We start from the raw sequence: 141,777 nt of genomic DNA on the forward strand, positions 1-141,777 counted from the left end.
CTCCCCATTAACTGCCTAAGGCTACTTGCCTTATCTAACAGATGGTTAAAAGCTGCTTCCACCTTCATATCCATATCATGGTCTACAGGCTTCCCATCAAAACTATAAGGCAGGCACTTGTCTCTCACTTTATGAAGCACATAACCCAATTGGCGTGCAACAATGCCGAGTGGGTTCCCTAATGTGCCAGTTAAAACACTTCCACCTAAATCTGCAGCTACACCTTCCCTAATTCCTCCCTCCATTTTCTTTGTATAAACCCACCCACCTGCACGGTTCCGGCCTTCCAAAGCTGTCACTTTAAACCCAAAACGCATCATTTGCCTGGCAGCAGCCAGACCAGCAAGCCCATGACCAATCACAATCACATGTGGTTTACTAGGCTCAGCCGGAATCTTCTCTTTAATAGCCGGAGCAATCCCAAAGTTAATATATCCATGTGAAACTAGATACTTATAAGTAGATTCCAAAAGGGAATAGCAATGCTTAGGTATAGAATCAACAAACATCTTTCAACACATTTTCGCGCCATCTAGCAATTATATGGTTTCTAATGATAATGTAATTGACCTGCTCTTTTCCCCCAATAACTCGAATTACTGGGAAATCAAGTTTCTCTTCAGTGAGGGAATCGGCAGGAAAACCAGCCGAGAGGGCGATCAGCGCCTCGGCTGTGGATTCCTTGTCGATCACAATAATCTTGTCGGAGATATCAGGCACGGGTTTCCTACATTGTGTCTAGTCGAATGAACTGAAATGGAACTTGAAGAAGAAGCAAGACCGTTACTATTACCGAAGCGCCGTTCAGAATCGAAGGCAGCTGAAATGACGTCGCGACGCGATGAGACCTGCCTCGTCTTCGTTTCTTTGGGACCGAGAAGGAAAGAAGATGGGCGGAGCAAGAGTTTTCGACTGTGTTTGGAATCGGCGGTGCGTTTGAATTAGGTTTACGGATTGGATATTCTGGGGGCTCAAAAAGGGCGAAGGGGATAGGAGGGAAGGAGGAAAAATCATCGGGAATTCGTTTGGCGGATCCATGGCAGTCCGTTCTGGCTGTGGTGGTGGTGGTGGGGGCGGTAAGTTAGAGGCGGTTGAAGAGGGTTGGACTGTTTATTTCCCGGGAAAATTTAGCACGGTAATTTACCATTAATGCAAAGTCTCTTTACCAATGTGGTAGAAAAGTGCAGAGTAATTGCATGAAATCGTGGATTCGAACTCCGTTGAGAGCAGTTCCACCGGGGACTCTTTAGGCTTGCACCCAGCCAAATTATTGGCCTGGCACCCAGCCAATTCACTCCAGCCCAACAGATAGGCTGGCATCCAACCCAAGCTGGTCTCCAGGCCAGCCTAGAATAGACAGAGCCATGAACCGGCCCATTTGAAGTCATCGTGGCATCGGAGGGCATTTGAAATTTTTTTGCCCTAAACGCATGCGATACACGTACGCGTGGCCATGCATCCCGACAACAAAAAGTGGGGGTGGCCCACCAACGCAGGCCCACTGAGATGATCAGATGCAGTCCATGTGTTCGTTTCTAGGCCATTAGATTTCCAACGGTGAAAAAAAATTGAAATTTAAAATTAATGGGTACTGACTTGGCACAATGAGGACCGTTTGATTTTCAGATCAATGATCCAGATTTTTCAGACAAAAAACTTAATAAATAAATAAATAAAAATATCAAAAATTAATAATATTTTTTTATAAAGTCAAAAATTAAAATAAATTATTACTTTTTATTATTTTATAATAAAAAATAATAAAATTTTAATAAAATTGACTAGGCTATTTTTTGTTAGGGGTAGAGATACATTTGGCCTATTACTATTTATTAGGGTCTATTACTGTTCACTTAGTGGATTAAATAGGCTGGTTGTTAGCGTATTTTTTTAGGAATGTACTTGCTCTGAAGCAGTTGAATATTAATCTAATATCTAATCTAACAAAATCTATCTTTGACAAAAAAAAAAATATTACTAATTTGTTTGGGAAATGTGCTTTTTAATAAAATTCTCAAGAATAAGAAATTATATTAGGGTAATTAATTATTTTAATAAAAAGTCTTAATCTCCCTAAAAACAAAAAGTCTTAATCATGTGTCCTTTTCTCCACCACATCAACCTTCCGTCGCCCTTCTCGTCCAATAGAAATGTTTTTGTTTATCGAGTGAAAGGACATTTACAAAAAAATTCATTTTCACCTGTAACACATAACGCCACTTAATGTTTCAATTTCACCCCTCATTTAAATGACTAACTTGCCTCTAATAATACAGGCATATGCTGAACATTTTTTATTTTTGTTTTATAAATGAAATGAGATAAAGAGAGTAAGAGAGAACGTGGAGTTAGGCCTGGCAAACGGGTCGTGTCGTGTCGTGTCACATCCGTTATGACTCATTATGACCTGTTAAGAAAAATATTTTTTTTCTTCTTAAATTTGCACATACCACACATTGCCACATAAATATTACTTCAAAACATTAAAACATATTTGTTGTTTAAGTACTACATCTACACTTGAAAAAAAGAGCTTAATAAACAAACATCCATACACTACTAGTCTATTACAAAATATTAAATGTGCAAGGATATGCAAAATGAAAAAGTTTTTTCTTTCAAGGTTGTGAAGTCTTTCTCAAAAGTTTAAACCTTGTCAATGGAACTCAAAACTTGCATGTTATTCCTTTTATAAAATCATCAAAATCGGAATATGTGAGGGTCAAGGAGTATGGAACTCATTATATTCATATAGGGTCAAGGAGTGTAACTGTAAAAAATTATCAAAATCGGAGTTAAAATAACCGTTAAATCATGATTTTTCGTTGATAACCATCGAAAAGTTTTGTCCCGTTACTTGGATCTTTGAATATTTGTTTTATGCAATTTTTTGCGTATGCGATCTCGAAGTATATACAAACATGTTTAACGATTGGATCGTTAAAACTAATTTCGTAGAATGTGTATCCTATCAAAACAATAGATTCACTAACACTTAAGAGTTTATTCATACCTTCATTAAGTATAACATAAGATTTTGTGGTATCCACTAGTGTAAATATTTTAAATTGAAGATCGAGTTCATTCCTTGTATTCGTATAGGGTCAAGGAGTAAAGTTGTAAAAAAATCATCAAAATCAAAGTTAAACACCTTTAAATCATGATTTTTCGTTGATAACCGTCAAAAAGTTTTGTCCTGTTACTTGATCTCTGAATGTTTATTTTTTGCGATTTTTAGCGTATGCGATCTTGAAGCATACACAAACAAATTTGACGGTTGGATCTTTGAAATTAGTTTCATATAATGTGTATCCCATCAAAACGATAGATTCACTAACACTTATAATTTATTTATACTTTCATTAAATATAAGATAAGATTTTGTGGTATCCACTAATGTCAATATTTTAAATTGAAGATCGAATTCATTCATTGTATTCATATATGGTCAAGGAGTGTAACTGTAAAAATCATCATAATCGGAGTTAAAATAACCGTTAAATCGTGATTTTTCGTTGATAATCGTCGAAAATTTTTGTCCCGTTACTTGATCTTTGAATGTTTGTTTTCTGCAATTTTTGGTGTATATGATCTCGAAACATGTACAAACAATTTTGACAGTTGGATCGTTGAAATTAGTTTCGTAGAATGCGTATCCCATCAAAATGATAGATTCACTAACACTTAAGAGTTTATTCATACTTTCATTAAGTATAAAATAAGATTTTGTGGTATCCACTAGTGTAAATATTTTAAATTGAAGATCGAGTTCATTCATTGTATTCATATTAGGTCAAGGAGTGTAGCTGTAAAAAAATCATTAAAATCGGAGTTAAAATAACCGTTAAATCGTGATTTTTCGTTGATAATCGTTAAAAAAATTTGTCCCGTTACTTAATCTCTGAATGTTTGTTTTTTGCAATTTTTGGCGTATGTGATCTCGAAGTATATACAAACATGTTTGACAGTTGGATCGTTGAAACTAGTTTCGTAGAATACGTATCCCATCAAAACAATAGATTCACTAACACTTAATAGTTTATTCATACTTTCATTAAGTACAACATAAGATTTTGTGGTATCCACTAGTGTAATATATTTTAAATTGAAGATCGAATTCATTCATTGTATTAGTATAGGGTCAAGGAGTGTAGCTGTAAAAAATCATCAAAATCGGAGTTAAAATAACCATTAAATCATGATTTGTCATTGATAACCGTCGAAAAGTTTTCTCTTGTTACTTGATATCTGAATGTTTATTTTTTTGTGATTTTTAGCGTATGCGATCTTGAAGCATACACAAACAAGTTTGACGATTGGATCATTGAAATTAATTTTGTAGAATGCGTATCCCATCAAAACGATAGATTCACTAACACTTAGAGTTTATTTATACCTTCATCAAATATAATATAAGATTTTGTGGTATCCACTAGTGTCGATATTTTAAATTGAAGATCGAATTCATTCATTGTATTCATATAGGGTCAAGGAGTGTAGCTGTCAAAAATCATCAAAATCGAAGTTAAAATAATCGTTAAATTGTGATTTTTCGTTTATAACCATCGAAATTTTTTGTCTCGTTGCTTGATATCTGAATGTTTATTTTTTGCAATTTTTGGCGTATGCGATCTCAAAGTATATATAAATATGTTTGACGGTTGGATCGTTGAAACTAGTTTCGTACAATACGTATCTCATCAAAACAATAGATTAACTAACACTTAAGAGTTTATTCAAACTTTCATTAAGTATAACATAAGATTTTGTGGTATCCACTAGTGTAAATATTTAAATTGAAGATCGAGTTCATTCATTGTATTCATATAGGGTCAAGGAGTGTAGCTATAAAAAAATCATCAAAATCGGAGTTAAAATAACGGTTAAATCGTGATTTTTCGTTGATAATCGTTAAAAAATTTTGTCCCGTTACTTGATCTCTGAATGTTTGTTTTTTGCAATTTTTGGCGTATGTGATCTCGAAGTATATACAAACAGGTTTGACAGTTGGATCGTTGAAACTAGTTTCGTAGAATGCGTATCCCATCAAAACAATAGATTCACTAACACTTAATAGTTTATTCATACTTTCATTAAGTATAATATAAGATTTTGTGGTATCCACTAGTGTAATATATTTTAAATTGAAGATCGAATTCATTCATTGTATTAGTATAGGGTCAAGGAGTGTAGCTGTAAAAAATCATCAAAATCGGAGTTAAAATAACCATTAAATCATGATTTGTCATTGATAACCGTCGAAAAGTTTTCTCTTGTTACTTGATATCTGAATGTTTATTTTTTTGTGATTTTTAGTGTATGCGATCTTGAAGCATACACAAACAAGTTTGACGATTGGATCATTGAAATTAATTTTGTAGAATGCGTATCCCATCAAAACGATAGATTCACTAACACTTAGAGTTTATTTATACCTTCATCAAATATAATATAAGATTTTGTGGTATCCACTAGTGTCGATATTTTAAATTGAAGATCGAATTCATTCATTGTATTCATATAGGGTCAAGGAGTGTAGCTGTCAAAAATCATCAAAATCGAAGTTAAAATAATCGTTAAATTGTGATTTTTCGTTTATAACCATCGAAAATTTTTGTCTCGTTGCTTGATATCTGAATGTTTATTTTTTGCAATTTTTGGCGTATGCGATCTCAAAGTATATATAAATATGTTTGACGGTTGGATCGTTGAAACTAGTTTCGTACAATACGTATCTCATCAAAACAATAGATTAACTAACACTTAAGAGTTTATTCAAACTTTCATTAAGTATAACATAAGATTTTGTGGTATCCACTAGTGTAAATATTTAAATTGAAGATCGAGTTCATTCATTGTATTCATATAGGGTCAAGGAGTGTAGCTATAAAAAAATCATCAAAATCGGAGTTAAAATAACGGTTAAATCGTGATTTTTCATTGATAACCGTAAAAAAGTTTTGTCCCGTTACTTGATCTCTGAATGTTTTTTTTTTGCAATTTTTTGCTGATGCAATCTCAAAGCATATACAAACAAGTTTGACAGTTGGATCGTTGAAATTAGTTTTGTAGAATTCATATCCCATCAAGTTCAATGGTGTGTGTATATATATATTAAATAGATTTAAATTTATTTATTTTGTACATATAACATTTAAGAAATTGAATGATATGTATATTTAAGCTGATCCAATGGTCACCAATTTTTAATATTTAATTTGATATATATATATATATATATATATAATTATTATAGTTTTTAGGGGTATAAAAATTTTTAAATTAATATATATAATTATTATAGTAATTTTTTAAGGTAATAAAATTAATATTTTGCTTATCGTGTATCGTGTTACCCATGTATATACCCGAACCAACCTCGTTATCTAATAGGTGCTTATCGGGTTACCCAATAACGACCCGATTCGTTATCGTGTTGACCCGAACACCTGTTAATTTCATGTCATGTCGTATCATGTTTGTGTTGGAAATGTGCCCTAAAGCCAATCATGTGATGATACTTTACGGACATTTCACATGTTAAACTAATCTAGTTTTACATATAAAGGGCATACATTATTGTTTGAGCCGTCTCATATAAATGTTATATGCTTAAACGATAAAGTCCAAGGAATATGTGATTGGGAGAATGTAATCTAATGAAGTTAGATTCATGAGACCATTCTTTCGTAGACACATCCTAAATGTTCCTGATCATAGGATTGTCAATTGGGCATTGACAGTCCGTAAAGATCGGTACGTACTATGTCTTCTCTCAGGGAGAGTGATTAGTCTTGTTGATGCACAAAATCAGCGAAGACTTTGGTACAACAGAAAGTGTCAGGTTTTGTGACCTTCGCTTGGTTGCTTCGGTCACTAGTGAGGATAAGTACGTAAATGAATAGAGACAGAGAAGCAAACACAGGATGTACGTGGTTCACCCAGATTGGCTACGTCCACGGAGTAGAGGAGTTCTTATTAGTAGTGAATGGCTTACACAAGTACAAAGGATCAAGCTCTCAATTTAGTGAGTTCTTGTGAATGATTTAACACAAAATTGCATTAGGCAATATTGTGGGGGAATGACCCCTATTTATAGAAAAACTTGTAGCTTTGTCACATTGACATGTGTCATGTTATGATTGGTTCTTGATGTTGACACGTGCTGCGCTCTGATTGGCTTCTAATCTTGACACGTGTCGAGTAGTGATTGGCCTCCTGGTCGGAGGGGAACTCTTCTGGGTCCTTGACAGTATAGCGTTGGCCGGTGCTCGGTAGTTTCGGGATTGGTCAAGTATGGTACAAACAGTGCTCCCCTAAGTTCCCGAGTGAGGGAAACTCCTCGGTTGGGGACTTGCAAGATCCAATCCCTTGAGTAATCACGAAACTTCTAAGTACCGAAGTGTGGTCTGATCTTCATCTGCCCTTCTCTGGAAGTACCTTTCCTCCATCCGGGAATGGTGTACTTAGCTGATGTTGACGCACAAGGTAATGTATCAATTTCACTTGAAGCTTAGTTGTAGTTTCGGGCTTAGTCAAGTGTGATACAAACCCTATAGTAGGAGTCCCCCAAGTCGCCGAGCTAGGAGATCTGCCGAAAGAGGTGACAGACAAGGTAAGCAGTCAAACTTCCAAGTAAGCAACTCAGGATCAGAGGTTTGACGTCGGCTTCCGGTTGATTGTTCTCATTCTCCTTGTCTCTCATTCAACTGCCAGGATAAGGAGAAGCAAATGGATAAGAGATGATATGAGATACTTTTGCTTTTGAAGAAGTAACTTTCCACAGGCTTATTCTTGAACTGTGCTGGAGGGTTTTCTGGTGCCCTTCAGAGTATAAGGCCGACTCAAAAATTTGAGGGTCAAAACAAGTCCATCAAATCTAGAGTACGTTCGACCTTGATGATATGGGATACTTTTGCTGTTGACGGAATAATGAATGTGGTATGGAAAGGTGTCGTGCTGTAGTGATCTGTTTCAGCTCACCGTTGAACCTTCTGCTTCAATCTTTTGCATGGCAGAAGTGGTGTGCAACCTTTGCATTTAAATGGTCCTTCAGAACATTCCTTCATAGTGACTCATCCACGCTTGGCAGTTTCAGTGTAAAGAGCCAATATCTGATCAACTGTCATGAGGTATTTGCCGGTGGAATTCGTGACCTTGACAGCAGTTGAGGATGAGTACTCGAGAGCAATGCTAAGTAAGCAACCAGGCAAAGGCTCCAGGCAGTCAGTTCCAAATTGGAGGTTTGATTTCAGGTTCCGACTGACTGCTCTCTTTCTCCTTGTCCTGCAGGTGTGGACAAGGACAAAGACAAAGACAGGGAGAAAGCATGATATGGGATACTCTTGCTTTCGACCCTGATGATATGAGATACTCTTGTTCTTGGTGTGGCTTATTTGCTGAGGTATTATCGGGGGGAAATAAAGCTGAGTATTTCGAGAGGTTATGTTGAGGGTGCCTTTTCGAATGTGAGAAAGGGTTGAGCATTTTTGCAGGTTTGCCTGTCCGTTGAGGAGGGAGGTCAATGTATATAGGGATTTCCCAATAACAAGTAGTAATGCTATTCCTTTACCCTTCTTGGTCACATCAATGTAGTGGGAGCTGCCAGCTTCACGTGTTTTAATTTTGTCAGAGCACTTTGAAAAAGTGGTATGTGGTATCTGGAAAGCTGATATTACGTGTGGAGATTACAGACAAGCTTTATCTAAGGAAATCTGGCTCTCGAAGTTTTGAGAGTTGTGCCTCTTCGGTTTTCGAACAAGCGTCTCTCAACAAGACTGATGAGACTGAAAGTTGGAGGTCAGTCCCTTGCTCTCTTCCTCAGCAGCAAGCATGCACCGCCAGAAGCAGTAGCACGATCCACGAGACTGACGAAGGCCCGTCGGATTCAGGCCCTCTTTTCACTTCAAGATCACTTCAGAAGCTACCAGGTGCATCAACCAGAGCCCTGTTTTGGTCTATTCATCGACGATGACGACGAGCCTGCCGTGGGTGACGAGAATAACTTGTCCGATCTGCACATATCTCTTGAACGATAATTTTTTCGTACAATCTGAAAAAATCGACGCAGAGGAATCGGATAAGATGAGCGAGAGGTAAAAGATTCGCCACCATCTCCAATTGCTTGGATCTGGAGATTATGTACCTGGTTAAGACTCCTAAGTGCATCAATGTAAACTTGCCGCCATACCCAAGTGCTTCAGTGAGCGTCGTGGTCCTTGCGACACGTCGGCAAAACCCAAAAGACCGTCTCCGGAGAGTACCGTCTCGACCGCCGACTGGCACACTTGTCCAATTCCACTTTTCCCAAAAGACAACCACCATCCTCACACAATTTTGGCGAGACGGTTCTCGACAGAAGTGGAGTACCCACCTCAAGACTCTCCCCCGTCTGATCATTCTCTGGAGCTCACTGTGCTCACCTGAAACAACACCGTCACCAAGATCGAGCACCACAGTTTCTCTCTCATCCACCCCTCGTCTAAAGAGAGAGAGAGAGAGAGAGCAAGAAGGTCAGAGAATATCGCAGAAAACCGTATCAATTATGGCTGCGAGTGCTGTGACGGAGAATGAAGCACTGACCACACAAGCTCCATATGCTCCTGTCATTTTTTAGAGGAGAGTCAGGAGTGACTTGGAAACCAAACTTCTTAAACCATATATGCCCAGAGCATTGGTTGCTCCAGACACAGACCATCCAACGGGAACAGTCAGCCATCAGCACCGTGACATGAGTGCTCTTCAGCAGCGAGCAGCCGGAGCAGCCCATTTCAGTTCCCGTTTTGCCCTCCGACACTCTGACCATGGTTTTCCAGGCAGATGGAATAATACGGATGCAACCGGAGTGAGGGTAGCAAGCTCTCGGGGAAGAAAATGGCCGAAAGAGCCAGGCATGCTGTTTATCTTTTGACTCAGTGGGGAAGAAAGTCTCCAACAACATCATTTCCATACCCATCTGTGTTTTTCCACTCATGATAATTTTGAAAAAGATAAGATAAGGGAAGAGCCCTTGTCGGTCAGATCCACACGTGAAAAAAGATAAGTCATTCACCTAATTCAATTGTTTTTATTATTTAATATTTATCAAATGGTACAGGTTATTGTGTGATGGTGGAACAATGATGATATCTTTTTATTATTTAATATTTATCAAATGGTACAGGTTATTGTGTGATGGTGGAACAATGATGATATCTTTATTTTATTTTTTGAATGTTTTCCACTAACTGATGGTGGGTTTACAACAGATGCTGAAAGTGGATGTGGGTTGCCACACCCATGCATTTTAAATTATGTTGAAATTATCAGCTCAAATCCAAAAGAACTAATCCACTTTTATAACCTAAAACTATGCTATAATACGCATGGCAAGGTTTTACACTTATAAGAAATATACATATTAAATAATTGTTGTTACCATATTTCTTTTACGTATTTATTATATTTATTCATTATACGCTCATGATTATACTGTCATTTATTGTCAGGAATTATTGAGCAACTAGGTCCACTGATCAACATTGTTGCTGATTAACGAGGTCTACCAACTTATAGACTGATGAGCCACGTGCTTGTGGTGATCTCTTGTCTGACCGGACACCCACTTGCTCGGACATTCGCTTATTGGGACACCTATGTGCCTGGACCCAACTCGATGACCCTACAGATAGTCCCAACTCGATGCCCCTACGTATGGCCCCGATTCAAAGATCCGACTTGCGGACCCGATCCGCGGATCCGACACATAGACCCAATATGCGAACCCGACAAGCAGACCCGAGTCATGTCGAGAATCAACTCATACTGAGTGCATGTCGACATAAAGTAGATACTTGCAATGAGGAATACCACGAGTCGAGCCGCCTCGCAACGAGCATAGCCTCTAGCCGAGCAGCCTCGCAACGAATATCGCCTCCAGCCGAGCAGTCTCGTAACGTGTGATACCTCTAGCCGAGTATTGCTTTATGTTGAGCATTACCTTGGGTTGATACTGGTTCAAGACATCTAGCCACTTCGGCCCGTACATGGATTGGATTTGAAGTCTCCAGCCAAAAGACTCCTTTGACTGAAGACTTGGGGGACTCCTGTTGGTACCATATATTGGGCCTCGTATATTTGGGCCTCACACTAAAGCCCATACTTTGTAAAAGAGGAGGAACCCCTTATTCTATAAAAGGGGACTCCTCCCCTCATTCTAAAGGAGGCAAATAGCCAAGCCATCCTACAAGGCTCAAAGCTCTCATACTTTTAGAGAGAGAGAACTCATACAATTCAAGAGGCTCTCCTTCCTTCTCCCTCACCCTCCTTTCTCCGGGGGACTTCCCCCAAACACTTGTATCCATACACATACAGAGAAACACAATCAACTACAGTGTGGACGTAGCCCAAACATTGGGGTGAACCACGATAAAATCCTTGTGTTCTTTGTGTTCTTCGTGTTCTTGAGCGTTTGTGCAGATTCACGGTCGGATTTACGTTGTTCCAAGACCATCCGATTTTGTGCATCAACAAGTCTCGAGTCATTGGTGTGTGTGACATCAAGACAAGTACGTAGGTGCTCAATAGAGAATGAGTACACTGAACGTGATCAACGAAGAGTTCTCATATACCATGTCACATAAGAACTCATGGTTGGGATAATGCAAAGTAGTCCTTTGACATGAGGCATCACAGTTGTCTTGTGGTTAAGTCCTTGATCTTTGATTATGTCAAAGTCACCCCCTCGGGGTGTCCACGGCATCGTTGGGGTTAAGCCACTTAGCTATGGAGACAAGTGAATGCGCAACAAGGGATCTCTAACCTTCAAACAGTTGAGGGAGAATACTCTATGATATGATTTGGAATCTCTGGCCAGAGTATGAATGAGATTAGGGAATGCGTTCCAAATCACATTCAAGGAAATCATATAAGCAAACGATTTACATTGGATAGTAGACATGAGTAAATAAACTATCATACCAAACAATGTGGTCAAGAGTATTAGATTAGAGAAAGACCGTATTGCATTTGTAATCCCGAACTGAATAGGTTCTCTATCCTCTTCTGATTAGCTTGGGTAACCATGATATGCTGCTAGGTGTCACTCATGGTTTGTGGAAGCCCTAAACGTGTGTAATCACTAAAGGGAGAATTGAAAATAGTTTCAATTCACAATCGATGTAAAATGGTTTTAATCGCCCACTACCTCGCTAAAAGGAACCTAATGGATCGCACACCATAAAAGGTAGAGATTGAAGATTAAACGGAAATGAGTAAGAATGATTAAATGGTTTAATCATTTATTTATGGCAATGATTAATTAATATGTTAATTAATCAAACGAATAAGTTCGTTAAATGACTTCGGGATAGTTTTGGACCTTAAGGCCCAATGGGCTTCGAACGTCAAGCCCATTAACTTAAGTTGTATGACAATTTAATGAATAAAGATTCATTAAAGCCCAAAAGCCCAAAACTCCCTAAATGGCCGGCCATATTGTGATGAATTAGGGTTTTGGTTATTTAGGTCACTTAAAGAAGTGACTATATAAATGACTTTATAGCCAAATATTCATGAAGGATTAAAAGGGTTTATTTTGGGGGAAAATTGGTGAGAATTGTCTCTCCATTTTCTCTCTAAAGAGGCCAACACCTTGGAGGGTACATCTAGCAATCCTACTACTCCAAGGTCACTCATTTCTTCTACAATAAAACCTTGGTGAAGAGACTTAGAGGTTCCCTATTTTGGGAACTTGGAGAAACCTATTTTTCCATCCAAATCCATGGATCTAAGAAGCAAGGAATGAAGGCCCTATCTCTTTGGGTGATTAGCCTTTGCTTATGCAAAGAGGAATCTACAAAGGTAATAATTTCAACTCACTTTGTTTTGAGTTGATTAATGGTTCACCAATCTACTAGGCTTTGAATTTCATGGTAATGTTTTGTTTTTGAGTGCATGCAAGCATGATTCCGCCTTTAATTGTTAATTGCATGCTATATGATGTTGCTCAAATGAACATGTTTTTCAAAATAAATCCTTCAGTTTGGTTATCGAGTCGTGTCAGAAATTGTCAGGGCTACGTGAAGTGATGAGAAAGGGTAAAAAAGTTTATTTTACTTTATGTTTTTTAATATTAAAGATATATTATTATCATATGTGGATGAAACTTAAAAAATAATAGTAAAATTTGATTTGTCTGAAATTATATTTTGTTTATGTTTTTTTTATTTATGTTCAGTTTTAATTAGAAGATTAAATTGGTAATTTTATGAAGTTGGTTGACAATTAGAGTTTTATTGATAGGGTTAATCTCAGTTTACTATCTTGAAATTTCTTGGTTTTCAACATTTCATACATTAAGTTTTTTTTTATCTCAGTCGGGTACCTAAAATCATAATTATAAGACACTTTCTGACACACCTTGACCCGGAAAGTCCACTAGGACTCCGAATCGAGTTGTGCTGGGCGATACCTGGAAGGTGATAAAGCCATAAAGTGTGATGATATAGAAAATGTGAATAAATTTAATTCTAAAAGTGCCTAAGTACACGAGTGCGCGGTAAGCGGGCATGGACCCATTTCACACGCAATGTCAGAGTATAAGTAAAGTACAGTAAGGTAAAATAAGGATTATACTGTCATAGGAAGCCACCTGTACTGGAATGTATGAAGAATCCTCGTCAATACAGAAACTTTGCTACTAGAACCTGGAGGGGAGTAAAACAGAAAATGTGAGTGGGCAAAAACAAAGTTTTTCAAAAACCATTTCTTTTTTCAAAAATAATAACCCTTCATCGTAAAACCCGTATAATTTTCCAGAAAATAATAATACATACATATATCAAAACCATACTCGAAATACCAAAATCCACATGTATGTCATGTCAAATATTTCAGCATAATGAATAAGTAAACCGGGTGAAGTAAATTAATGAAAAGTGAAATGTTAGCCGGATCCACCTATGGTGGCCTGTACGGCTGAACCTATAGCTCATCAAGTATGCTTGCACACGAGTCGGAACCACCTAATGTGGTAAGTACAACAGGACTAGGTGTAATAAGTACGCTTAAGTGCTACGATCACGTGAAAACTGTGTGAATAATCGCAGATTACCTACGAGTCAAAACCACCTATAGTGATATGTACGATAGGACTGTGCACCAAACTTGGATCCAAGGTGAGCGTGCGGTGCGGGAGGTAAACATCACGTGAAAGACTGTGCCCTGGCCACGAGCAGAAGCACTAACACTAGGGTGCAGGTTTATGAGCTCTAAATGCATCAAGGGTAATCATAACCATACAACTCACATCCACAGTCTATAAACTCACTTGGAACTTGCATGAGCGTTCGCAACGTCAACAATAACATAAGTAACTACTAAATGCATATTCTAAATATAAAAACATTTGGCATGGCATTTAAGAGCATACAACCATTTAAATAAGTTTTATGGGAAAAATACCAAGCATATATATACTGAAAACCAAAAGCCCACTCGCCTGGAGTCTACGCTACAATTCCCTGACACAACTTCGAGACGTCACAAACAATCAGCGCCTAGAACAATTACCAAACCATATCTTAAAATTCTTGTCAATAGAACACTTAACTTACAAATCCTATTCGGGAAGATCCGTATGTCGGATTCCCGATCCGTAAGTTTCTAAAATCCTCAAATATTATGTACTACAACGTATCAAAGTTTAGTGACGATCCAACTGTCAAATCGTCGATTGCTATAATAATCGGGTGGCGATTCTTAATGAAACTAGGTACAAATGACGAAAATTTGTTAATCGGAAGGTCAGGGGATATCTCGGCCTGAGCGCCGCCGCAGGTGGTGGTCGGCCCCCCGACTTGCCGGAAAATTCAACTATTTCTAAAAATTATCAAATTTCATAGAAATGAAGATTTCAGTTAGTAGAACAACTTTCATACTTGAGACTAAGGCTAATTTTGTCGGGAAAAGCCTCAATTTCACGAAAATCAACTTTGACGCCCCAAATGTTGATTGGGCTTTGTTCCTGGCCTCAAGGGGAGTCTAGTGGTAGTGGTAATTGGGACAGAACATTTCCAAAATGGTGGATTTGAGCCATGGTGCTGTCGTACCCTCTGTGTGGTTTTGCAAAAATCAAGCCAAATTCTCTAATTTTTGGGGTGGAATTGACAGAGGTATCGATTGGCCTCGATTGACACCAAGATAGCCGTCCATGGTGGCCAGAGTTGGGAGATAAACCCGAGTCGGGTCACGGTTCCTCAAAGGGATCCAGCCGATGCCCTTCTTCTTCTCCTCCCTCATTTCCCTCCTTTCTTATGTTTCTGATTAGTCTGTTCCTTCTCTCTCCTTTCCGCATTCCTCAATGTTTCTCCCCTGTTCCTTCTTTATTTCCCATCCGCGCTGCACATCTTTGCTTGCTTCAATCCTAGCTACACACGTGGCATGACTAGATTAAACTCCAGAAATCTGGAGCTTTCTAGAAAATAGAAATTTACAATTTTGCCCTCAACTTTAAACGTTAATATCTCTTTCGTTGTAACTCCAAATTGCGTTCCGTTTGCGCCCACGTATCCTTAGCGATGAGTACTACGAGAATACGCCAAGAAAATAAACCTTACGTGACACGACACGACAATCAACAAAAGTCAACACTTTGCCTCAAAGGGCATTTTCGTAAACTCACTTATTAAAATTATAAAATCATAATTTTTAGGGACGGGCTGTTACACTTTCATACCTCCATTAAGTTAAGGGACCAATGATCGTGTCACGTGGATATTAACAATTTAAAAATTAAAAAACAAAAAAAAATTAAAAAATAAAAATCAAATCCCAATCATCTCTCCAAATATAAGAAAGCATTTTCCCAAATCCCTAAAGTCAGAAAAGGATCCTTTCCGGATCTGCTTGTGGGGATCCGGGAGATCAATCAATCATGTCCGTTCATCGTACATCATTCAAAACTGACCGCACGATATATGATGAACGAACTTAATTAATTGATCTCTCGGATCCCCCAAAGAAGATCCGGAGATGATCTTTTTCCCCCAAAGCCAACAACCCCAATTTTCGCCATGGACCCATATTGACACGTGACGCTAAGCCATTATCCACTTGGAAGCCACGTCACTAGTTAACAGCTAACTTAACCGCAACCTTAACAAATTTACGAAACTGTCCTAAAATTTTGACTTCAGGTACCACTCAGAGATAAAAAACTTGATGTACCAAATGTTGAAAACCAAAAACCTTGATAATAGTAAACTGAGATTAACTCTTATTAATATGTAGTTTTGATTAATTGTTTCATGTTTAGATTATATGAAGAGATAATTGTAGCAATAATGCTTAATTTTAACCCAATTGGAGTAATAGTCATCAACTAAAAATATATGATTATTAGTTATTTAACTCATCAAAACATACTGTTATGATTAAATTGTAAATGTTTTATTAATTTTGGCAAAATTCCTAAAATAAAATAGCTATTTCATTATTTTCTCCATAACCAAAATTTACCATTCATCCTGAGTATGATCCGACCCGTCAATATCTAAATATTCCATATTTACCTTAACAAAAAAAATTAATAAAAAAGAAAGTCCGTTGAAAGCTGCAGGCGTGTCGTTCTTTCATACTTTTCTTCTTCAACCTCTTCGTCTCTGGCAAACCATCGATCCAGTTGGCCTCTACGTACCACCGTCGCATTCCGATTCGCTGCCACGAGCTCCGACCTCCAATACGCCTCCGGCTTCGATGACCTGATCCATATCTAGCTCCAGACCCTACCCTACCCCAAATCCCAGCTCCGAAACACTCTTCACTTCTCCACTAATCTCCCATTCAATTGACTTCCGTCCGAACACAGTTCTACATCTCCAGGACGACGCCGTTTTCCGTTCAAGATTCGATTACGAACATTGCCGCCTCAATAATCGGTGATCATTTGATTTTTTCAATGAATTTCACTGTTCATTTTTTCAATGATTATCGAATTGAATCTGTTATTGGTTTGTTAGAAGCTTAGGTCTTCCTATTGCGCGTAATTGCTTTGGTTTCGGAGTTCTTCGTACTGGATCTAGAGGTAATATTTGTTTCCAATCTTTACCTTTCCGTTTGGTTGCTGAGAAAGTTGTGGGGAACATAAAAAAAATGAATGGAAAGTTTGAAGTGTTGCGGCATATGTTGTGTTTTTAGCTTTTGGGTAATATAATATTCAACTCAAACATGCATAGTAGTTGTCTCGAGCTCAGTTGAAGATATTCCACTTCTACGTCTAGGAGATATTGCATATGGATTTTGGAACTGGAATTTTTATAATGCCATATTCGGTTGCTCGAATTTCGTCGAAAGATTAGGAAAGAAGTTAATTTGAATTGGAATTTACTTTATTGGTTGTTTAGTTGAAAAAGAAAAGCTAAATATTTTAGCTCAACAAAGTATTATTGAAGATGGCTTATTTGAGTTTCCCATTCCGTCCTTATTAATTGAAAAAAACCATCCCTTTATTTCCAGTTGGGGATAAGCTGGAATGAGTTGAGTTTTACAGCTCCGCCGAGGTAAAAGCTCACTATGGGACTTTTTGATGGATTGCCCGTGTCTCCAGACAAGGCAGTAAGTTCAAGTCACTTATCTTACTACACCTGTTAATAACTATATATTTGGTTGTTTGCACTGGATATGGAGCTCATAATCCATTTCTCAGGCAAAGGGGGTTTGGCGGTGCAGGTGTCTATGGTAGGAATCGCAATTCGTAAAAGGGTTCTGCGTAAAATTAACTTTTGACTGTATAGAGTTGGTTCTATTTTCATTATTCTTGATATGTCTTCAGAATTCACAAGACATGTTCTTTATTCGATTGTAAATAAAAGTTGCATGCTTTAGCTGCTAGAAACTTAGTGCTTTATTTTTTGCTGTTGGTGCATGTTTCTCATTTCAAAGTTCTGATAATATATCTGATTTGACTTCAATAAGGAAAAGATTCTTGCTAAAAGTTTGATTGACGAAAACGTGTTGTGTCATCAATTCATAGATGTTTACCGTTTGCTGTAGGCTTAAATTTATACCCGCCATAATGCTACTTGTCAATTACAAAATGGGGTTTATTTACTATATTTTGCAAGTTTGACTTGATCCCAACACTCCTTGTTTTCTGAAGATGCAGTTTTTCTGGAAAACACCCGGGTTCACTTCATCTTATTTGTTTGCTTTTTTTTGTTGTGACAAATTGGTCTTTTGTGTATGCTTCCTGCACACACCCAGTTTCACCCCTTTGGCATGTCTTAAATAAAATTAGGTAATAAAAAAATGTCGTACACGCTATAAAAGGTGAAAATCCTTATAGTTTTCTTCAGTAAAACTGGAAGGAACAGTTTATTAGTGATTCTAAATTGAAAAATAATCTCAGAAAAAAGTTTATGGAATCCACGTTGTAATAACTATACTTATCAGAAAAAGAGCTGTAGGTTTTTATATGTTCATGCCTGACACTCTGTTAGAATTTCGACTCCCCTCTGGATTTTGTTCTTTAATGCATCTGGCAATAGACTGAGGGCCTGTTTGGAACTGCTTTTAAATTGATTGAAAGCGCTTTTAGAGAAAATGTTTATGTGTTCCAAAAGCACTTAAAATGCTTCCTGCAAGAAGCACCAGTTATGTGATTCTTGGATATGAAGAAACAAAGTGCTTTTTTAGGATTCAATTGTCATTTTACAAAGGATTGGTTCCAAAATCATTTTCACCAAAAGTGCTTTTAGCCATTTTAAAAGCACTTCCAAACAAGCCATAAACTTAGCAAATAGAGAATAACTAGAAACACACAAGTTTTATACTGCTTCGGTAGAACCTTTGCCTACGTCCTGTTGTGATTTCTCTGGTTTGAGAAATCACGGCTTCTTTGAATTAATAATAGAGTAAACAGTGCTTTTGTAAACCATAGAACTAATCCCTCTCTTTCTCTTGGTTGTCTCTCTGATCTCTCTTGTGTTTATGGGGTGCGGCTTACCCACCTATTTACTTATTAAGTCTCCTAATCTATTTAGGAAGGCACACTTGCATTCCCATTCCGTTTCTGCATTTTGGATTCCTAATCTAATGGTACAAGAAAACTTAATTCTTTCCTAATCATGGTAGGACAAGAATCTGTGCACCTTTATCTTTCCTAATACAATCCTAAACAAAATTGGACTCTTAACAAATGACGAACCAAATCCTAACATACTCTTGATAATGTTTTAAAAGGCTTGCCTCAGGGCGCGCCTAGGCGCCCTGTGAGGCTAGGCTTGAGGGTTGCCGCCTCTGTTTTGAGGGAGTGGGCGGAAGGCGCCGACGGAGCCGCCTAGGTGCGCCTCAGGGGATTTTTTTTTTTTACTCCCAAACTCAAATTTTGGGTAGGGTTTTAACTGCCTCATACCTCTTCCTTGTACTATCATCTCTCTGCCTTTTTTTCTGATTTTTATTTTTTTATATAATGGATGTGTGTGCTGTCTGCATGCATTATTATATGTGTGCTCATTGTGCTTTTCATCCTCTATTTTATATATATAATATAATATATGTATATATATGTGTGCCTATGTATTTATAATATATGTGTAATTTTTTTTTAATATAATATATATGTACGCTCGGTGTATTTATTAAAAAATTTAGGTCCCGTGAGGCTTTGCCTCACGCCTAGGCTGGGTTATCCCTCGGACGCCTCGCCCATGCCTCACGCTTTTAATACATGTCTTTTACATACAGAGAATTCACTGTAATATCTAGAAGCATGCACCAGCATATGAAAACAATAATTTAATACAGTGTTTAAACTTTAGCATGCATGCTTTGTTATGCATAGTGCTTCTTGATGTTACTTTCTCAATTTTTCTTCTGTCATCATGGTAATTTCAGTATCTGAGGGAAGAGATTGCAAAGATCGATGAGAGCTGGGCTGCTGCTCGTTTTGATTCATTACCTCATGTTGTTCGTATTTTGACGTCCAAAGATCGTGAAGGTGAAGTCCAGTTTTTGAAGGAGCAAAGTGATGTTGTTGAGGAGGTTGTGGATGAAGTTGTGCATAATTATCACAGTGGCTTCAATAAAGCAATTCAAAATTATTCTCAGGTCTTGTATATCTTTCTGGATAAGAATATTTAATCTATTTGTCCATTTTTTTCTTTAATTTTTTCAATTTTGTATATTTTTAGCATCCGTGGTCGTATAAGAAACTGAATCTTGTGGGTGCTTCAATAATTCATCTGTTTCCTGACAAAAAAAAAATTATTTATCAAAATGTTTTGCTTTGAAAATGCTAGTGTTTTAATGGTTTTTTTTTGTTTCTGATTTTGGGGGAAGTGGACGGTTGTCAAAAACAAGAGTTGACTCTTGCATACTACTATCTTACTCTACTCAATTCTTTCCAGATCTTGCGGTTGTTCAGCGAATCTACTCAAAGTGTTGGTGTCCTGAAGGTTGATTTGGCTGAAGCAAAGAAGCGTCTTAGTGCCCGTAGTAAACAACTGCATCAGTTATGGTACCGGTCAGTTACTTTGCGGCACATAATCTCCCTCTTAGATCAAATTGAGGGCATATCTAAGGTTCGTCTTATCTTCTTCTTTTTTTTTAAATTTATTAATTTATTAATTTTTATATCTTTAGACAATACCAGGCTCAGGAGTATTGGGATTATTTCATTCAGTCAATAGTATTTGAACTCTTCACCATGAAGTTAGCTTTTTGGAGGGTGTGTCAACTGCGTTCTGCTCAATCCATTGTACTTGAGTTGCAATTGTATTAGTTTGCTCATTCATATTTAAATCCATGAGTATGCATATGTACATAAAGAAATTGATGAGCATGTGTTCATGTCTATTTTTATTTGAATTTTGAAATAAGTTATTTAAACCCTGACCTTTACAGCTCATGAGATAGCTGGGGGCCCGCATGGCGGGCTATTAGCTCGGTGGTAGAGAGCGCCCCTGATAACTGCATCATTGTGCCTGGGCTGTGAGGGCTCTCAGATATCATGCAAACCCTTTCTATACTAATAGAATAGAACCTTACTCCATTTAATCTAATAAAAGTTAAATGTTTTTTAGTACACGCACGCTCACAGCTTACAACTCATTACTTAGCAATGTAGCTTTAGATTTAACACATATGTTTTATGCTTTGATACATCTGTATTGTCTGGTATCCGTACTTTTTCATTGAACTACCGGCGATAAAAATATTCCAACTGAATCAACTTTGTGCCTAAATGTTTCATTTCATCTATTATCTGGTCAAAATGTGGCTCAGGTTCCAGCTCGAATAGAGAAGCTGATTGCCGAAAAGCAGTATTATGCTGCTGTTCAATTTCATGTTCAATCAATGTTGATGCTTGAAAGAGAGGGGCTTCAAACGGTAGGGTGTTTTATATTAAAAGAATAAAATATTATCTTCAAACAGTACACTACTTTATTTGTTTTTAAATTGAAATTTGTACATAAATGTTTTTCCTACTCTTTTATGGTGGCTTGGTTGAAACTTTAGTTTTATCTAACTACTAGATCCTAAAACAGTTTGTCCCATTTTATTCTCAAGTTTCATTATTGCCGGCCGGTTCAGTAATAATGGTGTCAACTTCAAGGTTCAATATTTTTGTTCATCCAATATATCATAGCGTTTCACCAATTTTCTTTTTTATATTTTTAAATTGTTAGCTTCTTTGCACCACAAGGTGTGGTGGAACTATTTTAATGATATTAGATATTGAATTATTATCTGGTTGATGCGTCCTTAAAGGTGGTGTATCTGACACTAACAGTTCTTGAAAATATCAGAACAGGGCCTTTAATAGAAATTCACTTTCATTTTCTTCTTCTGGATGCAATATAACTTTGAGGAAACCGTTTTAGTGAATATATGATTTGGTAGTTATAATTGATTGGCTCAGGTCGGTGCCCTTCAAGATGTTCGCTCTGAGTTGACAAAGTTGCGAGGAGTTCTGTTTTATAAAGTGCTAGAGGATTTACATGCTCATCTTTACAACAAGGGTGAATATAGGTATTTACTTGTGTTGACGTTTTTTTCCTTTTGGGTACCTTCATATACTTAGCATCATTTTAAAAATAAGACCTTCTAGGGGAAAAAATGAAGAAACATTTTACTTTATTGCTTTCAGTTTATTTGCATACTTATGGGGTGGCTGGGATGTTCTGGGATTTAGGCATTATAGGATTTGTTTTCCATCTACTGCTTTCTATTTCATGTTAGCTGCACACTTTTTTGTTCCTGCTGCTGTGACAAACCATAATTATATGAAATTGTGATGATTTTATAGAACTCTACTTCTCTGGGAGCACTTGTCCTCTTCTTTTGGGGAAATTGATGATTGATCAATTTTCTAGCTTTGTATTTTTCTTTTTATCCTGTGCTATACTCTCAAAAGCTATTTCTCATATATATTGTCCTTGTGCTGATTCTTTCTGCAGCTCAGCTGCTTTAAGTTTGCAAGAAATGGATGATGAGGTACCAACCACCACAGCTGCTGTATTTTCACTGAGTAATTCACAATCCCTGTCTCGAAGAACCAGGCTGTTAAAAGGTGACAATCAGTTCGGTAATCAAGGAGATGGATCATATAGGACAGGTTCTGTTGATGGAGGGTAAGATTATTATCGCATTATTATTGCATGCTGGGTTTTTCCTTCAACCTGCATTATTATCGCATTTATTTTCATTTGAAAATTATATCACTTGCAAGTTGTGGATTTTTTTGTTTATACTCTCTTCTAGAATCAAAGTAAGTTCACAATGCCTCAAATTCTTATTGGACATTTTATCTGCTGCTGCATTATTTTATGTGGTTAATTTCTTCAAGACCCTCCTGGAGGTTTGTATATTGGTTTGAATATTATAGTATCCATCTTCAATTAAGAGGAAGGTTCCCCGTGAGTTCAATATGCTGGAGAGAATATATTTTAGGCTTTTTAGCCAAAGTGGTCCTGAGATTTGCATAACTCCTCACTTTGGTCCCTGAGATTTGAAATCAATAGAAGTGGTCCTTGAGATTGTCCACCATCAATCATTTTGGTACTTTGATGAAAAATTATGTTAAGGATCAAAATGACAAAAATACCCTCAATTTAATAAACAATAGGGCAAAATGATTTGACAAAATTTGAGGGTATTTTTGTCATTTTATCCTTATTTAATAGAGATATTTCAGAGAATGACCAAAATGGTTGATAGTTGACAAACTCAGGGACCAATTCTATCAATTTCAAATCTCAAGGACCAAAGTGAGGAGTTATGCAAATCTCAGGGACCATTTTGGCTAAAAAGCCTATATTTTATGGGAACTTTAACGAAAAGCACCCGGTACTGTTCACTTTAACGAAAAACCATATTTTTACACTAAAAAGTCAATCATGGTACTATTCACTTTACCCTTTATTTTGTCCTTATCATTAAAACTCAAAGTTTTCAAGCCCTTTTCATTAGTTTTCCTATATTTTATTGGCTGTTGAGTACCCATTGAAAGTAGTCTTTGGAAAGAAGTTAAAAAATGCCACTAGTGTTTTTAGAGTAATGTGTGGCTACTTGTGGATAGGCCTCCATGATTTTTTACATAGCTTTTTTGCAATATTCTTTTTACGTCTGTTCGATTGAAGGTCATAATCTTGTATGGATGAATTACATTTATAATTGGAAGATTGAATTCTTAATATTATTATGTTGTCGTTTTCCTTTGGTAATTCTACATCTAAATTCTAAATGTTTTAGTTCATCTTTTGATGGCGTTGATGAGGAGGGCACTTCGGAACTGCATGATGAAGCTACCTCAGATGGGCATACTTCAGTGAGGATCAATGGTGATGTCAAAATTGTTCCTCGTGAGATGCCAACATGGCTTCAGTATTCCACTCCGGATGAATTTCTTGTATGACAACTGTGATTATTCACATCTCATGTTGTCTTTTGAATGAATTTCTTTTGTGCTGAAAGTTCTGGGGTTTTTATTTGGATGTAGGAAGCAATAAAGAAAAGTGATGCTCCACTTCATATCAAGTATTTGCAGACCATGGTTGAGTGCCTTTGCATGCTTAGAAAAGTTGCAGCTGCTGGTGCTATAATATGGTTTGTTATCTGGTTTTACTTTTACCTCTTTTGGTTGGTTGTCTGCCGTATTTCAAGAATACTTATCAACTTATTTGATATTTTGTTCTTACCCATAACAGCCAAAGATTGCGACCTACAATTCATGAGATCATCACATCCAAGATTAAAGCTCATGCCGAGCTTCTTAATTCCTCAAGGTCTGGGATTGGGCAAGCTTCCCGAACTGCTACAGCTGGCCTACATTTTATGAAGGGACAGTTACAAAGTTATCAGTTGCCAAAACAGAAACGTCAGAATGGGATATCACTGTCTGGAACTCTATTGGCAGTAAGCCCTGTCTCACCTGTGATGGCTCCTGCAGGGAAAGCACAAGCCGCGGCAAAAGAACTTCTTGATTCAGTTTTGGATGCTGTTGTTCGGATATTTGGTGTGATATTTTTCAGTTTTTAATGTGTTCTTTATTCTATTTTAGGTTTTTAGTTATGTGCATATACGTATATGTATTTAACAATGAAACTAAATTCTCCTAATATAATTCTTCAGAGAACCATGTTGTTGTTGGGGAGCTTTTGGAATCAAAGTCCTCTGTTGACATGAACACGCCAAAATCAATGCCAACAGATGTAAATCGGAATACTGATTTAGAAGCATCTCAAGTTACCGGAGGCTATAGCATTGGTTTTTCCTTGACAGTATTACAGGTAAGCTATCTGTTTCAAGTTTTTAATGGTTAAAAAATTCCACATGGTGTATCCCTTAAAGGAAATTCTGTGCAGTGACATGCATGGCAGTTCTAAAACTTACTTTATTTTTCCCTTTTTCTTTTCATGTGTTAAAGAGTGAATGCCAACAACTTATTTGTGAGATTCTGCGGGCAACTCCTGAAGCTGCATCTGCTGATGCTGCTGTACAGACAGCTAGACTTGCAAACAAGGTCCCTTCCAAAGACAAGAGGCAAGGAAATTGGTTTCATATTCCATCTAACTGTATACTGCTTGATAGTCTGGTGGTTTTCTAGTTAAAAAACTAATGAAAGCACCACCAGTGGGCAGTGGTTCGAAAATGCTTGATAGTAGATGTGTTCTCGACTACTTTAATCTATGGGTGCTCTTCATTTTAAAGCCAATCCTTGGGTATGCAGAATGAAACACATGGTTAAATGAAACATTTGTGACTGGTTGGAAAATTTTAATCCACCATAAACGCCAAAGGTTCATATATTGTTGTATAGATATGATGTCACTTGTGACATTAGGTCCCTCTTCTTACTCTTTGGGATATATCTCCTTTTGCAAGGAGTTACTATGTACTTATGCCTTTTTTTCATGATGATGGGTTACAGGGATGGTGCAGAAGAGGGTCTGACCTTTGCTTTTCGCTTCACAGATGCTACAATTTCTATTCCCAACCAAGGTATGCTTGATTTTCTCCTGCAGTACTTAATACCATCTCGAGTAATGATAGTCGAATAACACCATGCAGTAATAATTAAATATACTGTGTCTATCCTTGTTAGAATGTCAGCCATATCTGATGGATAGCATCAAACTATGGCAGCCTTATTTAGTAAATGTTAATGTTATGAATATTGCAAAGGTTCATGGACCCTTTACTTCACCTTGTTGCTTGTACCTGTGTCAATAAGACATGACACTGTTAACTGGTAAGGATATGTCGATAGGAACTGCTGATGCATAGAAGACCTTTGGAGAAATACAAACCCTGATATACTTGGGTGTGGGCCCTCACATGATTTCCATAATCAAGTTCATGTAGCTTTGATAGCTTTATAAATTCCTTTAGAAATGAGTTCTTTCTGTGTACTTAGTTGATGAGCTACTTGTTAGTTATGCATATTAGAAGCATAAAATGCTGATGACAGAAGATTTTTACTTCTGAGGTTCTCATAGAGCCCTTTGTTTTTCACGATAGACATGATACAGTTTGTTTGATATGTGTTACTTCAGAGGTACTGATATAGCCTTCTTGAGCTTGTCTGATGTGTGTTCAAGGTTACTCAATAAATTTGTGCATTGAATTATTGATTGTGTCATAAGACCTGTATGTCCAAGCCCCAATAGAATTATTGCTTTAATCATTTATTTTGTTTATGTTTCTCATATTTCTGGAGATTACCATGACCATGAACTACAAGGGAGAATTTTTCCTACTCTGAATCATTCTGATTTATCATTGTTGTGAATATCACGTTTAAGAATGGGAAAAACAAGGCAAACTCAGGAAACCGAAAACAAATAATCAAAGATAAATCGCACCAAGAGTTTACGTGGTTCGGCTATTTGCCTACGTCCACAGGGCAGCAACAACAAACTTTCACTGTATCAATAATGAGTACAATGAATAATCTTGTCAAGCCTCTAGAAATAAAACTTGACGAAAAACCTGAAAGAACAAGAGCAAGAAATACACACTTCTCTCTTTTCTCTCCTCTCGCACGCACTTGGCCGTTACAATATTCTTTCACTCTAACTCCTTTTGAGTGGTATACAACTTATTGTTTTTTTTCCACATTCAAAACTAGTGCAATAGCCCCTTTATATAGACATAATAGAGGTTGTCTTCAATAAGGAATACTAATCCTAATTGGAATATAGTTATGAATCCTTCTCCAGTTGAGAAACCAACTCCAATTGGGGAAACCACTCCATTTGGGAAAACAATTTAATCCTCTTAAGACTATAATTCCTAATAGACTTAGGACAACTCAAATGGGCTGGGAAATACAACATTCATCACCTCAAGAATTTCATAGAGAGACCTTAGATCACTATCACTTTTCTTGTATAATTGAAATGCTCCGTTGTATGTAAGTCGTCGGTTTTTCAAAACCATTGCTTTATGGCGTTTGATGTCACAACCAATCTTCAAGTTGGAGTGTTTTGTTCTATCTACTGAATAAATTACATACTTCTTAAGGGTACTTTTCTAGTTTAAAAACTTTCTCAATAGGCTGTTGCTTTCATAAGTTATATTTCTAAATTCTTCTAGATTCAAAGTTTCTTCAGCTTTCAACGTGTTGTGTCTGGCATTTCTATTAGTTAGTAACATGTTACGGTGGTCTGCATCTTCCATTCTCCAGGGGTTGATCTCATTCGTCAAGGCTGGAGTAGGAAAGGTCCAAACGTTTCACAAGAAGGTTATGGGTCTGCAGCTATCTTGCCTGAGCAAGGCATATATCTTGCAGCATCTGTATACCGGCCTGTTATTCAGGTTTTACGATTGTTCTTAATCATGTCTTTAAACATGAGCTTTATGATCTGTACACAGTGGTTTGTCTTTTGACCTTTTCTGACTTTATATGTTCTTCAGTTTACAGATAAGGTTGCATCAATGCTTCCGAAAAAGTATTCCCAGTTAGGGTAAGCCTCAAAATCATATTACTCTTTTCTTTGTAATTGTGCATATCACTTTATGTTTAACAGCAATGGGGCATGCTATTTGTTAGTTTCTTTCACTTTATTTCCATTTTATTGCTTAATCAAATATTACTTGGCATGGGAAGGAAATATGCTGATAGAAGAAAATACTGTTGAACTTTAATCTGAACTTCTGATCCTGTTTCTGTAATTAGTCTTGTTGATGAGCTATATAAATACTAGCCTCTTGCCACAAGCGTAGCCACATGCCTATGTGTGTGGCAATTGGCTCTTTTTATTGTTTTACATTTTTTTTAAAATTTTATTGTTTTACATTTTTTTAATTATAGTTATTTTAGATATTATTGTTTTTATTAATATATTTTGAAAAATAATGAACGTAAACATTCACTGTCACGTAATGTTGTTTTTTTTATTCCTAATGGGAGTAGGGTAATTTGGGTATTATGGAAGCTTCACCCTTTTTGCCTTCTCCCTTTATCCATATATATATACAAGCCTCTTGCCATAGGCTCCCTCATGTGGCAATTTTCTATTTTACATCTTATTCTTTACCTGTAATTTTTATTCTTGTTTTTTGTTTAAAATATTTTTTTATATAAAAAAAATTAAAGAAATAAAAAAAGAAAAACTACCGACCTGTGTAGTTGGTAGTTTTGTTCTGTTTAGAATTTTATTAAAACTAAATTGTTTCATTTTAAAATCTTAATTAGGGAGCGGTAATTTTGGAATTATGAATGATTCAACGTTTTTGCCTTCTGGCTTTAAATATATATAGATATGTTGGCAATATTCTCTAAAGTCAATGCCAAGTCGTCTTTCTTGATATATTTGAAGTTTTGAACCTACTCAACCTCTTTTATCTGTCTAAGTATATTTAAGAGGAAGGTAAAGGTAGCATCTGTCCAGTAACTGTCATGTATGCATTGCTCATCTGTCCACCAGAAGGGATCCAATTCAGTTGTGCCATTGCCAACTCGATATTGATAGCTTACAGTTCTGAATAGTCATTTGTATATATGTTGTCTCTATCAAAAAAAGGAAAAAATGTATCACTTTTTGCAGTCACCCTTCATATGTCCATACTGATGCATGAGTTTCGGTATTTTACTATGGATAGGCAGAAGTATGATAACCATCAAATATGGTCAAACACACGAGGGAATGGGTGGTGAAATCTTTTCCTGCTTAGTCACAATGATATGGACTTAACTATTGTAGGGGCTACAAGGAGGAATATGGGTTTGAAGTTTCGAATGTCTCAGGCATAAGTTGTAGTCTCACTAACCCCACACATATAGGTTCAAATATAGTAATCCTTCAAAATTGGGACCCTTGCTGTTTGAAGTTGGTTATGCTTTGGGTTAGTGAACAACTGGTCCTGTGATCTGTGTGCTTATTGATCCACAGATGAGTTCGGTTCATCTTCTTTGTTATCTTCATATTTCTTGTTATTGTTATCATGAATTTGGTTATTGCATTTCCTCTTCTTTGTTTCCATTTACTTTTTTGGAAAAAATTGTAATATTAACTTCTGAATCTGCAGTAACGATGGATTGATGGCTTTTGTGGAGAACTTTGTGAAGGACCATTTTCTTCCCACGATGTTTGTGGACTACAGAAAAGGCGTACAGCAAGCTATATCAAGCAAGTTTTATAACTAATTATTCTACAGTGATCTTGTTTATTCTTTTTATTTTCTTGCATGGCATGAAACTATGTCGATTAAATGATGTCACTCATGTGTCCTAAAACCTAATAAAATTTGCTTTTGAAAAAAATGTAGATACTATTATTTAATGATACTTAGGTGTAAGAAAAATGTAGATACTTATATTTAATGATACTTAGGTGTAAGCTATATATCTTTAAGTAATCTTACCCAAGTAAAAGGTTGGAGGCTCGTGCACTTTGTATAATTACTGTTTGAATCCTGTAGACATGCAGATTATATTTTATATAGAGTTTCTATGGCATTGACTTTTCAGTACGAAATGACCATGAAAAGCGAAAGACTTTCATTTTCTCGGGAAATTTCAATGCAACCCTAACAAAATGGACGTTTAAAAATTAAAACATATTCATAGGTACATGCTTGGACACCATTTCTGTAAACAATAAGGAATTCCACTATTACTGCCTCACTCATCTGGAGCATTGAACAAAAGTTTTCTCGTACATAACAGAACAGTCACATCATTTGCACTAAAAAGATCTGATTTTGGGAAGTCTTTGAATTCTTATAGGTCCAGCTGCATTCCGGCCCAGAGCACATGCTGCTGCATCTTATACTCCTTCAATTGAGAAGGGTCGACCTGTCTTACAGGGACTGTTGGCAATAGATTTTTTAGCAAAAGAGGCAAGTTTGAACTTTTCCTTAAGAGAATTTCATTTATAGTATTGCAGTAGTGTCTATCTGCTCCACTGCGGATGATTCTTTTTTAACATTGTGCTCAAGTTATTTTAAATATATGGACAAATAATCTCGTTTGAAATGATTTACTCTAGGTGCTTGGTTGGGCACAAGCTATGCCTAAATTTGCCGTTGACCTTGTGAAGTATGTGCAAACTTTCCTCGAGCGAACCTTTGAACGATGCCGGACGGCATACATGGAGGCAAGGATGTTTCCCTTCTCACTCTCCTATTACCTTAGCGCAGCAGTATTATTTGTAGATCTGATATATTTTGAGTCTACTTGTTTTGCTTTATGTTAATGTTTTGAATATTTATTTTTCTTCTGGATTTGGTTGTTTCAAGCTGCTATAGCAAAGTGTCATCTCCTTTCCTTTCAGAAAGAGAAGTAGAGATTAGCGGACAAGCACTATATTGACATTATTTTTACAATATGCAATGGCCATACAGTTATAGGATTGATGGCAACCATACATTAAAACATAGATTTAATTACCGCAATAGTTGCTATATTGTAAGACTTGAGATGCCAACTGTAAACAAATATAAATGTCAACAATGTGAAAGAGTGATTTTCACATTTTATTTCATTTATAGGTTCTTGAATTAGAGGTCGCACTTGGTGCGATGGCAAGTGCCTTCGCCCATGAGCGGTAGGTCTCGGGTTCGAGACTTGGGAGCAGCCTCTCCATAAATGGGGGTAAGGCTAGCCGACATTCACCTCTCCCAGACCCTGCGTAAAGCGGGAGCCTTGTGCACTGGGTACGACCTTTTATAGGTTCTTGAATTCTAATCAGTACCCTGAAATGTAGGTGGCACGTGCCATGATATTTGATTTTATAGTTTAATCCAATTTTTGGTATTCTTCAGGCGGTTCTGGAGAAACAGAGCTATATGCTCATTGGAAGACATGATATCGAGCAGTTGATGCGTCTTGATCCAGCAAGTACCTGTTTACCAAATTCGTTTGGTCAGTCAAACTTCGAAACCCATTCTTCAGATTCTGAAAGTCTTGAGGTTGAATTACAATTAAGCGACTTATTATTGAATTTGCGGCCTATTAAGCAGGTATTTCAGTTGCCAGTCTGATGTTAAAAGTTTTTTCTACTTAAATGATCAAATTCTTATTGTTATCATTTATTGTTTATATTTTATCAGTAAAATATTTTAGACTAACTTCTCTTCAGATCTTGTAGTAGTGAGGCCTTGCTGACGAAGTAATTGATTAATTCATTGAATTTTTAGATTATGGATGGATTGACTTTCTTTTTCAACTCTGCCTCTCACAGGATAATCTAATTCGTGATGATAACAAACTAATATTGCTGGCTTCCCTTAGTGATTCATTGGAGTATGTTGCAGAGTCTATTGAAAGGCAAGTTCTCATCCGGCTGCAGTCTAGAATTTGTTTTGAATTTTCTTTTATTACATCAGTGGGGTATGTAAGTGATTACATAGCAGACAACAAGAAACTTGTTAATTTATTTAAAAAGCAGCAAGATCCTATTTTTAATCCCTATGCTTTCCTCCATATGGCAATGAGTTGTGTTATCCGAGACTAATGTGGCAACAAGTTCTCTTATGTAACAAGTTATCATGAAAACAATCATGCATTTCGTGTGGATGCTAATGAAACTGTCTGATGCTCCTTTCCTCGAAGAAAATGCAATGTATGCCCACAAAATTATGTTGCTTTCATGAACGCAAAGAGTCAGTTTCAGGAGTTTTTCCCTTCACTCCCTTGTGTGTGAAGTTTATTATTTATTTTCAGAAGTTTCTACAATCCCCTTATTTTTCTGATCTTTGTTTTTAACTTGTACATGTCCAGTTTCAACCTTAAACATGGAATCTTTTTTATGCTTTTATTCAGTTTGACTTCCTACATTTGTTACACATTTATCCATGATAGATGAACGAGCACAACTTTTTTTCATTATATAGGCTGGGGCAGACAACCTTCAGATCTCCAAATCAAGTAGAAGAGAGTGGTAAGAACCGTCATCAACGAGCAACTAGTGATGCTTCTAGGGATCTGGCATCATTTGCAGATGAGTATAGAAAATTGGCAATTGACTGCCTCAAGGTTTTACGTGTTGAGATGCAATTGGAGACGCTTTTCCATATGCAGGTATGTGATGTTTAGTTTGTAAATACTGTCTCGGCTGAGAGTGATACCTGTTAGAATTGTCCTGTAATAAACATAGCATCGGCAGACTGAAATGGTTTAAACAGGAAATGACAAATAGGGAATACATGGAAGACCAAGATGCAGAAGAACCAGATGACTTCATTATTTCACTTACTGCACAGGTCAGTATTCATCTCCAGCGTAAGCGGATGGGAGACATTGGATAAATTATACTTTTTTTCTCTTGATGTGGAGAGAGATACTAAACATGAATTGCAATACACCACTTCTTTCTTAAAGGATATTTATTTTAATGAAAAAATATTAATTTTTTTTGAATCAGTAAATTCTGAGTGCCACATTCTCTTCTTACATAATATTTGGGTTTCTTTGCCCATAGATAACACGCAGGGATGAGGAAATGGCACCTTTCATTGCAGGAACGAAGCAAAACTATATATTTGGTGGGATTTGTAGCATCGCTGCAAATGCATCCATCAAGGTTTGTACTTTTTATGAAGTCTCTGAATCTTATGTTAGATTGTTCAGTTATCCATATACCAGCGTTCCAGTTTGTAATTTCAGATATTTGCATTCATATATGCATATATATTTATAGTCCCTTTTTCAGAATCTCATGCAAACGTCTGGTTCAAGTGATTCAGCTATTAAATTGGTGCTTGTTAAGTCATCCCATCTAAAACATCAGAATACATGCATTGGAAATGTAAAAAGGCTTCATTTTCTTAACAATTTTTGCTGTATTTTATTATCTTCTCTGAACTTCTTGATTCATCTGCCATTGCAAGCATGAGGAATTGTGCAGAGAAAATATTCCATTGCCTTACATTACCTTCTTTGCTTTTTGTTGCACCATCATTGAAATCAGGGCTCAGGAATTCATATATAGTATTCACCATCACCCATTTTATCCATTTAGTGATTGAAATCCAAAGAACCGCATGAGAGAAGGCTTCTTTATAATGTGCATTTTATCTATTCCGTCGGACCAAAAATCTTTTCCATCTGTTCACTGCTCAATGCTGATGTGAGATAATGCAATCTTAACAGGCTTTGGCTGATATGAAATCAATCAACCTTTTTGGCGTTCAGCAGATATGTCGGAATACAATTGCGCTGGAACAGGTAAGTCATTTTCTAATCCATATCTGAATGGCTTAATTCATTTCTTAATTGCTATATCTATTTGATATATCTTGCTCTGTGTTAAGCCCTTATTCGAACACTCCAAATATTGCTGTGACAAGGCTTTCTGGTTCCGATCCTGAAGTTACTGACATTGCCACATTTAATAATTATTGTTGGCACTGCAGGCCCTGGCTGCTATCCCATCAATTAACAGCGAAGGTGTACAACAACGACTAGATCATGTCCGAACTTACTATGAACTCCTAAACATGCCATTCGAGGCAAGTCATTGGTATTGCATTTGTTTTGCTCTATATTTTGGTTTTCCCATGGTGATCAATATTTTTCACCTGTTGGTTTGCAGGCCTTGCTAGCTTTCATCACAGAGCACGAGCACTTGTTTACGACTACAGAGTTAGTCGACAGATCTCTCTTACCTATACATATCATGGTCGTAATAACTTGTATAGCTGCTGGATAACACGTTACATTTCTCTCACAGGTATGCAAATCTTCTAAAGGTCCAGGTTCCAGGAAGGGAGATTCCTGCCAATGCTCTAGATCGTGTATCACAGATTTTACCCCGTTAGCCTTTTTCAGATTCATTCTATCTTTTCAAAGACTAAGAGTTATGTGCTGTGGAAAAGGTGGTAGCATCTACATAAAGTGTTGGTCATTCTCAAAATGGCGGATGCAGCGAAAGCAATACAAGAGCGAATTTTGTGGAAGTTGCCGGCCAACATGGCACACCATGTTGTGTCAAATTTTTGTTGCCGAACGGTATAATGACGACGAGGGTTCCATTTTTCGTTTTGTTCTCATAATTTGTTCATGTGTAGTATCAATTTTTTTGTATTTGCGTTTGCAGTGTGTAACAACTTAATGCTTAGTGTTGGTTGGGAAGAAATGAAAGCCGATGTAAATTTTCGTGGTGGTTAGTAGTAGTAAATCGTTTGTATTGATTCTCAAAAGCGTCGGTTTATCCGAGGGCGAGGACGGGACTACGGCTCTGCCCGTTTCATCGTTTAGTTTATGCCGGGTTATGTTCGGTGAATGATTTCAGTTGTTTCAACTCGGAGAATGATTTCGGGTTACGCTCCGGGAGGTTGTGACCCAAATTTGGTTTCGAGTCTGGGCAATTCCGCCTTCGTTTACTAATTTTTGCCCAGAAACGACCGTTCTATGAAACAGAGTATCTCCAAGCGCCAGTTTTAAGTTATTCTTTTTATACAAGCGATATTCAAGGAGGGTGAGTTGAACACGAGACCTCGGATTCGGGATTTTATATCTCGAGCAATGCCTCCCAGATGCTATTTGGCTAGCTATGATAACAATTGCCCCTTGTGATTTCTCGAAACATGCATATATTACGCAAAAGTAGGATACTTCATTCGCGATTCAGTTGATGAAAGTTACAACTCGAACTGCAGAAGCTACAAAACAATGAGATTTTGTACATTTCACTATTCACCATGCATCTGATTGTAAAATTTTGGATTCACTCTCAACGCCTTCTTCGCCAAGTTTCGGATATCGTCCCGACTGGATTCAGCCGATATTCGAATAATCTCTTGAAGCCCTCCACTGGATATGAAATCCCTTGCATTGTCCTCTGCACCAACAACAGATAAAATTACCGTCCAAGTCATCCTAAGCATCTAAGTTTCCACAAAATCTATGCATGACTAATGACTAAAGCATATCATAATACTCTCAAATACTCGCTATTAGTTGTCCGATTAACGTGAAACATGTAAAATTCTCAGTCAAAAATGGCCAACCCAGAGAGAGCTTACCGTTTTGCGCTAAATGGCAGAGAGCAAGCTCGATGTGGCGTTGGATTGAAGTTGACGTGGTGTTGGAGTTGATGATCAACCAGGTAAGGGCGCCATCGTCCATCAAAAGTGAGCGGCCTTTTCTATGTCCTGAAAATGTAGAGCTTAATATTGAATACAATGCAGCATGATACATGTACGCAGCCACAAAAAGGACTGCTTCGACCAACCTTGAATAGTTCCGCGCGATTCACATTTTGCAAAGTTAGCCAGTCCTCTAGCAACCTGTGCGATGACTTCACTACTCCCCAACCTTGCCATTCCCAAGAGTGCCTTAATTCCTCCATCTTCCTTCAGCATTGTATGTAATCCTTCTGTAATTAACAAAAACTATGCATGACCCCTCATGCTAATAACCTTCAACAAGATGCGGCTCCATCCGTTTAGACATAAAATATATTGGGATATGTTGACACGTTGAGTACACAATCTATGCAGCAAAGGAATGAACCTAAAACTCGAACAAAATAACTCTAAACCATCTAGTGCTTACCATTTCCACATAAATTAGCGAGTGCGCCAGCAACCATTCTAAGAGTTTGTGGATCATTTGTGTTGCTTGCTGTCTCTGCGAGTAGTTGAGCTCCACCTCTGCTCATAATTAGGCCTTGATTTACCTCTGAGAAGAGTTAAAAGAGAGACAAAAATCGAAAGAAGAGGGGATAAGTAAATAAAATTAAGAGAATGATCAAATATTCAACATGAAACTACCAAGTTCTTTCCCCACCCCCGCCCTGATCCTTTTACTGCCTAGGGTCTTCCTTTCCCCAGAACTTGGGAGTCATTTTCGCCGACTTACTAAAAGACCCTTAGACCCAAGATAACAGGAAATACATTAAGTTTTATGGTTGTCAAAAATATATGTGGTTACATGTTCATAAAATCAGCATCTTTGATGGTATGCACTTAATAATCAGATTGGTTTGCATTTACCACAACCAACGTAGTCTAAACAAGGTTTTTAAAGCAAGGTCTACATGAAAAAGATGACCAAGGGAAGGCAGGGAAGGATTGTATCTTTACTAACTAAAATGCATAGGAAAGATGAAAACGGAATCAGAATTACCATTCATTGCTAAATTGGCAATGGCCCCAGAAGCAACTCTAAGGATAGTTGTATTTTGTGAAGATCGCAACAGCGCAAGCAAAGCATCTAAACCGCCTTCCTCAACAATCTTTGCCTGATTAGTATCTGAAACAAAAGAAAATCTTAATTGGTACAATTGTATACACAATTAAATCCTCATTCTAATTGTATACACAACATATGCCATAGAATATCACTTTATGTGAAAATCGAAGTGGCATACATCAGTTTTAAAATAACTTTTTTTTTTTTCAGTAGACTGATTTTCAGATGTCAATGTAATTACTAATATCACGTCCATCTTTAGCACAGTAGTAGTAAGTATGCATTTATCCACTAATATAAATAGACAATACAGGAAAGTGCATACCTTCAGCTGCAAGGTTGGCAACCACCTTCACAGCATGGGTTTGAACATCTATATCTTCGGATGTCAGCAGTTGTAAGATCTTTTGAAGCCCAACTGAATTTATGAAGTAAATTGTCAGCCGAGATATATCATTAAGTGGAATTAGAAAAGGGAAAGATAGATAGTTCTCAAAACTTTATGAGGCTTTAATATATAATAAATCTTGCCTTCTTCGCATATTTTTGCAATGGTGGCCCTCTGACCAGAAATTGAATCCCTTGATGGATTCGAATTGTGTAATCCCATTGGATTCCCAAACGCAGAGGACCCTTTATGTATATTTTCCTTCATATACGACTTCTTGTCCTGGAGAATTTTCCACTGTAAGACATTATATTTGTTGAACTGATATTTTTTAAAATGCATAAGCAACTCACCTCAAACTCATCTTTTTTCTCCAGTGCAGCCTTCTTTAATTTGATTAGCTCATTCTCTACAGACTTCCTCTGCTTCTCTTCAATTAAAAGTCTTTGCTTCGCATCTCGAAGTTCTTCGTTGAGTCTTGCCTTAATAGTCCCAATGATATAAAATATCACAAACTCTTTAGTAAATCACACTTAACAGACTACTAAACTCATGGAAACTGTATGAGCAATTGCATGACCACAACCGTAATATATATTAGTCTACATTTTGTGCGAATAGAATATTGAACCACACTTGTCGCATTTTATATGTCAACATACCTTCTCTTCTGAGAGATCAGTGCATTCTGATTTCAAGGACCAATATTTGTTTAGAGTTTGTTCATGTAGCTGATTCATTTCTTCTAACTGCACTCTAAGTTCATCAATCTCTTTCTTCCCCTGGATTTTAAAACAAAATACAACTTACTGTATGAAAAATGTGTGCAAACGAGCCTTGAATACGAACAATCGTTTCACCAGATTTAGAGAATTATTAATTATCACAACAGGAGGAATAAAGACAGATAGTAGCTGCATAGAAACTTTTCCCAGCTCAAAATGAAGTGATATATTACTATGACGAACTTAGGGATCAATTTTTCTTTTTGCCCATATAAATGTTAAAAGAAAAAATAAACAAAGAATATCACAGATACATGATAATAGAAGAACACTGATCTCAGCATCACAATGAGCTCATTTAGTAAGTTTTAGGAATAAATTTAACCTGCATTGAGTTTTGACGGTTACGTCGTTTCTTCTCCACATCCAACTGCTCTTCTAGATCTTCAAAACGGGCATGCTCATTTTCCAATTGGTCCATTAACTCAGCTATTTTTTTCTCATACATCTGAGTAGTGTCTGCCAGTGCTGATTGATATGCAGAATTTTCCATCTGATGTTGCTACAAAAATGAAGAAAGATTACGGTTGGTACTCACGTTGCTATAACTTGTACTAAAATATTAGCTTCCATTATTTAGAACTGAAAAGAAAAGACTATAAATAAAAGGTTGAAGTTTAAAATTTTCAAATAAAAAGGTGGCCATGATTAGGAAGAAGAGATAATATTTAAATAAAAAAAGCATGCCAAGGGTATTACAGATAACTGTTACAATTAAAGATGACAAAAGAAGGTCCTGTTTTAAATGCATAATGAGCTTACCTGAATAGCCTTTTGGCCATCAGTCAGAAGCTTCGTTGTTTCATCTAACTGTTTCTCTGTGCTTTCAGCACGAGCACGCTCATCATCAAGCTCCTTAATCAACTTTGCTATTTTCTCTTCATACATCTGAGTGGTATCAGCTAATATTTTCTGATACATAGAACTTTCAAGCTGGTGTTGCTACCAACAGGCAAAACAACACTATAAATGCCATGCTCATAAAGGACAAAATATTTGATTATGAGAACAGTAATGTGTTTACATATGTTTGAGTGTGTGTGCATGCGTATAACTCCTGCTATACAACTGATTTACTAGCCTACATTTTGGTGTACTGTTATTCTAAAATGTCGATGCACTAGCCACTAGAATGGTAATACCAACATTAATAACCTGTATAGCCTCAGCCAGATTGACTAGAAACCAACTAGACGAATAGTCATTAAAATGAAACAAAATTGCAAGGCAATGGAGCTGTGGCAATACAGCCGTTACAGTATCAATGCTGGCGCACTGGATCTAAAAAAAGGAAATACCTTGCCATGTTCTAAACTTGCTTCAAGTTTTGCAACTTTATCATGCATCAGGTTACTGTGTTCTTTGTCATGGTTCAGTTTATCTGAAAGATCTTTCAGATCCAACTCCAAACGAGTATTTTCCTTTTCCAGAAACTGCATGTAAAAAAGAAGTATTAGATGGAGGGAATGACAGACCAATCCTCATAACAATAGGCACGACAAGAAGATGACTAGATGAAAATTCATCAAAATGAAATGAAAATAAAAAGGCAACATTCTTTCACCGAGTCTTCAAAAAAGAAGTACCTCTCCACGTTCTAAACTCGCTTCGAGCTGTGCAACCTTATCATGCATCAGATCACTGTGTTCTTTTTGACAGTTCAGCTCATCTAAAAGATCTTTCAGATCCAGCTCCAAACGAGCATTTTCTTTCTCCAATAACTGCATGTATATTAGAAGGAAAAAGCGTAGTATACCTCTCATAAAAATAGGCTGTATGTGAGTTGAATACAACCCTCATAATATTATGACCAGCATTTCATCAACCAATTACAAATGGCTTCTAGGCGAGGCAACTACCTGAGACTTTGTGCTTAGATTGTTCTTGGCCTCAGCAAAAGAATCTTGACACTCTTTCAGCTGTCTTTCCAATTCCAATTTGTTACTGTCCAACAACTTTTGTTGCCTTTCTAATTGTGCAGTAAGATGGTCTACTTGATTCTCAAGCTTCCGACATAGACTCTCATAATCAAATTCTTCTTTAAGTTTTACCATGTTTACTATTCTCATTGCCTGCAAAATAAATAACAGGTGGTTTGTATGAAAGATTTTAAATTACCAACATAATAAATGAGAAATTAGGAAAAGAAATAGCTCACCCTTTGTCCAAACATTATCGTGCTAGTTGTCTCTGCATAGTGTCGTGCTGACGGCCCAATCGTTACTATCAGTGAGGTCCTCGCAGAGCCTGTTTCATAGAAATACATCGAATTTCCTTTTAGAAAAATTAGGAAAAGAAATGCAGCAGAAATAAATGAAAGCAGGTATTCATATGTATGCATTTGGCCTTTTCATATTTTTTTCATTCTTTACAGACATATGTGTATAAATAGGATAAAAAATATGAACAATATATCAAATTACTGTTGTCACACTGGACACAAAATGCATTCAAGATATAGAGCATTGGCTATGGCCCAAATACATAGCAAATAGCATTACAGATGTAAGAAGAGCAATCCAATAAAATCTGTGCAATATCAAGATACAGAGCAGAAAGTAAATATACTGGGACAACCTCCAAATGAATCACGAAGCAACCTTGTAAGCTTAGAATCTCTGATAGGGATATGTGGACTGTTTTCCGCCAATGCATTTATACATTTTCCAAGGGAAGTAAGTGAAAGATTTATAAATTTTGCCTCCTCGAGCAAGTGACCCTCACTGCCTGCAACATGAGAAAAATAATGTCAGGAATAACAAGTGATGGAAACAAAAGCTTAAGTACCACTTCAGGTGTACAGTATCGTTGACAAACCAGATTTATCTATTCTTTCAGATCCTGCAAGATCGACAATCAGCAACTTGCTTTTTCGAACTATAGGTGCACCATGCCTAACAGATAAATCAGCTCTAGAGGCTTTTTCTTGAGAAGCGATCTCATCTGTACCATTTTCTTGCACAGATCTACGAACAAAAACCTATAAGCATAAAGATTCAGATCATCGTTATTCAAAGAACCAATATCTAAAATTTGGAAACAAACATGAATTGATAAATCCAAAATCATACAACAGACCCACCATAAGAATCGCATGACTGCGTGAAGATTCTGTATTCAGCTTCGTGTTAGCTGCATGACGATTTGCCTCACCAATTTGTAGCAGTTGTAAAAAGTGATCAAGGTCTTTAATTCTTACTACTGAAGCACCAGGAAGTGACACCTCACCAGTCTTGGGGTCCTCGTGAATAGGAATATTAATCTTTTCTGGTGCAAGCAAATCTTGAATAGATTCCATGTACAACTGGAGCAAAAAAACATTTCTTAATAGATGAGCAATCATCCAGCATGGTAGTAACTTGCCGCTCTACTTCAACAGATATGTGAACAGATGACAAGCAATCTTTAGAATTTGGTAACAATGTTAAATAAGAAAAGGTTTGACTGGAAACCACTATATTCCCTTTCCTTGTCATCCTTCTTTTCCTGGATAAGAAAGAAGAACAGAGTTCTGAAAGAGAGGGTGGAAGTTCAGAACTTGCTGATAGTGATACCTCAATGTAGCCTCACACAACAAGGGAATGTGACGGGGGCCTTACACTGGACACATTGTTTACTGGACCCTTGTTCAAATTTTACGAAGCACATCTCCAGGTATTCCTAACGAACTCCAAAAGATTTTTGTTCCTTAACAGTGTAGCGTTCAAATCATGAAATGAAACGTTGCTATTAGGTTCCTACAGCGCAGTGAACAAAATCATGCCTACAATGGACTCTGTAGCAATTCACTTATATTTCACTCAAAACAGTGATACAGAACCCCGACCATGGTGGATCATGGAACGCTTGAACAAGAACTTCAAATCAAAACAACAATGAAACACAAACAGAGACACCCACCTGCAAGTAGGAAACTTCCACACTATCAGAAGCGGCAGACGTAGTCGAGAGTATGTCCTCCAAGGCTCTAACCATAATGCCACGCTCGGATGCATCATCTCTACCCAGACTGCCAACTGTGTAAGTTTTCCCAGTACCGGTTTGGCCATAGGCCATAACTGTCCCATTATATCCACTCAACACACTCTGCAAAAGTACATCAAACTCGACATTACACAAAATCAACCAATTCGAGAACCACAATTGCAATCGAAGCACACATTGAGCATCTCGACACCATCAAATGCAACCCGAAAATGCCAAAGAAATACTGATAAACAAACAAGATACCTCAACTACAGGTTTTGCCACCACTTGATAAACCCGATTTTGTGAGGCGGATTCCGTAAAAACTTCATCAAATCTGTAAGACTCTGAACTCCAATTGTTCTTTCTCAACTTCAGCCGCTTCAGCTACATATCAGAGAAAAAAAATACGAAAATTTAATTTAATTATAAGTAATTAATCTGGCTTAAGATTAATAAAAAAGCTTGGAAATTTCAACTGCAAAATCACACCTCAGGCTGCAGCTCAACACTGTCTGCGAAATCAGAATCCGAAATGCGATCCTCCAGATTTCTCGGTCGAAGCCTGACAGCGACCCTCACTCTTCCGGCCTCTGTTACAAATTAATCCAAAAAAATTAAAAACTTGAAGTTTGATTTGAAATAAAAAAAATGGATTCTTTGAAGATGAATTTCCAAAATTCCAAAAATTTATAGTTAAATGTGGGAGAAGGAGAGAGAGACACCTTGTTGATATTCGGGGTTAGAGTGAGGAGTTCTCGAATTGGGAGTGACGGAGCGCCGTGAACTGGAAGAAGAAGGCCGCGAGCGGTGGCTGTTGGCTTGCGACGACGACGTCGTCTGTCTAGTGGAGTGAGCAGGAGGGACTTGTGCCGACGACGTCGTTTGCCTCTCGGACCTTCCACTAGTACTGTTACTGCCATTAGTATGCCCTGCTGCCGCAGATGCCGTCGACGACGACGATGATCGTACGGAAGAGGAAGAAGAAGAAGCAGCGGCCATTGATTTTGGAATTGTCAGAGGAAACTGAGAGAATGGCAGAGGGAGATTCTGTCCCTTTATTGTTGTGAGGAGAGAGAGAGAGGCCGGCACGATGGGGAAGAGAAAGAAAAAATAGTAAATGAGAGAGCGATTTGCAAATGACAGAAAGAGAAAGCAAACTGGTTCCCGCGTTGTGGGTTACGTTTGAGCAGACAAAGAGTCGGCCGTTTTTTTTCTTTCCTCTCTTTAATTATTTATTTATTCGTTCCATTATTATTATTATTTTTTAATTATCTCTAATCTCTAATATTAGAAATTCAGAAGCACATTTTAGTGTCTCAAGGCTTCATAAAAAATAATTGGACTAAAAAGCCCCTAAAACAAAACAAAAACTAAAACTGATCGAATTTTATACATAAAAAACACAAGGGCAATTTTGTCAGAAAAAAAATATTTAAAAACACACTTAGAAATTTAAAATTGTTAAAAAAACTCAAAAAAAAAAAAATTAACGTAGGTTTAGGATCACCACGTTCTGTTCAATTTTGCAACTGCTATCAACATGTTGCCGTGGGGTTTTAAGACTCCAACTTGGGATAAAACGAGTAGAACCAATGTCTGATCACCTCGATCTTGATCTCGACTCAACCTCTCCAAGTACGTCTTCCCGATTCATCGATTCTTCTTTTTTCAATTGTTTTGATTTTTTGCTTTGCCATTTGTTGATGGAGGTGTGCGATTCTGAATACGGTGGAATTTGCAGTGATATCAAAAGAATTATATCACGTAATCAAAACTTATGCCCACTAAGGTATGTGCTTTAGCTTTTGCAATTTGCATTTTTGTGCTTGGATTATTAGATTGTTTGTCATACAAATCTATTTTTTAATAGTCGAAAGGCATAAATGTGTAGGTTCGGTTACCTCAAATTGTTATTGGTACATGTACAATTCGATATGGAATTTGCTAAAAGAAGGGCATTGGTTTTTAGACATGTGAATTGGAATTTATTCACTTATGCCCAATTCAAGCACAAGAAACATATTGATGTATATGATGAATATTTTGAAGTGTTAATTCTTTGTATTTGTGCTGCTTCACTTTGTTTTGCAGCGTGCGGTTAGTTCTTATAATGTGTATTAGTGCATGAGTTCCTCTTACTTAGCAACAAGGATGTACCGTAGTTTTTCAGGGTGTTGTAACCTCGAGGTTATCTTTTCTCTCTCTGGAACTCTCTTTTTAATCATTGACTCATATTCCTCAAGGTAATGAAGTTAATTTGGTCTTCACTATTCTATGTTTTATTTGGTTAATTTTTTTACTCACTCACTCTCTTCTTTTTCTCTCTTTGTCCGACTAGAAGAGTTCAGTATAAAACGAAGCTGCCGCCGACTGTTTTCCTTTTTTGTTATGGTTTAGGTGAGGGGTGAGTGTGGTGGAGAGACTAGCTCTTAGGTTTTGGCTTGCAGATAACCCTACGTGGAATAGTTGAAAGATCAAAGGCGTTGCAAAAGAAGTTTCCCATCAATGGCTCCCCTTGGATAAAAATAATAACATCTAGGAACAATTCCGGGTTAGCATACTCACTTAATACCTCGAATCTTGCCACGCGGGATTAACTTCAAGGTGTGGAATAACCAAAGGGGCATTCAAAATTTTAGCAACAGCAATTGCATCAAAAAACCTTTTGATGAAAAAAAAGACCAATTACAATAAATTAGACAATCTTATTTTGCACACCAACAACTTGCTCTGTTGATCCACATGCTACACAAATTCAAAACCAGTATGTAAATACATGTGATCAACTAAGGTGTCACGTTTTCATGCACTATAGACTTTGATTTACTGGTTGAATTATGAATTGATGTTCTATTATGGAGAAGTGTCCTCACACCATGAATATTAGAGTGAAAAGTAGTGGTGCTATTAAATGTATCTTTATCCTCTAACCTCACAACATTAACATAAATGGTAATGTACGAAATATGTGACATGAATTTTTATTATTGATCACTTTCATATGTTACTTGACTATTATAGTAATTTTCCTCTCATGTTGTCTTTTCTTTTGTCAAATAAATTATATTGTGTTTTTTTTAAATGTAGGAATCCAAAAGAATTTAAAGTGGACTTCAACAGATTAAGTATGTAGGGAAATGATAGGAGCAACATATCAGAGATCGTCACCTTATCTGCGTTATTCCTTTTTTGTATTGATTAATATTTTAGTGTGTTTCAATTACTAGTTCAATTTATATTTTGTTGGGAGACTTTAAATGCGGTCCTTAGTTATGAATATTCTTTGATTGAAATCTTGTTGGTTTTTAATTTTTGATCGAGGTCCCTGAAATTAATGTGATAATTTATTTATATGTACGTTACTATATTTTTTTAAATTAAAAATTAGAAATTTTAGTTGTTTATATAAATTAGATTTTAAATTTAAAAAACCATAATTTGTGGGATTAAAAATATTAAAATATAAATATACTATTGTGTGTGTGTATATATAAACATGGGTACATTCATCAAAATTAACCAAAAAATTTATTGTATCAAAACATGGGTACATTCTTCTAAATCACACAAAAAAAAAAAGAAAAAAAAAAGAAAGATATTAGGCTTAATAACATTAGTAAATTTCTTCAATTAAACTTGATATGGATACATTTTAAAATCAAAGAAAAAAGAATGTACCCATATACGTTTAAAAATGGATTAGAAAAAAATTGAATAGATTTTATATATAAAAAAAAAAGAGGGTACATTTTACATATAACAAATTGGTATATTTAAGAATGACTACATTTTAAGATTAAAAAGTTTTACATGAATGGGTACATTTAGCAAAATAAAAAGTACAAATAAAAACAATATATATGGGTAAAAAGACAAATAAACTTTAAAAAATATGAGCACAGAAAGAAATTAATATATGGGTACAAATTAAAAGTGAAAATAAAATTGGTACACGTTAAAAAAGAATTACAAATTAAAAATGGGTACAAATTAAAACTAAAAATATATGATAAAAAATTTAGTCATAAATATAAATATACTAATTGTAACATTTTTAACATTAAATGAATGTATTTAGAAATAAAAAAATATTTTATTATTGAAATAATTAATGATGTTATTAATACACAAGGACCTTTATCAAAATTTGAAAAGGAATAAGATTTTAATCAATAAAGTAGCAAAAAGAATGATGAGAATCTAATTTTCCCTATTTTGTTTATATTAGTATGGTTTATTTGCCATCACAAAAACAAAAATAAAACACTTTTCCACTCAAACCAAATGTGGAAGGGAAAAAAAACTTTGACTGCCGCGCGTAGTGCGCCGTGATGTAAAAAAGACCTTTCGCACGCGCAAGGCGCGTGCAGAAAGGCTAGTTATAGTTATTATTATCAACTTAGTATTTTGTTTCTTCCAAATTGTGTAAATTATAGGCTAATGTGGGGAAAAAAAAAACTTAATAATCTCTCGTGGTTATGTTTTTCATCAAAGTTGAAATCGAGATTTTTGTCTATTCTTAATCCTGATCAAGAATAAAAGCACCTTTAAAAGCATTGAAGTTTGTTTGACTCTAAAATCATACTTGAAACCACTCATTTTGTCGTTCAAGGCAATTTTCTACACTCCCTTTAAGGTTGCGACCATCATATGAGCTTAAAACGTATTTTATTTCATTTTCACATGAATTGTAATGAATCTCCAATTCACCCAACTTATACTCTATTCTACCAATCACTTTGATGCATTCCAACCAATCCGTACGTAACCTAAAGTGTTTGACATCGATTGAAAAGAAACATGACCTTGCGTCTAAATGTTAAGAGTTACTCACTGGATGAGATTTTTTATATTTCAAACTTTTTAACTTTTAAATTTCTAATTAAAAACACTAAAATTAAAATTTTAACGGTTTAAAAAATTAAGATATTTTTTATATGTAGAATGCTTTATCTAAATGCGAATGTAGAGATTCTCCTTTCTGTGAGATTTTCTGTATTGTGAATTATTACTGCCTTTTATATCTGTGAATTAGGCTTGTCAATGTTGTCAGTGTACGAATTATCAAAAAGTATATGTTGTCATGTCATCACGTGAAAATATATGTGGTCCCAGGAAACTTGTACAGTGCTGGCAACAGTATGAAACTCGACCAATCCCCCTATCGTTGACCACACATGAACAAAGTCTTTTTATGAATCCACAATTACTAATACTTGGCTTACTTTAGAAAAAGTTACTGTTTTTATGAATCCAAAAAAAAAAAAATTTACATTTTGACATTTTACAGGCAGTGGCGTAGTCAGGAATTGTCAGAATGAAGGTCAAAATATAAAAGGGTATAAGCTTTTACCTTTCTTTTGTCACGCTCCATAAAAACACATTCGATTGCAAAAACTCATCAAACATTTTCACAATCTCGCCTATTTCTTCGCATTTGAAATACAATTCAACCAATGCGTGACCCACATACATGGTCTATGCAACCTTGTCATGTTTCTTAGTAACACATGTATTATTTCCTCATATGTGAGTGCCTTAACCTCGTACACACCTTGTGAGCAATGGGAATGGTGAAATTATTGGGCTTTTCATCATTGCCTCTTGACTTCGATATAGCATGTTATGGAAGAGATATAATGTATCTTCTCATCGATTCTCTTTACAATAGCTCCTAAGTGTGGCATTTAAAAGAGGGACGGTAAAATTATTCCTCACTCAACATTGCATTAAATACCTCTTGACCATCATGTATTGGTCGTGGTGCATAATGGCCTTAAATAGAGCCTCATATGACTTGAAACTTCTCTGTACAGCCAATTCCTTCATATTATCAAACAAATTAATAAACTCTTTAATAATGACAGCCTTAGTGTAGCACTCCTTAACGACGTTGTTTTATGTTTTTTATCCCGGGACGAAAATGACTTTTAAAAATAAAATGCAAAAGAAGTAGCAAAGCATAAAACACAGAAGCAATTAAGTAGCATAGTAGACTTCGGTGGCAGTTCAAAGGACCAGAGGGGCAAAATCCTCACTCTCAATGACGATTCCCAAAGACCGAAGGGTGTGGCCGCCCCTCCTTATCCCATGTAGCTTCCCCCATGGTTACAGGAGAATTAACCTTGTCACTAACATTACAGTCGAGTATTATTCATCTTTACAAGTCCATAAAGTAGAGATCTCAAATTTCATTCTCATGAACGCAGGCCGTAATAACGAATATATACGAACCATTGTCTCGTTGAGCCCAAGCATCCCAAATACCCTTATACCAAACCACAAAAAAAAAGTAAAAATAAAGATGAACTCTGGTCAATGTTCGTATACAACCTTGAGACTCCCTGAATTTTCTAATATGCTTCGATGTAGTCTATACACGGGAGGATATTAAAAAATTTCACGACTAAAAGTTGGAGAAGATAACTACATGCAAAAAAGTGTGTTTATTATATTAAATTAAAGGAAAACATAAGGAAGCAACTTCCTTCTCGTTCATATGCAAAGGAGTAGTAGTACGATTGTCTGGTTGGTGAATCTATGTCTGCTATGTAGGCCCTCTCATATCCACAACACCCTTTTTCGGAGGCAATTGCATCAAAAACAAAAGAAACCCCACTTAACAAAGTTACATGTGGTGTTTTCGACATTTGCAATCAGAAAACACAATCATGTGGTGGTGATTCTTCATTTCTTGCTTAAATAAACATATATTTTTTTAAATTTTATTCTTTGTTTCTGTTTGATTTATTCAATCTAAAATGTGCACGTGCTGAAGGCTAAATGAGGGATATTAGAGAACTTTAACAAAAAATTGTAAGTACTGTTCGCTTTAACGAAAAATTACATTTTTACTCTAAAAGATCAATCATGGTACTATTCACTTACAACACATTTTTGTCATTTTCGTTAAAATCAAAGTTTTCAAACCATTTTCATTAGTTTTTTTCTTATATTAAAATCACTAGATTAACAAAATCGTGATAGAAAAAACAAAGAAGTGAAAAGTAATTCTTATACAAGTTTTGTTTTTTTTTTTTGACATAAGTGGGGACAGCAGGTGGCGAACCACGGTTATCCAACTCTTTCGGGCCTAGTGGAGGCTAGTTGAGAATTTTGCACTTCGACCCACGACCAAACAGATTCACTATTCACAAAGTATCAAACTCAGAACCTCTTGTTATCAAGTTTTTGTTACGTTAATTTAGAGAGTACATGCTTGTTTTTACCCATTAAATGCGGCAATCGCCATTTTATCTAAAATTCGTTAATCATGTTCTTTAATCATTCTTTAAAAAAATTAAAAAAAAAAAAAAAAAAAAAAAAAGCCCTTTCGTTTTTGTTCATTCTGTTTTAGTGGGTCAAATCAAACTCGGATCAGAAAATATAGTATTATAGTTTCTGCCTGTCATATTCTGAGATTTTGGCAAATGCGACGATGCCGTCCCGACATGTCACCCTCTCTCCCTTGATATTTAAGTCAGGAAGTTATAGCTGACCACTTCAATCCAATGCAAACCAATAGATACATGTAATAATTACTTAATACAAGAAAATACATGCTGCATCCCAAATCTTATCCTCATGGAACAAATTTTGTTATGGTTGCGGGATGTGAGCTGCCAGTCGACTGGCTGTACAACGTCAATCGACCAGCTGCTCAAATCACGAAATATGTCATAAGAATTATCCCGCATTGGTGAAAAGTTAAAAACCCTCCATTATTTTTACACTTGTGTCGGAATCATTTGAATCAATCGGGGAATGCAGTGCTCGTTAGACATAACGAGGTAGTGATTAGTTCGACGAGCGTAATCCTGATTAGAACATAATTAAAGGATTAATAACACTCATCTCCCAGATGGCAGATGATAAGAGTAAATTCGAGTTATATTTTAAGTGAAATGAGTTGGATATGTGAGGGTGAGGAGATGAAGTGTCGGCAGGTTGGCTAATTTGTTTGGTTGTGTTGTTTTGGCCGGCAAATGTACCGCTCATCCAACCTGGAAATGTTTGCTTATTTCTTGCAAATTAGAAATGGCCAAAACTGCAGCAGCTTCCCAAAGACCAAATCTTGCACCTTGGTCATTAAGAATACGGGAAACAAAACAACCATAGGATCTTAATAAGACCCGGTTTTGGTTTAGAGGTTTTGGTTAATCGCGTGCGACGTCTGAATTACGCTATGCGGCACAGAAATTGTTACGCTTGAGCTCGACCGGCATTAACCATGGCTTGTATAGTTGTATTCCATCATCAGCCGAGGCATTCCCAGCCAGAACATCCAAATACTGCCTGAAAAAATGGGGTAGGGGATGCAATTCAGCAGCTCGACTTGGCAAGATGTTGGTGGAGTTTTTAACAGCACTTTGATGATTGTATTAGCTTATGGGGGAATGCTAATGCCAGAAGTCACACACAGCAACCTTCCTAACTTTTCCAACCCAAGGCGCCAAGATCCCCTTGTTTTAAGTCCATGTGCTTTCCAAGCCTGAAAATAAGGAAACAATTAGCAAGGAGATCCAACGGATTAGCCTGCTAACTAGGTACATAATGACGGACGGACATAGGATCTTAGGTTAAGATAGACCAACCAAAATAACATAATTCCAACACATAATTTTGACATGGATAATTTCACGCAAGTGCTCATTTCAGTCAACCGGTGAATATAAAGAACTTGAGTAAAAGTTTGATCCGAGGGTAGAAAATCAAAAGAATGTGTTTGTATGTAAGAAAACGAGAGAAGAGAGAGCATTCGTAAAGCGATAGCAGGGTGATCTGAAGAGCAATTACCCAAGATCTGACGGAAGTCTGAAGCCACCTATACGTACACGCTTTAGTGAATGTATCTGGAACAAGAGACAGAAGTAGCCAGCATAAGCAGAACAGAAATTTCAACAAAGAACAATGCAAATGTGAACTAGTATTGAATTAAAGATTTAAGCCCATTTTTCCAGTAAATTAAAAATTTCCAGAATCTGGACAGAGACTGAAAGGTCAATAGGCCACCATATGTTGAGTTTTTATCATGAATAATGCCCACATCGGGGATGTAGAAAACACTCCCATCAATAAACAAATCTAACCTCAAGTCCAGCATTTTTAACAAGTTCTCGTACTTCATGGTTCCTCCCTTCATGAACCTGCACAAATACAGATCAACAAAATGAAATTTGTGTGACCATTTTTGTACACTTGTCATTTCATGCTTCAGCTAGCCACAACTTTACTGTTATTCAGTTTAATGCTCTGTGAAGCTCCTAACTCAGAAGGCTATGCGGATGCCCTAAATCATGATAAAGAGAGAAGGACATGAACAAAGAATCAGTACCACAATACGCAAACGGGGTCTTGGCATATCTGGTTGTTGTGGCAGTAATTCCACAGAATCTGGGGTGCAATGGACACCATCGATGCTTGTTCCCTCACTGATGGCTAACAGGTGCCGCTTACTAACCACACCTTCTATTGCTGCAATGTATCTACAATTACAGTGTAAAGTTGCAGGTTAATAGATATATGAATTTAAAGAAAAGATTTCACACAAATTTTCGTTCCATATGATCTTTCTTTATTGAAAGTTAAACATGATAGTCCTCAAATAGTAAAAGAGAACAGAAAATATGGACATGATAGTCCTCAAATAGTAAAAGAGAACAGAAAATATGGACATTCTTACTCCTTTGACAAGTTTGAAGACGGATGTGATATCTTCTGAGCAAAATCTCCTGAAAACATAACATTGGATATGATGTCAAATGAATTGGTTCTATATAGGTCTTTATGCAGATACTCTGCATATATGGTTTTAGAATATACCATCATTGGTCACAATGATCAACCCAGTTGTGGCAACATCAAGACGGCCAACAGTAAATAGTCGTGGTCTGGGTACTCCTGAATTTCTCTTATCCTGAAAATGCAAACAAGTTCATTACTTGACGAATTGAATGCATGAATATGCTACCAGTATATACTATTAAATGCTAATAATTATCCTGAATCCGTAGTTGCCCATATAAAAGTGCAATATGCATGAGGTTGTAAGCCTTAGCATACCCAAGTCTTCAAATAATCTTCGAATAGACCCAACACAGATTTATTCTCCCCAGATGCGCAAATGTACCTATCATAATATCAATGCATTAAACCCAAAATCGAAAAATCTGCAATAAACCACAACAACAGAAGACAAAACAAGAGATGCGAGAAGCCAGTAGCGGTGGCATTACCCTTTTGGCTTGTTAAGGGCAAGATAAACCTTTGGAGGCAGTCTCTTCGGAATCCGATTTCCGTTGACATATATAATATCCCTTCCAGGATCAACTTTAGTCTACACATAAACAAAAAGAACACTGATTTTACACCAAAGTATAATCATGCTGCTAAAAGAAAAACCAAATACAACCCAACACATGAAATCGGGGAGCTATCAAATGACGAAAATATATACAGAAAAAGAAACATACTTGAGGAGTATTGCACACAGAACCATTCACAGTGACCTTCCCATCAAAGATAAGCTGCTCACTGCTCCTCCTCGATGCCACTAATTCCCAAAAATAAATGGTAAATTAGAAAAACCACCCCACAACTATAAGTTTTATACAAAAGCACTCAACTGGAGAAACGAAACTATCGTCTATCCACTTGCCATGCTCTAATTAATTCTTAGTTATGAAAGCCCTTCACCCATTAGAAAGTACTTTTCTTCTAAAGTATCGAGCTTGAAGTGTTTTTCGCTAAAGTTTACTGTTATCTAGGCACAGAAAATCCCATTAACACTGAAAATAAATGAAATTGCAGAAATGGGTTCGGTTCCAATTTGAATTTCAACAATGCCATTCTTCTTATCCATTTCAGAGACGAGGGATTCGATACAATTACCTCCGGCGGCAGCGAGAACCTTGCTGAGCCGCTGCTCGGCGTCTCTGAAATTCTCGTTGTAGAACCTCCGGGCGGCTTTCGAGTACTTGGGCTCGGCCGTGGGCACGCGCTTCTCGGTGCCCTCCTTCTTCTTCTTGGCACTCTTACTCTTGGTCTCGATGGCCTGGAGGAAACGCGCGGGAGGGTGCGACTGGAGCTTGAGGTTGCCGTCCTCGCCGCGGACGATCCAGGGGATGATGAGCTGCCCGGCGAGGGCATCCTGGTCGAGCTCGGCGGAGTCGGGTTTGGGCTTGGGCTTCGGTGGCGCGAATGTGATGTTGAACTCCTGAGAAGAGGAGGAAGTGGCGAGGGAGCAGGTGAGGCGGGGGAGTGTGCGGATGGGGATGAGAGAGAGGGAGGGTTTGGAGAGGAGGGAGGAGGAGAGAGAAGCTAGCGCTGCTGCTGCTCCTGCCACCGACGCCATTTTTGGTTGCCGGGTTTTTTTGGTTGAGGTTTTTTGCAGGAGTGGATATATTTTTTGTTTTTTATTTATTTTTGAAATGAATTATAATTGGGCTATCTTTCGTCAAATTATTGGGCTGGGTCCAAAAATAAAAGAAGAAAAGTAATCGGGTGGGCTCGACCCAAGCCCAAGAGATAGAGAGATTTTTATTTTTTTTATTCTAGTCTTTAGAACCCGTTTGAAACTGACTTTGTAGAAAGCACTTCTGCTTACAAAATTTCTTATTGAAATATGTTGATATTTTGTAACCAAAAAGTATGTTGAAATATTAATTACAAATTCAAGTCCTTAATGAAATAGAAGTGCTTTTTGAAAAAGCATCTAACAGCTACTCCAAGAAACGCTTTTTCTTGCGATATCAAATGCGTTTCAAGTTGGCATAAAGGTTTGAATTTGAAAGCCTTCAGAAGCAGGTTGACTATACGCATTTTGAATAGAGTTTGGAACATTTGTTCAAGGGCATGTGTTTTTCATATTATTTTTGTTTTATCCCTTGAAGCTTTCAGACAACACTACTGACGTTTTCATGTTATTTCACATTCCCGTAGTTCAACCTATCCAGAAAAATTGTCGGCCTATGAATGTGGTTTCGATCCTTTCGGTGATGCCAGAAGTCGTTTCGATATACGATTTTATCTTGTTTCAATTTTATTTATTATCCTTGATCCGGAAGTAACCTTTTCCTTTCCTTGGGCAGTACCTCTCAACAAGATTGATCCGTTTGGATCTTGGTCCATGATGGCCTTTTTATTGATTTTGACGATCGGATCTCTCTATGAATGAAAAAAGTGGCGGTTCGGATCTTCCTCTAGCATTGCATCAACCACTCAAGTGAAGCCAAAAGGGAAGGATTTCTAAAAGGCTCCAATCCAGTGAAAATCCGCTTAAGCTAAAAGCACTGGTTTTCTCCTGGCCAGTCAACAACTAGTACAGAAGAGAGCCCCGAAACGGGAGAAAACCCCTCCTTTCTACCTTTCTTTCTCGTCTGCCATTAAATAAATCTTTATTTGAGTTCCCAATGACTAGTGAAACTCTCCCCGAATGAACCATATAGCTAAAAAAAAAAACCGTGAACTAGAATAGAAGAGCTTGCCGCATCAATGAATAAATACATCGTAGTAGCCTCTTTAGAACTATCATAAATGATATTTATTTCGGTAGAGGCAAAATAGAGAAGTTGTTCAAAAATCACAAGTATCGAGTGTGAAATTGGTTTCATCAACTTTTGGACCCAGCAAATCAACAGTAACCCGTGACTCAAGTAAATTGATATGCATGGATGAAGTGTGGTTTTACAGAGACACTACTCGTGAACAAGGAAAGGAAAAAGTTGGAGAGTTAGTCATCTGCAAAGTTCAAAATTCAAAGTGTCTAGGATATTAGAAGAGGTTTCAGATTCCCCGACACTCACCATTTTCACCTCCGCCCAAGCCTTCGGCAACCCATCCGAGGCCGGTAATTCAAATGAGGTCAGAAATGGTGGGTGTCGGGGGCGAGGAAATATCAACCATAAAAAGAAAATAGTGTCTTTGAAATTAGAGAAGCATTTGGCACTTCTTTCTTCAAGAGAGGGTTTTACAAGGCGAAAATGAAAGAAACGATGTAAGTTACATACATCGTTTCTTTCATTTTTCTAACATTACAATTTTAATTTTGGAAACCTGAAAATACAGCGTCAGAATCATCTGAAAAATTTTACGAGCAACGCTGCACAGAGCGTGCTGAGAATCTCGTAACAGATTATTGTGACAGATGACAAATAGAAATCCCAAAAGGGAAACAGTTAATTTTCATTGATGTGTAACTATACCCTTATGCTGTGCGTGGCAGGCATACTCCTTTGCACCAGAATTAAGGCCGGAAAACTTGCCGCCATTCAATATACTAGTGAAAATTGAATGCACAAACAAACCTACAGCGGAGACAAGCACCTGATCATAATTCTTTATACTACCGACTGATTTGATAAAGTAATTTGTTGATCAGGAATATAGAAAGATTAATTGACAAGCAAAACACAAATGTACTTACTAAACGTGTTTCCCATCATGGAACTGAGCATTTTTTGAAGATTTGAAAGTTTCCAAAAATTCCTTGGCTTTCTCTAACTCGTACTTCTGCCTAGAATTGTCCCACTTGTGTTCAGTTGCTAAAATTTCAATCACACGTGGCAATGCCTTGCTTGCCGCATCAGTGTCGAGGAAAGCAAGCCGAGATCTCCTAGCAATGAAATCAATGGCAGATTCACAGTACTCATTTCGAGCACAGTAGGCAACCTCAGCCTCTAGAAAGGGGTATCCATGGGCAAGCCTCTTCCCCAGATTTTCGTTCTAAAATTTGAAAATATGAAGTTATAAGTGAGCATAAACTTCAAAGCATATGACTAGTCCGAAAAACAGAGAAACACAATGTACGAAATTGCACAATGAAACCTTCGATTATAATTTTTTTTACAGGGATTACGAGTTTACACATTAAACATAACATATCTAGACTTTTAAAATACGAATACATGAGTGTAAGTGTACCATTCTTCAACAATTATACTTACGAAGGAAGTTGAGGAATCAGCTACTAATATCGTAATTTAAGGACACCAGAAGCATATTGTTATTTACGAGAAATCCATATACTATAACAGATTACACGTAATACAGTAACTTTTGGAGCAAGAAAAACCAACCTGAGCAATGGCAGCAACTCGTTCAGCAAAAGTACCATATGCATGGGACAGATGCCTTGCTGCAGCAGTGTCCATCACTGCAGGAACAACTTTACCATGGCTGTTCTTCATGCGCACATATTGTTGAGCTATAACTGTAAAAGATGCAGGGTCCCATCCGTCTCCACCGACGATCTGCAGCTTGGAGGTCAAACATCCATTTTCTGGGGTCAGATTTCCAGACTTTATTGCTGCATTAACCGCATCTTCTGCCATGCTGAAAATTTTCTAGTCAGCAAAATATAAGTTGCCTAGTTTCAAATGGAAAACCTCTTAACTATAAACTAAATCATCTCAGCTCAACCAAATAAACCTTACCCACGGTAAGTAGTCCACTTGCCGCCCGTGATTGTTACCAAACCAGGATAATCTTCACATACAACATGATCTCTGGAGATGCTCTCAGTGCTTTTCGCAGATGGATCTGTTGCCAATGGCCGAATACCACTCCACGCAGAGAGAACGTCCGTGCGGCGTACCTATATTTTCCCAGCAATGCTTTAGTCCCAACAAGACAACTAAATAGAAAAAGAAAGAAGACACCTAGATTGAGTTACAGCATTAAATGTCTTCCACTACTTCCCGCATTTGGACATCAATTATCAACCCGACTTAAAAATTCAACTAGTCAGAGAAATCCTTAAGGAGAAAGTGTTATACTGAGGGAAATAATAGACAATCAACTGACCAAGCTGCTCATGTTGATAATTAAAATCCAAATACAGATCATAAGATCACACTGAATCTACACGCAATATTCTAGCTGACTACATAGAAAGGAAGTAATCATTAAAAGAACAGATTTTTAATTTTATAACTGCTAATGTCTATTTGACGTGTGATAAACATGGTGTTGGGTCACAAACTTGGATTAGCAATGCAGGAAAAGATGCCTCACAGGCACAGAGAATCACAGACCTTGACATTAAGGTAATCACAAATGGCATCCAGTATGAACTGAATCTCATCCTCATGTGGTTCAGGAAGAAGAGTAATAGAGGTGTTGGAATCTGTGGTGCCAGCAATTGTTCGTCCCAACCATGGAAGCATGAAAACAACACGTCCATCCTTAGTTTTAGGAACAATCAAACCCATACCCTCAGGAGAGTAATAGTCAGGAAGTACGATATGTACACCGCTGCTTGGGCATATCATTGGTTTTGCATCTTGATCTGCCATCTTCCTTAAAGAGTCACAAAATGGCCCGGCAGCATTCACGACGACTTTTGCATATATATCAAACTCTTTCCCTGGTAACTTAAGAAATTCAGTAAGAATCACAACGTTCAAAAGGAAATTACTAAATCATCATTTTTACACTACATTAGTATATAAACCAGTTGTGGAAGTGTGCGCTCATTCTACCTGATAAGTTGTCTCGGATTCTTGCACCAATTGTCCGATTGCTAGCCTCATCCTTCAACAAAGCAACCACTTCTGCATGGTTAAGCACTGCTGCACCAGCTACGGCAGCAGTGCACGCCAATCCAACATTAAGACGTGCGTCATTCATCTGCCCATCATAATACACCACGGTGCCCTTCAAGCTTTTATTGTTACCCTTCCTGGCAAGGGTGGGGAACAGCTCAACAGATTCTTGTGCCGAATAATATCTGGACACATGTAAGAGTCGTAGTCCTGCCACCAAATCGTACATTTTCAAGCCCATCCAGTAGTACACTACCTCAAACCAGTCAAAACACGGTGTCATGCATGGCAAAGCATGACAGAGGTGTGGTGCATTCTCAATAACCTGTTTACGCTCCTCAAGCGCATGGAATACCAACTTCAGCTGTCCATAGTCAAGATTAAACACGGCTTTCTCCAAGTACCGAACGCCTAACATAATAAATTTTACATAAGCCGCCGGGATGGAATCAAAACTTAATTAGAAACGAAAATATTAAAAAAATTAAGATAATGATTACTAACTCCAAACGAAAAAAATTCGAACATCATATCGTGTCATATCTTACAGTCAATTCAGTTAGTATTTAAAAATTATCATAGCAATATGAACCGGCCAAATCATAGATTCAAAATTGAAAGATAACAACGAAATTTCGGATTATTCCGTCTCGATTTACTTTTAAGATCAATATAGACAAAGTTAAAATGTATCAATCTACAAAGTTGACGAAATTACATCGGCTCTGTAAATTAATCCACTCCTGTAGCTCAATTTCTCTTCAAGCACACAAATGCATTGACAGGAGGCCAAAACGACGAACGAAACAAAACAAAACGTCAACAGTAACATTAAGAACCGGAAATGACAAATTGAGAGGACAGGGAAATCCATGTAATGCAATTATGCAACACAATATATACAGAGAAGTATGAATTATATATATACGGATACGTGTACGAATGTACATACGCAATACGCCTACCTCCATGAATTAGCTTGGTGGACCGCGACGACGTTCCAGAAGAGAAGTCCTCGCGCTCGACGAGGCCGACGCGGAGGCCTCTGGTGACAGCGTCAAGAGCGACGCCACTTCCGGTAGCGCCACCGCCGATGACGAGAATGTCGAGCGGGTTGGAAGCGCTCGCGCTAATCAGAGCGGCCTCCTGAGCCGCTCTAGACGGAACGACAGCGTTCGGGTCGCTGATCCTCTGGCGAACGGCGCCGAGGGAGGAGGGTCCATTGCCGCGGTCGTTGGCGGAGAAGGAAGGCTGGAGGAGAAAGGCGCCGCTTGCTGCGGTGGCGACGCAGGCGGCAGCTCCGAGCCGACGCAGGCGTGTGGCGGTGGCCATAAATTGAGAGAGAGAGAGAGAGAGAGAGTGGCGGGAGCGTGGGGTCGTAGAAAAAGGTTGTTTGCGTTGGGAATCGGTCGCTGGGATTTGGATGGAGTGAGATGCAATAGTGTCGTATGTGTTGGTTGAGGAAAAGGACCCACCGGATTCTTTTTCTGGGATCTAGATTTTGTGGTCGTCACTATTTATTGTATATCGTGTTATCAATTTTTGTTATGTACAATTTATATATAATTTTAAATTTTAATATAAATTTTGATCGTACAATATACAAAGATCCCAAAAAAAAAAATTTCCGATGAATATCCTTTTCTGTTGGTTGAAACTTGATAGAGTGACACTTCCCTTCCTTTGTCCTTTTTCTTATTTTTCCTTTTTTTTAATAACAGCATGCCACTTTTTAATATATTTTTTAGGACTTTATCAACTCTCTTTTTTCTCAACTTAAAAAAAAGGTAATTCTCGCTTTACTATCTCAATTATTATAAAATTTTAACTTTCATACATTAAGGTTTTTAATATCATATCTTTATATCTAAAGCTTAAATTTTGTAACACTTTTATACTTCTATTATTCTTTTCGTCAAGAGCACAGTTAACTAATGATGTGGCATACAGCTGAATGATGATTGTGCAAAGATATGACACCGTGGATACCACATGGACAATGACTGGACCTCGTATGACTTTTTTTTAGCAAAAAATTTAAAAACTTCAGAAAACTTAAGGGCCTTTTTCATATCTTATTCAAATGATTTCATCATTTATCAAAACATTTATTAAGGACTTCTCTTGAAAATAATTTTCTTTAAGACTAAAAAACTTGTTTGGTATTAAATTTAAAAATTTTAAATTTTAAAACTTAAACTAGACAAAAGAGATCTAAAGAGAAGGAGTTACAGAAGAGGGAGATAGATGAGAGAGGAGGAAAAAAAAAGAAAGAGAGAATCAGAGGAGAAAGAAAGAAGAGAGGATTAAAGGAGATAGAGAGAATGAGGAGAGAGAGAAAGAAGGAAGACGAAAGAATAAAGAGAACCGATTGGAGAAGATAAAGAGAAGGAGAAGGAAGGAAAAAAATAAAAGAGAAAGGAGGAGAGAAAGAAAGATACATTCGAAGTGAGAGGGTAAGAGAGAGACAAAAGAAATGAGTGGGCTAAGTTATCTAAAACCTCACTTTTGATGTTTTTAGATAATAGGCCATTTTTTAATTAGTTTTGAATTCAGTTTTTTAAGATAGTCTAACCAAACAAGTTTTTAAGCCTAAAACTTGAAAAATATTTTTGAGTTAAAAAAAATTGGATTCACATAGAGTACCAAACAAGCCCTAGAAATTTTCCTAATATTCGCCCATAGTGCTACCACCCTCCCGTTACTCTTTTCTCTATCTCTTGCTGCTTTTTGTAGCTTCACATCCCAACTCCGAAGTTCTCTTTTAGCTTCACGAATCACATAGAAACAAGTCAAAGTGGATTAAATATTAAGTTTCATAGAGTAGAGTGACAACTTTTAAGTTTCAGAGGGCAAGATGGGACCGAAATCTAGTTATCTAGTTTCAGAGAGCAGAGTGGCTACTTTTGAGTTTCAAGGGCAAAGTGGGATCGAAATCGAGTTCTAGGGAGTAAAGTGGCAGATTTTGAGCTTTAGGGAGCAAAGTGAGATTGAGATCGAGTTCCATATAGTGTAGCTAAAAATAAGTCTATTTTTTTATTTATAGTTGCATAAGCCTAATTTTCAAGCAGAGTAAGCTCATCAATAGTGGTTCTTCATACATCCAAGTTTCGTTTTTGGACACTCATCAATTTGTTTTAAAACAAAAAAACTTTTGTGTTCTCATATAAAATTAGCACATAGTGCTTAGTAATTTCTTAAGAAAAATAATTATTTTCTTCATACAAGTTTCGAAACAAATAACGTGATCATTAAGTGAGTGATGAATTTTGCGACTGTTGAATTTTGTAGTAAAATTGAAGAGAAAGCCTTTATAATTAACACCAAATGGGCGTCCAACGAAAATGTAAAATAGGTGTCTAGAGAAAAAATAAATTCATAAATTCATAAAATAAGAATAGTTTGGAAGTTTAATAAGTCATTTAGGGTGTCAAAAAAAAAACAATGTGAGAGTAAATTAGGTTTACCAGAAACGAGTCCAGGCCCATTATAAAGTTGCTAATCTATTGTACCAAAGCAATCTCAGTCCGACCCAAGGCCCAGAATAACGAGTCCAGGCCCATTATAAAGTTGCTTCAAGTAAGTTTCATCGTCTTCATCTCCGAGCAGGTGAGCCAGTTCTGCAACTGAAAAAAAAAAAAAAAAACAGTTAGACGTTTGGACTGCCATGGCTCAGATTCCCAACTTAGACAATGCTCCGCTCAATCTCACATCCCTCAGGTACCAACTGATTAATTTTTCCATTTAATCTCCAATTAATTTTGTATTTTCTTCATATATATATATATGTATATATGTATATATACATATATGATTATATTATATAATTCTTGTGTGGATATTATGGTATAACAGGGAACAGTCTCAGAGGGAGCTCGTAAACATCCTCAAGAATGTGAGCTCCAGTTCCTTATTTCAATTTATTTTCCGTTGAAATTTAAATTAAAAATGTCTTGAATTTTGATTTGTTTGATTGTACTGGAATTTGTAGATTCGAGGAAAGAAGTGTTTGGTCATTGATCAGAAGCTCAGCGGCTCTCTCTCGTCGATCATCCAGACTTCGATCCTCAAGGTAATTCTATCACATTATTTCCATAGAAATTCATGTTTTTCTGCTGAATTTTGTGTAGTTTGTGATGTGATTTTTATGCTTGTTAAGCTAGAATTTAATGGGAAACTCGCATTTGAAATTTGATTTTCGATTCTTAATTTTCGGCAAAGCATTTGTTACATTCAACTGAAATGAGTTGAGTATAATGCAGGAAGCTTTTCTGGTGGAATTTAGATTGTAATTGTTGTTGTTTTACTGGTGCATGCAAACAGGAACATGGAATTGAGTTGCGGCATCTTTCAGCTGATCCCATTCAAACCGACTGTTCCAAGCTGGTTTACCTTGTCCGTTCAGAGCTTACGTTGATGACATTAATTAGTTCGCATATTCATAATGATACATCAAAAGGACTGCATAGAGAATACTATGTTTATTTTGTCCCTCGCCGTGCAGTTGGGTGTGAGAAGGTGAGCGTGCCTTGGCTATTATGATTACCTTGTATAAGTGATGGTTTTCAATGGATGCATTGCCGGTACATTTGAAAATTGAATGATGATAAATTCCATTTTGGTTTTTCAGATCCTTGAAGAGGAAAAGGTCCATCACTTGTTGACTATAGCGGAGTATCCGTTATACATTGTTCCTTTGGACGAGGATGTTTTGTCATTTGAACTTGATCTTTCTTGCAAGGTACCGGAGAAATTTCTCATTTTATATTTTGTGGATTTATTTTAATTAATTTTTTAACATCAGATGTTTAAACTTATTCTGCACTATTTGATCTATATTTATTAACTTTCTTTTCTCTCTGCATGGTAGGAATGCCTAGTTGATGGTGATACGAGCTCTCTTTGGCATATTGCAAACGCGATTCACAGGCTTGAGGTTGTAGAAAATACATGCACATTTTTGTTCGGTTTACTTTAGGTTTAGCTTTCTCTTTTTAATGGTATTTATGTGATTTATTTGATCATGCAAGAATGAATATATATGTATATATGTAAATACACACACACACACACACACACACACACACACACACACACATACACACACATACACACACTTGTATAACATTGGAGCAAAATAATATTATGATTGTAGTGAGAAATTGTGCTTCTAGTTACTCTAGTTAATGTTCTTTCCCTGGGTGAAAATTATGCCTTATTTATTGTTTTGTTTTGAAGTTTTCTTTTGGGGTGATACCAAATGTGAGGGCTAAAGGCAAAGGATCAGTGCGTGTGGCTGACATTCTAAACCGTATGCAAGCTGAGGAACCGGTTAACTCACCTGATGTAATTTATGCATGACTTTAAGCTCCTTCTCTTATGAATTAATTTAAAAAATATATATAAACTGCATATTAAAATGTGCACTTCATAACCTTCCACTAATATCTTGCTTGTAACATCAGATGGTTGTTCCAGAGATTAGTACTCTCATCCTTTTAGATAGGGAGGTATACTCTCTCTCTCTCATTCTCTTAAAGTTATTAGTTTGCCACACAACATGGCGTATTCTGGCCATTTCTTGTGGATACAAATTTGTTTGCAAGACATGCAGTAAATAACTTTAAATTCATTTAGTATGCCATTTTGTTAAGTTTATACACAATTTAAAGTTTTTATTTGGGAAAGGAATAAAAAAATTGCATGGTAAAGTTATGAACCCTTCTTTATAATCATGGCATATACCATTCATTATTCAGAAAGTTACAAACTCACATCCAGCTACTGCATATTTTGCTGCAACTGTACCGTCAATTGTGGTTTTTGCTTACATCAATTATTCCTTGGATGTAGGTGGACTTGGTAACTCCCATGTGTTCTCAATTAACATATGAAGGGCTTCTTGATGAGGTAAGTCATTGTAAAAACTGGTGGAAGTATGTATTCAGTAGCAAATCAATCACATGGCATGATTATGATAAACGCTGCATGGGTATGGTAGGTAACTAGGTATAGAAAGCATATGTTAAAATTTTGAGTTGCTCGTGAGGTTTTTTCATCTGGACTGTAGCATTCTGATTTGATTGGCATACTAATAAAGTATGCAAGTTTTGCCAATAACTTTCTCATTTGTTTTTCATTTTTCATAAGGATTCGACGTGATCATGGAGTGCCGGCTGTCGACTACCTGACGCCCTCCCCCTCCTCATTTTTCATTAAATCAGTATATTATATCTACTCTGATTAATTATTTGCCTAATACCTAGATTTGTAAGTCAACTGAACCTAAGTCTTTTTTTGTATTAAACCTAAAACTTTAATGAGAAACCTTAAATTAAGGAGAATTCTTGTTTGTTTTTAATTTGAATTAGTTGCAAGCTATCCCTAATCATTTCAGTGCAGTTTCTGCATATCAACAATGGTGCTGTCGAGCTAGATGCATCTTTCATGGGGGCGGCCCAACAAGAGGGAAAGAAGATGAAAGTTCCACTTAATTCAAGGTGTTTTCATTGTTTCCTTGAAAGATTTGCTAATTCAAGGGCATCATGTCACACATATACTCATTTTAAGTCTTTTGGCACATCCATTACACTCGTTGCTCTCAAATGCCTATACCATCTTAGTCTTTTCTTTCTGTAATAGTTTTTCTTTACTCATTTTTCTTCCTATGTGCTTCTTTGGTCCTCTGTGTTTACACTTATTACTGTGTATCGTAATAATTACAGTGACAAGCTGTTTAAAGAGTTACGGGATCTCAACTTTGAAGTTGTTGGCCAGGTTGATCCATATTCACCGCTTTAGATTGTTATGTTTTCTTTTCCTAAAGCTATTTCTTCTAAGTTCTTATGAAAATGAAAAATCCTTCCTAGCAGTTCCATTTCTCATTGCTACCTGCAGTATGATTGCAGATTCTACGTCAAAAAGCACAATCAATGAAACAGGACTACACCGATGTGACTAGCAATGTAAGTGAATGTTATAAGAGCTGAATACTTGCCCTTCTGCAATCATGAGGTGATTTCGACTCAATTTTCTATTCATGAACCTGATGGTATTACCAGAATTATTTTTTTCTTATGAAGTGCTATATAATTTTGCATATAGAACCAGACAGTTTCTGAATTGAAGGACTTTGTAAAAAAACTGAACTCGTTGCCAGAAATGACTGTAAGTAATTCTTTAAATCGTTATAGGAATCCCTACAGGGAGTTTTATATTCTGATTTGCTACAATTATTGCTGTAGAGGCACATAAATCTTGCTCAGCATCTGTGAACGTTCACGTCAAAGACATCATTTCTTGGACAGCTTGACATGGAACACACAATTATTGAGGGTCAAAGTTATGACATGTAAGCTGAATTTTGGCTGCTGCTGTTGTTTAGGGGTTTTAAGCTTCTCATTTTCTTTAGCCATGTAATTAAGACTGAAAGAGTTTGTGAATGCAGATGCTTTGAGCATATTGAAGAAATGATCCATAAGCAGGAGCCTCTTGTGAACGTCCTACGTGTTCTCATATTGTTTCCTATTACAAATTCTGGGTTGCCCAAAAAGCATTTCAACTATTTAAGGCAAGTGCTCTTCACTCATCACACAATATGTTTCAATTTAATCCTTTTGGTTTTATATCTTATATTAAATGGTTTTTGTATTCTTGGTTTAGGAGAGAACTAATCCATAGTTATGGATTCGAGCACATGGTTACACTGAATAATTTAGAGAAAGCTGGATTGCTTAAAAAACAGGTTCATTTTTATTTTACCCTCGCAAAATCATCCACTGGTTTCCTTGGATAATTTAGTAACTGGTGAATGGACTTGTTTGCACAAAAGAATAAATGTGGATTCATTGTACACGTCTGAACCTTGCAGGAGATGAAAAGCAACTGGCTGACAGTTAAACGTGCCCTGCAACTTGTAGTTGAGGACACTGACACTGCAAAGTATTATTCTCCTTCACTTTTAATTTTCTTTTTGGCAGTGTTCCCTTTTCATTGGTACTAACTTGGGAGGCAATTTTCTTATATCACAGTCCCAATGATATTTCCTATGTGTTTTCTGGATATGCACCTCTTAGCATTCGCCTCATCCAGCATGCTGTTCGATCTGGATGGTGAGCCTAATTCCTTCACTAAATTTTTTGCAGCATGTTTGTTTTCTTTCCGTTTTTGTTTGTCTGTTTCTCATCTTCTTTCAGTAGATCCCATCAATTCTTCTTCACCACGAGTATATATTCTGCAAGTCATTTGCCCTTTGTTATACTCAAGCTCTTAGAAAACCACAGGAAATGATAAAGATGTACAATCTATCGTTTAAGTTTTCTATTAAGGGCCCATACAATTTAGAATAGTTTAAGACTGAGGCAAGTTCAATTTAATTGCTGGAGACAAATTTCAGGTAGGCACTGAAGCCGGAAATGTACTCATGCAAAGTGGACAGCTGGGTCCCTAAATTTATGATGTTAAATGTCTATATTTAATTAAATCAACGTTGGAAGTTTCTTATCTGTAGCCATGGTATAATATTCTGGGAAGTTGCTATTACAAGATGGTTTCTTGGTCTTGCCTCTTCTACATGATTTACCGTCGTCCCATCAGAAATTTATTACACCAGTCTTTTACTAGATACAAGTTGGTTTTGTTCATGTTATATCGGTATCTGGGTCTCTTAGTTGAAATTTCTTTATTTTTGTAGAGCTCTTACTTCTTACTGAAAATAAGTTTGGCAGTCGAGGATCAGAACTTCTGTTTCATATAAGGATTGCACAAAAAAAAAAAAAGACTTTCATAGGACTCAAATTAAAGTCTTGTGGCTTTTTTATGATTAACTTAAGGCTCATTATTCTTTTACCCTTTTCCTCTTCGTATTGCTTTGGTTTTGGCGGAATTTTCATTGTTGTAAATTTTCATGATCTCGATATGTGTTTAATTTGCTCTAAAACATGCAACTTTTTTACTTTCAGGCGTCCTATTGAAGAGATTCTGAGGCTTTTACCCGGACCACATTCAGAAATAAAGAGAGTTTGTACATTTCTTGAGTTATTTGTTCGTATTTTATCTTTGTGTGTGTATGTTGGATTACATGTTAAGCTGATTTTTTCCGTTGTAACAAATTTACAGGGCAGATTCTCAAGCAGCCCGTCGTTAGACACTTTGCAGGGGCATTCGGCTAATGTAGACAAGTAGGTCCCAACTGGTTCTATTTTATAAGATTCTGCTCTCAGTACTGTATTTCTTGATTTGTTGTTTGCTAATGCTGCGTTTATACTTCATTGTAACGTTTCTTAATATATCCCAGGCTATCTGATGGAAGGCGTTCTCTAGTACTTGTTGTCTTCGTTGGAGGTGTAACGTTTGCGGAGATCTCTGCTCTTCGATTTCTCAGTGCTCAGGTATGTTGATTGTTTTGCACATATGAAATCTACGACATTTCATTAGATTATGCGATTTGGTAGGTGGATAGGTTGGATCGCATTTGTACAACTGTTTTAATTCACGTGTCGGGGTTGATTATCCCAAATTCTCTCCTTTTCTCTCATCTGTTGCCTGCTTGATGTCCTAATTCCTGAATCTATGGTAATTTGGATCTTGTAGGAAGGGATGGCATATGATTTGATAATTGGGACCACGAAAATCGCCAACGGCCGTAGCTTGATTGAAACATTTGTGGGAAGTTAGGCTGTCATGTAAAATTTTGTAGATCAAATAAGATTGGATGTGATGAAACATGATCTATCTTAGCACTAACCATTTACGAATAAGCCTCTTTTATTGAAAGACCCACTCTGCGATTCCTCATAGGGCTTCTTTGTGCTTTTAAAATGGCTGAAAGCGCTTTTAGAGAAGTTGTTTTTAGGTTCCCAAAGCACTTTAAGTGCTTTCTGCAAGAAGCACCCGTTATGAGCTTCTTCTGGGAAGCACTTTAAGTGCTTTTCCAGGATTTACTTGCATTTTTATTAAGAATTGGTTCCAAAAACATTTTCACCAAAAGCGCTTTCAATCATTTTAAAAGCACATCCAAACGAGCTCTTGATCAACGGGAAGTGATTCGAACTTAAAACTTTTCCTGTTACTAATATAATGTATTTATATTCTCAACTTGTGTTCTTCCTGCTGTTTTTCTAATACATTTAACTATTCACTCAAAGAAAAAAATGGATTTCTGTTTAAATAATAGATGAAGAGTGTTTGAGAAGCATGAAACATGTAAGTTTACAAACCTACCGTTTTTGACCTGGAAAAAGAGCATGTATAAAATAAAACAAGAGAGATTGTGTCGCATCCGAATTTTTCATCCAAACGTTGCGAGTGCATAAAACGTGGAATTCTGGAAGTTGTGAAAATCGCTATCTGAAACAGAAAACCCGGTCAACTATATTTGGAAAAGCCGGCCATGTTGAATTGTAGAAAAATCAAGAATTTTCCTGCCTTCTTGTTTATTAATTAATTTTTATGGTAACTCTCCAATAATATAGAACGCTTGATATGTTGATATTGTGTATTCAATGCTTAAAATATTCACAAAATTTTCGATATTTCCATCTAAATATCCGAAAATCAAAAACCTATATAAAAAAAGGGGTTGAAATGCAAACTTCACCCTATATTGATGAAACATAAAAAAATCAATATCAATGATATTTACTCCTTCACTACAGAAATTTTGCCAGAATTCATTGCATACTTCGAACTTTCGAATTATTTTTGAGAAATTTTCCTCTAATTTCAACCAAGTCTGAATGAGTTGATGTACCTACCCCATTGCAAATTTCCACAGCTTCCAGCAACTGATATCGATACATGCATTGATATATCCATAAATTTACATATTGATATTTCAAACATTGCGTATATTACAGTGTATTACAGTAAAACTACACTTCATCCTACTAGCATTGTTGGGGAATAAAATCATCGTCGACGCGTTGAAGCAGCTCTAAAACACTTACAGCTTTTCTCTTGGCCCTCTCAGTGCCATTTTCCGACAATTCCTTCATTGCCTCTTCCGCACCGAGTTCCCTTGCTAGTTTCAACTGCTGCAAATCACCTGTGCATAACGACCATAACACAGCAGCAGCATTCTCCCGGTTGCGTGGGAAACCAGTTCTTATAACTTCCACTAAAACTGGGATTGGCTCAGCTTGAGCAATTGCTGCCTTTCCTTCTTGGTGGCTAGCCAGAATGGCCAGGATCGCTAGCGCTTCATCCATCATCCCGCTTCCCGCATCCTTGAGCAATCTCATCAGTGGGGCCACAATACCTGCCCTTACAGCCCTGGCCTTGTTTCCCTGATAGATTGAAAGATTAAAAATAGCGGTAGCTGCATCCTTTTTCCCTCTCGGTGTCCCCTCGCACAGCAATTTTATAAGGGCTGGGATAGCTCCAGCAGCTCCAATTGCCACCTTGTTTTCATCTACAACAGACAAACTGAAAAGAGTTGCAGCTGCATTTTCTCTAGCCTCCATGCTGCCATTTTTCAAAACATCTACTATATCGGGTATAGCTCCAGCATTTACAATCCCTCCCTTGTTGCTCTCATTTATCGAGAGGTTGAGAAGTGCTGTAACGGCATGCTCTTGGGTCCGAGAATCAGCGGACGACAAAAGCTCAACAAGGAGAGGAATGGCTCCTGCCTCAGCAATACACACTCTATTATCTGCATTCCTCTTTGCCAGCAAGCGGAGTTCACCAGCAGCTGCTCTTTGTTCTTCCGAGTTCCCCTTTGCTAGTTTTTCTAACAATGAAGCAATAGAAGCACGGTCACAGTCTGAAATACTGCTTCCTGCTTTTCTGTTTTTACCATTCCCTTGCTTTTTGGGCAGCTCAACACCATTGCTTTCACACCACAAAGCAATTAGACTCTTCAAAACATAGTTTGGTGTTATGGCTGTGTGCAACAATGTCTGCTGTGTTTTGGGACAAGTTTTGTGTCCTGCATCCAACCACTTCTGAATACACGATCTTTCGTATGTCTGCAAAAATAAGTGAAATCATTAACCACAACGAGTACAACAGAGAAACTGACAAAGCGGTATGTTGTTAAAGAAGATCAAGGATGTACCTGTCCAGTTGAGACAATCACAGGATCCTTCATTAATTCTAGTGATATTGGACACCGGAAATCATCTGGTATGACAGGAGATCTATGCTTGACCGTGCTCTTGTCACATTCTGAGTTGTCGGCTTCTGGGTTTTCCATAAGCACTAGGTCCTTTAGCTTCTTAAGCAGAGATTGCATCTTTTCAAAATGGTCCCCTAGATCTCCGTCACTTGCGATAACCCATTCATGGAAAGCAAGTGACTCTTGCTTTAGATCGTTGATGGTTCTGAGGTACAGCTTCTCCGAAAGTCTTTTTATTACTGCAGGGTCAAGATCTGTGCCTCTTACTGCTACGGCTAAATCCATCTCTAGTTGTGAGTCAAGGCAGTCCTTTTTTTCTTTCGCCCTTTTGAATTGAGCATGCACTAGTTCAATCTGAAAGAAATTACATGGGTTACTTCGTGTTAAATACTTTAAATACTCCATAATTTGACACTATTTTATGCGTTTTATAATTTTATGCATTAAAAAAGCGCAAAGAGAAAAAAGATATACTGTGAGTCGTTTTCTGCTAATAATCTTCTTCAAATGAAAATATGGAATGCAGGTTGTAAATGTACCTGTTCGCAAACTTCCTCTGACGTGTCAAATTTCTCATAAGGAATTTTGCTCAATGCTGCTTCAATTTTTACTGTCATTTGGTGAAACTTATCAATAATCTCGTCCCTCTGCAAAGCCTGTTACATAAGAAAACACTGTCTACCTTTAAAACCCTGACGAGCAATTAGCATACATCTTGGTAAATAAAACATTTATTGATGTTCATATTCTGTTGTTTCCAACAACAGCAGTAATCAAGAAAAATAACATGCTCATATTTAGTGCTACTACACCAGAGATCAAGTGTGCATGAGAAGGACATCTACCCGTCTTGGAGGAAGTCAATCTCACTTTCTATATGTTAAATAAGAATCGGAAGAAATGAAAGCACGAACTCACGGTGATAACGTAAACACTAGTACTACACGTGATCATTATATTCAGTTCAAAGTCAGGATATCACAAATAGAATGCGAGTAGATGCAACTTATTGTTCCAAAACCTCCTTTGTATGAACGCACTACATTCTAAGAAGTCAAGTTACTCGGTCCTTAACAAAAAAAAAAGGTTTCACAGCAACTTAATTAACCTGGCAATGAACTATTAAAACTGTTAAATAACAATAATGCAGAGTTAACTTGTGTATTGCATAGATGAGAAATTTTCAAAGTTAACAAACATGGAGGTCAAAATAATATTCGGCGAAGGTTCTTAATTGGTTTTTAACCAGAGAGATTGGCATAACTCCTCAATTTGGTCCTGACAATGAAAATCAATGTAAGTGGTCCCTAAGTTTGTCCACCGTAAATCACTTTGGTGTTTACGTGAAAAATGTGTCATCCTTGGTTGCTTGGTGTATTTTACATGATTGAGTAGAGTTGTCTACTTATTAGATTAGCAAAACGCATAACATTTCTGTTTGTTGCTAATTAAGGGACAAAACATTTTCATTGCGGTATTATGCTCCTTCTAGCAGAAAACAAAATGGACAGAACTTGAGCAATATATATTCGATTGACAATTTTCAGAATCCTTTTCGAACTAAAACCACCTCGGCTAAGAATTGTGTTTCCTGCAAACTGGGAACTTCAAAATACCTTAGAATTCCTACAACATCAAATGCTACAAAACCCAAAACTTTACTTTTCTCTCTCCACTTTCCTTCGTTTTCTCAGCAACCAAACAGAAAACAGAAAATTGAAAAACACAAACAAAACAAGTACCTGATAAAGCTTGCTCCCTTGGTTGACCGACTTGATGAGCTGCTTTGCCGAATTCAAAGCCTCCCCCAGCGACTCCAGAGCTACAACTTCTCCTTCTCCCAGCGGTATATTGCCATCCCTCAATTCCTCGAACAGAGGACTCAAAAGCTTGACTCTCCGCACGAAGTTGCCGTACATCTTCCTGAACGCGTTTCGGCACTCGGGCAACTCGGAAATCGCCTTCACCGACTCGGCGAGTTGACTCACTACTGACCTGCTCGTATCTTCTCCCGTTGGACCCATGTGGGATTGGGAGCTGAATTGGACTGGGAGGGCTGGAGCTGGAGGTTTTAGGGGAGATGGAGAAGGCCCAGATGAGCAAACTGAAGGATTGGGATTGGGATTGGGATTGGGATGGCGGTGTCAAGAAAGAAAGGGGCAAAATTGGAATGCAAAAGTAAACGCCATGGATGGTGGTGGTGCTGGAAAAAGAAGGTGGTTGTTGTGTATATATATGGTAACGCCAAAGGTCGGAGTTTGGTCCGTCGACTGTCGACTCTTGACGAAGGAGAGAGTTGTGAAATTCTTTAAACGCACAAATAAATAAATATATGCATAAGTATGATACTTTTACAAAATTCTCTTTTAAGTATTCTGTTCTGGTGTTATTTTTCAACTCTTGTGAACCACGAATTAAATATTAAAAGTTATTATGTTTAACTTATTATGCGACTTAATCTAAATATCTTGTTTCTTACCGTAAATAATATCATTATACTAAAACAATTTCTTAATCGTGTATAGCTTAGTATGTGCTTGTTTTCTAATAACTCATAGTCCAAATTTATGAATAGTTCCTTTTGTAGTTGAGTCTCCTGAATCTCTTCCTTGTATTTGGAGTAATTTAGGTTAATATTGACTTGTAAAAAAAATTGATGTTCACCTACTATAGGATATACGCAAATGTTTTAACCCATAACAAGGTTTTATGCGTCGCAATTTAATACCAAACATACATCGTTATCGTATTTGTATGCCTTAAAAGTTGAGACATTGTTCCACTAGGTAGAAATCTTGCTTAAAGAACAAGTAATGTGATTCAACTATGGATTCATGGTAAGTTAGGAAGTCATTGCTTAATCCTTGTATGGGGTTAACTGTTAGTCAGATGACATCACTTATGACCAAATTTTTGTTGCCTTGTGACGGAACTGCCCCTTACATTGCGTTGCAAAAGAACTAATCAAAGCAGATGCATTAAGTAAAATAAATATTTGTGACGATAAATTGATAATGAAAATAATGGAACTTCGTTAACTTAAGAATTATAACGGGTATGTCTGGACCAGAAACTTTCATATTCTAAAGTATTTAAATAAAATGAAGAAGAAATAGATCGTATAAATTTACGTAAAATGAATTTAGAATATGTATCACATGAGCGGTAACAAGGTATATAAGAGACATGTACATTACTTCTTTCAAGTAATCATTTTGCAAATTCCCTTTGCATGACTTTGTAATACTCGTATGATTCATTTCTGATCCTTCTTATCTAACTTTTTGTAATTCATTTTCTTGTTATAACACCTAAATCTTTGAAATTTGAAAGTTTCTCACTTGCCATTTTCCAGTATGTCAAAGTAGGATTGAAATTTGATCTGGTCATACATTAATATTTTATTTTTCTTTTGTCAGCCCGCCGATTTGTAAATATGATTTTAATAAATTGCATCCATCAACAAGGGGTATTTTTGACCTTTACCAAGTAACTTGGCCAAGTCCTTCCTATTGTTCACTCCCCCCCCCCCCCATAAATTAGCCAATCGGTTAGCTGTGCTCCGCTTCAACTTAAAGCCAAAATCTCGTCTTTTTTTTTTTTTTCCTTTGGAAATTTATTTTATTATGCCGAAAACGTTACTCTGTACATTAGGTATCATAATATAAATGGTTGAAATTTTTTTTCAACTACTTATATTATGAAGTTTGATATACTGGACCGTGTTCCCGACACACTAAATTTTTTTTCCTCTGTATGGATCTAAATTTTACCATGCTCTTCCAATCTTTGCATTAATGATTATTTTATGGCTTAAAGAATGTGAGTTCTTGATGGAAATTGAAGGTGACGTTAATCCATCATGAGTTGTTTGATAGAGAGAGGGAAATTGAATGAATATGATTTCTTATCAGCTTTAAGAGGCAACTAATCTTGAATGTTTTGTATGTTAATTATGATCGTTTTTTGGGGGATATTATCTTAATTTCGTAGTCTAATCAAAAGGAGCGACTAAGTCGACAATAGAGGTTGACATGCGAAAGGTTTACGAGTTATGAAGGGTGGAGTTTGTGGGTTTCAATTTTTCAATATCTTCAACCACTTTTATGAGTTTGGTAACAAGAAAAGTTGAATTGATGTCATTTGTAAAATAAAATTGTAACGTGTGCAATCTTTCTTCAATGGTATTGGTATGTAGCTTGTAGAAAATGAATGGTTCAGATTGATAATAAAAGATTTAATACTGGTGGAAATCAAATCTAACAGCAAAAATACCAACACTGAGTGCTGAGTAGCTTTGAAGTTGCACCCCAATATTTGAACATATTGTATATTTTTTTTAGTGGTATTCTCATTCACTTGTAAGTGAGAGGTCTTAGGTTCGATTCTCACCAAAGGCAAATTCGAATCATATTATTACTAGCATATTGTGAGACTAAGCTCACTTCCTCTAGTTAGTGTAGATAATATCTTTTATTCAATAAAAAGAAACATATTGTATACTTACTCATGAAGGAAAAGAAGTCACTTTTTTTTTTTTTGGTAATTTAAAAAAGGGGAAACCATTAGCCACTGCAGACCTTCCATTTTGGGGACCAGAAGATTCATAAAGGCATTTCAGCCTCTCTGAGGCCAACATCTTGCGATTTACGAGCGCCAAGAATTGAACTCCAAGGCGTGTTGTGTGAAATACGGGTTTGAAATTCGTTCCAAACCATTGAGCCACCCGTGGTGGTTAAAAACAAGTCTTCTGACTATTACTTTTTTTTTTAGTACATCTACATTTTTACACTAATAGGAGGGGGAGTTCGGTTAAACCACACAATGGACAACCTAATTTGATATTAAATTCGTCATCCACTTGATTCGAACCTAAGAGGAATACCACTAGACCGTAACACTGAGCGATGACTATTACTTTGTATTTATTTATCTGGGTAAACCTATTACTTTTTATTTTGATTAGCCAATTTTTGACACGAGCCAATTAACAACCCGGCTAGCTAGCTTATCCAGTAATGAAGAGGCCACCAGGTCAGTCAACTACGCGTTCCAAAGAACAGTTCCCGCCGGCGCCTAATAACGAAGCGCAACGTGTCGCGATCATGCCGACGTGGAATGGACACCCAATCCGCGGCCTGAATATTTGGTAAGGTAAGGACCCACGACCCTCGTTTTCTATTGTTCTATTGGGCAGATGAAGAATGTCAATCACTGGATATCGGCAGGTCCCTCTCCTGCTTCCGATTCGATCTGGACCGTTCAATTACCCTTGTCAATTTGCTTGGCTACACGCTCCTTTCTTTTCAGGTTGAAAAGAATAATTAAACCAAATAATTATACATCCCACTTTAATTAATTACTCTATTGAAATTAGACTAAACAAACTTTTGACTTGTAAAATAATTAATCACCACCGATAGATCAAATTTTAGTCCCTGCGGGACATCTGATAAAATTGGAATGATAAGTAAGTTCATATTCATACCGTGTTTTCCATAAAAGTTACTTTTTAGTTTTATTATGATTTATGTAGAAATGGTTCCATCTTCTAATTACACCGATGCCCTTTAGAATAAAATCTTACACTTGTTGCGATACAGATAATTAAGTTGAGGACAATATCAGTGTTGAATCATTCGACCCATCTATTTGAAAGTTTAACAAGTTATTGTGCCATGCTATATATAGTATATAGTACTTTATCTTCATGTGTTATTAGCACGAGAGACCACCGTTTTTCTTCTCCTGCTATTGGGCCTCATAATGAAAACTAATGTATGTTGTTTGTATTAGAATAGGTCGTGTTCCCCTAAGATCATAAGAGACCTGATAGCACAAGGATTTTGATCACTAGATAAGATTTGATGTTATCCTTATCTCACAGTAATTGAAATCTGATCGTCAATTCTTCAAGATAATTAATTTTCAAATCTATGAGATAACTCTAATTGAATTTTGTTCTTTCTCAATACAAAACCCGGCCCAAAGAAGTGCTTGAGGTTAACTTGAAGAATTTAACTTTGATGACATGTGTTTGAGTTTAAGAAATTAACTTGTATTTCGAACGGTGAGTTAGTACTATAGTTTAATGATATTTATCTTTACTTGTACCTAAGAGATCTTAGGTTCAATTCTGGCGTAAAAACGAATTTAAATCACATTATTGCATATATATATATATATATTTAAGGCTTATTCGTCAAAATAGTTATTGAGATTGACATAATTCTTCATTTTGATATCTGATAATGAAAATCGATGTTGTGATCTCTGAGTTTATCCACTCTAAATCATTTTAATCTTTTCACGAAAAAAGCCATAACTTAAAGCTTGATGGGAAACAACTCGCAAATCTCCTCAACTGTATTCACCTTAATCAAATCTGCAACCTTTTGAAACATAAGATCCTGCAATTCCTTCACACATAGAAAGTTTGCGGTGCATAAGAGATTAATGACAACGTTGGCTTGGACACTTCCTCAACAAATTCAGCCTCCCAATCTTTGATTAGTTGTTGTGTGCTTGTTGTGCTTTTAGTAACACCCTGATAAGAAGCATTATGCTTAATCTTCCACCACTCTTATCATCATGACTGGGTTTTGGAATTGACCTCTCGCTATGGTATCACATGGTTGACACCGATGACGTCGACTAGGGATTTTATCGGTTCCGACAGCGCTGCCATATATAGCTTCTTCTACTTCGAATATTCCGTTATTCGAGCTCCTCAATTTCACAACCCTACTCTTCGACACCGACATCATGGCGTTTGGTCGTTGAAGTACAACGTTAGAAAAGAAAAACTATTGTGTTACGAAATGGTTATCGAGCAAACTCTAATATTGTGTTTTGGTTGTTTAAAGAAATAAGTAAATAAAAGGCACTTAAGGGATGATTTATAACCCTGACCTAATACTATATAGTATTAGCATAAGTTCTGTGCAAACAAACCGAAGTGGTCGAAACCATACAACTAGGGCTTCAAACTTTCAACTAAGACCTAACAGATAGGAAACCCTAGCTAGCCTAGGGTTTTTTGGTGGATACTGGATAGCAGTTAGCATTGCGGAAAAGGGTGCGGCAGCCGCAATCTGGCAGTACGCTTTCCTAATTGAATGGTATTTCCCACACGCATTGGGTCTAAGTCTAGGAGGTTGTATCCTAATTTGAGTTGGATTAGAATCTTGGAATGCAGGGTGTATACTTATATTCTAAAAACGGGGATGAAAAATTCAAGAAGCAGCATCCTGAATTCTCTGACACAAGTACAAATATTCTCGTCCAATTATTACTTATATGATAATTTCTAGCTAGCTTAGCATATCTTTGTATACTTATAATTTCTTGAATATAAAACCTGCTTTGTTATCAATTAGGGTTGTAGTCCTTCTGACTGTCATATGTTGATGATGAGGACCCAGAAGAGAATGAGGCACAGCTCCTGCAACACAGAGTTGATGGACCTTCCCATTGAAATCCTTATCAACATCCTTTTGAGACTGCCCATAAATTCGCTTCGTAGCATCCAGTGTGTATCTAAGGCATTCTTAGACACGGTTGACGACCTCTCTTTTGTTACACTGCACACGCATCGTTTACTTAGTAGTAGTACTGATTGTACCAGTAATGTTCCTCGTCAAGTACCTCGACTTATGCTTCTCATCGAATCCTCGAAAGGTAAAGGAAATATTACGCACCCATTAATATACCATGGCGACAACACCACCTTGAGAAAGATCAAATATGGAAATATTTCTGGGGTTTGGTCCAGGCAATATATCTTGTCTTTTGATTTTTGCAACTTATTTTTATTTCGAGGGAAGATCAGTTCCAAAGCATACCTACCTTTCCTATTGGATCGTCTTAAGGGGGAAGTTCTAATGCTCCCTGCAGCCAATAATACAGGTCTCAGCTGCCAATGTGATTCGTACGGCATGGGATTTGACAGCTTAACGAACAACTTCAAGGTTGTTCGTATTTCCCAACATACCAATGAGAAACCTTCGTGCAACAAAATGATGAAAATGGTATCGGTGGCCGAAGTTCTTGTTCTTGGCACAAGCTCATGGCTAGAGATATATTCAGTTCTTCCTCCTTGCCTCCGGTTCTCCAACGAAATAGCATCGGCACATGGAGACACGCATTGGTTGGTTCTTCGTCCAAATGAGTATTCAACTGTTCAAGCAGAAAGCGATCTACCAAGTATACTTTCTTTCGACTTCAAGAAAGAGGAGTTTTATTGGACTCCTCACCCCACCTTAGAAAAAAAGTCAGGTACCTCGCTCGCGCTTTTTCACTTGCTAAACTTGAGAGGATCATTAGCCCTAGTGGATGGTTCGTCAGATATTCATATGGAGATATGGGGATTGAAAAACTATGACAAGAAAGAGTGGGTGCTGAACTACAAAATAGATATGAAACATCCTTTTCGGAACCTTCATGTGTCGGCATGTGGTGAATGGGAGCGCGGTATATTTTTCCAGGATACTTGCTATGATCACACCAATAGAAGTATATTCTTCTTGGATCTGACGAGTATTTCCATGAATCTTGCAAAACTGGAAGGTAGTAAGTATTATAAGAGGATCTTTACTTGTACCGAGAGCTTGATGTCTCTCAGGAATTATGGAGATTTGGTTGAAGCAAAACAAGTTACTGAAATCTCCTTGTCTATTGAGAACCGGGCTAAAGTTGGAAAAGCAAGCGGGAGAGATTTGGTTTACTTTAGAAGATCAAGAAAACCAAATTGATGAAAAATTTCTAAAAGATTATTAACACTTTGGTCAGCTATGTTATAGTGGGTTCCCAGGATTATTAGTGTGTGCAAATTACGATCATGCAGTTCCAATGAAACTATCGGATGAAACCCACAGCCCAGCAAAAAGCAAAAGCTACAAGCTATTTCACAATATACACAAATTGGGAAATTACAGAAAGGAAACTAGGTCTCCATAGCATGAATAAGTTCCTTATTTAATCAGCTTTCACGGATTCTGCTGCGTTGTTGAAGGGGCTGGACGGGGTAGTCGCTTGGCAATTTCCTGCCCAAACAAGACACGGTGTCAGCATTCCTAGTAATCGATGAGCTTCGGATTTAAGGGTTTATAATTTGATTTAAAGTTCTGGCTTTATAAGGTAGGAACCTGAAGTTCGAATGGAGTCTACTGTAAATAACAATTCAATGGCTAATACAGAAATATCCTATGACCGAAACATAAACGTTACTAGGGTTACCTCAAACAGCTGATTAATATTATCTGCTGTCTTTGCGGATGTCTCGATAAAGAACATTCCATTCTTTTCTGCATATTCAATGCCATCCTTTACATACAAAACAGATGTTAATTTAGTCATGTGAAAGTCTATTTTGCAAAGACATGCACTAGATTGAGTAGTAATGAACTCACTTGAACAGGAACTTCACGTTTCTCATGAAGATCAGCTTTGTTACCGACCAAGGCCAAGACAATATCAGGGCTCCCATGTTTCTGCAGCTCCTGTAGAGAGCTAATATTTTATCAGTTGTTGGAAAACGCAAATTCAAACCAACAAAAACCAGTTATAGAAAACTTGAAATAATTTAAGTGTAGTTTAAACAAAATGGATTTTTCGTGAAGTCCATGTAGCAAGGCAAATTATCAAGGCAAAGTTGCACATTCGATAAGAGCATAAGCTCCATAACGCAGATTGATAGGCAAACATCCAATTATGAGCTCCTAGTTCAATACAGTTAGCTGCTCTTCCTCCTTGGTATTAAAACTATAATGCGTGGAGTAGTTATAACATATGAAGTGGATCTTTTACGCATTGACAACAATCTGGCTTAGAGGTTCTTAGTTAGCCAAGTGGAACCTCACTGTCCCACATGTTCAACTCTTTGCGAGATAAACAAAGAAACTAACCATTAATGGTAGACTATATGACGCTTTACCGATGAGGTAAAAAAATCTGTACATTTTATAACCTCATAGTTTATTAAACAGTTTTTTTATCTTTGTCAGACCTGTTGCTTGCTAAACGTGGATGCAAGAGTATAAGGATGATTTCCATTGAACAAAAAGAAATGATTTACACCTAAATAAAGAAACAACAAAAATATCACAATTGATGTTTGTGTGCCTTCGTAAAAGATACCTTAACCCAATATTGCGCTTTGTTGAAAGAATCTGGACTTGTTATATCATATACAATAACTGCAACTGCAGCACCACGATAATAGAGTGGGGCCAATGCAGCATACCTGAATAGGAGTTAATAAACAATCAATAAAATTCTGCAAAAGGAGTACATTGCGGGAGAAAGTATCCAGGAAGGAGTACAGGAGAGGGCAAAGGAGGATGCCTTGGAAACAAGAACATAGGATGAAATTTCACCATAAACCAGTAAACTAGTGTTACATCTAAAACGATTGGCAAAATACCTCTCTTGGCCTGCAGTGTCCCATATTTCAAATTTAACTGTTGTAGAATCTTGTAAAGCTATCGTCTGTGACAAGAATGAAGCTCCAACAGTCACCTGGAAATATTAAAAACCATAAAATTTGAATAAATGATCATCATATTAGCTTCTATGTACCTCAACGGAGAGGCTAGATATTGAAACCCAAAAACAGGGTACATAGCAGTAACATGTTCCTTACCTTGGATGTGGGGTCAAACTGACCACGAACAAAACGCAGAACAATACAGCTTTTACCAACACCAGAATCACCCAACAAAACTAGCTGAAGAGTGACAAGAATGAAAGGTTAGTTGCATTCAGTCATATGCTTTATATAAACCATGATGGACATTATTGCTTTTATCAATTTTATACAAAGAGTCTCCTGTTCTTCAAAATTTTAAACAAAATAAGCAGAATCCTCTTAAACTTCAATACTGAATGCATCTCACTACTGATTTTTTTTTTTTTAAATTTTTTTAACGGCAACATTTGCTCAACTGAACTCCGTAATAAATTCTAAGTCTGCCAATATGCTCGAGCTCCACCTACTACCAGTTTGCAGAAGACAACTCATCCGATAAATTTTAAAGATCCAACCCGGCATAAATAAATGATTGTCAAGAAACTAGTGTTATCATAAATCCAAAAATTCTGGACCCTATTTTTAATGTACGCTGTTAGGACGCATTCCCTAATGTATGAGATTCACATAGAAAACTGTTAAGCGTATTGAAACACATTAGTCATATATGTTAAGTTAAAGTTAGCATTTTCCACACCCACACTAACTTTCAAATGAGCAGAAGTTGGTAATGACTCAAGTATCAAGCACTGTTAACTCCATATATGTGGCAGTAACATCATTAATTGCATAAGTTTAGCCTAAAAAATACCTTCACACGGAGATTTTTGGCATCAGAAGCTCCACCGTTCTCGGAATTTGGCCCGGCCAACCGCCCTGAACTCCTATCTGCAAGCAACCAATCCCCATTCAATCAAATTAAAAAACACAAGAAAATGGAACAAAATTATCAAAAGGGTAATCACAATCGAAGCAATTAGCGAAACGCAAATCCTAATTAAGCAAACAAATAACCCTTCTCTCTCTCTCTCTCTCTCTCTCTCTCTCTCTCAATTCAATCTCGTTGAGCTTAGAAATCAAGGAGATAGACCAAATAAAGAGGATCCAGATGGAAATTTCAATGTGATCGAATCGAAACAGTAAATCCTAGAAACGAAATCCCTAAAAGGATCCAAATTTACATGCGGATTTACCTGGAAGGGAGGCGGAGCAACCCATTGTGAGCCTCTGATGTTCTTATTGAATATGCAACTGTAAATAATCGGTGCCCGCGTGCAGGTGGGTGTGAAGTGGATGTGGGTCTAGGGTTTATGTGGAGGAGAGGAGAAGCGAGGGAACAGGGAAGGTGAATGAAATTGCAGAGATGGTTATGGGTTATTGGAGGTAAAAGTTTAGGTCGTTAATGGCTGGTACAAACTAACTTCCTAAGGAAGAAGAGCACTTATTTTTAACGTATAGTCTACTACAAGCCTACGAGGTGTTTTTGTATATTTAGAATGAGAATTGTTACTCGCATTCAAAATTTTTTATTTTGTATTTTAAACTTTCTATAAGTAAAAAGAAAAATATAACGAGAATGTAGGATGAACTTTTAAAAGTGCTAATAACAGTGCCATTTAGAAATTTGAAATGTACAATAAAATTAAGACAATTTATGTTTTGCCTTTTCTTTTAAGAAACTTGAAGATTATATATTTTCTAGCAAATAAATTTAGGGGCATATGCATGCCCTTGATCAATTATTTAGTCTTTCTCGTTTACTAAAACGTGGAAAGGAAAATTATTTTGACTTTTAATTTTCTGCGTTTGAAATATAGAGAATCAGAAAATGTGAGTTTCTCCAAAAATTTCTTAATCAAATATTTGAATATCAAGAATTTGATCAACTAGTCACATCTAACTAGGAGGACTAATTTGTTCCAAAAAAAAAAAAAACTAGAAGGACTAATAAATTTTATTCCCTTATCATATTTATAAGTTTTTCAATTCTTTTAGAGGATGTTTGATAACCATTTCGTTGAAATTTTGTTTGGTAACTACTTTTAGTTTTTAGTTAAAAAAAAAAGGGTAAATTACATAGTAGCCCCTCAGGTTTGAAGTCTATTACAACCCTATACAACATCTTTAAAACATTTCACTTTCATACCTCACGTACTATTTTATTTCAAAATAATAGCTCCGTTACATTTTCTATCCATTGATCCGTTAAGCGCTGACGTGGCTACCACATTTGTGCCATGTGGCAAAAAAACAATTTTTTAATTTTTTTTAAACCTGAATCTTCTAAATAAATATAAATAAATAAATAAATAAAAAACCAAAAACAAAAGCTGAAACACACCTCCTAGCAACCCCCACTTCGTCTTCCCTCCCTCCCTCCCCTACCAAACCTGCAACCCAGAAGAAGAAGAAGAAGACCCCCACTTCGTCTTCCCTCCCTCCCTCCCCTACCCAACCTGCAACCCAGAAGAAGAAGAAGAAGAAGAAGAAGAAGAAGAAGAAGAAGAAGAAGAAGAAGAAGAAGAAGAAGAAGAAGAAGAACCCATCTTCATCTTCCACGACCCCCCTTCCTTGCAACCCACCCCTTTCTTCCCTCTCCTGTAACTCCCCGCCCCCGAAATAGTTATTTCGCGAAATAATTTTGATGATAGGCCCAATGTAATATTGTTGATAATTTACTATCAAAAGTTAAGATTCTTTACTTTAAATTCCTTAATTCCTCAAATAGTTTGAACCATGTTTCTCTTATCAAAACATACAATTAATTAATTATTTTCCCAATTTGTTTCCATTTTCATCCCTTAGATCAAGATTCCAACTAAAAATTTATTCTCAATTATTTAAGGCCGCATCTAAACTTTGTTAGACTGCCTACGTATCCTTGAGTGGGATCAAGTCTTTCGTAGTTCACATTTCCAAAATTCAAACCAATTTTGAATATATTCAATTAATCCAACATATACCACCATTGTCACAGCCTGTCCCGGAGATGTGTATTATTTATTTCTCGAGGACGTGAAAGGATGGTTTTATCCTTAGACGTTGAGATTGTAGTGTATGTGTGTGACATATTATGAGACTTAGAGGTTATTTGCTTGGTTGGTTGGTGACCACGTGGAGCTCACACACACAACACTCACCCTTTCTCTTTTCTCCCGTGCTCTATCATCTCTTAGACTTTCTCTCTCTTCTCTCTTGTACGGACGACACCTAAATCCCTTTGAAACATGACAGATCAAGGGACTTAAGCACACCATTGTGTTCATGAAGCTCAGACAAATCGATTGGTACCATTTTTAGGTAAGGAAACCTTCGATTTCACGTAGAAACCCTAGCTTCAATTTTGTCACTGTTCATGCATACGTGAAATCTTGTGTTTCAGGGAATTTGAAGCTTATAGGAAGCTTAAGGAGGTCCTTATGAGTCTCGGGGTATTTCGTTGGAAGGAAATGAATGTCGGAAGGCCAAGATCGACGTGTATCTAGGTAAGCCGAACTATCGAGCTTTCTCGGAGAAAACTACTAAATCTTAAGCCTTGAAACTTATATAACGTGATTCTACATGTTATTAGCTTCATTTTGGTACCAATTTTGTGGAAAATGGTGAAGAAACGAAGAAGAATAGGCATTTTAAAGTTTTACCCGGTAACCGGCGATCGACGACTCACCGGAGAAGAAAGAAGTATATTCCATCAAGGTTGACGGAATATGCTAGCGCCGTCAGTCATCTTTAACTGTTGCCGTTGGGTTTTAACGGAATATTCCCTAGAATATTCCTTACGGCATTGACTGATGCCATCAGTATGCTTGTCACGTGGCTGTGCGTGGGGGCGCGTAAGGGTCACATGGCTATGCGTGGGGGTGCGTAGGGCCGTGCCTTTGCCGGCGCGTGAGTGGTCCAAAAATTATTCTAAAAATTTGGGGATGATCTTGAGGTTGTGTAGGTTACTGTGGTATATTCATATACCCAATTTGAGCTATGTATGAGAAGTTATTAGCTAGTTTTGTCTATGTGCTTTAAAATAATGTTTTTATAGTTAATTTGCATATAGGTGAGACTTATCCCGAGGACGAGCGCATTCAAGGGCGATTCGGGGGCTACGACCCTTTGACATACCAGTGAGTGGGCTTTTGGTTTTCAGTATATATCTATATACTTGATATTTTCCCAGAAATATGTGTTTAAATGAAAGTATGCCTTAAATGCCATGCATATGAATTTATATGTCGTATATGAATTGGTATATGATGCATTATATATAATTGTGGTGATGTGGATGCTTAGGTAAGCTCATGTGAGTTATGTTTGGTTATGTGAATTATCGATGATGTGATATGTGATTGAATAACGTTGAGCTCAGAAAACTGCACTTAGGGTGATTGTGATTTAGCTAGAGATATGACACATGCCTGTTTATTATGTCACCTCCGGCACCATATGCTCATATTGGATCCAATTCAGGTGCACAGTCTTGTCGTACATACCTTTATTATGGTTCCAACTAGTAGGTGACTAGCGATTTATCGCCCAACTATTATATGAGAGTAGTATTGAGCATGATTATATTACACCCATTATTGTCGTACATACCTTTTCATTTGGTTTCGACTCTTGTGCAGTATATTGTCGTATAGGTCATTGTAGTGACTCTGGCTAGATTGACATTTGAGCTATGAATTCAGTTGTACAGACTACCACAGGGGTTCCGGCTAACATGCTATATTTCTATGAAATTATTCATACATAAATTGCTTACTCTGTTATATCTTGGCATGGTATACATATGAATATGATTATATGAAGCATAAATTGAGTTGATATATTTCATATCTATTTATATATATGCTTATATTCTGATTCTGGGAAAAATTATACATGTTTTGCAGCGAAGGGCTAGATATGTTGATAAATGAAATGGTTTTGTAAAACATTTGTTTTTGCCCACTCACGTTTTCTGTTTTGCGCCCCTCCAGGTTTTAGGTAAGTTTGCAGTTGCTGGGTGCGAGGACTTCGGCGGTTCTGTCATATCTAAATAATAGTAGGACATTCCTAGTACTGTATAATTAGTACTTGTCCTACTGGACTACACCTAGACTTTCTATGCTCTGATTAGGAGTATTTACTTTTGTATCTTACTCCTAACACTTCCTGTTTAGTAGTGCACTCTAGTAGTTCGGTTTTTAATTATTCTTATATTTCTTATCATTATTGCTTCTGCATTATGCACATGGTTACGTCACTCTCACGTGACGGCCAGCATGCTTCGACCTCGGTAGGGGTGTGTCAACCATTATGTTAATATTCAAACCATAGCAGATTATATCTCATAAGCATAATTAGAATAATGAAATTCGCATAAAAACACAATGTCGGCTCCTTGGTCGTGCGTCGCCGCGGGTGGCTGTCGGCTGCTCCGACTTGCCGGAAAAATTCAACTATTTCTAAAAATTCTTAAATTTTACAAAATGTAGAGCAAGTCAAGGTGAACAACTTTTATACCTGGGTCGAAGTCCAATTTGGCTAGAAAACACTTGAATTTGGCCACGAACCACCGGAACCCTATAATTTGGCGACGCCTTAACTAATGCATAGGCTTTGTTCTAGGCCTTAAAGGAAGTCTAATGGTGGTGGTAATTGGAAGAGAACGTTTCATAATTGATGGATCTTCGATAATATACCACCGCACCCACCGGGGCGGGTTTCCCCAATTCAAAGCCAATTCTCCATATTTTTGGGGTATAATTGGTAGATGGAGGATTTTGGAAGAGGTTGTAGGTGGTGGATGGGTGAATTCCGACTGAAAAATGATGGAAAGTGGCTAGAATCAAACCGGGTCACCGCCTGGTACACGGGTCGACGAGTTAGGGACCGGTTTCTTCCTCCTTTTCTTTTCTCTCATTTCCCCTCCTTTCTCTCTTTCTCATTGGTCACTCAATTATTTCCTTTTCCCTAATTGGGCAGCCCTCCACTATCCTTCTTATTTTCTCTCGCATTTTCTTTCTTCCCCCCCCTTTTTATGTTTTCAGCCACTTCTGTAACTTTTTTTTTTCTTTTCGTAGCCTATTTCTATCCAAAACACAAATCTGGAACCTTCCCAAAATCATGGCAAAATGACTATTTTACCCCAACTTTTGTTCGTTTCTATTTCATTCGTTATAACTCTATTTGTCGAATGGTTTCCTCCTACACTCTCGTGAAATCATCTTCTATCCAAATGTGTCAAGGAATATGCCAAAATATACGAGGATAAAATACGTTACCATATAATTACGTTAAGCCAACTAGTGGCATTTTCGTCCTTTCCCCTTAACAATAATTTTACTACAAAAATTATAATAATTTCCGGAAATAGAACTTTAAAAGTTCTCAATTCAACTTCTCACAACCATATATTGATTTATTTTTTTATTTTCTCCACATATTCATATCTTTAAATTTTCAGGGTATTACACCTCCTGTCTTCCCCAAACCCATCGCACCCATCCTCCACATCCTCCTCCACACCCACCCTTGCACCCACCCGCGCACCTACCCTCCGCACCCACCCTCTACACCCACCCTCTTCCCTCCTCTACACACCCCACTCCTTAAATCCATATCCATTGGGGAATATGGGATCTGGGTTATAGGGAAAGGGATATGGGTTTTTTTTTTCTTTTCTAGGTTGCATGTAGTGGGTGTGGAGGAGGAGGTGGAGGATGGGTGCATGGTGGGTTTGGGGAAGACGGGAGGGAGAAGAAAAGGGTGGGTTGGGGAAGATGAAGATGGTTTTTTTTTTTTTTTTTTTTTTTTTTTATGTGTTGCAGGTTGGGCTCGGGTGGGGGGGGGGGATATGGGAAGATGGGTGCGCGGAAGAGGTGGAGGATGGGTGCGGAGGAGGATGTGAAGGATGGGTGGGAGTGGTTTTGGATTTGGGTTGCAGGGAGGGACGACGGATGGGAAAGATGATGAAGGGGATGAAGTTTCTACTGGGGGGGGGGGGGGAAGGGGTGGGGTGATGGGATCTGGGTTTTCTAAGGATTTTTTTGTTTTTATGAAAATTTAGGTTAATTTTTTTTGCCACGTGGCACAAATGTGGCAGCCACATCAGCGCTTAACAGATCAATGGATGGAAAATGTAACTGATGTATTAGTTTGAAATAAAATAGTACGTGAGGTATGAAAGTGAAATGTTTTAAAGATATAGTATGAGATTGTAATAGACCTCAAACCTGAAGGGCTACTATGTAATAAAAAACTAAAAACTGAAAAACCAGAACTACTTTATTGAGTTTTCAAAAATTTTACCTTGAGTTGTCACACTTTTTCTATAAAAAAAATGAAAATTGAAAGTAATTATGAAACAAAATTTCCATTTTCATTTAAAAAAAAGAAAAACTAAAAAAAATTGAAAATTGAAAATTAAAAACAAAAAACAAAATAGTTATCAAACGACCACTTAATTTATCATTTCTGTTAAATAAACATGCCCTAAATTTTAAAATCACTTCACATTTCCTTTCATCATACTTTTTCTTTAGTGGTTTTTTTTTTCATTTTATTTGGGTCAAGACTTGTTGGCATTGTTGACTTTTATTTAAATACATTTTTTAATAAAAAAAGTATTTTTGTATAGGGCAAGAGGGGATGAGCACAAAGAAACTACTAATGCACTTCAAAATTCTAAAATACTAACTTAATCACTTGGAGGTTCACAAAGGTTTATGAAGACTCAGATCTACACTAACTGAGCCAAAAAAATCAGCACCATAATTCAAATCCTTGTAAGCATGTTGAACATTGCTTTCCTCAAATCTTTGCTACAAACCTTGCAGAAGAACAAACATATGATAATCACTCTAAAACAATAGTAACATATATTTGGGCATTACTCTAAACTTTGGGCCTGGTGTTCTTCTTTGGCTCATCCTAGTTAATAATGTTAAGAACTTTGAGCCAAGTTTTTGTTGCTTGTTCAATTCAAATTCATTCATTGGCCCAAATCACCAAAGCATCCAAATTTCAGTTCACACAATGCTTTAGAATTTGGACATGCTAGCAATCTTCTCACTTACCTTTTGATTACAACCTTCTCACTTTTACACATGCTACGTGTATTCCACTAACACACAAAATTAAAACTTTAATTACTTTTGTGATGACTGACTAAAATTTTAATTATACTAACAAAGAAATAAAATGAGTAATGCTAGGTAAAACCAACTTTTTAGGCCAAATTTACAAACCATGTGACGTGTCACTAATATGAGATAAGCAGGTTAATCAATAGTTAAAGTAGGGTAAATTACACTTTCATACCTCAGGTTTGGGGTCCGTTTCAATTCTTTACAATATCTTTAAAACATTTCACTTTCATACCTTAAGTACTATTTTATTTCAAAATAATACCTCCATTACATTTTCCATCCATTGATCTGTTAAATGCTGACGTGGTTGCCAAATGTCTGCCATGTGGCAAATAAAATATTTTTAAATTTTTTTTAAAAACCTGAATTTTCTCAAAAAAAAAAAGAAAAAAAAAAGAAACCCACATCTGCAAGAAGAAGAAGAATAGGGAGGAAGAAAGAAAAAGAAAAAAAAATTGTCCCTCCCCCCCTAGCGACCCAGAAGAAGAAGAAGAAGGGGAATAAGAAGAAGAAGAAGAGGGAGGAAGAAAAGAAAAAAAAAAAATTTGTCCCTCCTCCCCTCCCCCCACCCAGAGACCAAGAAGAAGAAGAAGAAGAGGGAGGAAGAAAAGAAAAGAAAAAAAAATTGTCCCTAACCCCTCCAACCCCAGTGACACAGAAGAAGAAGAAGAGGAAGAAGAAAAGAAGAGGAGGGAGGAAGAAAAGAAAAAAAAAAAAATTTGTCCCTTCCCTCCCATTCAGCGACCCAGAAGAAGAAAAAGAAGAAGAAGAAGGGAGGAAGAAAAGAAAAAAAAAAAATTGTCCCCCCTGCCCAGCGACCCTCCTCATGTCCCCCCCCCGCCCAGCGACACACCTCCGGTCCCCCCTCCCGGCCCGGTGACCCTCATCCCTCTTCTTCTTTTTCTCATTTTTCTTCTTCTCGTCGCACCCCCTGGCCCGGCGACCCTCATCCCTCTTCTTCTTTTTCTTATTCTTCTTCTTCTCGTCGCACCCCTCGGCCCAGCAACCCACCTCTGGTCCCCCTCCCGGCCCGGTAACCCTTCTCCCTCTTCTTCTTTTTATCCTTCTTCTTCTTCTCGTCGCACCCCCCGCCCAGTGACCCACCTCCGGTCCCCCCTCTCGGCCCGGCGACGCTCTTCCCTCTTCTTTTTCTCCTTCTTCTTCTTCTCGTCGCAGATGTAGGTTTCGTTTCAATTTTTTTTTCTTTTCTTCCTCCTTCTTCTGGGTCATTGGGGGGGGGGGGGAGGGAATTTTTTTTTCTTTTTCTTTCTTCCTCCCTCTTCTTCTTCTTCTTGCAGATATGAGTTTCAATTTTTTTTTTGAGAAAATTTAGGTTTTAAAATAAAATTTTAATTTTTTTTGCCACGTGGCACAAATGTGGCAGTCACGTTAGCATTTAACGGATTAATGGATGGAAAATCTAACAGATGTATTATATTGAAATAAAATAGTACTTGAGGTATGAAAGTGAAATGTTTTAAAGTTGTTGTATGGGATTGTAATAGACCTCAAAACCTGTGGGGCTACTGTGTAATTTACCCATTAAAGTAATAATCCATTCATCAACAATCATGTCATATGGTTTACAAAATTTGATCTAAATAGTTAGTAACATTACCAAAATAAAATGAATAATGTAGGTAGACCAACTTTTTAGACCAATACACCTTGGAAACATGAGAATAAAGATCTTTCTTGAGGCGCTTTAAGAAAAGTTGGTTTACAAAATTTTGTCTAAATAGTTAGTCTCCCTAACAAAATTTTGCTAGCATTTCTCTTAAGAATTTAAGTGTTCTTATTTCCTGGCAGCCAAATCTCATCCAAAACTTTCCCAAATACAAAATACAACTTCTTGCATTATTTGAAAAGATTGGTACAAGTGAATTTTATTGATAGAAGATAAAAAAGTTATACTTAGTCGAGAAGGCACATAAACATTACCCCTTTAGATATTTACTTTATTTCTCCCCTTAAAAAATGAGTCCAAATTTATCATGGTTGGCATCGGTTGTACCAAATAGATCGATATCCAAGTGCTTGTTAGCTAGCTATCTATAGACCATAGTCTAGGATGGAAGGTAGCATATGGAGAATGCAAGGAATGAAGGATATATCCCATCGGTATGTGAGGTTGGAATTAAGCAAGTATAGACATTCTTGGGTGATATTTAGAGGTCCTGATGAGTAGACTAAGCAACTTCCTAGGGGACAATCCCACCTGAAGTCAAATAATTGGAGTCCTTTCTAAAGCAACATCATTGATTTTTCAGCTGTTAAAGGACATTTTGCTTATAGTCTCCCCTTCCTAGTTTAACACTCCAATCTTTAAACTGTAGTAGTTGGTGCTACCCAACAATTCCTCTTCAATAATATTGGAGTACTAGAGCATTTCTAAATCTAAGCTAAGTATATATATTTTCATATTTCTTTCATTTTTGAAATCAATATTTAGTTTTCAGTTTTTGAAAATGAAAAGCGAATTAGAAAGAGACATTGTAACGGAACTACACAAACTACACCCGGAGGGATAGACCAGCTCTTGAGACCAAATCTCTAGTTTAATAATCGGCTCCAAGTCTCTAGCCCAAACGACTTTACTATCTTAGTTCTTCATCAAGACCCTAATCATATAATTACGAAGCGGATTTTCTTGATTTAATATCATCAACAAAGGCTATTCTTTTGGATTTCTTTTTTTATCGTTCTCCTTCTTTATATACAACTATTTTGAAACTCCATCTAAACAGATTTTCGAACATGTCACTTACTCTATGAGGGAATATAGCTGTATTATCCATCTAATTTGGCTTTTGAATGTGAAGACTTTTCGTGAGACCTCTCAATTGCTAATTGGATTCGACATGTTACTAGTTTTTATAACCACATTGAGATGCTGACAAGATAACACCCCACCACAAACGTACAAACACATACACATGGTTTCAAACTCTCATTTTGCCTAACTCAGTTGGGAGATTGTGTATGGACATTTTGTCGGCCATTTCACGTTATGGTCTTACAGACCATGCATGCATGGTAGGATGCTCGTCTCGTCTTTGTAGAATTATTAAAGAGACGGACCATACGGCCCACTTCCAACAACATCGATATTGTCTCAAATTTGGTAATTACCACCTGCATAATCCGTCAAGTGTGAGGTTTTATCACAAAAGGTCTCGGTATTAGTTAGAGTGGAGTTAGGACATTTAAACTATTACTTGTCTTTTAGTATGGACGATGTGGGATTCAACACACCCCCTCATGTGGGAGCCAATTAGTGGGTCACACGTGGTAGATCCACACATCGGCAACCACGTGGAGCTAAGGGGACACACCCTACACGCGGGGCCAAGGGATTCATCATCATTGCGTGGGGCCAAGGGGGCCCACCCATCACGTGGCTATACAATACGGGCCCGCTCCCTGGCTCTGATACCATGTAGAATTATCAAAGAGACGGCCGTACGGCCCACTTCCAACAACACCGATATTGTTCCCAACTTGGTAATTACCACCTGCACAATCCGTCAGGTGTGAGGTTTTATCACAAAAGGTCTCGGTGTTAATTAGAGTGGAGTTAGAATATTTAAACTATTACTTATCTTTTAGTATGGACGATGTGGAATTCAACAGTCTTGTCATCTAAAGCATTATCTCTATTCATTTCTCATGTGTTTTTATTTTATTCATGTTTTATGATAACTCTCTTTCTAGTCTAAAAGAAATCCGAATTGATGCGAATACCTAAATAGCGAATTTGTACGTAGGAAAATTATTAGCCAACCAAGAATGGGAGATACGAACTTAAAACTTCTGGAACATCTGAAAAGAAAACTATCACTGAACTAAACACTAGCTGGTTCGGAAGAACAATTGGCTCCGTGAGATATACACAAACAAGCACTGGTTCTGCGGAGTTTTAATGGAGGAGATATAAATAGAACAACAATAAGGCCTGCATATCTAAGGTGACGAGAATATTAGGTGAAATAAAAATAACTGACTACTGTTGGCAAACGTATTTTAGTTTTTGAAATAAAAGATGTCGAGCCATTGGAGTTTTATGTGTGGCATTGCTGATTAGACTAACCCACTTTAAGGGGATCGACTTCATTGAAGACTGATAGCAAATGGGTCATTTCCTTCTGATGATACCACTGTTTTTGTTATGCACAAAACATTCATGTTTCTTAGTCCTTGATATATAACAAAGGGTAACCTCCACCGAACCCTGAATAAGAGGTGGATCCATTCATGGGCCCGATTGCTTCAGGAACCGTTTGGAAGTCCGAAGAAGCGTCTATGAGGATCTTCGAGGGCCATCCAACAATTTGGATAGATGATGGAAGAGAGAAGATTATCATGACTGTGCAGAAGTTGTGCAATAGAATTGCTTTGAATCAAGAAGAAAGATCTACTATCAGTCATAGATGAACGCATAGAAGACCATCATAGCTCCGTTGTTCTCTGACCTTGGTTCCAATGAAGGACTTTCTCTCTCCTTTTCCCACTTGACCAACTCCCAATTATTCTTTTTCTTTTTTTAATTAGTGTCTAGTCAGGTTGTGCTACCTAGTATTTTAATTAATAAAGGAAGGGGTGTGATATCCACACTCCTTATTTTACTTCTCACACATATTTTTAATTTTCGGCCGTCAGATCAGATGAATTGAAGAAGATCAACAGACATAAATTATCAAGGGGTGTGTGAGAAGTAAAATGGGATGTGTAGATAACACACCCCTAAAGGAATAATGTATTATTTAACCAATATGTAAATGTTTGACATTAAGCAATGATGTGACATAGACTGGACTTACATTTGAAGCACACATTATAATTGCACCAATTAACCCATTTCGTCATGAAAGTGTTAGTGTTGGTTTAAATGTGGGTAGTATATGTTACGTTAGCACTTAATAAATCTAACTAGAGAGTAAAATCAATCAAAGAGTTAATTTGGTACAATCCAAAAATCACGTAGTGTAATATACGAAATTTAAAACTTCATGACTCAGTGTGCAAATGACTCTAAACCTTGCGGTACAAACTTAGTAGCAGATCATTTGGCTTCGCAGAATTGTAAGGAAGTATGTGATTTTGTTTGGGTTGTTCGACCCCCATCTTCCCTTATTCATGTTATGTGTAACGATGGCCTCCCGTGTCCTCATTAACTGTATTGGTAGGGCAAGGAGGGACGCTTTAGCATGAGGTGTGGCGTCTAGATCTCTTGTAACCTCCTTGCACTACCTGTTTCTAGTGTTGCTTTGATTGTTTGCTTCGTTGTAAGCTTTCGGTTTCCTTTGGTATTTTTACCCGGTGAATGAATTTTCCAGATTTTCAAAAAAAAAAAAAAATACAATTGATGCATACCAATTTGCATTATTGTTGCCAACCTAATTTCAAAGTTTTCTGTTGCATGGGTTGAACGTATAAATTCACCGACGGAAGGTGCAAAAGCTGGAGTAGTTGCCACAGACTCGCATGCAATAACAAGTCTGGCAATGCTGCATGTGTATGTTGCCCATTTAACACCATTCCCAATTGGGATGAATAACCATAATGGTTCCACTGATCCCTGCCACAGATGCGACACTCTGCCTCCATTAGACTCTTAATTTCACCGACTAGGATTCTCTTCCCTCATCTATCTATCGTTTTCCCTCCTCTTCTCTCACATTTTCAATTTTGTCTTTCTTTTTTTATATAAAATTAATCTAATATGTTGAGTTGACTTAACCGTGACCGTTCAAATAGAAGAGGAAGGAAGGGGAGGGAAAAAAAGAGAGGAGAGAATCCTACTCCTAATTTCACTCTGCAAAAAAATTGATGTGGCAGAGATTTTACGAAGAGTTTCACTTTTGAGAGAGTCTTCTTAGAGCATCTCCTCAAAATCATAGTTGGAATGACACTGTGCATATTTGACATAAAAAGTCTTTCAACCGGAAAATGATCCTTGCTGAATCTTTTTCCTAGGGATCCCATGATCTTGACTGTTTATTGTACATCGTGAGATCAGTTTTTGTTAGGTACTACTTATATTTAATTTTAAAATTTAAATTTTGAAATGATTTCTGACCGCACGATGTATGGATCCTTTTCCTTTTCAACCGAAGTATTATTTGCTAATTGGATTTGAAGGCTTTGTGATTTGAAATCAAATTTGACATCAATATCAAATTTATTTTTAATTCATTTTAATGGTGGATCCTCTATTATACTAACATTTCAACCAATAAAAATTTTGTTTCAACATTTTTTTTTAATAATTACAACAATTTAAAGCTTTATTCAAATAAGAAAATAACATTTGACAATCCGGTTTAAGAAGTACAGAATTTGACTTAAGACTTCATATTATCACATCAGCTATCAATTGTAAATTAATTTGTAGGGCACAAAGTCAGACCTTTGGGAGTGAAAAAATGAATGAGGATCCTCTCTTGATCCTCTTTGTGAGGATCTTGGGGATTGTCAAATTGTGTCCGTTCATCGAACATCATGCGGTCAGAAGTCATTTTAAATATTTTTATTTAAAATTAAATATGAATAGTATCTGAATTTTAAATATTTTAATTTAAAATTAAATATGAATAATATCTGACAAAAACTAATCGCACAATTTATGATAAACAGATATGATTTGAGGATCCCATGATCCTTACAAATAGGATCCGAAGAGGATCCTCGGTGTGAAAACATATTCTTGTTTGAAAAAGTGAAAGGGGCCGCACGAGGGGAAGGGGGATTTTGTCCTGCTGCCTTGGAAAATCATCATTACTAATTACCGTAGCCAAGCGTGCGACAAATACGAACACTAATCCCTATATTTTAAGTAAAAATGATTCATTTTGCCATATTTGGTGGAGGATTAGGCGGCCTAATTAAATCCCTTATTTATTTTCCTTGTTCTCTTTCTCGGGTTTATTGCGCCATCTTAGAGCATCTTCAAAGGAGTTAGCAAATATTTTCAAGTGTCATTTGCTAACTTATTTGATACTTTTATGTTATTAAAAATTTGTCTCTCAAACTCACTCTTCAAATTTTATATTTTATTTAATAATATTAATATTTTAACTTTAGCTTATCTTATGGAGTTCAGATTTTATTTTTAAACTCTTTGTTAAACAATGTTTTTGAATAAAATATATTGCAAGACTCAATTTGCTAACTTGAAGAAGTAGTAAATGAATTAGTAAATATACAAGTATAAGGTCAGTAGCTAATTCTTTAATTGGTTAATTGAGTTGCTACCTCCATTGAGAAAGCCTTGTTTTCTGGGTAAAAAGACAAGGGTTGCTTGACAACCCACATAAAAAATTATTATTATTATTATTATTTTGTTTTTAATATTATATGAAATGACTTAGGTCGTATAAAAGTTAAAAAAAAAAAATTGAATACACCCCCAAATTAGCAATGTCATATGTTTTGTGTAAATGTTAATATAATTGAATTTTTTTTTTATCGAAAAGAAATGAGTGGTAAAATAAATTAAAACTATTGTCAAATTTAGACCATATTCTTATTTTTTTTTTGAAAGACAATTTAGACTATATTCTATGACTAACAAGGGAGAGTAGTAAGGTATGAAACGAAAGTGAATTATTTCAAGAGTAATGTCACATTTGCCATATATTTGTACTATTAATAAATGTAGGACCCATCAATACATATGAGTATCATCTTTATTAAAGATATGGTATAAATGATAGTATGAATATGTAGTAAGAGTAGTATTTTTGTTATTCCAATTATTCCAATTCTTGGATGAATAATTGAAATAACAAATTAGATATCAAATTAGGTTGCCCATTGTGTGGTTTAGCCGAACTTCCCCTTCCTTTATTGTAGAATATATAATTGTACTAAAAAAATAAATGAATAAATAAAATTCTTGGATGAAGAAAATAAATGTGAATCTCATTTTAAAAATAATAATACAATACCCTCAAATTAGAACTGAGATCAATTAGGGAGAATAGTTGATTGACCCCTAATTCACTAATCATTCCTGCCTCATAGATTAGCCAAGTTGGCCCTTTATTATGATGTTGGGTTCTTTCTCCTTTCTCAGCCTGCGGATAATATCTGTGATGCTTTACTCGAAGATTGTAATGTTTCAATAAAATATCTACCAGTCCGCCAAAAAAACCTAGGGAGGCTGATTTGATTCTCTTTACTTCTTTTATTCTTAAGTTTCATAATAGGAAATTTTATTTGAACTCACATAACTTCAATCTACACCAAACTTAAACTGTAAATGGAAATTGTCTTTTTTACCTTATCGTATAATTACCACCAAGTACAAGATGAAATTAACACTAAAACTAAAACCTATCAATATACCCACACCTAATATTCAAATCCTAACATAAAAAATCACCATTTTTACAAAAACTCTATCAACACTGACATTAAACATAGACAAAAACACTGAAAGGACCACCAAACGGTGATTCAGAAAGGGTCTAAACTACTGAGCAAGTTGAAAGCCGAGCTGATCGATTTCATGAGCCATGCCGATTTGATGTCCCAACCAAGCCACTACATAATATACTGGGAGATCAAAGGAGAAGTTCAAGAGAGAGTTGTTAGTGAATGTTGTAGTGAAATGGATGCATTATTTTTGGATCATTGCTATCTGGTCTCGAGGAGAAGCAATTCGATCGGGTCTCTTGAGCTTTGAATTGTGGAGAAGGAAACTTTCAAGAAAATTTTGGAACATTTCATAAGACATGGGTCTGCAATGAGTCAATTTAAGACCCCTAGGTGCACTACCAACAAGGAGCTCTTGAGCATTCTCAATTTATGCACCATTAAAAGGGTTTACAGCACTGCTTATGCTAAATGGCACGTAACTGTATTTGGTAGAAATGCATGTGGCGAGTCACTTTAGATCGATGTTAAAGTCTGGAATGTCATAATTGTAATTTTAGGGTTCTTGTGGACATGTTGTATAGACAGATATACCTTCAAGTGAAAAATTAAATTGATCGGTTCTTCAAATTATTAAAGTTCAATAAGCCAATAACATATAGAACATTTTCTGATGTACCCAAATTCAAGCTAGTTAGCTATGAGGGAATTTGTTTTTCTGTTAGATTTAATTCAATTTGAAGTTTTATTTTATAAATAGGTGTAAAGATAACTTCATTTTGAATTGGTTTTGGGATGGTAGTTAAGTAATAAATTAAGGTTTAAAGAGATAATAATTCTTTAATTAAAAAAATATATGTGTTGAGAATAAGTTGAACGTAGAAATATGCTACTTGACCCAAATAAATTTCCCTTCCATAATTTCTTATTTTTTCGATTCTTGATAAGTAAGCATGTTATTTGTTGGTACAATTGTACTGATAATCATTGTCAACACATAAAGATGTCAAATCTCAGAGACCAAATCCATACTTTTAATCTTTTTACATAAAGAGCCTTGTGAACCACAAAATCTAAGATTAGGCCCACATAAATATATTATTAGAGTTTTAAACTTTGTGGTATAGTTGCTTTTTTAGTTGGGGAATAATCTCTAGCCTCTAGGTTATAAATAATTACGTCTCCTTCAAAGAGAAGAGGCAAGTCTTCTCCAGTTCTCCCTGCGTATATGAACACCGTTAGAGAGAAATTCTAGTCAACTCGACCACCTCTTCTCTTTTGAAGTAATCATCAAAATGGCAGCTTAACATTTTAGGAAAATCCTGGGTCACGGCCCTCACCAAATTAAAGTTATCTAACAGAAGCATGAAAGAAGAAGAAAATCCCTGTTATCTAGAGCACAAGTGAATCCAATATCATCCTCAAAATAGAGGACTAGTTCCTTACAGTCCAATGATCACTAAAACAACATAATTGAAGTTGTTTATCAAATCTAGAGAGAGAGAGAGAGAGAGAGAGAGAGAGAGAGAGAAATTGTAGCATGCGAAAATTGTCTAATATTTTTGTTCAAACATATCTTCTCATTATGTATGTGCTAATACGTATGCTCTCATAAAAAAAATAACAATATAGTAAATTATGGATCACCACGCTCATGCCAGCATATGAGCATTGTGACACATCGCCTGAGGATATAGAACCTTGCCCTCTGCTCCTTCACCAGCATACTGCATCTCCGCCCAAATGATCGACACGGCTCTCGCACACGCCTACAACAGAAGTTGTTTCTGCTGCTGCTGCCTTGCCCTTGCTTCATACTTCTTCTTCTTGAATTACTGTCTTACTTAGATACTCTTACATATATTGATGGACTGAGAGAGGACTCTTTGTTTAGTAGGTGAAGACAGAAGAGTGAGTGGCTTAAGGACCTTTTTATAAGTTTGATTTGGGCAAGCCAGCCCTTACTGAAAAGACAAGTTTGTGCATGGTAAGTTTATCAGAATTCAGGAATTTTGATAAGACTCCAAGAAGGGTTTCGGGGTCATTTGCGAGATACCCTACGCTGTCATCCACTTGCACACGGGTACTCCCATTTTTAAATTTTGAAAAATTATTATATTTGTTAAGTACAGTACTATTATCTTGGTTGTTATGCATTTTCAGGGACGAGAATTAACAACATTTTCAGGGACGAGAATCCTCTTCGGATTATTTTTGTGGGAATTTGGATGATCAATCAATTATGATCGTTTATCGTAAATCGTATGATTGCTTTTTATTAGATACTGTTCATATTTAATTTTAATTAAAAATGTTGAAATGATTCCTAATTGTACGATATACAATAAACGAACATAATTGATTGATCATTTGGATCTCCACAAATAGAATCCGGATGGTACCCTATTCCCATTTTCAGGTCTATAAGATAGGAGGTGGAGAATAAGGAGATTGTCATATGGAATTATTATTGAATATTATTTAAGTTTTAGTTTTAATCCCAAATTTTAATCACAATTCACGGTGTCTTTAAATCTGCTGTGCTCAACTTTTCTTTGCCAACCCTTTGGTAGGCCCAAATTTTTACACTTGTCACTTCTTTAACTCTATTTACCACGAATTATGTAGCTGGACAATAAATTGATAATATTGTATCAAAATTTTAATTTAATTTCATCATTTAAAGTTGCTCAACTAGAAAATGTTTATGACTCCATCCATGTTTCACAATGAATATAATCCGAATGTGAAAATACATGTGTGTTTTTTTTTCTTTTCAAACAAACGAAATTATCATTAAGGGGTGAGAGAATGAGCTGTGTTAGTAATAATGTGGTTCAAATTTGCCTTTAACAAGAATCGAACCTAAACCTCTCATTTACAAGTAAAAAAGAAAACCATTAGACCGTAGTATTATGTGGCTTGTAAATAAATCAAAATATTTGCGTGTCAAATGTTATTAAATTGATAATGCTTTTGCTGAGGACTGATTTCCTCTTCACCACCATTCACGTCTTGTTTCCATAGTTAATAAAATACGGAACATGTATAGTACATAAAAAATACGTATGTACATATTTAGCAATTTTATTAAACTGATACTTTGAAAAATTTGGCCATTATTTAAAATTTTGATATTTATTTAAAATATTTATTTTTTCAATAATATGTTAAAAATATGTATAGAATATGCGATTTTTTTTTCTGTATTGTTGATAAATATGTCTAAATAACATGCATTAAATGTGAAAAGTACCTAAGTACATGTATAATTCGTGAATCATATGTTAGAGTTAAAAAAAAAATTACAATTTAACGAATCATTAACACGTGTATGAAAAACAAATTTTTTTAAAAAAAAATACATGGCACGTTAATGATACGTGTATTATATATGAGTTTACCAACTATGCCTGTTGTTTCAATAAAAATTTTGTGATCGCATGATTAAGGTTTGTTATTTTATTTTTTATTTTTTTTAATTCCAAATAAAAAGAAGTTTTGTTAATTTTATTATTTTAAGATTGATTCATTTGGACGCGTGACAAGATTTGGTTGGTGGTAAAGACAAAGTTCTTCCTGATCAACCGTGAGAACCCAAACATTTTTCTTATTAAAAGTTTCAAGACTCCAATCCATATGATAATTTATGACGATAATATAATAATTGATAGTGTAATGTTAGAGACACCAAAATTTTAAACTAAATTTGTAAGCCAAATGATATGGTGGTTGATAATTAAATTATTACTTAAGTGTTAACTAACGTGTTCATTTTCTATTGATTACACATTATTTAGTTTGCAAATTTGATTTAAAAATTTGATCTCGCTAGTATTATCCTAACTGATATGAATGCAGAAAACATATTCTCGTCTAGGCTTCTTCGTTTCTGAATTACATCCCTTTCTGTTAACAATATTAGAATTTCCACCAACCAATATGTAATTTGAACTCGGACCTTCACAAGTTTATTTTTTATTTTTTACTATAATCTCTTTTATCTGTTTTATATAAAACCATCGTTTTAATTATTGGTCTAAATGATTTTCTCAGTATCAAAAAGCGTTCAGAGTTCAATTTTCCCACTTCCAATTGATAAAAAGTGTGGCATGATCAACATTTTGCCACTTCTGGTATTATTGATTTTGAAAAATGACGGTTGAAATCACCGGCCAATACATCGTAATTAAAAAGCAATCACTATAATATTCCACAGAAGTGGCAGATTTTAGGTCGGGGCGATGAATATCTTCAGTATTCTGTGTCAACGATGAGTTAAAATTTTGTTGGAGATCAGATGCTTTGCTTTAGGTTGGAACTTACAAACCCAAATATTCCTCATTACATCATCATCATCCATATAATCAATATAATGGGATTACAATGTTCAACAACAATACTAATAAATATAATCAAGTGTATATATTTGTTTGAGCCCAAAATAATATTATTGGGCCAAGCCTAGGTTTGTTCTCGGCCCAGTACTCTTACGGAAGTATTGTGGGTTGTCCAGCTGTCATGGGCCGACCAATCATGTTGGCCGAGTCCTATTGTGAGAAAAAATGATTTGGATAAGGGCAAAGAGGTCGAATCCTGGTACAACGAGGGCTCTCAAAGCTGAAGGCGCTGAGAATTAGGGAATGAATCTGGTTCATTATAGAACTTAGTTTAGGAACCTATTGGAACTAGGATTGGCCGAATCATAATCAGATTGGGATGAAAAGTTCTAGTCTGAGTACATCTCTGGTTCGGCCAGGGGTAGGTTCACTGCTATAAATAGAGGAGGGAGTGCATCATTCAAGCTCCCTCTAATTCAACACACAAACTGCCATGCGCAAACTCTCGCTCTATGTGAAATCTCTCAATAACCTTGAGATTTTTATTTTCTTTTTCCTGCCGACACATCTTTAGTTTGGATAAACAATACTGTGAAGGCAATTGACCACATCTTCAGTTTGGATAAACAGCACTAGAGCCGTAGAATCAGCCGATCAAGGGGCACCTTCACTTTGGATAAACAGCACTGCTTCTCGGTCGACTGATTACCTATCCAACTCTCGGTCGACAAGGATTTTCGAGTCCTTGTTGGTAAAGGTCATCTCATCAGCCTTCTCGGCGAAGTGAGGTGTTATCAGGTTACTACATTCGGCACATTGAAAATCGAATTTGATATTGAACTTCGTAAAACTAGCAGCTTTGTCTTCAGACTCTAGAACCCAAAGGCCAAGATGTGTTCCTTCCTCGGTAGTAGTTGCAAGAACGAGAAGTCAGCAGCCCGCTCAACGCAACATCAACATTTTACTCCCTGACCGAGCTCGGCCTACGAGTTGGCACGCCCCGCACACAACCGAACGACGTAGTTAGCTTACTGATTACTCGGCATGCGCGCTACGTAGACTTGGTAGTTTTTAGGGTCAACAATATTTCATCAAATTTAAGAGATTTTTTTACGTGAACAAAATACAAGTCGATACATCACATATTATAATGAAATGATAAAATATATATTTTCAATGTTCCTCCACTTTTATATTATAACCTAAGTACATAAAAATCTCCCCAATAATTGTAATGGCAAGACTGAATGAGTAGTCAAGGAGCTCGATTATAGGAGTAATTAAACCGAAAGTACTAAGGTATGCATGTGAGTAAGCTTCCCGATACGTGAAGTAAGTTGATCACATGCATGGAAAGACATGCCATTCCCTTTCGTATCTAATCTGTAACAATTTTCTTTCTTGAAGTACAAATAGAAACCATATATATATATTGAAATTTCTTTCCCCTTTTATCTTCATATTTAAAGCTTCCAAACCATATTAACTGTATGTCATACCAAGAAAGCTTGACAAAATTATGTTCTTATCTGCTTGAGGGGTGAATATTATGCGATAAAGCTTTGTGAGAATCTTAATTAACAACTTTTATAAGTTTAATGCCATGTACATAACTTTTGGCTTTTCCAACCATTTTGTGCCAATTCTTGTTCCTTTCTAAATTCTAATCTTACTCCCACTCAACAAGTTCTAGTGGGAATACGATCTTATTGGCCAGCCCCTCTATCTTGTACTCTAAGCCCAACGACTACAAGTGTGTTCGGACCACTGTTCTAAAAATCTCCGTCTAGTGCCGTCTAGGCGCTAGGCGGCTGACTACCGTTCTGATTATTGCGTAGACGTTTGATAATTAAGAAAGGACGCCTAGAACTGTTGAGATGCTCACTTAGACTATCTAGACACCCGCCAAGGTTGCGACTCACTTAGATAGAAAATAGATAACTTTCCTTTTGCATTTTATTGTTTCCAATAAATTGTAAGAGACTAATTTAATACTTAAATAAACACACATTATATGTTTGTTCCCCATGTTTTCATTATGTTCTAATACTTCATAATATATATGTCATTCTATTTTCTAGGTTATAATGAAATTATATATTTTTTAAGTATAAAACATACACTTATTTAGACGAAATACAATAGATTTACCTAAATCCGCTTAGTCCGCCTAGGCGCCCACCTAGGCACTAGGCTCTAGCCCACTGCCCGACTAGCGCCTGATGTCTTTTAGAACCTTGGTTCGGACGGAAACGATTTACTAATTAGTAATTTTTGTTATAGGTGTGACAAATGATGTGTGTATAATACCATTATTTTAGGCTCCAGATTGTTGAATCTGATATCATGTTCATGCTCTCTTTTTCTCACTCGTCATCTGTGAGAGAGAGAGGGTATGCCTAGCACATGAAACTTTTATTGGAAAACAATTCAGAAATAAATAAATAAATAAATAAATAAATAAAAGAAAAAACAGAACTTGAAATTCTAATACTTTATTAACCAAAAATACTTGCTTATACATAATGAAATACAAAAACAAATACAGAAATAAAATGGTACTAACTTGATTAACTACAAGTAGAGGCTAGCGTAAAAGCTATGTCCTTCGAACAGTATTTCCGTCCCACTCTTGTGCTTGTGGTTCTACAACGTCTGCTTGACCAAGATACAACTACCTAATTCTATATCCTGCACTGGATTATAGAATTCTAGCGAATTGCTTTATGTGTTTACTCTCTGGAAAGTTTGTACGGAAGAGGAGGAAGAAAAGATGATCTCACTTGGAAATTGTGATTGCAAATATATAGGTTATTTCATACCCCTTCAAATACATGGTCAACGTATTTGAAAGTACACAACTCTTTCTTAATCCTAAATTAAAATTAACGAATCTGATTAATTTTGACTTCCAAGGCCCCAAAGCCCAATGCCCTTGTCTTGATATAATTATAAAAGTCTAATCCACACAACCATAAGGCCCAAGCCCGTTATCTTGATTAATTAATATTAATTGTATTTAAGGCAATATATTATATAAGCCTAATCCACACAATCATAAGGCCCAAACCTTAAATCCATTTCCAAATGGTCCAAGTTCTAATCGCTAGAACAAAGGACTAGACCTATATAAATGGCAATGGAAACTAAAGGTTCCCGATGTGGGACACCAAAAGTCTCAAAACTCTTACAACTTTCCCTCCCCAAACTGAAAGGACTTAGAACATAAATGCCCTGGAAATTACAGGGAAAGTAACTATACCTACCCCTCCATTATCATCATGGCATATCAATATCTAGCTAGGTCATTCCCCTGCGAGAAAATCCCAGCTCAATCTTCACAACTACTAAAACACTAAGGACAAGGGGTACAAATACCAACCATGAATCCAGTGCGTCAAGCTTAAGTCGATCAACAATGGCCATGGGATGAATGAAATACATATAAGACATATTCGGAAAAGTACAACAACAAGAAGACATTAGAGTCATAAATATAGAGTCATTAAAAAAAAAGACATTAGAGTCATAAATATAATTAGGGGTGTGCTATCCACACACCCCATTTTATTTCTCACACACCCCTTGATAATTTTTGTCCTTTGATCTTCTTTAATTCATCCAATCCGATGGCCGAAAATTAAAAAGGTGTGTGAGAAGTAAAATGAGATGTGTGGATATCACACCCCATATAATTAATCGAATTAATATAAAATAGAGATGAACTTATTTGTATATACGGAGAAAAGGTTGGCAATGTAGAACTAGTCAAGCCTATTATTAAATGTGAGATACTCCTACTCATAATCACAATCATATATTTTATGTCCTACCATAATAAGTCTTACCAAATAGAGATTACGTAATTGGTTAATTATAGTTAAGACTCTATTATTCTAGCCATATTGAACAAGGAAATTAATCACAGGAGAGTATGGTTAAGCTTTAAATCGTAGGGGGTATGAAAATCTACAAATACCTAAACCTAATTGCACAATTTGACTTTTTTTTTAATTTCTTTTTGTCCCGTTATAATTTTTTTTGGACAAGAAACGATAGTAGAATTTCATTACCGAATCACAATTACAAAGAGTCCAGAACAATTACAAGAGTTGCAACATGGGTATAATCTCCAGTGATCAAATAAATTGATCTGGAGGTAATTCGCACAAATTAGAGTTAATAATAACTCCCAAATTGGCAACCACAACCGCACATGCACTAGCACAAGCACTGACGTACAAATCTACCACAAAGATGGCAGACGGAACAGATCTATACCACAACCCATTTAATGTCACCGCTAGAACAAGCGAGATCACATCAAAACCATCACTTGGCAAAGTGAGGCCACAATGAAAAACCAAGTTTGACAATAGGGGTCACATCAAACCACCGCTCACAAACTGGCCACATCACTTGCAAGGCGAGACATTATTCGCTAGAAGCGGTACAAAGAAACCTACACTCAAACTATACAAATCCAAGAAAACGAAATCCTCCGGTAGGCTTCATTCCAGCCATTGACCCATCACCACCTGCAACTAGTGCGGTCCGCTGCAACTCGCGAGCCAAGGCTGCCAGAGGAAGGTGGGGCTGCCACTAAATAGTCGAGAAGAGCCACACAAAACCCGGAAAAGCAAGCCATAGGGGGATCCGACTCACCAACAACCAAAAATACCAACCCAAACCTGCAGATCTAGCCCCAAAACATGGGAGAAGACCTATACGGGAATAAATCTCGAGAAACGGGTCAGAAGCCTGCATAAGAGCCGGAAAAGTTGGTCACCGACAAAATAGTGGGGAAAAAAAGTGCTGGGCAGCACTAAGGACCAGTCGGGATAAATTTAATTTTCTACATGAGATAAATTTGTATAAGATGTTGTACCACATCATCATGTTGACATGGTACGACTATTGAGGATGCCATGTAATATTGTAAATGCAAGAATGCTAGAAATTTCATATTTTTTTACATGATTTTTGTGAAGAATTGTCCATGTCGGAAGTTTATCAAACTTTGCATGGAGTTATAAAGTGTTGGGCTCATCTCCATATTGTCAATTAATTTTATAGTGAAACCTCAACTTCCTTCACTTTTCTCACTCAAAAAATTGACACATCCTGATATCATACTAAGATGATGTGGTACGCATATACTATTTAAATGAGAGGAAGTTCTTCTACGTACGAATAAGTTGAATTGGAAAATATCTAGTACAATAGGCAAACCCCCATCATAGACTTGTGCATACATTTTAAATAAAGAACAGATCATACTGATCAATAGATTCGCATTGTGGTAATTAAATAAAATTTTGTAAGAAGCCATATATATATGAAAGAACATTTATGTCATTACTATATGTAATTATATATCTATGTATACGTAGATAATGGAAATTTACATCTCCATTATCATCTTTAACAACAAAGCTTTTCAAACATATATATCACACAAGGGCACAGAGCTCTCTTTTTATCATGGCCTATTCTTGCCCTTGCTTGAAGAACACAGCTCCAACCCAAAAGTGTGATCATTCACGTAGTGGCTAGGGGCAGACGAGCGACGAACACCTTTAGGCAGACAACTCTCCACAATGTGTCTTCCCAACCCATTTGGAGCATCATGGCCCTTAATATCATAAGGTACTTTAAGAGGCACGTAACTTGAAGGGTTCGAGGGGATTGAATCCAATGGCCTTATGGCAGCCACAACTCTCCCTTCAACGCTCCTTTGGATTATTGTAGGAGGAGGAGCCAAGAGAATCAAGAAAAGATAGAGCATGACCATTAGATAGAAACTAGTACTCTTGAAGGGCATTGTGATTAAAATCCAGATAAATTTATTGTGGAGAAGAAGATGGTGAATATTAACAAGTAAGGAGGAGGTCTTAAATAGGGTCATGGGGACCGTTAGATATAAGCTTAGATTGATGTGTGACCAACTCATGGCTAGCTAGCAAAAGCACTTGCTATGCACTTTTTTGACAATTCAGATAGGGAAGCCCGTGTACTCAATTACTATTTTGTTGAGCTTCTTCTTGTCAAAGTCCAGTTCTTTGACTTTTTCTTATACGAGTTCCGTTCTCTCAGATTTCATGTTCTGATTCTTCACCGTTCGATCTTAATTCAACAGTAGAGGAGAAACTACAATAACGATAATTAAATAACCCCTATCATTGAATTAAGATTAAACAATAGGTGACCACAACTTTCTTGAACAAACTGTAATTACATCAATGATCATCTAGAGATCTTAATGACTTTTCCTTCTATACCATAATGAAAATATGATATATATTTTAATTGTGATATAGTCACACTGCAACCGTGAGATTTCGTAAGAATCGTACAATGTGGGGTTACAAACGCCACAATGACCGTGACACCGTCGGAGATGCTATAAGTTCTTACTAAATTGATATCAAACATGCCCCAGTCAAACCTATCAGTCTATCACCTTCAAAAAAAGGGTAACACATGGGAGCATCTTATTGGTCCATATGGCAGTAGTAGCTTACCTGTTTGCCGACTGTACTTGTTTATCCTTCCAACATCATCTTGTTACAACTGGCCAAGTTAATCTTCTAACACGTCTTATTAACCAACTTTCAATCTGCAAATGCTTTTGGCATTGTCCAAAATCTAAACAACCCCTTGCAAATCTGTAGCTGAAGATATTACAATTTAATGAAGCTACAAGTGTCCTGCTTTATTGTTCCTTGCTTCTTGGTTTAAATCTGGTTGGTAGCATTAGGCTGTGGGAGCAAAACACTCACCGATATATTTCTATCTTTGTTTTAACTTTTGAAGGACATACAACTGACAGCCATGCTTCTTCAGGGGCACCAACCGTTATTTGACATATTTATTTGAATACGCTTATACTTGATGAATAATATTTGCATCCTTATATCGGGAATTGAAGAAGTTGAGGTTCCACTATGTTTGTACCATATTTGACTAATCCTGAAACTACCGAGTACCGGTCAACGTTATACCATCAAGGACCCAGAAGAGTTTCCCCCTAACCAGGAGGCCAATCACAATGCGACACGTGTCGACATCAGAAGTCAATCATAACGCGACACGTGTTAACATCAGAAGCCAATCACAACATGACACGTGTCAATGTCAGAACAAAGCTAGAAACTCTCTTCTATAAAAGGGGATCATTCTCCCACAATATTCCCTGATGTCATTTGTACTAAATCATTCACTAGTACTCACAAAATGAGAGCTTGAACCTATGTACTTGTGTAAACCCTTCACAATTAATGAGAACTCCTCTACTCCGTGGACATAGCCAATCTGGGTGAACTACGTACATCTTGTGTTTGCTTCCCTGTCTCTATCCATTTACATACATATCCACACTAGTGACCGGAGCAATCTAGCGAATGTCACAATCTCAACACTTTATGTTGTACCAAAGTCCTCATTGATTTTGTGCATCAACATTTGGCGCCGTCTGTGGGAACGACACTTATTCCCACTATCTTCAGCTTCGTTAAGCTGGTTTCCACCATTCATACACTTTCTTTTGACCAGGCATCCCTTTCCAACATGGGGAGCGAAGGAAGCCACAACACACAGAATGACACCCCTCTTGCACCTGGTGTGAAGCAATGAAGGAAGGAACAAAAAAAGTTTGCTCTTTAGGCTAAAGTCGATGAACTGGAGGCTCAGAATAACAAGATAGCGATGAAGAATGAGATCATACAAGAGTAGTATGAGAAGGTCTTCCAGATACTCCACGAGGCTAGATATACTAAAACACACGAGCTCATCACCCCTGTGGAAGTTAACCATCAACTGGGTACCCCTCAACACGGAGGGTTATTTGCCCTCGACATGGGTATTCCTGTTAAGGAGCGAGCTACTCATCGAAATGGCGACCAACATGAGACTTCTCTCAACCCAGCTGCTTCGACCCGAAGCAGGAGGAGTGGAGGAAGGCACCTCCTTACAAAAAGAGTAGAAGGATCGAAAGCCGTCTTTGTCGAGACTTCCTAAAGCAACATCGAAACAATCCCATCCATGTAAGCTCGGAGATCAATGACCCAAGGGTCTCTGAAAGATTCAGTCCCCTCCCATGTCCCAGGCCGGCTACCAATTTGGGGAAGGGGCAACAAGTCCTAGAGAAACACGAAGGTATAGGGGACTCAGAGATGTTTCGACAGACATACCTTGGAACTCAGTATGGTAAGTCCAGGGAAAAATCACATGCTCTTGATCAAACCTTCCTACTTCCAAACGGAGATGAAGATTTACGAAATAAAGCTCAAGTGGTACATGACTCCACTCAGGACCCTCCTGTCCTACATCTCCTTAAGGAAGTAAACAAGTTGAAGGCTGAACGATAAGCTGAGATACCTGATTGGAACCAACCTAGGCATGGCCCTCTTACAAGGAGGATTCTTAACACCCCCTCCAAGTAAAGATAAAGTAGAAGCTTGGCTTGTAACTATATACTGGAAATGAGGATCCAATTGAACACCTTAACCTCTTTGAGTCCACCATGGCATACCGGATGCACACCGACGAAGAACGATGTCTTCTCTTCCCCTCCACCTTCTCTGGCAGAGCTCTAAACTGGTATTGTCGTCTTCCACCTGAGACGGTAGACTTATTTGAGGAATTGAGGAAACCGTTTGTTTCTGAACACATTTTCCTGATCGATCGCTTGCACTCTGCGGATGACTTGTACACTATTTACCAGAAGCTAGACGAGTTATTACGTATGTATCCTGGCCGCTTCAGCCATGAGTATTCCAGTTGTGCCAAAACAGACAACAAGACTGCCCTCAAAGCCTTCACGGCAGGCCTATGTGATTGTTTCTTCAAGTACATGATTAATGCCAACACTTGAAAGACTTACTCTGAGATAATGACATAGGCTTACAACTATGCCTCCGCTGAGGCAAGGACATATCAAGGGAAACCCCCCCCACAGCCACCCCTTATCAGCAAGTAGGGAGTGGAAGCCAGATCTAACCAAATGAGAAGACCTCGAACTTCCAAACGGCAGCGGTGCCTTCTCCTGCCTTACTTAATACTTTGCCAAGTCAACAGACATATCAATCTTAGGGCAAAGGAAAGATTTCCATCCTCACCAATCCCATTTTAATAAAAAGAGTAAGGGACACTATCGCGATAACCAATGGTATCACCACGATAATGCCCGCCCCCAAGTAGTCAACACAGTGGGCCAAACACGTGTCAGGATAGGCCCTATCCTGAGGTATGAGACATACACGCCTTTAAGCGCCACATGCGTTGCCATTTACCTCAGCATAGCACACCTGATATCAAAGCCAATGTCGAAGCAGTCGGGTTACAAGCCCACGAAGAACACAGACATGTTTTGCTGCTACCACGAACATAACGGTCATGATGGTGAGAAGTGTATCACCCTTTGTGATCATACTGAAGTTTTGGCGCGTGAAGGAAAAATTGATCGATTCCTCCTTCATCCTTCAAGGGATAACCGTAACCAACGCCAAGTGAATGTGATTTATTCCATAAGCGGCGGCACACCCATATCTGAATCTTCCAATAGGGCTATGAAAAACAGCAAACGAGCTTTAAGGCTTGGCCACCAAGTGTTTCACGTGGAAGACATCAGGGGAGGCAAGTATCAAAAGCCTAACTGGGATCCAATATGTTTCTACCTGAGGAAGAAAAAGGTATCATCTACCCTCACAACGACCAATTGATCGTGGAGGGTCACATAGCCAACTTTGAAGTAAGACGAATCCGGGTAGACACGGGGGCTTCGGTCAATATCATGTTTGCTGAAGCTTTCATGGCACTTAATGTAGCTGAACACTTGCTCGATTGCTTGATTTCTCCTTTGAAAAGCTTCTCCGGTGTTATCGTGCAACCTATAGGGAGCATACACTTACCTTTCACCATTGGTACAAGCCTTTACAGAGCTACCATTACCACTAACTTCCTGGTAGTTGATTGCCCAATGGCATACAATGTCATCTTTGGACGCACATGCATCAATGATCTCAAGGCCATGGTATCCACACATATGTTGTTGATGAAATTTCCAACCCCTTATGGCAATGGTTACATCAGAAGAGATCAATTTAGTGCACGGTCATGTTACAACACTTCAGTCAAGCAACAACACCTGCATGTGCCCAAGGTAACCTTTTCTATACATGACCAAGTCATAAGACCAGCCTGGACGAAGCCAACTTGGATCTTCACGGTGGCAACACTCAACCCGACGATTCTCGAGATGACTCTTTCACCCAACAAACACAACCCACTGAAGAGCTGGAGAAGGTTTCTATATCAAAAGATTATCCAGATCTCATGGTGAAGATTGGCACTAACTTGTCACCACTCATTCGGTTGGCATTGATATCTTTTTTGCAAGAGAACACTGAGGTTTTCACCTGGTCATACGAGGACATGCCATACATCTTTCCCGATATCATATGTCATCACTTGAGTATTGACCCCAAGACCAAGCTGGTGAGACAGAATCGAAGATCTTATGACGCTGAACGATACGAAGCAATGAAGGTAGAAGTTGAAAAACTCAAAGGCATAGACTTCGTCCACGAAGTCAATTACCCAACATGGGTAGCAAATGTGGTCCTTGTTAAGAAAAATCCAACCACAGAAAGTCTCTTGCTCCAAAAGGTCTTGTGGAGAATGTGTGTCGACTACACCGACCTAAACAAAGGATGGCCGAAGGATAACTTTCCTCTTTCTCTCATTGACAGACTTATAGACTCTACGGCAGGGTGTGAACTCCTTAGCTTCATGGATGCTTACTCAGGATACAACCAAATCCTCATGAACCCTCCGGACCAAGAACACACAGTCTTCACTACTGACATGGGACTATATTGCTATAAAGTCATGCCATTCGGCCTAAAGAATGCAGGAGCGACTTATCATAGACTAGTCAATTCAATGTTCACCGAACAGATTGAGATGAGCATGAAAGTTTATGTTGATGATATGCTAGTCAAGAGCAAACATGCTGACCAACACATTGCTAACCTATCTGAAACTTTCACCATTCTGAAGAAGTATCGAATGAGGTTGAACCCAAACAAATGTGCCTTCGGCGTAGGCTCTAGCAAATTCTTAGGCTTCATGATAAGCCAACAAGGCATTGAGGCCAATCCCGAGAAGATCAAAGCAATCCTCGACATGAAGGAAATGGTAACTTCAAAAGACATCCAGAGCCTTACTGGCAAGGTGGCAGCCTTAACTAGGTTCATCTCTAAAGCCACAGATAGATGTGCTCATTTCTTCAAAGCACTTAAGGGAAGTAAGAAGTACATTACATGGACTAATGAATGTGCCGAGGCATTCAAAAACCTCAAAGACTACATGAGTAAAGCCCATTTACTCTCCAAACCTAAGGTTTGCGACACTCTCATTATCTATCTGTCGGTATCGGCTTCAGCAGTAAGTTCCGTTCTCATTCGAAAAGATGGTAATGTCGAACGACCTGTCTACTATGCTATCAAGGCCTTACAAGATGCAGAGGCACGATACTTCAACATTGAGAAATTGGCTCTAGCATTAGTTATGTCTGCTCGAAAACTTGAACCTTACTTCCAAGCACACTCCATCATCGTGCTTACCAATCATCATCTTCGACAGATACTCCAAAGTCCTGACACTTCAGGGCAAATGATAAAATGGGCGATAACATTGGGTGAGTTTGACATCTCCTACCAACCAAAGCCAGCTGAGAAGGGCCAAGCAGTGGCAGATTTCATCGCCGACATCACATATCCTGTTGACATTGTTTCTACGCCTAAAGAAGTGGTTTCATTACCCTCGGAAGCTCAGAAAATAGAACCAATAGCCTGAGCATGGAGTCTATATGTTGATAGCTCGTCCAACCAACAGGGTTGTGGAGCAGGACTAGTCCTTACGACCCTTGACAAAGTGGTGATGAAGTATGCTTTTCGTTGCAAATTCAAGGCGTCAAACAATGAGGCCAAATATGAAGCCCTTCTAGTAGGCTTACGTTTGGCCAAACACCTTGGGGTTAAACGAATTGATATCTTAAGTGACTCCCAATTGGTGGTTAACCAAGTTACAAACAACTTTGACACTAAGGACAACTCCATGGCAACATATCTGGCATAAACACAATTGTTGCTCAAGCACTTCCACTACCAGATCACCCAAATTCCTTGAGCGGCAAAAAGTCATGCAGATGCTTTGGCTCGCCTCACCTCAGCGGTGGAAGACAAGATTGGGAGAAAAATTCAGGTCGAATTGTTGGCAGCACCAAGCACCATGGCTGTGGAAGTATGCAACTTACAACAGGGGGATAGTTGGATTACCCCGATTTATAGATTCTTTGTTCATGGCACCCTTCCAAATGACAAAGTCCAAGCTAAGTAGATTCGATACAAGGCTACCCGTTACTTGATCATTAATGAACAACTCTACAAGCGGGGTTTTAACCTATCATATCTAAGATGCCTTACGCCCGCAGAGGCAGAAATTGTCTTTCGGGAAATACATGAAGGAGTCTGCGGAGATCATGCTGGATCTCGATCCCTAGCACACAAGGCTTTTCGCCAAGGATATTACTGGCTAACACTCCACCAAGATGCCATCAGAATATCTCGCTCATGTGATACGTGTCAACACTGCACAACTATTCCTCACTCCCCTCTCGGGCAGCTCACTCTTATGATCAGCCCTTGACTTTTCGCCCAATGGGGACTTGATTTGATCGGCCCAATGCCTGCAAGGAAGGGTAAGGTTCGTTATGCAATCGTTGCAGTTGACTACTTCACAAAGTGGGTTGAAGTATAACCCTTGGCAACCATTACTGAGGTAAAAATAGAAGACTTCGTATGGAAGAAAATCCTTTGTAGATTATTTGGCATGAATTCAATAAAGAGGTGATTTAGACAACTCGGTCCTAATCCTCTTACATTCCTAACAATGAAACACTCGGGTTCAAAGCTTCAACATGAATGTTTCCAACATGAAACAAAGTCTAAGTATATGTTAACAAGACTATATAAATAAACGAACAGCTTCACAATATATTTGTTCAATCATACATTCTAACACATTCATACATAAGCCAACTGTGCTTCGAAAGGGTTCAATATACTTTGTGTCATTCGACACTTGCTACAATGTGCCTCGACACCTTGCCCTTATTCTCACCAACTAGGTGATGAAATGTGAAGAAGGAACTCATCTTCATGCCACCAACCAGGTGATGAAATGTACAACTCGTACTCTCCTTCATGCCACCAACCAGGTGATGAAATGTATAACCCGTACTCTAATATCATTTGGCAACTTACCATTCATGCCACCAACCAGGTGAAGAAGGAACTCATCTTCATGCCACTAACCAGGTGATGAAATGTACAACCCGTACTCTAATATCATTTGGCAACTTGCCATTCATGCTACCAACCAGGTAAAGAAGGAACTCATATTCGTGCCACCAACCAGGTGATGAAATGTGTTGAAAGGTGATGAAGGAACTCACCTTCGTACCACCAACCAAGTGATGAAAACAACTCACGATTCATTCCACCTACCAGAAGATGAGTGGTACAACTTGTACATGTAAACTCCTAACATTCACAAATAATAAAAAACCCTCAAGCTTGACAACTCAACTAGGGGAGCACTTATGCCCAACAAGAATTATAGTCACCAACAAATTCTTATTGCAAGCCAACAACAACTTCAGTGCATGACATACGAAGATCAAGCTATTCAGCCCTTTTGCATCTGCTTCAGACATTTATCCTCTGTAACAATGCAAACATTACAACTCGTAGAAAGCTTCACACACTCTTGATCAAGACAGTGTGAAGCAAAACCAATTTATGGTGCCAACAAGAGCTTCATCAATGGAGGGCAACCACAATTCTCAAAAGCTTCACACACTCTTGATCAAGACAGTGTGAAGCAAAACCAATTTATGGTTCTAACAAAAGCTTCATCCAAAGAGTTCAACCACAATTCTCAAAAGCTTCACACACTCTTGATCAAGACAGTGTGAAACAAAACCAATTTATGGTGCCAACAAGAGCTTCATCAATGAAGGGCAACCATAATTCTCAAAAGCTTCACACGTTCTTGATTAAGACAGTATGAAGCAAACCAATTTATAGTGCCAACAAAAGCTTCATCAAAGGAGTTCAACCACAATTCTCAAAAGCTTCACACACTCTTGATCAAGACAGTGTGAAGCAAAACCAATTTATAGTGCCAACAAAAGCTTCATCAATGAAGGGCAACTACAACTCGTAGAAAGCTTCACACACTCTTGATCAAGACCGTTCGAAGCAAATTCAATTTATATGGTTCATCTAAACCTTCGATTATTACAAGGTGTGGCTTGTATCACAATCTCTTGCTTAACAGTGTGGAAGCAAAATTTGTATATGTTGTCTCTCCCACATTTTCAAATTTCTAGTTTCCCAAAAAAAAAAAAAAAGGGAAATTCAACAAAGCTTCATCAATGGAGGACAACTACAAATTCTCAAAAGTTTCACACTATCTTGATCAAGATAGTGTGAAGCAAAATCAATTCATGGTACCCAACAAAGCTTCACCAACAAAAGCTTCATTAATGGAGGACAACTACAAATTCTCAAAATCTTCACACTATCTTGATCAAGATAGTGTGAAGCAAAATCAATTCATGGTACCTAACAAAAGCTTCAACTCCAAAGCTTCACCTATAAAGCTTCAACTCCAAAGCTTCACCTACAAAAGCTTCACCTACAAAAGCTTCAACTCCAAAACTTCACCTACAAAAGCTTCAACACAAAAGCTTCACTTACAAAGCTTCAACACAAAAGCTTCACTTGCAAAGCTTCAACTCCAAAGCTTCACTTACAAAGCTTCAACATAAAAGCTTCACCTATAAAAGCTTCACCCACAATAGCTTCACCTACAAAAGCTTCACCCACAAAAGCTTCACCCACCACAAAAGCTTCACCCACAAAAGCTTCACCCACCACAAAAGTTTCACCCATAAAAACTTCACCCACAAAAGCTTCACCTACAAAAGCTTCACCCATAAAAGCTTCACCCACAAAAGCTTCATCCAGCACAAAAGCTTCACCTACAAAAGCTTCACCCACCACAAAAGCTTCACTCACAAAAGCTTCACTCACAAAAGCTTCACCCATAAAAACTTCACCAACAGAAGCTTCACCCATAAAAGCTTCACTCATCACAAAAGCTTCACCCACAAAAGCTTCACCTACAAAACTTCAACACAAAAGCTTCACCTACAAAAGCTTCACCTATAAAAGCTTCACATTATCTTGATCAAGATAGTGTGAAGCAAAATCAATTCATGGTACCCAACAAAGCTTCAACCTCAAAGCTTAAACACCAAAGCTTCACCTACAAAGCTTAAAAAATATATATATTTTCAGAAATTCGAAAATTCGAAAAAAATAATTGCCTAGGCCTCCTCTTCTTTGGGCCTAACAACTTTCATAACAAATATATATGAAGGAGGAGTTTTGGGCTACCACTTAGAAAGGAAATGCCTTATTCGTCAACTTCCTTGACCGGAGACTTGGGGGACTCCTACCATATGCTACTGCACCTTGATACTCGGAAGTCTCACATTCACTCAGTGACTTGGATTTTTCAAGTCTTCAACCGAGAAGTTTTCTTCAATCGGGAAATTAAGGGAGCACTACCTCAACATACATGCTTCACTCACAAAGCTTCAACATACAAGCTTCAACAAAAGAAAAAAAATTCAAAGAACTTAGTGAAGAAGACCTTGGTGTATTTAACATAATACGTTGAAATGAAGCAAAGCTTGTTTATTGATATCTCCGATAAGTTACAAATATGTGTATATACATGAATCAAAATAAATAAACAAGAGGGAGCCTTCACAAAGGTTGCTCAGGAGAAGTCTCAGTAGTCGGCAGAGCCCTAGAAAGAGGAGGCACCGAAGGGTGATTATTCGGAGCCACAATACTTGGCAAAACCCCAAAAGGATGAGGCACCGAAGGTTGATCATTTGGAGCTTCATTACGTGGTATAGCCCAAGAAGACGAAGGCAATAAATGCCTTTGGAACAAACCCACAAACCTCTGATGATCAAGTAAAATCTGACCATCAAATTCCTGCAGCTGGTCGAGCTTCCTCTTCATGTTTGTAGCATAGTCATGTGCAAGCCTGTGCAACTGTTTATTCTCATGCTTGAGCCCTTTGATCTCCTGTTTAATACTTATCACTTCAGCCACCAATGATTCAACTTGGCGGGTTCGAGCAAATAGGCGTTAGGCCATATTATACACAGAACCTGCACACTGAACACTGAGAGCCAGATAATCCTTAACAGCCAACTTATTAGACCATTTGGAAAGTAGTCTGTTATCTTTGGGAGTGAGAAGGTTTCTGGCCACCACTGCAGCAGTCATATCATTCTTCATCACAGATTCCTCACCAAAGTTGTCTTGAGAAGGCATTGCTGCCTTTTCACCAAAGTTCAAGTCAAAACGACGGTCAGATGGGCTACACATTCTCAGAAATGATGAAGGAGAAATGAGGTGCAATAAATCTCTGAAGTACAAAAATAAGGGGAAAATTCCTACAAGCAATAACTCTCTGAATGTACTTTTTGCACACAATTAGTGCCCCTATAAAAGAAAGAGCAACAGGGCCGTTGGTTAAAAAATCAAAGAGTCACTACTCTCCGGATTTCGAGAAGCAGATTTTCCTGAGTAAAATATGTCGACAATCCCCATACGCAACATCAGCTCCTTGGGTACTATAGATAACTTTGCCAAAGATCTCTGATAAAGTTTAGACATAAATTTTGAAGGTCCAGCTACCCTACCATTACCCACAAGGATAAAGGAACAGCACCACCGCTTGATAACTGGAAAGTCCCTATGTGTGTCAACCTCTATGCTCCGTGGCAAGGCAGACTAACAAAAATGCCAAACCTTTAATCATATCGAGAAAACACTCCCAACATGATTACTTTCTCAAAAATCGAAGAGGCACCGTTCCCCGAATCTCGAGAGCCAGACTTTCACTAGGATTGCTTTCTCAAAAATCGAAGAGGCACCACTATTATAACTCAAGAGCCAGACTCCCATCAGGATTACTTTCTCAAAAATTGAAGATGCACCGCTCTCCGAATCTCAAGAGCCAGACTCCTAACATGATTGCTTTCTCAAAAATCGAAGAAGCACCGTTCTCCGAATCTCGAGAGCCAGATTCCCGACAGGATTGTTTGTTCGAAAACCAAAGAGGCGCCACTCTCTGAACTTCGAGAGTTAGATTTCCTTGGTTAAAGTTTGTCTGCAATCTTCACACGGAACATCAGCTTTCCAGATACCACAGACCATTTTTTCAAAGTGTTCTGACAAAGTTAAAACACGTGAATTTTGCAGCTCCTACTACATTGGTATGACCGAGAAGGGTAAAGGAACAGTGTTACTACTCGCTGTTGGGACAATTCCTATATATGTCGACCTTCATCCTCCAAAGCCAGGCAGACCTGTAAATAAAAAAAATGCTCAACTTTTCTTCACATCCAAGAGGGCATTCTCAGCAGAGTCTCTCGAAATACTCAGCTTCCCGATAATACCTCTGCAAACAAGTTACACCAGAGCAAAAATATCTCATATCATCAGGGTTAAAAGCCAGAGTATCACATATTATGCTTTTTCCCTATCTTTTCCTTTACCCTTATTCTTACGTGTGATCGGATCATATTTATATATATTTTTACTTCGAATTCACTCGTCTTTTCTTAGTTAGTTCCTTATATTTTTGAGCTATTTACGTTATTTTTGTGAAACATCATCACATTTATGTTTTGTAGAAAGAATAAAGAAAAGAAATGAAAAAAAAAATAAAAATAAAGAAAGCTAAAGAAAAGGGAATCCAAGAGAGGACTGACGTGGGAGAGAAGTGAGTCCACACGGGAGGGTGAAAAGAATAAAAGAAAGAAGGAGCTGGACACGTGAAGGAGTTAGAGCAAAAAAAAGAACGGTGAAAGAATCCAAGGGCAGCTGAAAAAAAAAAAGGGGAATAAAAGAATGGAAAGCAAAAGCATACGGGGAGAAATAATCAGGAAAGGAGGGATCAAAAGAAAGATATACGAAAGAAGAAGAAAAAGGAGAATCCAAGGCGTGAAAGGGATAGAGGCGGGAGACAGAGAAGACTTGGAAAAGGGGGAAATAAAATAAGAAGATAGGAGGAGAAAGCTGCCGGGGAGCAGCGGGGTGGAGAGAGGGGCTGCCCTTTGGGCAGCTCGCAGAGACGCAGGAACGAAGAGACAGGGAGCTGCCTCTTGGCAGCTCGCGGAGAGCACGGTGCAGAGAAAGAAAAAAAAAACAGAAAAATACAGAGGACAGGCGCAGAAAAAATAGAGAGGAGAAACCGAGGGGGCTTTGAACCAAGAGAAGCAGGAAGAGCAGTGCGCAAAACATACGGAAAGAATAAAGGCTGCCTTTGGCAGCGTGAGGCACGGCAGAGAGCAGGGAGAAGAAGCTTCACTCTGTTTTCTTGGTTTTATCTTCTTAAACTCATGTTTTACCTTTGGTTTAATTTGAGCATAATGTGTAGCTAAATTTATTTTGGCTAGAGGTTAATTCGAAACCATGAATATATTTGTAATATGAATTGATTACCTTCGGTTGTGATTTCATAAGTTGTGATTTCAATTTACTTATCCGTTCGTATAAAAACTTATTTGTGTATGTTGGTTGAGAGTGCACGCTTAATTTACATGCATGAATTTGATGCTAGAATATAAGTGAATTTCACCTAATCGTTATGAACTTATTTTCACAAGTAGTAAAGGTTGCTAGTCACAATCACGTTAAGTAAATTCTTGGCAAGAGTATCATGCTTTTCATAGTTACGAATGCCTCGTCAATGCTTATAGTTTTCACAAAGTTTAATGATCTTTGATTGTATCTCTATTGTGCTTTTCACGTAGGGGACTTTTGAAGAATGTTTTGAATTGTTGTATGCGTTTTCCCGTCCAATTCAATAACTTAAGGAAAACTTGAAGATTAAAAAAGTGCTGTTCACGGTTAATCTGGAGTATTGAGATTCACAATTTATTGAAAGAACAACTGAAAATCAATTTAGGTTGCTTATGTGTCATGTGTGGAGAAGAACCCTCTAGCTAGTCCGTCATTTATCATTTTACCTTAATTTTATGTTTTTGTCAATTCTGTAATTTAATTAAGTTTAATTTACTTTTCATCAAAACCAAACACCCATCCATTATTAAATTATATTATTTATTTAGTTTTCTTTATTGTTAGTTTTTTTAATTTAATTTCCGTCCATTTCAGTTCCTAGTGTTTAATTTAATTGTTTTCATTATTTTGAGTCATTTTAAGTGTGTTTCGAGTTATTAGAGTTTTTAGCCTAGTTTTGTGTCCTTGAGTCTTATTTAATATTTTTAAGTTAATTTAATAGATTAGCAATCCCTCCTAATCCCCGGCCTAGAACGATACCCTACTTACATCTATACTACAATTGTCAAAAAGAGGGTTTAATTTGTGTGTCGAGTAATTTTCGCATCAACGTGCAAGACAAGGAGAAAGAGAGAAATCAGTCAGCACTTGGAATTAAGCTTCCAATCAGGAACTGACTGCCTGAAACTCTTTGCCTGATTACTTACCTGGCATTGCTCTCGAGTACTCATCTTCAACATCTTATGCTTCTAGAAAAGATACCACATATGTCTGGGGAATAGATAGGGCAAGTGAGAAGGATACAAGGAAGCATGTGGAGACAAGCGCAATAGAACACGTGCCGATTCATCTATTACTTTGTTAACAGCAAAAGTATCCCATATCATCAAGGTCGAACGCACTCTTGATTTGATGGACTTATTTTGACCCTCAAATTCTTGAGTTGGCCTTATACTTCGGAGGAAACCAAAAAGCCCTCCAACCGAGTTCAAGAATAAGCATGTGGAAAGTTACTTCTTCAAAAGCAAAAGTATCTTATATCATATCTTCTCCTTTTTCTTGTCTTTATCCTTCCTGCTGCCTGCAAGATAGGGAGAATGAGAACAATCAGCCGGAACTTGAAATCAAATTTCTAATCTGGGATTGATTACTGGGAGCTCTGATTGCTTACCTTGTCTGTCACTTCTTTCGGTAGATTTCCTAGCTCGGCGACTTGGGGGACTCCTACTATATGGTTTGTATCTTGCTTGACCAAGCCTGAAACTACAAGTAAGCTTCAAGTGAAATTGATACATTACCTTGTGCATCTCCACCAGTTAAAGATACCACCCTTGGATGGAGGAAAAGTACTTCTAGAGAAGATGCCGCATCTACCTATGAGATAGATAAGGCAAGTGAAAACGGTACCACACTTTGGTACTTAATAAGTTTCGTGATTACTCAGCGGCTTGGATCTTGCAAGTTCCCAAACGAGGAGCTTCCCTCACTCAGGAACTTAAGGGAGCACTGTTTGTACCATACTTGACCAATCCCGAAACTACAGAGCATCGATCAACGTTATACCGTCAAGGACCCAGAAGAGTTTCCCTCTAACCATGAGGCCAATCACAGTGTGACACATGTCGACATCAGAAGCCAATCATAGCGCGACATGTGTTAACATCAGAAGCCAATCACAACACGACACGTGTCAATGTCAAAACAAAGCTAGAAACTCTTTTCTATAAAAGGAGATCATTCTCCCACAATATTTCCTAATGTCATTTGTACTAAATGATTCACTAGTACTCACAAAATGAGAGCTTGAACCTATGTACTTGTGTAAACCCTTCACAATTAATGAGAACTCTTTTACTCCATGGACGTAGCCAATCTGGGTAAACCATGTACATCTTGTGTTTGCTTCCCTGTCTCTATCCATTTACATACTTATCCACACTAGTGACTGAAGCAATCTAGTGAAGGTCACAAACTTAACACTTTCTGTTGTACCAAAGTCCCTACTGATTTTGTGCATCAACACACTATAAAATTAATTGGTAATATGGAGAGTAGTCAAACCTCTTATAAGTCTATGCAAGATTCATCCTCTCATAAATTTAGGATTCATTCTCAATATGCCCCCTCATGTGTGATGAATTTTCAAGCCTAACATGCGGACAAGATAACAAAGTGACATGGAGCGCGTGTGGCCATTTGGCTTCACATATAGGACAACATACTCTGATACCATGAGAAAGTTGAGGTTCCACCATAAAAACAATTGGTAATATAGAGAGTAGACCAACTTCTTATAAGCTCATGCAAGTGTAAAGCAACAGATTATGTTGCAACAATGTAGAATAACAATGGAGGTTTTAAAGACAGAGAGAATATTAGAGAGAGAAGGGAATGAATTCTTGTATATTTCATAATGGTAATACAATCTATACAGGCGGTTATATATTCTTCTAACTAACAAAGCTTACACACTAAGTCACAACAATCTCAACAACCTTAACTACCTTATAACAACCATACTAATCTATTGACACATGACACCGTATCTAACCATTTATCTTATACTATTATCATCCTCCCTCAAGCTCAGGAGAAGGACCACGAAGCCTGAGATTGCAGCAATGAGTGTGAAATAATGGTGAAAATAGCCCTTTAGACAAAATATCTACAAATTGTTCATTCGAAGACACAAACTGCATTTGGATCAATTGTTTGGCAACTATTTCTCGCACAAAATGCATGTCAATCTTTATGTGCTTTTTTCTTTGTTGCATCACTAGATTGCAAGTGAGTGTAATGGCTAATAAGTTGTCACGAAGCATTGTAGATGGAGTTGGGACTGAAATTGGCTAAAAAACAAGCCATCAATCTCATGAGTTGTTGAAGCAATTGCTCGATACTCAGCTTTAGTAAATGAACGAGATACTGTGTTTTGTTTCTTAGAGGACCAAGATATTGGATTAGAGCCCAAGAAAACAACCAATCTAGTTGTGGATCTTCTGTCATTCGGATCTCCAGCCCAGTCAGCATCACTGAATGTATTTAACTCCAGTCCTCATTTGACATACTGAATACCATAACTCCATGGGAACTGATATTAGCACTCCATAAATCTCATTTATACTCCTCATAAGTGTATTTTGCTTTTTAATTATAGAAATTTTGGAGTGCAAAATGAGATATTTGGAGTGCTAATAACAATTCCCTAACTCTGTGTACCTTTGAGATATCTAAGTATCCTTTTCACAGCCAAATAATGTGGTTCCGTTGGACGCTACATGAATTGACAGACTTGGTGCACAGAGAATACAATGTCTAGTATTGTAAAGGTGAGATATTGCAAAACTCCCACTATGCTTCTTTACAACTTAGGGTGTCAAAAGGTACCCCATCATCTTTAACAAGCCTATTATAAGGCAAGCAAGGTGTAGCACAAAGTTTAGACTAATGCATTTCTGTTTTAGGTAAATTACACTTTATCACCTCAGGTTTGAGGTCTATTGCAACCTCCTACAACATCTTGAAAACATTTCACTTTCATACCTCAAGTATTATTTTATTTCAATATAATACATCCGTTAAATTTTCTATCCATTGATCCGTTAAGAGCTGACGTGGCTGTTACATTTGTGCCATGTGTCTGCCAAATTTGTGCCACGTGGCAAAAAAAAATAATTTTTTATACATTTAAAATATTATAATAATTTACCCTATTTAAAAAATAAAAATAAAAATAAAAACCATTTTCCTTCCTCGACCCATTCCCCTTCCTTGCAACCCAAACCCCCTATCCCACCCCACCCCTACCTCCACCTCCCCCAAAAACCTCACATGTCTCTTGGCTTACAATATAGTGTCAGATTAATGTAAACCAAGAATTCAATCCTCTAGTACCATATCCACACCCCCACAAGAAAAACCACCATTTGTTATGTTGGATAAGGGCAAATGCTTGAGAATTGTTTCCCAAAGAGACATACTTCACAAGCATTTCCATTTTACCTTCCCTCAAACCAATTTCCAGCAACAAAACAAACCCAAAAATCCAAACAGTGATGAAATCGAAAGCAGAAACATATCTAGATCTGGGGCTCAACAAACAAAAACACACCATCATCCCCACAAAACCCAAAACCCACAAATTTCACACGGATTCAACGCCCCTTTCAAGTTTTTTCGTCTTAACAAAAAAACCAAGGTCCAGTTCAGGAACAAATGTAGCAAAAAGGTAAAATTTCTTGACAAACGTACCGTGAAACGGAACCCAGAAGATCGGCACAACAATCGTTTTCAATCCTTGAGAACTTCCTTCCACTAAAGCTTCAATCTTTCTTTTTGGGTATCTTCGAGAATTTGCAATTAGAGCTTTAATGGTGATTTTTAGCAGAGAAAACGTTGATAAGGAGGAAGGGGTGGGCTTGTCATTCGTCTTGCTTTTATAGACAAATCCAGAAATTACTGTGCATCTGAACTCTCACCGAACTAGAGGCCAAAAATCACGCGGGCCCCGCTGTCGTGCTGTCGTACGTCGTCTCGGGGGAGGTGGGGGTGGGGTGGGATGAGGGGTTTGGGTTGCAGGGAAGGGGAAGGGGTCGGGGAAGGAAGATGGTATTTTTTTTTTAATTTTTTAAATAGGGTAAATTATTATAATATTTTAAATGTATAAAACATTATTATTTTTGCCATGTGGCACAAATGTGGCAGCCACATCAACTCTTAATGGATCAATGGATGTAAAATTTAACGGATGTATTATATTGAAATAAAATAGTACTTGAGGTATGAAAGTGAAATGTTTTGAAGATGTTGTATGAGGTTGCAATAGACTTGAAACATGAGGTGGTAAAATGTAATTTACCCTTCTGTTTTTGTTAACAAGTCATTGACATATTTACTCTGAGAGAGAAACAATCCTTATGCATTTTGTGTAATTTGAATTCTAAGAAAATAGTGTAGAGTTCCCAAGTCTTTGATATCAAACTTTTTTGCCAATGCAAAAATGATCTCACTTATGGCATCAATTGAACTACCTATGATGATAATATCATTAAGGTAAAGCAAAATAACTACTACTTCAGAACCAACATGTTTCACAAACAAGGATGTGTTTGCATAAGTGGATTGAAAACCTAAGGAAGGCAAGAAACTGGTAAATCTCTCATTCCATGCCTTGGGGCCTGTTTTAAACCATATAAGGACTTGTGAAGTTTACATATTGAAGTAGAGTGTAGTGAATCCACAAAACTAGGAACTTGTGCCATATAAACCTCTTCTTGTAAAATTCCATGCAAAAATGCATTTTTTACATCTAGCAGCCCACAAGGTTCTTGTTTAATGGTAGAGTGACTAAAGACCAAGTGTGCTGAAAGTGTAATGCCTGTATTTCCTCTTCCATAGCTTTAAACCACATTGGGGACGTAAGAGTAGACTTATATGAAATTTGTTCAATCTAAGATAAGTCAACTTCTGCATTATCATATGACATGGCTAGAAATGCTTTCTTCTTTGTAATCCCACTTTTTTATCTTGTTTGCATAGGATGCAAATTCAATGGAGGTATAGGAAGCATAACTTGCAAGCTTTTTGGTTGAAATTTAAGATGCGTAGGATCAAGTAAGTGACTGACATTAACATGCATAGGATTAGGTAAAGGCAGATTTGGTGATGCTATAACAACGGTATTTTCACTTGTGACAACCGCTGGTTGTAAAGATGTTCCATAAGATAAAGTGGTTGAAATTGCAGATGGTTTTTGTGAAAGAAAAAGATATGGAAATTCACACTCATCAAATATTACATGTCTAGAAATATAAACCCTATTTGAACTAACTTCAAAGCATATGTATTCCTTATATTTAGATGCATATCCCAGAAAAATGCACTTTGTAGTTTTTTATTGCAACTTTGTACTATTGTAAGGTTTCAATAATGGAAAACATGCACAACCAAATATTCTGAGATGTTGAATTTCTAGAATAGATTGAAATAAAGTCTCAAATGGTGATTGATTGTTTAAGGTTGGAGATACCATCCTATTTATAAGTTATATTGCAATTTGGCAGCCAAAAGGCCAAAAGATAGCAGGTAAAGATGCAGTTTATAGCAGTGTATTTAAGGTTTCAACAATGTGTCTATGTTTTCTTCCTGCCAACCCATTTTGTTTTGGGGTATGAAGACATGATATTTGATGAGTGATTCCCTTTCCTAACAAGAAGGATTGAAAGGTTTTACTTGTATATTCACCCCCCATCACTTTGTAAAGTTTTAATTGAAACTGCAAAGTGATTAAAGATAAATTGATATAATCCAATGAACACTGAACACACTTCATTTTTATTATGTAAGGGGAATAACCAATAGTATCTAGGTCATTCATCAATGAATGTCACATAGTATCTAAATCCATCAATGGAATTACAAGGAGTAGGACCCCATACATCATTGTGAACAACTTCAAATGGAATCACAAACTTAGACACATATGTAGGAAAGGGTAATTTGCTAATTTTTTCTTGTAAACATGAATGAAAAAGTGAAGGTGATACATAAGAAGGTACTAAAATGTGAGACTTTCTAAGTATAGTTGAGTCAATAAAATTAGAGGGGTAACCTAGCCTGATATGCCAAAAACTGGAATTGACTTGTTGTCCAAGAAATGCAGCTTTGAATGCTTGATTATGAACTGTAGCAAGTCTTGAAATTGGAATTCGATATAACCCATTACTGCATTGCCCCTTATATAGAATCCTCCCTCTGTCTTTGTCCTGAATCCAGAAATGAAAAGCATCAAAGATTAGCCAACAATTATTATCCAAGCATATCCTATGTATAGAAAGCAAATTTTGAGTGATTTTTGTCACATATAAGACTGAATTAAGTTTCAAGGGTTGTATAGGTGTATGAATGATAGAAGAGCCAATATGTGATATTGGTAAACCTGCACCATTTGTAGTTTAAATCGTATTTGTGGATGAGAATAGAGTAGCCAATGATAGATTCTGCAAATCAGTAGTTAAATGAATTGTTGTTCATGAATCTATGAGCCAAATTTGCTGAGAGGGAGCATTTGATTTTGAAGTAAGTTGTGAGTAAACCACATGCATTGTAGTCATCTGAGGAGCATTTCCAGACATATTTGCATTTCTAAAGTAACAAAATTGAGTAGTATGATTCTTCTTACCACATATTTGACACCCTTCAATCACTACATTATCAGTATTTTTTAATCTGCATGTATCAACAAGATGTCCAAATTTGCCACAGATTTGGCAGGCTGAATTTGTTGGAGATGCACCAAGAATGTCAGGATCATAAGTATTATAGTTGTTTCTTGAATTTCCATATTGAAAATTAGAGTTGTAGTTGAACTTACCCATGCCCTTGTTTTTGTTGTAGTTGTTCTTGAAATAAGTAGCCTAATTTCCCCCACCATAAACCTTTGAGTTTGATTACCTGAATATCCTTGACTTGAATTGCCAAAAACCCTTGGTTTTAATTGCCTGAATACCTTTGACTTGAATTGCCAGAAAACCCTTGATTTTGATTGCCTAAATACTCTTGTGATGACAAAATTGAGTTCTTGGAACTTGACTCAGTGTTCTTGGCAACCATTGCAGAGAGAAATGGAATGATAACAATGTTTTCAACCATTTCTTCTTCAACAAGCAACTTGAATCTTAAGTATTTGATGGAGATGACACTTTCTTTGCCTCTAATGATTGATCTCATACTATTGTACGCCACTGGTAAGCCATTAAGTGTTAAGATGGCAATATAATCCTTTTTGAAACGCACTCTTGTAACTGTCAAATAATCTCAAGCCTCTTTGATTTGCTGCAAATACTGATATATCGAATTAGTGCCCTTCTTGGTATTTTGTAGCTCAGATTTCATTTGGAATATAGTTGCTCGAGTTACAATAGAGAATTGTTCTTTCAGACGAACCCATAAATCTTGAGCACTTGTGCTTCCAATAGCACATGATACAGCTGATGGAGAAAGCATAGTAGAAATGAGTTGCATCAAGGCCCGATCATGCATTTTTTCCAAATCTTAAATGCATCAGTTTCAGTTCTTGATGAGGAGTCACTAGAATTGACTTCAAATTCTCCTGAACTAGAAGTAGTAAATCTTTCAGGACGTGGATTAGAACCATCCAAGAACCCCATGATTCAATGGCCTTCGAGTAATAGCTGCATCTAAAAATTCCATGTAAGGTAAATGGAATCATCGAGCTTAACTGTAATAGATGTAGGAACGGTAGAGATAAGAGATGTGATGGGTGATTGCAAGATTTGTAGTTGATTCACAGTCACCATCGTAGCCTTTCTTTGAAGAATTGTGAATGAGAGGTAAGATCAAACACCTAGAGTGCGCGATTGAGAAGAAGAAAACTCAGAAACTTTTAGAGCTCCAATATCCAGTAGTTGTGAAAGAGAAGATCTTGAGCGGCGGAAGCAAGAAATCCAAGATCGAATCAACCTTTAAGCAAGAATCACTTGACAGACGAATGATACCATGTAAAGCAACATATTATGTTTCAGCAATGTCGAACGACAATGGAGTTTTCAGAGAGAGAGAGAGAGAAACGGGGATGAATTCTTGTATAGTTCATAGTGGTAATACAATCTTTACAAATTATTATATATTCTTCTAAGTAACAAAGCTTACACAATAAGTCACAACAACCTTAACTACCTTATAACAACCATACTAATCTATTGACACATGGCACCATTCTAACCATTCATTTTATACTATTATCAACAAGGTCCCTCTTCTTATCAATGTGAGATTCATCCTCAATATATACAATATCTACTCCTCGAGAACAACGTATTTTTATCATATAAATTTTATAATTGAAATCAGTTAATTTCGTAGTCACTCTATAAAAGATGATCTCCATAAAATATTCAAAATAGAAAATTGTTTAGTCATCCAAATATGTAGATATTATTTAAACTTGATTGATTAATCCATTCAGCATATTATCTCTCAATTATCTCAATTTTTCTCATGTCATTGTGTACATTTTTTAGAACTACATTCTACAAACAGTATAGTTATAGATTTAATGTTATAACTGAATCATTCAGTTTAGTATTGGATTCTTGATAAACCATTCTATCCATAAAACTAGTAATTGCCACCTTCATTAAATTTTGAACTTTTATTTATACAGAATGGGAACTCAAAACTTTGAAAATCTTCTAAGATTATGGCTAGTTCAAATTTTGATAGTAGCATATATGCAAAAGGCAGGACATGAAGTCTGGGCCCTGACAAGTTCCATGGTTGATAGATTGCAGGTCCATTCCCAACCCATAAGAGATTAAAGATATAAGAGATCAAGGTCTAAAAGATTATTGGGCCAACTTTGTTGAAGGAACTCACTAGACATGGCATTAAAATTTTAATTTGGGGATTAGACACAGGTTGAAGTACAATTGATGTCAATGTCTTTAGTGATGAATTGTGAAAGAGAACTGATATTAGCACTCTAAAAATCTCATTCTACACTCTTCATAAGTGTATTTTTCATTCTAATTATAGAAACATTGAAGTGTCAAATGAGATTTTGGGAGTGCTAATAACAATTCCCTTATGAAAAATGTAAATTGAAAATTATGCTGGAAAAGAGGGGTGTGTGTTCAATATATTAAAATTTTTTAAAAAGTTTACAATGAGAGCTCACAATAATATTAATGCCTTAGGGGTAAGTCATTGTTACTTTTTTTTATTTAAAAAAGGTATTGGTCCTTTTTTATTTGGGTGATGATTTTGTAGCGCAAACTTCACGCATAATAATTTATTTTGATAGTGTAATAAGACATTTACAAAGTAAATATTAATGTTGTCAAAGTAATATACAACAATGTTATTCTGTGTTATTAACTATAACCTACTATTATTATGTAATATTAGAGTGCAAACTTTGACGATTATAATGTAACATTAATTTTATTGTAATTTAGACGTTGAATGTATGTGAATGTCATGTTGTAACACAAAAATACAATTGAGCGTGAAGGTAAAGAATTCAAAAGTAAGTAATGACTTTGTTCAAAAAAAAAAAAAAAAAAAAGATAACGATTATGAGTAATTTAATGACATCCACTAATATTTACTAAAACAAAGGGTACCAAACACTAATACCCTTTTTTTAATGGTACGATTTAAAGAATTAAAAAAAAAACGGATGATAACATTATTCAACGCACCTGCACTTGATTTCAATTTTCACCGCATCGCAATAAAATTAAATCAAGGATGATATGATTAGTCATTTAATTAGTATTACAATTTAGTGTTTCTCTCTACTTGTAAGTGAAATGTCTTAAATTTGATCTTGTGAGTAACGAGTTCGACACCATTATAACAACTATCTCATTGTGTAATTTAACCCAATACCCCGGCTCTTAGTATAAATACATTTTTTTCCATTAAAAAAGGATGGTGCATAGTCTTATATCCAGATATAAACATTGGGGTCTTCAAAAACCAAGCATGTGCAGGCGGCAAAAATGAAACGAGAATGTTATGAAATTGGCACTGGTTGGGCACTACTAGTACCAGTACAGCATAAACTAATTGAGCAGGTACACATCTCTTACATGGGCAAAATAAAATAGTAAACCTGGTACATGTTTTTTCTTCCTCGTTCATGGCATGTGTATTAAATTTGACCGACCTGTATTGAATTAGACTACCCTTAAGAGACAAAAGCTGCTCTTAACTTCTCAATAAACCATCTAATTCGGGCTAGGGTGGTTTATTCACGTTAGATGGGGCTAATGGAATAGCTAACATGCTTTGTTTTTTTTTGGCGAAAGGAATAGCTAACATGCTTACTCGATATGATTTATTTGTAACTGAAGAGTTTGCCAACGTATTTATTCAGGTTCTCATAAAAATGTAGATCTAATTATGTTGATTAGAGCCGGACGTGCAAATTTCTCTTAGAGCTTGGTGTACTTATAGAAAATAAAAATAAAAATTATTTTGATTTTGTGTTCTCTCCGTTTAGTAACAAATAAATATTGGATTCATTTCACTTTTTAATTTTCCTTTGTCTTTACTAGCACATATGGAATTGAAAAAGTATAAGTTTTTCTTTGAAATTCGTAATCAAATACTAAAAAAAATTAGGAATTTAGATCAACTAAAAGGAATTAGTTAATTTGATTTTCTTTTGTTACTAGGTTTTTATCACAAATAGTCCCTAAGATTGATCAAACTCATCATTTTAGTTCCGCACTTTCAAAATCAATTAATATCGTCCCTAACATTAATTATCGCACATCAATTTGGTCATTCCATTTAGATTCCGTCACTACTATCCCATTAGTTTGTATGTGGGACCCATAAATCTAATGGATTACACAAAATAAGGATTTTTATCACAAATGGTCACTGACATTGATCCAACACCTCATTTTGGTCCTTGAGTTTCAAAAATCGATAAATTTGGTCCCTAACTTTCACTACCGCACATCAATTTAGTCATTCCGTTAAAATTGCGTCAATACTTTTTTTGTTAATGTGAGGATGTGGTCCCACTAATCCAATTAAATGTTGCCACGTGGATTAACTATAAGAAATTATTTGTTTAAGAGTGAACCAACTGGTGAGTATTCCGCATTGGCATCTCTCTCTTGCTTCCGACAACCCTTATTGGAAAAAAAAATCAATCTAAATTCTATAAAATCGAGTCCAAATTTGATAGGATTATAACCAACTAGAGAGAATGAGGAGTGAGTTTAGGGAGGCCAAGTGCTTTAGTAGTGTCATGGTGTCTTCCTTTTCTTTTTTAGCATACCCAAATGAAGACGATGCTGTCTTTTTTTTTTCTTTTAGTTTTTGTTTTTAGTTTCTTATTTTATTTTTAGTTTTAAATCTTAAAAAAATAGTTTCTTATAGTTAATCCATGTGGTGCCATATGATTGGATTAGTGGGACCATATCAACACACTAATAAAAAATATTAACAAAACTTAACGAAATGACTAAATTGATGTGCCGTAGTGAAAGTCAAAGACCAAATTTATTGATTTTTGAAACTCAGGGACCAAAATGAGGGGTTGGATCAATGTCAATGGCTATCTGCAATAAAAGCCCTTATTGTGTGTGATCCACGTGTCAATATTTTATTGAATTTATGGGTCCCACATACAAACTAACAAAATAATTGACGGAATCTAAACGGAAGGATTAAATTGTTGTGTGATAGTGAATGTTAAGAACGACATTCCAAAATAATGAGTTTCATCTTACTTTCATATTTTCTTGATTCTTCGCTTCCATCCTTCTTCAGTTTCTATTAAATAAGTATGTGATTAATGCATTGCATCTATTCATTTAAACCTCTCGATCTGTATTTACATATTTTTAATTAATTTATCATAGAATTTGTTGCAAAACCTTGTCCAAACATGACCATTATTTCATTTGTTTTGATTTCCAGCCCGATGTGAATACTGATTATTTAATGACTCCGATCTGTTAGTTTAGTTGTCCCAAGAAAATAAACAATTGAAAGCATAGGTCTTGGAAAAAAAAAAACAAAAGATGGGTCAAACGGAATAAGAAATCTATCTTTTGTTTTTGTATGAACACTGGATCTACGTTGTATACTTTCCAAGTCAATTCTTGAAGAACCGAAACAACATAGCTTACATTTTATGAGATCAAATCTTCTGCGTTTATTTTTTGTGTGGTTTCTATGTAGTCTTTATTATTAATTGATACATATTAAGTTTATAACAACATAATTAAGGATGATTAAATTTATAAACATGTGTCAATAAGCTACAAAAGAATCATACACAAAATAAGTACAGAAGATTTAATCTCACATTTTTTACCATGTTAGTGATTGTTGATACTGTTTGCTTAGACTATGTTCTTTTGTGGTACTATCAATAGACTATTTATTGTTTTTCCTTATTTCTTTTTACATGTATTTACTGTCAAATGCATTAACAAAATTATCAATAACTGCATAATATTAACAGCTATTGAGATTCAGAGTATTAAGTGATTAACTTGTCAAAGTAATTACATTAACACACAAATTACAAGTTTTGTGAGGCCTTCTTGTTTCCAAGTTTCACTGTTGTGCTACCTAGGTTAGAATCCAGCGAGGCATTCACATGCATGTGATGCTTAATATACTTCTTAGAACTAATCAAATGTATTCTCAAAAAGGATTCATGTGATTAAAAAATGAAAACCCGCTAGCTAGCCCGTTGTTTTGAGCAAAACCACACAATTGTGAGGAATATATCACCTCCAACAAAGACGGGATTATGATATTAAATATTCAAATAAATTAAACTACTTAAACTTGCAAAAAGTACTTAACTCTAGTGATTACTTCAAGATAAGCAAAGCAATAATCAAATATGCTGAGATTAATTAACTAATTGGATAAATGCATGTCCCAATGGACTGTTCTTCAAAACCTATTAATAAAAAACCGTATTAAGATCATTTGATAAAATAACGAATAAACAATAATGTGTCAGCTGATTCCCACTGATAAAGGTTCGATAATTATGAGAATAAATCATAACCATCCACATGCACCATGTGTGTTGATGATTGATTGGATCACCAATAGATTAAGTTGTCGGTCTATATGGCAATAATGTTAAACGAAAGTTATACAAATGCGCTTTTTTTTAATTAACAATCGGCGATCACGATCCTGCAAATAAATCATAACCAATCACGTGAATTGTACACATTGATGATTGAATTAGTCATTACTAGATTTTGTGGACTTGTTATAATGCGGAGGAAAATAAGTTTGACACGTAGTGCATATATCCACTAGGTATCATACACAATCATAAGAGGAATATGTCTGCATAGAAGGGCAGAAAAACTGATCATTATCTAGCAAAGATAGTTGAAATAATTAATCTCTGAGCCTTTAGCCAAAAGAGAAACCATCTAATAGCAGTCGAAGATAGTTGAAATTTGAAAGTGCAGATAGGGGACTTCATTCATCATGGTGGGCAAGGCTTGACGTCGAGATTTAAAATGGTACTAGGTTGTTTGCCACGAGTGGGGCATGTCGTATCTCCCTCATAATTATATTTTAGTAGTTATAAAAATGGTGCGGCAGTTTGTTGGCCATCTACTGGTTTGATAATAGCCACTTGTACCGTTAATGTTTATAAATAAATTAAAAATAAAATTAGATTGTCAGTGGACTGTGGCCCACCAAATTAGCTCCACATTTGGCTTTGTGCAAGTTTACTGTTTACATATGAGAGAAATTACGCAATATAATTACACACTACCCATTAAACACCTAACTAAGGCTATGTGTGTTGGAAAAGCATCCGGAGAATCATAGGGATCCCATAATCGTGTCTGTTTATTATACATCGTGTAATTATAAATTATTTAAAATTTAAAATTTAAAATGCAAATATAAATAGTATCTAACGAAAACTGATCACACGATATACGATGAATAGACACGATTGCGGGATCCCTAAGATCCTTAGGAAAAGGATCGAGAGATAATCCTTTTCCATGTGTGTTTTCATGCCTTAAGGGATTGTGGTCGAGTTATTAATAAATTAATCTACAAAATGTAAGATACGAGGAATTACAAAAGTCCTATATGACCATTATAAGGCATATGAGAGAGATTTACAAATCCCTGCTTAGAAGTGCTATTTGCAAATCCTTCCCACGTTTGTAATGATCAAGGAGTGCATTTCTTCATCCATTATCAACTTTTTGTGATCTATTCCTTACAAACCTGGTCTTAGTCCCTTGAAACTTGGCAATTCCTCAACCCAATATAGCCTAATGAAGAATCAGGTGTCTCCCGTAACACTGTTTAAGAAGTCTGAGGAAAAAAGCATGTCTTCTGGAGGGATGGCAATAGGTTGATCAACGAGAGGTTAAAAATAAAGGTTTTAGCGTGAACTTAAATTCTCACATGGCATGTGTTTCGAAGAACAGAAGAGTAATAGTATGTATAAATTCAAACGATAAGTTGCTTTGCATGTAAGATCAAGACTAACAATAACCCTAAAAGATTGGTCTAGTAGAAAGTGAGCAAAGGTTGCTCTGCTTTGGTATACATTTGCAAATAAAATTTCAATGTCGTCTCATGTGGTACCCAAACCGTCACTACTACATTAAACACTTTGCGCGACGAGGGAGTATTTGTCACGTAAAGCATTTCTACGTCACACAAAACCTATGGCGACACAGAAATCGTCACGTAGAATTTGTCAAGCAAAGGTCGTGAAGAAAGACCTTGGGCGACGAAGAGTGCAGTTTTGTCGCGCATCAAAACGATTGAGTGATGCTTTATTGCTCGTTGCAAGAAAGGTCTACGGACAAAGGTTTTCATCACACGATATAAGAGGGTACAAGTGTGCTTTGTGATGAGAAATTTCTGGGAACGTCTATGGTTCGTCTCGAAAATGTTTGCGCAACGAAACATGTAAGATGCAAGTGGTTTTACACGACGACATATCTTCGTCGCACAAGTGTAATTTTTAATAAAAAAAGAATTTAATAAATAGAATGTTATTAAAAAATATATTTCATACAATTGACAAAAAAAAATTAATGAATAGAAAACAATTTATTTATAATACAAATAAAAATGTACGTACAAATACAAAGTTTAAAAAAAAGCAAGAAAAAAAACTAAGAAAAAAATGAGGCATAATCTATGGGCAAGTCGTTCAGAGGTACTTGGTAATTTTGCTGCTGGAAGGGGGTGGAGTTGGGGACAAGGTCAAAGGTCAACAAGTTTGATTGTTGTGTATGCTCGGGGTGGAAAAGCTCTGACGGCGGTGGTGCAGAAAAATCGGGGAGACGGATCACGGAGGAATTGAGGGCCTGTACAATCAATGATGTTTGAGTCTTGTACAATGCAAGCTCACTCCTCATGCCAGCGACTTCCTGCGTCAAAGCTGTAACCTCGCCCTTCGACTGCGACGATGAAGAGGCTCCCTTTTTCCGCCGCCTGGCATTTCCTATCCCCCGACAATATGTCCCTGGCTTCCAACCGAAAGTCTGGTCCAACGTCTCTGTAAGGATATGAAACCCCACATCCTCAAGAGGATCCACAGACTTGATCGGCGTGTCTAGGGGTAGTTGGGAGGTGGACTCCTGAAAGACCGACTAACCCTTCTCCACCACAGTCACCTGTGAAATAAAACATGGAATATTAATAGCAAACAATTTGAAATTAATTACATGAAAGGACTCGGTCAACTCATCCCCGGGCCGAACATAAACGTCAGCAAAGACGTCAATATCCGGGAATTTTGAACCTCCATGAAATAGAAAAAAAATAAGGAAAATGGTAGTGCGGAAACAAAAACAAAAAAAAATTATTAGCGACATTTTAAAATTGGAAATGAAAGCTTTAATATATACCTTCTACCGCGCCTCCATCCTATATGAGAAAGTCCTCAAACCCGAATGGTGGAGAAAAGTCTTTTTTTCCCGATTGAGCTTGTTCGCCTTCGCCTTCTTTTGTTATACACAAAATAAACATATTAGTTGTAATATTTAAAGAAAAAAAAAGTAATAAATATTAGTAAAAATTTTAAAAAGTAAATGAAAGAAGTCCTATTTAAAAACGCACCACATAGCCCGGCTCCTGAAAATGACCGCAGAGCCAAGCCCAACTATCTTTTTGGTCCTCGAACTCATTCGAGCAACCCTCCTCGAGAGCGACCTACGGATCATCAAACATCTCGAAATACTGGTGCAGGTCACTCTTCCACTGCTTGTAATGTTTGAAGAAGAGCCGATTGAGGTACGCCAACATGTCCTCATTGATGTTATCGAAATTGTAGTTTGTCTGCAATGTAACAAATATTGCATAAGTATTAGTAATAAAAGACATTAATAAATAGAAATATATAAATTTTATATGAAAAGCATTAAAAAGGCGACGATACTTACCCACAAATGATTGCGCACCATGTTCTTCACCTCCTCCACCATTGCCTTCCAAGACTTCCACCGCATAGGGCAAAAGGTCCGCATGACGTGCCCAATGTCGTGGACCAATGCACTATGTTGCTCCGCCGTTGGTGCTGCCCTATATCGCTCATTGTATCTGATTGTGATACAATTGTTGGTCACCTTGGTGACCTTCGCCGTCTTCAATTGCCGACAAGGTCCCTAAATGTTTTTCTTGGCTGCAAAGAAATGAAATATTAACGTTAACCCAAAACTAATAACAAATCCTACCAAAATTTTGGCAGAACCTCCCTATAATTAAAACATTTTCCAAAACCTTGAAAATAACATAAACAATATATGTATCCAACAAAATGATCACAACTGTTTAATAATGGGTTCGAACGATGACAACAATAAACAATATATATACATATATAATAACTTTTTAATCCTTAAATGACATAACTTAACAAAATGAACCTAAAATAACAAAACTAAGTTAACATGGGAATGAGGGAGTAAATTAGGATAGTATACCTGGTTGTGGACTCGATACATCGATTATGGATCCCGATGGCGACATCTTCTTTGGAGTGCAGGGGCGTCGATGAGCATGTTAGGCATTAACAGATAGAGCCACCGAAGAAATTGAAGATGTCAGCGCCTGTGAGACTGGAGAACCAACTAGGTCAATCGGATTCACCGGTCTATGGTCAATCTCTGCCGGAGCAGTGACGGCAGTAGTAGATGTAGTCATCAGACGAGGTGTAGTCGTCATCGACTTCCGCCTTCTAATGAGTTGTGACATCTACAAAATTGGAAATAAATTTGTTCGATTACAAATATAAAAATTATCGTACACATGCATAACAATTTCTACTTAAATTTAAAACAAATAAACCATACAACCCTAAATCTAACTCATTGTCCTAATTCTAAACCCAAATTTAAAAACCCTAATTCTAAACCCTAATTCAAAATCATCATGTATTATTTTTTTCATACATTTCCATGGCAACAAATTATACGAAAATACAAAAATCGGCCAAGTACTGTGGTGTTAGTTTAGAACCTCGAACAAATCGAATCCGTCAGTGGAAAATCTCAATCTAACGTTCCGAGGATCAGCAGCAAAATTAGGGAATGTTTGATCGAAATCTTTCCATGCCTCCTTATCTGCAGGATGCCTCAGGACATCGCCATCTACCCGTTTTTCCTTATGCCATCTCATGTCGGGGGCAGTATGCGTTGACATATACAATCACTGCAACCTAGGCTTTAAAGGCAAATGACGCATGAATTTTTGTGGGATCTTCGTCGATCTATTTTGAGATGTCATTTTGAACCTCGACTCATTGCATACAAGACATTTATCCAACACTTTATTCTCCTTATAGAACAATACACAATTGTTTTTGCAAATGTGAATTTTTTCATAACCCAATCCCATACCGTTCAACACCTTTTAAGCGTTTCTATGGTCTTTCGGCAAACAATTGTCCTTTGGTAGTGTTGGTACCACACATATTGGGCCTTAGACCTTGACACATTGGGCCTCAACATTTGGGCCTCATTACCCAGCCCATAATTATGTAAAAGGAGGAGCCCATTTTTCTATAAAAGGGGACTCCTCCCCCCTTCACAAATGAGACTGGGTGAACCCAACAAAGGGCAATACCCTCACAAACACAACAACACTCTATTCCTTAGGGGGACTTCCCTTGAGCTTGTAATCCATATATACAGTTACAAAGAAATACAATCAACATCAGTGTGGATGTAGCCCAAATATTGGGGTGAACCACGATACATCTTTGTGTCATTGGGCGTTTGCATGATTCATAGTCGGATTTAAGTTGTTTCAAGACCTTTCGGTTTTGTGCATCAATAGGTAGCATTGTCTTGAAAACCCCCAAAAAGTGTTCAAAACATTGGTTCGACATACGATATTTTATTTTCCCGTGCATTAGTTCCACAATAGCTATGAGAACCGAATATCCCTCACACCTCGGGTATAACCCTTGGTTGGCATTTTTTAATAGTTTTTCACATTGTTCGAATTCTCCACTATCCATTGGTGTAGGTACGTCATCTTCCACTTCTTGATTGGTATTTGTCGACGTAAATGGAAAAACGTCATTTAAGATTTCCATGACTTGTTCATTAGGATCCATATTAGGTTCAACATTGCCCATTCTTGTCACGTTTGAAGATGAAGAATTGTCTAATTGTTTCTCGTAATGGTTCCAAATATTATAGGTCTTTACCATTCCATTCCTTACTAAATGAAATCGAACATTTTCAATAGTTTCCCTTAACGTGTTGTTACACCTGCTACAAGGACATCGGATTCTAGTTGCACCTGGGTTTTGTATGGTGCAAAGTTAATAAAATCCTCGCTTCCATTCAAGTATTCGTTGGCGCATATGTTCAGGTTCTGCATCCACATTCTGTCCATCATTCCTGCAACCACAATAATAGTACAACAATCACAACAACTTCAATATGATCTTGTCACCTTATGCCTTCGGTAAGGGCCTTATCCCATTCGGGAATGCAAAATTATGTCATGTAATTTACGATTACTTCATATTAGATTTTGACGTGGAGAAATTTTGGTAGCATCTCTGTACAGTTCTTCAAGTGCATGACATAGATATGAAATACCTATGTACCACCAGAAGAACGTACACAGATGACACCAAAATCCCCACCACCAAAACCTAATCCTTTAACCGTAAACTATGCGTCATAACTTTGCATTCCTAAACTATCCAAATAATGGGACAATTCAAGAATCAATTGGACCATAGTCATGCTTTCGCATCCATATGCGACATCCAACTAATCCTCAAAAGAGAAACTAAGTTTTACTAAAAAAAAACCAAATACGAAGTTAATTACAATTAACAACACAAATTTGTACATATACAATTCAACATTCTACATAATTATAACATAAAAAAATTTGTAATAAATATAATTTAACAACTTAATATAAACATAACAACATAATTTCAATAGTTTAACTAATTTATATTTTTTTAAATAAAACGAAGAAAATACCTTTCTAATCGTTATCCACCGAGCGCTAGTCACACACAGTATCCCTATACACAACGAATTTTACAATGTTAGTATGAATTGACATTGATACTTATAAATGAAATTAACAAAAAAAACCCTTACCAAACACACCAAAACAGCTCGATCAACCTAGAAAAGATTGAGATTTAGATGGACAAAGTATTAGAGGAAGAAATTGAGAGAAAATGGGAACGACGGATCCCGAATTGAAGAAAAACGAAGGGAAAGAAGGTGCAGAGGTCAAATTTGCAGTTTTTCTACAGTTTTCTGCCTCTGCAGCTAAAGTCACATTATAAAGATTACTTTAGGAAGAATCACTTTGCGCGACGAAGTGCAAGTTACTTTTGCGCGATGAAATATAACTTCATTGCGCAAGTATCTTTTTTTTTTCTTTTTCAAAATTCTCGTTTTCGTTTTCTTTATAATTTAATAATGTAAACTATTTGCGCGACGAACACTATATTTGTCGCGCAAGTTGCATTATTTCTTTTTCCTTTTTTTTTTCCGTTTTCTTTCTAACTAATGTAATTTTTGTTATCCAATTAAAATTATCAAACCAAATTATATATTACCAAAATATTTATTAAAACTAATTTATTAACAAAAATATATATTATAACTAATGTAAACTTTAAGTCGTCCATGTAACATAAATTTTAAAAATAAAGTCCAACATAACATTCAAATAAATCTTATTTCATAAACAAAAAAGAAAAAAAAACCAAATTAAGTTCACTCTTCCTCTGGGTCATCAGCATTAGCAGCAGCCCGTTGTACATCGAACTTTCACTGCCCGAACTGCATCTTGAAAAGGTTGTCCACATATTTCGGCTGCTTCTCATCGGTTTCATCAACATCCCAAACAACTTGTAATGGAAATAAAATTAAATTAGTTATCGCAAAAATATTATTTTTAAACAAAAACAATTACACATTCTTTAATAAGACTTACCGATAACTCTTGCATTATGGAGTTCTTCAAGTCCACATGCACCATTTTCCAAGACTTAAACTCGGTAGAACACTGCTTCCGCACCAATCCCCTATATCGAACCTAAGTTCGGCGGATACTTCAACCGAACTTTTGTCTTCAAACGAGGGCAAACACTTACGTCGGTACCTCTCTATTGTCAACACAGCTTTCCTCATTTTTTTCCTACCACAAAAATTTAAAACGTAATAGCCTATTAAAACAATACTTTCAACCATATCAAATGTAAAACAATTAATTCAAGAATTTTTTTTTTTACCTTTCCCTTCACGAGAGCCTTCTCCCTCCCAACTTTTTGTTGAATCTGAAACCGAATCGGCCATCATTTGAAACAAAACCTTTGCAAAATAGCGTTCTGAATCAGTGTTTATATAAAACCTTACACACTTTGGGCGACGAATCCTTGGTCGCACAAAGTGTGTTATAAATGTGCACTATAAATGGGAGTGTTTAATGCACGGCTGACTGTTTTCAGCAACTTTGCATGGCGAATATGTAGAAAAACTCGTCGCGCAAATTTTAGGCGCCAAATTTTATTTACCCGCATTTTCTTGCGCGACGAAATTGTTTGTTGCGCAAAGTTTTTATTTTTTTGAATTCTTCCGATGTTTGTGCAACCTAAGTGTGTTTGTGTCACGCAAGTTACACTTATGCGACAAAATCTTCTTTGTCGTGCAAGTTGTTTTTTCTACTAGTGCGTATGGAATAGAGAGTCAGTATACTATCAATGTGTGGTTAGATACATCTTATATTCAATATATATATATATATATATATTAATCAACAATAGCAATAGGAAATAAATTCGAAACAAACTTAAGTCCACACGGACAAGGAAATAATTTCTGTTTCTTCTTTCCTAAATCAAGAAGTTCAAAAAATAAGAAATACGATAAATTTCTCGATCTTATAATTCTTTCTTCTTTCCTATGTTACAACACTTTTTCACAAACTTTTGATATACAATTGCCGACAATAAAAGAACTAACGCTAATTTTCAAATCAAGTAGTTTTTATCAATTACTTCCAATAATAAAAAATCTATTTTCATGTTTGGAGTGTACGTCCAGAGACTAATAATACATTACGAAATTTTGAAATTGCATGATTGCAATTATGAGGGCATTTTTTTGTTTTATTCAAGAGATATTTTACTAAATAATCTAAACTACGAAAAATCAGACTTAAGTAGGTTAACTTGGTCATGTTCATGTTCGCAAAATGAAGGCTTATTGGTATTAGTATTTATGGTTCATGAACAAGAGAAATCCTAAAAGACTCTTTCAAAGTAGAACTCTTCCATAAATTCTTTGTCACATTATATTTTTAGCGTAATATTTTATAATTTTGACATAAAAATTGACGTTAAACATGAAGTATGAATAAATAGGACTTTTAGTAACAAGTTCATGATAATATATAATAGATTTATTAAGAGTGAGTACGAGATGATGATTTCGACAAAAAATTAATATGA

General features: G+C 36.8%; 8 protein-coding genes and 1 pseudogene across 15 annotated transcripts; 4 read left to right on the top strand and 5 right to left on the bottom strand.

The window, feature by feature from the left end:
* Window positions 1-16,578: 16,578 nt before the first annotated feature.
* Window positions 16,579-34,125, top strand: LOC126628753 (exocyst complex component SEC8-like). 3 transcript variants are annotated; one of them, XM_050298547.1, is made up of 28 exons: window positions 16,579-16,916; window positions 16,998-17,062; window positions 17,494-17,592; window positions 19,873-20,085; window positions 20,385-20,558; window positions 21,262-21,366; window positions 21,899-22,008; window positions 22,437-22,610; window positions 23,731-23,887; window positions 23,978-24,084; window positions 24,186-24,493; window positions 24,610-24,767; window positions 24,905-25,020; window positions 25,409-25,479; window positions 27,167-27,297; window positions 27,397-27,446; window positions 29,011-29,111; window positions 29,711-29,823; window positions 29,973-30,080; window positions 30,748-30,945; window positions 31,167-31,252; window positions 31,819-32,005; window positions 32,110-32,187; window positions 32,406-32,507; window positions 33,077-33,151; window positions 33,340-33,435; window positions 33,519-33,568; window positions 33,657-34,125. In XM_050298547.1, exons 3-28 carry the CDS (start codon window positions 17,551-17,553, stop codon window positions 33,742-33,744), a joined length of 3,198 nt encoding a protein of 1,065 aa, XP_050154504.1. In that variant the 5' UTR covers window positions 16,579-16,916; window positions 16,998-17,062; window positions 17,494-17,550; the 3' UTR covers window positions 33,745-34,125. The 3 variants fall into 3 exon arrangements, with proteins under 3 accessions (XP_050154504.1, XP_050154503.1, XP_050154505.1); XM_050298546.1 differs by having other exon boundaries at window positions 17,006-17,062; XM_050298548.1 differs by lacking the exon at window positions 16,998-17,062.
* Window positions 34,126-34,501: 376 nt separating this feature from the next.
* LOC126628752 (kinesin-like protein KIN-UC) lies at window positions 34,502-42,444 on the bottom strand. 2 transcript variants are annotated; one of them, XM_050298545.1, is made up of 22 exons: window positions 41,986-42,444; window positions 41,753-41,853; window positions 41,525-41,647; window positions 41,195-41,380; window positions 40,377-40,598; window positions 40,112-40,274; window positions 39,872-40,021; window positions 39,453-39,541; window positions 39,154-39,366; window positions 38,881-39,015; window positions 38,593-38,727; window positions 38,057-38,227; window positions 37,620-37,796; window positions 37,172-37,291; window positions 36,863-36,991; window positions 36,653-36,791; window positions 36,447-36,539; window positions 36,056-36,181; window positions 35,483-35,608; window positions 35,160-35,303; window positions 34,951-35,079; window positions 34,502-34,766 (listed from the first exon to the last, which is right to left on the bottom strand). In XM_050298545.1, exons 1-22 carry the CDS (start codon window positions 42,260-42,262, stop codon window positions 34,618-34,620), a joined length of 3,297 nt encoding a protein of 1,098 aa, XP_050154502.1. In that variant the 5' UTR covers window positions 42,263-42,444; the 3' UTR covers window positions 34,502-34,617. The 2 variants fall into 2 exon arrangements, with proteins under 2 accessions (XP_050154502.1, XP_050154501.1); XM_050298544.1 differs by having other exon boundaries at window positions 38,057-38,236.
* Window positions 42,445-49,251: 6,807 nt separating this feature from the next.
* On the bottom strand, window positions 49,252-52,660 carry LOC126630374 (putative ribosomal large subunit pseudouridine synthase SVR1, chloroplastic). The gene is made up of 10 exons (XM_050300491.1): window positions 52,154-52,660; window positions 51,736-51,815; window positions 51,499-51,599; window positions 51,326-51,392; window positions 51,086-51,179; window positions 50,946-50,994; window positions 50,598-50,748; window positions 50,353-50,409; window positions 50,060-50,115; window positions 49,252-49,754 (listed from the first exon to the last, which is right to left on the bottom strand). Exons 1-10 carry the CDS (start codon window positions 52,614-52,616, stop codon window positions 49,694-49,696), a joined length of 1,179 nt encoding a protein of 392 aa, XP_050156448.1. The 5' UTR covers window positions 52,617-52,660; the 3' UTR covers window positions 49,252-49,693.
* A 357-nt stretch (window positions 52,661-53,017) lies between these two features.
* LOC126630203 (NADH-ubiquinone oxidoreductase chain 3) lies at window positions 53,018-53,513 on the top strand. Its single transcript, XM_050300317.1, is given in 2 exon segments — window positions 53,018-53,028; window positions 53,204-53,513. Coding segments are annotated over 2 exon segments (321 nt in total).
* A 902-nt stretch (window positions 53,514-54,415) lies between these two features.
* LOC126630693 (glycerol-3-phosphate dehydrogenase SDP6, mitochondrial-like) lies at window positions 54,416-58,228 on the bottom strand. 2 transcript variants are annotated; one of them, XM_050300843.1, is made up of 7 exons: window positions 57,771-58,228; window positions 56,743-57,216; window positions 56,296-56,627; window positions 55,696-55,856; window positions 55,339-55,594; window positions 54,687-54,985; window positions 54,416-54,567 (listed from the first exon to the last, which is right to left on the bottom strand). In XM_050300843.1, coding segments are annotated over exons 1-7 (1,890 nt in total). In that variant the 5' UTR covers window positions 58,138-58,228; the 3' UTR covers window positions 54,416-54,566. The 2 variants fall into 2 exon arrangements, with proteins under 2 accessions (XP_050156800.1, XP_050156801.1); XM_050300844.1 differs by having other exon boundaries at window positions 54,416-54,985.
* A 2,203-nt stretch (window positions 58,229-60,431) lies between these two features.
* LOC126629287 (vacuolar protein-sorting-associated protein 33 homolog) lies at window positions 60,432-66,579 on the top strand (annotated as a pseudogene).
* Window positions 66,580-67,580: 1,001 nt separating this feature from the next.
* LOC126629288 (U-box domain-containing protein 14-like) lies at window positions 67,581-71,259 on the bottom strand. Its single transcript, XM_050299276.1, has 4 exons — window positions 70,666-71,259; window positions 69,463-69,579; window positions 68,864-69,277; window positions 67,581-68,774 (listed from the first exon to the last, which is right to left on the bottom strand). The coding sequence occupies exons 1-4, from the start codon at window positions 70,945-70,947 to the stop codon at window positions 67,692-67,694; spliced, it is 1,896 nt and encodes a 631-aa protein (XP_050155233.1). The 5' UTR covers window positions 70,948-71,259; the 3' UTR covers window positions 67,581-67,691.
* Window positions 71,260-76,353: 5,094 nt separating this feature from the next.
* On the top strand, window positions 76,354-77,676 carry LOC126630204 (F-box/kelch-repeat protein At3g06240-like). Its single transcript, XM_050300318.1, has one exon. The coding sequence runs from the start codon at window positions 76,354-76,356 to the stop codon at window positions 77,674-77,676; it is 1,323 nt and encodes a 440-aa protein (XP_050156275.1).
* On the bottom strand, window positions 77,673-80,915 carry LOC126627644 (ras-related protein RABF1-like). Of its 4 annotated transcripts, none has more exons than XM_050297155.1 (8): window positions 80,645-80,910; window positions 80,263-80,339; window positions 79,566-79,649; window positions 79,347-79,441; window positions 79,061-79,166; window positions 78,334-78,423; window positions 78,161-78,247; window positions 77,673-77,967 (listed from the first exon to the last, which is right to left on the bottom strand). In XM_050297155.1, exons 1-8 carry the CDS (start codon window positions 80,667-80,669, stop codon window positions 77,911-77,913), a joined length of 621 nt encoding a protein of 206 aa, XP_050153112.1. In that variant the 5' UTR covers window positions 80,670-80,910; the 3' UTR covers window positions 77,673-77,910. The 4 variants fall into 4 exon arrangements, with proteins under 4 accessions (XP_050153112.1, XP_050153114.1, XP_050153115.1 ...); XM_050297156.1 differs by having other exon boundaries at window positions 77,929-78,069; window positions 80,645-80,912; XM_050297157.1 differs by lacking the exon at window positions 79,061-79,166 and having other exon boundaries at window positions 80,645-80,911.
* Window positions 80,916-141,777: the final 60,862 nt, after the last annotated feature.

Source organism: Malus sylvestris, chromosome 7, assembly GCF_916048215.2.
Source record: "Malus sylvestris chromosome 7, drMalSylv7.2, whole genome shotgun sequence".
In the NCBI taxonomy this organism is placed as follows: Eukaryota; Viridiplantae; Streptophyta; class Magnoliopsida; order Rosales; family Rosaceae; genus Malus; species Malus sylvestris.

Excerpts from the sequence above, each read along its gene's own strand:
- LOC126628753 (XM_050298547.1), top strand. The coding sequence starts at position 17,551 with ATGGGACTTTTTGATGGATTGCCCGTGTCTCCAGACAAGGCA. Across the intron at positions 23,888-23,977 it reads CCACTCCGGATGAATTTCTT|GAAGCAATAAAGAAAAGTGA; the intron begins GTATGACAACTG and ends ATTTGGATGTAG. Across the intron at positions 33,436-33,518 it reads TCCTAAACATGCCATTCGAG|GCCTTGCTAGCTTTCATCAC; the intron begins GCAAGTCATTGG and ends GTTGGTTTGCAG.
- LOC126628752 (XM_050298544.1), bottom strand. The coding sequence starts at position 42,262 with ATGGCCGCTGCTTCTTCTTCTTCCTCTTCCGTACGATCATCGTCGTCG. Across the intron at positions 37,797-38,056 it reads ATGGCCAAAAGGCTATTCAG|CAACATCAGATGGAAAATTC; the intron begins GTAAGCTCATTA and ends TCATTTTTGTAG. Across the intron at positions 36,792-36,862 it reads AGAAAAAAGATGAGTTTGAG|GACAAGAAGTCGTATATGAA; the intron begins GTGAGTTGCTTA and ends AAAATTCTCCAG.
- LOC126630374 (XM_050300491.1), bottom strand. The coding sequence starts at position 52,616 with ATGGCGTCGGTGGCAGGAGCAGCAGCAGCGCTAGCTTCTCTCTCCTCC. Across the intron at positions 51,816-52,153 it reads GGTTCTCGCTGCCGCCGGAG|TGGCATCGAGGAGGAGCAGT; the intron begins GTAATTGTATCG and ends TTTGGGAATTAG. Across the intron at positions 51,600-51,735 it reads CTGTGTGCAATACTCCTCAA|ACTAAAGTTGATCCTGGAAG; the intron begins GTATGTTTCTTT and ends GTTTATGTGTAG.
- LOC126630693 (XM_050300843.1), bottom strand. The coding sequence starts at position 58,137 with ATGGCCACCGCCACACGCCTGCGTCGGCTCGGAGCTGCCGCCTGCGTC. Across the intron at positions 56,628-56,742 it reads AATCCGAGACAACTTATCAG|GGAAAGAGTTTGATATATAT; the intron begins GTAGAATGAGCG and ends TTAAGTTACCAG. Across the intron at positions 54,986-55,338 it reads GAGTTGCTGCCATTGCTCAG|AACGAAAATCTGGGGAAGAG; the intron begins GTTGGTTTTTCT and ends TTCAAATTTTAG.
- LOC126629288 (XM_050299276.1), bottom strand. The coding sequence starts at position 70,947 with ATGGGTCCAACGGGAGAAGATACGAGCAGGTCAGTAGTGAGTCAACTC. Across the intron at positions 69,580-70,665 it reads AAGGGAGCAAGCTTTATCAG|GCTTTGCAGAGGGACGAGAT; the intron begins GTACTTGTTTTG and ends CTTATGTAACAG. Across the intron at positions 68,775-68,863 it reads TGATTGTCTCAACTGGACAG|ACATACGAAAGATCGTGTAT; the intron begins GTACATCCTTGA and ends TTATTTTTGCAG.
- LOC126630204 (XM_050300318.1), top strand. The coding sequence starts at position 76,354 with ATGAGGCACAGCTCCTGCAACACAGAGTTGATGGACCTTCCCATTGAA.
- LOC126627644 (XM_050297155.1), bottom strand. The coding sequence starts at position 80,669 with ATGGGTTGCTCCGCCTCCCTTCCAG. Across the intron at positions 79,650-80,262 it reads CCAAAAATCTCCGTGTGAAG|CTAGTTTTGTTGGGTGATTC; the intron begins GTATTTTTTAGG and ends GTCACTCTTCAG. Across the intron at positions 78,424-79,060 it reads AAGCGCAATATTGGGTTAAG|GAGCTGCAGAAACATGGGAG; the intron begins GTATCTTTTACG and ends AGCTCTCTACAG.